Source organism: Mobula birostris, chromosome 12, assembly GCF_030028105.1.
Source record: "Mobula birostris isolate sMobBir1 chromosome 12, sMobBir1.hap1, whole genome shotgun sequence".
NCBI classification, from domain to species: domain Eukaryota; kingdom Metazoa; phylum Chordata; class Chondrichthyes; order Myliobatiformes; family Myliobatidae; genus Mobula; species Mobula birostris.
The window spans coordinates 61,427,549-61,571,727 of NC_092381.1; the positions used below are offsets into that span (position 1 = coordinate 61,427,549).

The 144,179-nt window shown below is 40.8% G+C and overlaps 1 protein-coding gene across 1 annotated transcript; it reads right to left on the reverse strand.

The window, feature by feature from the left end:
- Positions 1-1,548: 1,548 nt before the first annotated feature.
- On the reverse strand, positions 1,549-96,986 carry dnajc6 (DnaJ (Hsp40) homolog, subfamily C, member 6). The gene is made up of 19 exons (XM_072274549.1): positions 96,740-96,986; positions 81,627-81,765; positions 77,354-77,403; positions 76,056-76,204; positions 75,726-75,848; positions 58,351-58,484; positions 55,856-56,050; positions 54,483-54,600; positions 52,914-52,993; positions 48,602-48,792; positions 42,276-42,362; positions 41,229-41,630; positions 37,935-38,111; positions 35,526-35,657; positions 32,533-32,667; positions 27,862-28,161; positions 26,344-26,492; positions 15,299-15,475; positions 1,549-3,826 (listed from the first exon to the last, which is right to left on the reverse strand). Exons 1-19 carry the CDS (start codon positions 96,984-96,986, stop codon positions 3,725-3,727), a joined length of 3,087 nt encoding a protein of 1,028 aa, XP_072130650.1. The 3' UTR covers positions 1,549-3,724.
- Between the last annotated feature and the right edge of the window lie 47,193 nt (positions 96,987-144,179).

The following is a 144,179-nucleotide window of genomic DNA, read 5'->3' on the forward strand; positions in this document are numbered from 1 at the left end:
GACACATGCTGGTGATTCTGATCCATTTCACAAATATGTTGCTTTGGCCATCACTTTGTTCTTATAGTGGAGTTCTGTATTTGAGTTCAGCATCACATTGAAAGTATGGGCTTTTGCGTTAATTTTCACAAATGAAAGACAGAGGTTGTTCTGTTGCCAGCCTTTGGCACCTATCACTGTACATTTTCCTCTAGCCTAAAATCTGGTCACCACTCCTCTTTCCATCTCTCAGCCAGCTTTGTAGCCACATTACATCTCCTTTAATCCTGAACTTGAATTCTGCAAACAATGCACATCTATACTCACCTCATTTTACAGATGCACGGCAGACAGCATCTCAACAAGCTGCATCACTGCACTGCATCAGATCTGCAGAGTGGTGAACAGGAAGACTCTGCAATGGGTAGTCAAAACTGCCCAATGTATCACCTGCACCAAGGACAGAAAGGTGCTGAAAAAAGGCCAGGAACATCATGAAGTATCCCACTGTGCTCATGGACTGTTTGTCCAACACCCATCAGGAAGGAGGCTACATAGCATCTTTGTCAGAACCACCAAACTCAACAATGTTTACTTTCCCCAAGCAGTAAGACTCTATCAACCCACTAAACCACCCCACCACAACCCCAACCACCACTACTTTATCATTTCCTGTCAGAAACCTTACATACAGACACTCCTGTGCATAGTGTCACTTTAATGACATGCAATTAATATATAAGCTATGTATTTATATTTATTGTTTTTTTCTATTACTATTGTGTTCTTTATCTTTTTTTTGCTGCATCAGATCCAGAGCAACAATTATTTTGTTCTCCTTCACACTTCTGTACTGGAAATGACATTAGAGAAGGTTGAATCACAATATATGGCTTTTAAGCATCTTTTACAAGGTCATATATCTCATCATCAATTACATTACACTAAATATTAATCCCTTTCCTCCAAAATTGGGAACTGAATTGTTGTGTTTAACCACCATCAGAAATTTTGTTTCCAACCATCAATTCCCAGAGGATGAAACCTCTGCAGTTATATGTGAAGCCAAGATGAGCTTCCGTCACTTATTTTTACTTCTGGGTTAAACTTATCTCCAAGTCATTTGTCTAGATGCCTGGATGGCCATTCTGGTAACATTCCAGTCAAGGGTCCAATACTCAATGATATAATCTCCATAATCACTCTGACTAATGTAGAACTGGACAAAGGTATCATGCACCTGTGAAGGTCAGCCATATCTTGTTAATTAATTTCAGAATTTTTATAACAAGGAATTAGCAATCAGTAATTGGAATGCCAGTTCATCATACCTTTAGAACAATGACCCTTAGTCCATGACCTTGTAAAAATAAAACTGATTCTGATAGTGCACCCTTAACTTGTTGAATATATAGCTAGAAAATGAAGGATACATAATCCGTTTTGCACACTGCATAGCCCTTTTGGTGTAGTTTAAATTTAATCAAAGATGTTTACAAAAGCTTCTGAAAGGAGCCTATTTTATAAGAAAAAACTAATGAGCAAAATAGGAAACAAATTCCACAAGACTGAAATAATAAATTGTATTTAAAGAGCAATGAAACAGAACCATTAACAAAAGACAGAACATATCTGAAACCCACAAGACTTTGAGAAAAGGTTTGCAAATATTTACAGAAACCGGTTAACATAACAGAACTTGGCTTAAATCCAGGCAAAATGAATGATCCACACAAACAATTGTCCATTCATCATTGATACCAAGTTATCTTGGATGACCGGCCATTTTGGACTTTCATTAATTTCCACACTACCATCAAGAGCCATACAAAATGGAGCACAACAGCAAGCACAAAGATATCCAATTAGACAAGATCATTGGAGCCATTTGCTCTGATCACGTCACTGATGCTTGCTTGATTTAAAAATTGTACGTGATTACTTGACAATCTATACTTTTGTGAATGGTTTTAATGTTACTTTACTGTTACGTTAGTCAGGGTAACTTTGATTAACACATTCGAAGGAATCTGACTTTCTTCGAAGAAACTCCCTAATCCACTGGACTATTTGGATCTTCACATATAATCCTTTCTGTAAATTCAGAGTTTCTTCAAAAATATTCAGTGTTGGAGGAAAAGCCAATAATTAATTGTATTTGCAGTGCAAATCAAACAGTCAGCGTTCAGCAATACACACATTTATTTGTTGTCAATAACAGGCAGTATTATGTACAATTTATAATGAACATAATTTAGAACTTAAGACATTTTCTCAATAGTCACATTTCATACAATGACATCAGATGTAACAAAGATCATAATGAATTTAACATTCAATCTATGCTTTCTTTACATTCCCCCACTCACCATCTATCCCCGCCCCACCTCATCCTACGAACACACAAGTAATAAATCAATGTTAATCGGACATTCCGTGGACCGTATATTCAGGCATAAAGACTAAATTGTGAAGCTCCTGTACTCTAATAACCATGATCTGCATGATTCACAAAAGTGCATAGACAACAAATCTTTTAGTGTTCTGCTGTATCACAGACTGTAGAATAAAGCATCTTGGGGGGAAAGGAAAATTCAAACAGATTACATGATATATACAAACAAAATGGCATATTAAATAAAATATTTTGAATAATGCTGTAGAATTAGGATTTCTCCATTAAATTAGATAATAAGGACATACTTGAAAATGGAATTCTATATTTACAACTGGTGCTCATGATATCGTCTAGGGCCTATTTGCAGCCACTCTTACCTTGACATTCCATATGCCAATTAGCTTTTATTCACAGCTTTTCTCATTTTAAAATAGTGATTTTCGCTCCCTTCTTTTTTTTGCTTACTTTGCTTCAGCAAAAGAACCAAAGGAAGCTTTTGGTTATTTTGGCTTTGACAAAGCACAAAGTGAAGTACAATTTTAAGCATAACTATTTGCCTTATGTCGTTTCCTCTTACTGCTATGAGGAACCCTCATCTTGGCAATGGCTCACAGCAGCATTATTAATAACTGGAGCTTGATATGTGAGAGCCACAAGCACAGTTCCAAACCATTGTGTTTCACAATACAGCATAATGTAACAATCCCAAGCAGCTATTAGGCAGGACACTTAATGAGACTGCAAGTGAGTAATACTGATCAGTACTATCGGGAATTGAATGTGTGAGATGATGATTCCAGATGTATCATAAAGCTTGTTGCTTTACCTAGACAAGGTGTTTAATTTTTCTTTACATATACACAGACTTCGTAATGTTACATTGTCCAGCAATTAGTAACAACAATACTAATACACTAATTTCAAATGGTGTGAAATGAAAAGCAGAACTTCAACGTGATAAGTTTCAAATTACATGCAACATTTTTCAGAATAAAGAATGTAAATATTAAGATTCGGGCAGAATGTTACAAATTGCATTGCAAACAAAATTAAGAGGAAAGTAATCACAGAAGGGGTCAATTCTTATTTTTATAAGCCCCCCAAAATTCATGTAGTGAATTTTTTTCAGTTATAATTTACTTTTAACAAAACCGCATGTAAAAGGACTTGTCACTGAAACAAGAATAGCTTGATTGAATGATATATACTCAATTAATTAGTAAATGAGTGCCTGTATACAGATTTACCAAGGGAAGGCAGTATACATCCACATTAAAGCAAAATAGGAACTAAACATTGAACACAGTTAGAGTCAACAGTAAATACCGGCAAATTGTTTGCATGAAATTAGTACAGAGGCTTTTGGCCTTGACTTTCAAATTCTGACCAGGCATCATTCAATTCCATGAATATCATCTTGGCATATTGTTCATATGGCTGACCAGTGGCCTGTGAAAATAAAATGAAAATACATACATCATATAGAGAATGACACTGAAAACCATAACCAGCCATACATTAGTGCCGGTTTCTTTTACTCTCTTTTTTCCCCAATCCAGAATTCTAAACTCAGACAGATGATTACCTGCAAAAATTATGATTAGAAAATGGTTAGTAATCCCAAATATTCTTCACAAGAAGAAAAAAAGACAGGATGACAAAAATGACATTAGACTCTGAATATGCCAAGTTCTTTCATTTCAAATCTATCCCAATTATCTTACAATCAAATATAATCTATTTTATCTTGAAAGAAGAGTTATATTTATCTCCAGGCTTATTTCACAAGCTATCTAAATTCACAATGATAATTTCTTGAGTGTAACAGTATCATCATTTATTGTTGATAATCAACCTTTGGAAATTTAAGAGATGTGGTGCTATTAGAAATACATCATCCTTTTCAGCCAAAGCAGTTAAATCTCACACACATCACTTGTATCGTTCCAAATCCAACACATTTTTAATATGCTAAGACAAATCACTTTAAATTGCTGTAGAGGTACTTTCACCAAGTAGACTGGAGTAGCTCAAGAAATTATCACCACCTAAGGACAACTGAGGATGAATACCTATATTCACAGAACTAATTTCTTCTGTTAATTATTGGCATCAGCACTCCCAAGCTGGAAAAATAGTGTTTTCAACAATTCTGACACAGGACAGACACACAAGACAAGTAGAGAAAGCAAACATTTGTGTGAAAGATATTAATTGTAATTTTAAGGATTGTTTCATGTATGCTTAGCCACGTTACATGAAATGCCTACTGGAAGAGAGTTTGAAACCAAAACAAATACAAGTTTAATGACAGGGTATCCTTACACTGACAAATTTGGATTCCTGCCAGGATGCATCTTTTTATCAAGTTAGAGCACCTGTTCTTGCATCCTGTTTATGTTAATCCAAATCCTTATTCATAGATGAATATGCTTTGAGAACTACTGTAGATGCCCCAGCATTCTGAGGGCATCAATCCACTGGTGAAGCAGAATAACCTGTCACTCAAACTTGGACAATAAGCTTATCTCAATACGCAAGGCTGAGGCACCATAGCTGAGCAGGTGCCACCAGCACTCTAAGTGAGAATGAGTGAACTTACTAGGGGTGATTGATAAGTTTGTGGCCTAAGGTAGAAGGAGTCAGTTTTAGAAAACCTAGCACATTTATTTTTCAACATAGTCCCCTCCTACATTTACACAAATAGTCCAGCGGTCATGGAGCATACGGATCCCTTCTTTGTAGAAGTCGGCGTCCTGGACCTCCAAAAGTGGTCCACAGCAGGGGTGATTGATAAGTTTGTGGCCTAAGGTAGAAGGAGATGAGTTATTAACTTCAAACTTTCTGCATAAACACTCAAAAGAGTTGAACTGCACGTGCACGTAAGCAGAGCTGTATAATTCATCTCCTTCTACCTTAGACAATAGACAATAGGTGCGGAAGTAGACCATTCAGCCCTTCGAGCCTGCACCACCATTCTGAGATCATGGCTGATCATCTACTATCAATACCCGGTTCCTGCCTTGTCCCCATAACCCTTGATTCCCCTATCCATAAGATACCTATCTAGCTCCTTCTTGAAAGCATCCAGAGAATTGGCCTCCACTGCCTTCTGAGGCAGCGCGTTCCACACCTCCACAACTCTCTGGGAGAAGAAGTTCCTCATCAACTGTCCTAAATGACCTACCCCTTATTCTTAAACCATGCCCTCTGGTACTGGACTCTCCCAGCATCCGGAACATATTTCCTGCCTCTATCTTGTCCAATCCCTTAATAATCTTATATGTCTCAATCAGATCCCCCCTCAATCTCCTTAATTCCAGCATGAACAAGCCCAGACTCTCTAACCTCTCAGTGTAAGACAGTCCAGACATCCCAGGAATTAACCTAGTGAACCTACGCTGCACCTCCTCCACAGCCAGGATGTCCTTCCTTAACCCTGGAGACCAAAACTGCACACAATACTCCAGGTGCGGTCTCACCAGGGCCCTGTACAAATGCAAAAGGATTTCCTTGCTCTTGTACTCCACTCCCTTTGTAATAAAGGCCAACATTCCATTAGCCTCCTTCACTGCCTGCTGCACTTGCTCATTCACCTTCAGAGACTGATGAACAAGTACTCCTAGATCTCTTTGTATTTCTCCCTTACCTAACTCCACACCGTTCAGATAATAATCTGCCTTCCTGTTCTTGCTCCCAAAGTGAATAACCTCACACTTATTCACATTAAACGCCATCTGCCAAGTTTCTGCCCACTCACCCAGCCTATCCAAGTCACTTGAATTCTCCTAACATCCTCATCACATGTCACACTGCCACCCAGCTTAGTATCATCAGCAAACTTGCTGATGTTATTCACAATGCCTTCCTCTAAATCATTGACGTAAATCGTAAACAGCTGTGGTCCCAATACCGAGCCCTGTGGCACCCCACTAGTCACCACCTGCCATTCTGAGAAACACCCATTCACTGCTACCCTTTGCTTTCTATCTGCCAACCAGTTTTCTATCCATGTCAATATCCTCCCCCCAATGCCATGAGCTCTGATTTTACCCACCAATCTCCTATGTGGTACCTTATCGAATGCCTTCTGAAAGTCAAGGTACACCACATCCACTGGATCTCCCACGTCTATCTTCCTGGTTACATCCTCGAAAAACTCCAATAGATTAGTCAAGCATGATTTGCCCTTGGTAAATCCATGCTGGCTCGGCCCAATCCTATCACTGCTATCAAGATATGCCGTTATTTCATCTTTAATAATGGACTCTAGCATCTTCCCCACTACTGATGTTAGGCTAACAGGGTGATAGTTCTCTGTTTTCTCCCTCCCTTCTTAAAAAGTGGGATAACATTAGCCATTCGCCAATCCTCAGGAACTGATCCTGAATCTAAGGAACATTGGAAAATGGTCACCAATGCATCCGCAATTTCCAGAGCCACCTCCTTTAGTACCCTAGGATGCAGACTATCTGGACCTGGGGATTTGTTAGCCTTCAGTCCCATCAGTCTAATCATCACCATTTCCTTCCTAATGTCAATCTGTTTCAGTTCCTCTGTTACCCTATGTCCTTGGCCCATCCATACATCTGGGAGATTGCTTGTGTCTTCCCTAGTGAAGACAGATCCAAAGTACTTATTAAATTCGTCTGCCATTTCTCTGTTTCCCATAACAATTTCTCCCAATTCATTCTTCAAGGGCCCAACATTGTTCTTAACTATCTTCCTTCTCTTCACATACCTAAAAAAACTTTTGCTATCCTCCTTTATATTCCTAGCTAGCTTGCGTTCATACCTCATTTTTTCTCCCCGTATTGCCTTTTCAGTTATGTTCTGTTGCTCCTTAAAAATTTCCCAATCATCCGTCTTCCCACTCACCTTAGCTCTGTTATACCTCTTTTTTAATGCTGGACTAAGTGTATAAATGTAGGAGGAGACTATGTTGAAAAATAAATGTGCTAGGCTTTCTAAAATTGACTCCTTCTACCTTAGGCCACAAACTTATCAATTACCCTTCATAAATACCTAAGCTGGGCTTATAAAGTCCTCAATCACTTTATCTCAAAGAAAATATTTAACCTAAAACAAAATTCACAGAGAATCACTTTCACTCAAACACAGGATAATCAAAACTTAATCTAATATCACTTTCTCAGGATATTTACTTTACAGTCCTAATGAAAGGTCATCAACTTGAAAAGTTAACTGTTTCTTACAGCAGCTGTTAGATTTTGAGATTTCTAGCTTTTTCTGAAATTACCAGATGTTACTGACCAATTTATTCTTTCAGCAATGAATAATTGATCTTTTTCATCGTCTTTTATTTAAAAAAAAATTCTCATTTTAATCATCCAGTGCCAACATATACAAAATGTGGTAATATACGTTAACTTTTCCATAATGTAAATTAGCCTCATCCTCAACCGAAAACATCTCAGAGTATTGTTCGTGAACTACATCATTTCTATATACCCTGACAATCATTTCCTTGAAGTTTGGAAACACAAGTCGCCTTTATCTTTCCAGGATCAAATTCCTTCTAGGAGTAAAAAAAAATATTAGCTATTCATCCACACTTGCACTTGGCCATAATCATCCACTGTGCTTTTGCAGAGCAAATTCTTGTCAGTCAAATATCTGAACTGTGTAACACCCTCTTCAGGGAAAATTAACATCAAGGTGAACATCTTCATGTCTTTAACCATATTGAAAGACACACTGGACAGTGGAAAATTGAGACCTGGAAATGTAAATCAATCGTCATAAAAATGAGGATGTAAAATATTGAGAGAGGATTAAAACAATTGAGTGAGAATTTTAAAAAAAGTTAAATGCAATAACACATAGGAGCAGAACCAGGCTGTTCAACCCACAGTCTACTCTGCAATACCATCATGGCTGATTTATTGTCTCTCATCCCCATTCTCCTGCCTTCTCCCTGTAACCTTTGACACTTTTACTAATCAAGAACCTATCAACTTCTGTTTTAAATATACTCAAATATACTGCCAAGTCCAGTTCTAACCACATCACATGACATAACGATAATGACAAAACAGTGGTCGGTCTTGTCAACAACGATGAAACAGCATACAGGGAGGAGGTAATGCAGCTTGTGACAGGCATAAACACAACAGCACGAGTCTCAGCATGGACAAGATTAAAAAAAATGATTGTGGACTTCAGGAAGGTGCAGGCTGGCCATTCCCTATTGCACATCAACAGCTTTTCTGTGAAGAGAGTCAGGAGCACCAAGTTTCTTGGTGTGCACATTACAGACAATCTTACGTGGCCCCTCAACAGCTGCTCCTTAGCCAGGAGAACACAGGTACACCTCCACTTCCTGAGGAGACAGAGGAAGTGAGGCTCCCCACACCCCCCACCCTTGTTTTATTGTAATAGTGCCAGTAACATTATACCGTCTTACATAAACACGTATCTCACACTTTGTCAACTTGTCAATCTTCAGGCCATGTGCTAATATGACTGTGACTATGTGCTGTGTGTGTTCAGGCTCAAACAGGTTGCCAGTAATTTTCCAATGAGTTGAGTTTGTATCTTTGATGTCAGTACCCGAACTTCATGCCATCCAATACATCTGAGGGAGGAGGATTAAGAGGTGCTGTATTAAAAGAAAATGAAAGGAAGGATGCACCTCGATGTTGATGTAGGTGGTAATTACCCAGGAACAAACAATATAAATGGAATCAGCTCTTAATTATCATCCACCCTCCAACTAATACCAATCGATCATAACTCCTCTCAGTTGAATATCACTTAGAGATTGCAAAGGCAGAGAACATTCAGGGCAAATCAGTAGCAGCAGATTACAGAGAAAATTTGACATATTGAACCTGCACCTGTTGGTAGAGAAATCAACATAAAGAAACAAATTTACCTCATATTGTCCTCAGACACACATATCACTTGCTTACCTATCTGAGTTAGTCTTGATAGGAATGATCACCCTTGAATACTTGGGAAGAGAAAGTTTAAAACAGTACTTCCTTCCATCAAATTTGCTTGTACCAAAAATATGCACTATCATCTTGCAGAGAAGACTTAAGGATGGGTCAAAAACAAGGCAATCATGAAATGTTACAATCACCAGTATAATTGTGCATTGCCCTTAATTGTGATCTCATAGTGAATCACGTTCTCTTGATTTTGCCAAGAAACCAAATTTGGTCCAATAGTAAGTCACAGATACAAGAATCTAAGACATAGGAGCAAAATTAAGACAATCAACCCATTAAATCTGCTTTACCATTCCATCATGGGTTGATTTATTATCCCTCTCAACCCCATTCTCCAGCCTTCTCCCCATAACCTTACATCCCCTTACTAATCAAGACCCTATTAACATCCTCTTTAAATATACCCAATAATTTGGTCTTCACAGCTGTTTGTGGTAATGAATTCCACACATTCACCATCATCAGGCTAAGGAGATTCCTCCTGATCTCTGTTTTTTTTTAAAAAAGCACAAGGTCATCAACAAAGCAAAGTTATCTGACAATTAATGGAGAATCAGAATAAAACTCAAGCCCTAGCGCATCTGGTCAAAATCTGTACATGATCAGCTGGCAATGAATCTTAATAGGTGACTTGAAGCTATATATAACAAAAACACAAGGAGGCTGATGAGTGTCTTCAGACAACGTCATAGGCTAATTGTACTCAACCTATTTCCCAGAGATTCCACGGTTCGAAGTGCTACTAGTTGCTATAATCTGTTTTCTATAATACTTGACTGGACTCCATACATTCCAGTTATATCATCTCATGACAGCTGAGCTGTTTAATTGCACTAGAGCCAGCTTTTTCCTTTCCAGCTGTAATATTGGCATCTACTGGACAAAATCTGAAATTACACACATGCATCCTCCTCCTAATCAAATCAACAACAGGCCAAGCAGCCTGCATCAAGTAGCAACTGCTCACCAACACAGTTTGAACACCAGAATTTTTGCTCATCTCAGCATAGCCTGATCCAGACCCAGAAGTAAAGCTGAAAAATGGAGCCCTGGTAACAGTAAGCATGTTTGACTGCAAGCCCATGGCAACTGAATATGATATTATGGAGCCCTACATTCCTAGAGATCAAAGTTAAAATTCAACAATTATTGGACATGTTGCCAAGTGATGGCAGTGCCTGAAAAGCCTTACGCAACAGCTGAAGCTGCAGCATACCAGTTGGGAAGAAATGATCATCAATAACAGAAGGAAATCATCTGATCTATTTATCTTCAACTACATCATAATCATTCAATGTTCCCACATTTATGTGCATCTCAAGACATCAATGGCTTAATCCTTTCAGCACGTTGGATTTTAGAAATGGGAAGTCAAGTGACTCCTTTCCAAATCATTCCTATGTTTACAAAATTGTTAATGCTTTCAAACCTATCACTTACCTGGATGGGTGCATTCAAGGGTTGAACTCCATTCAAAATAGAAAAACTATTGATTCACTGCACTTTCACTACCCAGTTATCAATTCACTGTGGTTGCAACATGTGCCATCAACAAGTTGCATGACAGCACCTCAATTTCAACCATCAAGAACAATAATAATTTTTAGAGAACAACATTGCATTTTGTCATGACCTTATTGAATAGCGGGGCAGGCTTGATGGGCCGGACGGCCTACTCCTGCTCCTATTTTTTATGTTCTTATGCTCCCTTTCCTAATTACCATACCATCTTTACCATGATATTTTCTGTTAGTCCTGACGAAGGGTCTCCACCAGATGCTGCCTGGCCTGCTACGTTCCACCAGCATTTTGTGTGAGTCATTGGACCTTTTTTTGGCTCAAAATGGAACAAACTGCTACAAAAAGAAAATCTTTTTCTGTGAAAGATACGCTTCGCGCACTTGACGTGATCAAGACTAAAAGTCAGACTCAAATTGCATGAGACCTCGGGATACTGGAATCAGCACTTCATAGCTGGAAGTGTCACGAAGAGAAGTTACGCGCGCCGCTTTGCAAAGTTGAAGAACAAGCAGGACTAAAAGCCAAACGCCTGAAGACAGCCAAAGATGTCAGCCTCGATGACTCCCTGTACAAGTGGTTCATTTTCAAGTTCACTCAGATGGCCTTCCAATTTCTGGTCCTACTCTCAAAGCTCAAGCCGAGAAGTTTCACAAGCAGATCAGTGGAGAAACCTCACAGTTCAAAGCTAGCAATGGATGGCTAGACTGGTTTAAACGCCGTCACGGGATTTCTCAAATGTTAGTGTCAGGAGAAATTCGCTCAGCCGACAGTGCCGCTGCCAATGAGTACCCGGCTGAACTAAAAACTCTTAGAAGGTGGCTACGTGGAAGAACAAGTGTACAACTGTGACGAAACAGGCCTCTGCTACAAGGTGATCCCAAACCGTACACTGACTAGCAAAGATGACGCCCACCGACATGAGGGGTTCAAACAATGCAAAGATCACGTGATGTTGTTGTTTTGTGTAAACAAGATTGGATCACATCAGTTAAAACCGGTCATGATTGGCAAATCTCACTCGTCCTGCTGTTTCCACCATGTCAACATGAAGTTGTTACCGTTCGAGTACACACACAGCAGCAATGCTTGGATGACAAGTGTCATCTTTGAGGATTGGTTTCACAAAACTTCTGTCCCTGCCGTCTGCGCTCATTTGTGTAAGCAAAAGCTAGAACCCAAAGCTCTTCTTTTGCTTGACAACTGTCCCGCTCGTCCGCCAGCTGCCAACCTAGTAAGCCGTGATGGAAAGATCCCAATTTCTTACCTCCCCAAGAACACTACGTCCAAGGTCCAGCTCCTAGATCAGGGGATCATCTCCGTGTTCAAGCAGAATTACAGGCGGGAATTAATTTGTAGAATTGTAGACGATCCAACAACGCTTGATGCCTATCTGGAAAGCCTGAACGTGAAGGAAGTTTGCCACTTAGGTGGGAAGGCCTCGGCAGCAGTCAGCTTGTCATCTGTAGAGAAATGCTGGGAGAAGAGTCTGGGGCCAGCCTCTTCATCACGCCAATCCACCATGGAAGATGATGATGACGAGCCAGATTTGTTCAGCTTCACAGAGGAAGATGTGCGTGAGGCAGAGAAGCTGTCTGAATGGAACAAAGAGGAGCTACACCAGTGGTACTCTGCCGACGATGAATGCCCAACATATAATCACCTGACGGACGCCGAGATCGTCCGTAATGTAACTATAGCACCGGCCGAAGCACACGCGCGTGTGTGTGTGTCTATTGATTACAGTTCCATCTTCCATACCGTAATTCCAGGTAAACTTATGACCAAACTCTGGACCCTAGGAGTTAACACCTCCATCTGCAACTGGATCCTTGATTTTCTGACCAACAGACTGCAATAAGGGTAGGTAGTAACAACTCAATTATTCTAAACCCTGATGCTCCACAAGGTTGGATTTCCAGCTCCGTACACCACTCTCTGTACACTTATGACTGCAAGGCCAGGTTCTGCCATTTACGTTAGCAGATGATAACACCGCAGTGGGCCACATCTCTTAACAATGAGTCAGAGGTCAGGAAAAATTAGAGAGCATAGTAAAACAGGGTTATAACAACAATCTTTCCCTCAATAGCAGCAAATTAAAGAACTGGTCATTGACTTCAGAAAGGGGTATGGTGCACATAGTGTTTACATCAATGGTGTTCAGATTGAGAACTTCGGGGTCCAAGGAGCGAACATCACTACCGGCCAGTCCTGGTTCAATCACGTAGATACCATGACCATGAAAGTTCAACAATGCCTCTGCCTCCTCAGGAGGCTAAAGAATTTTGGCATGTCCTTGTCAACACCTACCAATTTTTTTTATTGATACACTTATAGGACCTGGATGCACGTCAGCTTAGTATGAAAACTGCTCACACATGACCACAAAGAAACTGCAGAGAATTGTGAACACAGCTCAGAATATCAGAGTCTCCGTTTCATGGCATCTATCTATACTTCTTGCTGCCTCAGTAAAGCAGCTAGCATAATCAAGACCGCTTCACCTCAAATATTCCTCCATCTCCATCTCCCACTGGACAGCAGATACAAAAGCTTGAAAGCACATACCACCAAGGACAGCTTCTATCCACTGTTATAAGACTACTAAGTAGTTCTCTAAAATAAAAAGGACTCCTGAACTCAGCTACCTCGCTATGATTTTGCGCCTTATTGTTTACTTGCACTACCCTTTCTTTATTGCTAACACAAAATACTCTGCAGATGCTGGGGTCAAAGCAACACTCACAACACACTGCAGGAACTCAACAGGTCAGGCAGCATCCGTGGAAACGATCAGTCAACATTACGGGCCGGAACCCTTCGTCAGGACTGAAGAGGGAAGGGGCAGAGGCCCTATAAAGAAGGTAGGGGCGAGGGTTTATAGGGCCTCTGCTCCTTCCCTCTTCAGTCCTGACGAAGGGTTCCGGCCCGAAACGTTGACTGATCATTTCCACGAATGCTGCCCAACCTGCTGAGTTCCTCCAGCCTGTTGTGAGTGTTGCTTTCTTTATTGCTGTTATACTTAATTCTACATTATATTGATGTAGAACAAGATAAAAATAAAGATTTGAGTTGCATGAACAGTATGCAAGACAAATTTTCTACTGTATCTCAAGATATGTTATAATAGTAAATCCATTTCGAATAGATGTCAAAGGAGCATCTAAAGATTACAAATGCAAATGCTCCTGTAGATATAAGAGACAACAGTTGCTAAATCGGCAATGGGAAAAAAAACTCCTGAACAAACTCAAGTAGCATGTATAGAAGCAAAGGAATACCAAAAGCTAAGTAGAGGTAAATAACCTTATTTTTTCACCTGGGATAGTCATCAATGGTACAAACAATTTTCCAAGTCACCCAAACTCCCATTGCTCCATTTTCCTCTCCTTATGCCCCACCAACCCCAAATTCATTCCTCTCACCCACACACTACATCTACTGGCTCTTATCTCCTTCTCCAGTTGGTCCCTCATTCCTCCTTTACCTCGTTCCACCAATCACCTTCCTTATCAGACTCGAGTATCTACAACCTCTTCCTTCCGCTCATCTTCCAGCTTTGTGTCTATCTCTATCCTTTGCTCTCTCCCACCAACCTGACTCCATCTGGCACCTAACATCACCCAGCAGCCAATGATTCCAGACTCCACCCAATCCTCCTCCTCCACCAGACCCAATCTCCGTCTCCTTCCTCACCTAGTTTCATCCATCACATGGAAGCCCCTTCCATAGCCTTCTTCTCAACTCTGAATGCTGGCAATCTCCTGTCTACACTCTTAATCCTGAAGCAGGGTCTTCACCTAAATTAATGACTATCCCTTTGTCTCCATAGATGTTGCCAGACCCACCGAGTTCCTCTAACAGTTTAAAAGCGCAAACACGAGGAAATCTGCAGATGCTGGAATTTCAAGCAACACACATATCACCAGCAACTTTTATGTGTGTCCCTCCAACAGTTTTTTTTAAGCAATTCATGGCTCTTTCCACTATTAACTTCAGGAGTACTGAGAGCAATATGTGTTTTCCATTTCCTGGTTTATGATTTTCATCTTTACTGTGGCAAAAAAAACTTTGTCTGTCAGGTGGGCCATTGGTGGATTGCCTTATGCGAACTGTTATATTTCAAAATTCATAATCCACTGCATGGTGAACAAATTCAGAACAGAAATGCAATTAAAATCAAATGACATAGTATGTCAAATGACAAAACATGTTAAAGCTACTTCACACTGCATGCAGCAGAAACCAAATCAACACTCCCACCTTCAATTTCTGTCAAAGGCTGCCAGAGCCATTCTGAAGATGGAAATTCAGGACTATGTTGTCTATGGTCTATTACCTGCAATGCATCAGCAACTGCTTGCAGGAGGCAAAAGTTAATCAAGATTACCAAGTATTGATACCAGATAATTGTAGAACTTACCTTATCGGGGTGAACAACAAGTACTGCCTTCCGATAGACTTTTTTCACTTGTTCGGGAGTTACGAGATCTGCCATGCCAACAGGCTTCCATTTTGTTTCCCCTTCCCATAAAACAGTGTGCATAGTTGACAGTAATGCTCGTATATTTCTTTCTTTCCCTTCAATCCAATCCAGTAGCTGAAATTGAAATGATAAAATTAATCTTGAGTGATAAGCAGGACTGATGATGAAATTTACCTCTAGGGACCAGACTTTGAAGTGAAGAATCTTTATCTAGAAAGATATTTTAGGTACAAAATATTCTAAAATACATTTTGAATCTAGCTTTATCCAAAGTACCAAAATAAATTACTTGCACGTGGGGTTAGAACAATTTTGACTTTTACGACACAGTATCAACTTGCATTCAGGATATGTAACTGATGAAGAATAAAGAAAACTTATTTTGCTTCAAGTGAATACCTTATAAACACTGTTTCACGAAAGTATCTAATGAACAGAATATACCACTTCCCAAACCAGAAAGTCACACAGCTATTTGGGTTAAATAACACATTTTATAGGACATTTATTAAATTGCTAGAAATTGACATGTGGTTTCCTAAATTCGTATTGCACATGACCTTTGTAGACAGGAAGAGAGACAATTTCATCTCATTATTCTTCATTACATTGAGTTACTTGCCCACTGGTGACAAGACAACAGATTATGTAACCCAATCTCTTGCACATACATAGATACAACATAGACCAGGCTCTTCCAACTCAACGGACCACACCACCCAGCAAACCACCTATTTAACCCTAGCCTAATCAGAGGGGAATTTACAATGACCAATTGACCTACTAACCAGTACGTCATTAGGCTGTGGGAGGATACTGCAGCACCTGGAGGTTCATTGGAGATTGTAGAAACTCCTTACAAATGGCGCTAGAGTTGAACTCCAAACTCCAGAATACCCCAAGTTGTAATCGTGGCATGCTACCTACTACACCATCATGGTGCCCATGCTCTTGAGATATCTGGATTCTTAATTGAAGCATAATCCTGGTGTACCTCTTTATTTGAGACCTGACATTTACAGGCATTACTTTTGATCTTACAAGTTGTTTAGCTGTGATTAAGGCTTTTATTTTTAAATTCCAGTATTTCTTCCTTCATTCTTACTATCATAGTGCAGTCACATTGAGGGTGCATTTGTTCAAGAAATAATATCTTATTTGTTTAATTTCTCATAAGTCAGAAGGAAATCTACTTTTTCCTTTGGACATAAATGAAGTTAAGACCTGGTGTTCATCTGGAAAAAAAAGTGTAGTAATTTACAAAAATGTGTAGACCTTAAACTAAATATGCACTAGCTTTTAGTAAAACTGTATTTTTGAAAACAATGGAGAATTATGTTTGTTAATTTTTTTCTTCATTTTGATTTTGAAGGCAAACAATGGTCATTTAAATGTATCTGAGTAGACAACAAGGTTTTCCATTTGCTTTCCTATAACTGATTTACTGTTCAGGAGCACATTAACTCAAATAACCAATCATTCTCTTCTAAAAGATGGTCAACCTAGTAGAAAAAAAACTCGAGTTTATGTACTCCTATAGTCAAAACAAGCTATCATTCAGTTTTCCGGGGCCAGTTTCAGACAACTGGCAAGAGGCTTAGTGGCAGGTTGGTCATCTGTCCTGGAAGACCGCACTACACCTAAATAATTAAAAACATAAAAATAGGAACAGGCCACCTGCTCCCTTAAGCCTGCAATACCATTTAATATAATCAGGGCTGATCCACCCCCATCTTGATTCTTCCTCTGTGCCAGATCTCCATAGCCTTCAATTTCCCAACCTTTCAAAATTTATCAACCTCCACTTTAAATATTTCAAATAATCTATTTCCCAACACTCTTGGGAAAGCAAAGAATTGCAAAAGCCAAATGGTGGCGTAGTGGCATCAGCGCCGGACTTCGGAGCGAAGGCTCCCGAGTTTGAATCCAGCCGGCTCCCTTGCACGCTTTCCATCCATGCTGGGTTGAGCGTCGAGCATCGAGCTAGCAACTCAGCCTCGTAAAAGTAAGAATGCCTGCTAAAAAAAAAAATGCTGTCATGACGGCGTCCCGATGACTCCACTTGGAGTTAAGGGCTTTCTTCTTCTTCAAAGAATTGCAAAGTCCAATACACCTACCAAGAATAATACCTCTGGGGGGGGGGGGGTGGTATGGTAGTGCAGTGGTTAGCACAATGCTCTACAGTACCGGTGAACGGGGTTCAATTCCTGCCGCTGCATGAAAGGGGTACGTATGTACATTTTTCCCATGACTGCATGGGTTTCCTCCCACAGTCCAAGATCCAGCAGTTGGTAGGTTAATTGGTCATTGTAAATCGTCCCGTCATTTGGCTCAGGTTAAATCAGTGGATTGCTGGGCAACATGACTAGAAGGGCCAGAAGGGCCTATTTCGTATGGTACCTCAATAATTAAATAAATAAATTTTAAATGACCAGCCCTCGTCTTGAACCAATACCAGTCTGTTGTGTATTTAATATTTGAGTAATCGCGTATGTACATTGTTTGATTAAGCATTCTTGCTAGTTTAAGTAATTCATTGAGGGTTATATGTATAAATACGTGTACTCTATGTGTCACGGTACCGTGTGATATGTGTATACCTCACTTAAAGTAAAACCGAAGTTAGACCAACATTCCCCGACTCCTGTGTCTTCCTTTAAATTAGTTCAATGATTTGAAGATACAAAACATAACATTGGTAGTGAGGTATTTTTAAAATGAGCCCAAGGCAGCTACAGGTTTCCCCCACCATCCGAAGGTGCAGCGTTCCTATGAAACGGTTCGTAAGCCGGAATGTTGTAAAGCAAAGAAGCAATTACCATTTACATGGGAAAATTTTGTGAGCGTTCGCAGACCCAAAAATAACCTACCAAATCATGCCAAATAACACATAAAACCTAAGATAACAGTAACATATAGTAAAAGCAGGAATGATATGATAAATACATAGCCTATATAACGCAGAAATACTATTCCACAATCATTGCCGGCACTGTTCTCCGTGGTGAAAATCTTACGCAAGCGTTCTCAGGAGAAAATCTTACACAAGCGCTGTTGGCAAAATCACTCTCTCCAGTAACCTTTAAGCTATGAAGCTGCCAAATCATACCAAATAACACGTAAAAATACACAGCCTAAGTAGAAATAATGTATGTTCAGTGTAGTATCACTTACAGGAATTGGGAAGACAGCTTGCCGAGCACACTGATGATGGTGTGTTAGACTGAGTCGTCGCAGGGTGGGGTGGTGCAGTGGTCCCCCAACCTCCAGGCTGCCGACCGATACCGATCCGTGAACCATGCAGGGGTCCAGCGGTAGCTGGGAGGCACACAGCACATCTTTAAGAAAAAAGCCAAAATAAACAAGCTAATTAATTAGGTACCGCCCGGCACGTAACTGTTGGCCCAGATCAGAGGCAATGTAATCGGCAATCGTCTCTGATCTGGGCCGACAATTACGTGCCGGGCGGCACCTAATTAATTAGCATGTTTATTTCGGCTTTTTTCTTAAAGATGTGCTGGGTGCCTCCCAGCTACCGCTGCATTCTCCACGAATTGGTTTCTGTCCAGGGTCTAGGGGTTGGGGTGGTGGGACACTGGGGTGTCATCTCATCATCGTCTGTTTCCATTAGGGCAGGCAGCTCATCTTCTCCGATGACTGCGCGCCTCGATGTCGAAGGTCGAGGTTCGTCGTCTGCTGTGGAAGGCTTGCTTGACTGCTGAGCCTCGCACATTTTTAGAGCATATAGTTCCTTGTAAGCACTCAAACCATCTTGCAAAATATGTGTACCCTAAACTGACGTACCCTTTCAAAATTAAAGTCGTACTTTACCATTGCAGCGAAAATCTCACGCAGTTGCTTCACATTCAGTTCCTGGACGACTTCACTTTCACTACTGAATTCGGTTTTGATTATTATCCTTTCCTCTTCCAATTGCATCAGCTCTTCACCTATCAGTTTTTGGTCATGGAATGCCAAAACCTCTTCAACATCATCTTCGTCAACTTCCACAAGCCAAACTCACTTTGTCCTTACTTCGTTCACCACGATCGAAACGCTTAATTATGTCTAGTTTTACGTGAAGTGTAACACCCTTATGAGCTCTTTTAGGCTTTTCTGATACAATAGACAATAGGTGCAGGAGTAGGCCATTCGGCCCTTCGAGCCAGCACCCCCATTCACTGTGATCATGGCTGATCATCCATAATCAGTATCCAGTTCCTGCCTTATCCCCATAACCTTTGATTCCGCTATCTTTAAGAGCTCTATCCATCTCTTTCTTGAAAGCATCCAGAGACTTGGCCTCCACAGCCTTCTGGGGCACAGCATTCCATATATCCACCACTCTCTGGGTGAAAAAGCTTTTCCTCAACTCCGTTCTAAATGGCCTACCCCTTATTCTTAAACTGTGGCCTTTGGTTCTGGACTCACCCATCAGCGGGAACATGCTTCCTGCCTCCAGCGTGTCCAATCCCTTAATAATCTTATATGTTTCAATAAGATCCCCTCTCAGCCTTCTAAATTCCAGAGTATACAAGCCCAGTCGCTCCAATCTTTCAACATATGACTGTCTCGCCATCCTGGGAATTAACCTTGTGAACCTACGCTGCACTCCCTCAATAGCAAGAATGTCCTTCCTCAAATTTGGAGACCAAAACTGCACACCGTACTCCAGGTGTGGTCTCACCAGGGCCCTGTACAGCTGCAGAAAGACCTGTTTGCTCTTATACTCAACTCCCCTTGTTATGAAGGCCAGCATGCCATTAGCTTTCTTCACTGCCTGCTGTACTTGCATGCTTGCTTTCAGTGACTGATGTACAAAAACACTTAGATCTCGTTGTGCTTCCCCTTTTCCTAACTTGACTCCATTTAGATAATAATCTGCCTTCCCGTTCTTACCACCAAAGTGGATAACCTCACATTTATCCACATTAAACTGCATCTGCCATGCATCTGCCCACTCACCCAGCCTGTCCAAGTCACCCTGCATTCTCATAACATCCTCCTCACATTTCACACTGCCACCCAGCTTTGTGTCATCGGCAAATTTGCTAATGTTACTTTTAATTCCCTCATCTAAATCATTAATATATATTGTAAACAGCTGCGGTCCCAGCACTGAACCCTGCGGTACCCCACTGGTCACCGCCTGCCATTCCGAAAGGGACCCGTTAATTGCTACTCTTTGTTTTCTGTCAGGCAGCCAATTTTCAATCCATGTCAGTACTCTGCCCCCAATACCATGTGCCCTAATTTTGCCCACTAATCTCCTATGTGGGACTTTATCAAAGGCATTCTGAAAGTCCAGGTACACTACATCCACTGGCTCTCCCTTGTCCATTTTCATAGTTACATCCTCAAAAAATTCCAGCAGATTAGTCAAGCACGATTTCCCCTTCATAAATCCATGCTGACTCGGACCAATCCTGTTACTGCTATCCAGATGTGTCGTAATTTCATCTTTTATAATTGACTCCAGCATCTTTCCCACCACCGACGTGAGGCTAACCAGTCTATAATTCCCTGTTTTCTCTCTTCCTCCCTTCTTGAAGAGAGGGACAACATTAGCCAGCCTCCAATCCACAGGAACTGATCCTGAATCTATAGAACATTGGAAAATGATTACCAATGCGTCCACGATTTCTAAAGCCACCTCCTTAAGTACCCTGGGATGCAGACTATCAGGTCCCGGGGACTTATCAGCCTTCAGACCTAACAGCCTATCCAACACCATTTCCTGCCTAATATAAATTTCCTTCAATTCATCCATTACCCTAGATTCTTTGGCCACTATTACATCTGGGAGATTGTTTGTGTCTTCCCAAGTGAAGACAGATCCAAAGTACCTGTTCAACTTTTCTGCCATTTCCTTGTTCCCCATAATAAATTCACCCGCTTCTGTCTTCAAGGGCCCAATTTTGGTCTTAGCTATTTTTTTTTCCTTTTCACATACCTAAAGAAGCTTTTACTATCCTCCTTTATATTCTTGGCTAGTTTACCTTCGTACCTCATTTTTTCTCTGCATATTGCCTTTTTAGTTACCTTCTGTTGCTCTTTAAAGGTTTCCCAATCCTCCGGCTTCCTACTCATCTTTGCTATGTTATACTTCTTCTCTTTTATTTTTATACTGTCCATTACTTCCCTTGTCAGCCACAGCCTCCCCTTACTCCCCTTAGGATCTTTCTTCCTCTTTGGAATGAACTGATCCTGCACCTTCCGCATTATTCCCAGAAACACTTGCCATTGCTGTTCCACTGTCATCCCTGCTGGGGTATTGTTCCATTGAACTTTGGCCAGCTCCTCCCTCATAGCACCATAGTTCCCTTTGTTCAACTGTAATATTGACACTTCTGAGTTTCCCTCCTCCCTCTCAAATTGTAGATTAAAACTTATCATATTATAGTCACTAACTCCTAATGGCTCCTTTACCTCGAGGTCCCTGATCAAATCTGGTTCACTGCACAACACTAAATCTAGAATTGCATTCTCTCTGGTAGGGTCCAGTACAAGCTGTTCTAAGAATCCATCTCGGAGGGACTCCACAAACTCCCTTTCTTGGGGTCCAGTACCAACCTGATTTCTCCAGTCTACCTGCATGTTGAAGTCCCCCATAACAACCGTAGCATTACCTTTGTGATACCTTCGAACTCATCTTGCAAACGGCAGCTCACAGGCACGTGTTTAAGCGATGCCGGCGAGAATGCCGTTCCGAATCCAGGGGAGAGCAGCTGCTCGGGGCGCGCGCTGCCTTTTATCGCACGCTGCCTTTCTTTGTAACAGTGAAAACACTTTCTGTTAGCGAAAACAGGTAACTAATGTAGGTCTTTCGTAACAGTGAGGTTTTGTAAAGTGAACGTTTGAAAAGCGGCGGACACCTGCACCAACCTATTGAAGCTCAGCACGACATTCAACCTTTTAAAAAAAAAAGTGTAGCGAAGAACTTAAGAGTTTTAAAAACGTACAGCACTTGTTCTTCTGAAGGGAGGACATGATCAAGTTTTCTTAAAACAAGGCAGTAAATAGAGGAATTCACAGGTTCATAAAGAGTGAGTACCGTGTGGTAATAATCATTAAAAAATAGCAGAAATGGCTGGCTACACTGGAAAAATTGATATGGTTGATTACACAAAAGATAACTCAAATATATATACTGACTTAATTCAGCAATATTTTAAAACAAATGAAACAGCCAACAAGGAACGAGTATCAATTTTGCTGAATGCATTGGATTAAAGGTATACAGTTTGATTTGTCTGTTCCAACCAAGCCATCTAAAATGAGCTTCACTGATATTGTGAAAGTAATGCAGGAACATTTAGAACTGAATACATTGTTGATTGCAGAAGATTTTAGGTTTCATAAGTGGAATCAAAAAGAGGGGAATCCATTTCAGCATACATGACAGAATTGAAGTGATTGAGTGTTACCAGCTCAGTAATGGGTTTAATGATACACTGAGAGATTGTTTAAGGTTGTGGAATCTTTAAAGAAAGCATTCAAAAACGGCTCTTAAATAAGCACAACTTACATTCAAAAGAGCAATAGAAATTGCTATTTCAATGGAAACCACAGACAGAGACGCCATTCAGTTGTAGTCAGGAATTAAAGTGAGCGTGAAGAAAAGTACAGAACAGAAAGCAGTTTGGCCAAACAAATTATGTTACTATTGTGGCAGGGGCTCACATACACCAAACCAATGCAGGGCTAGAGGCGAAATTTGAAGAAAATGCAACAAAATAAGACACATACAAAGAGCACAGTGGGCAGACAAAAATAAATGGACTGCACAAGGAAGAGTAAAAGCTAAGAAGTCAAGTTGCAGTTTAAAAAATAACACTAATCTGCACATCTTTGATGAGAAATCGGATAATGATGAGAGTGACACAGGTTTGTGTAGTCTCGAGATTTACAGTTTGAAAATTATTAATAGACAAGCAATAAGACATGCCAGAAGTGAATGGCAAATTATTGTAATTAAAATGGAATTGGATACTGGTTCAGCTGTTTGTCATTCCACAAAATAAGTTTTAATGGCATTTCTAAGATACCAAACTGAAGCCTGCAGATATCCAACAAAGAACTCATACTGGAGAAAAGATAACTCCTGCAGGAATGACATTTGTAATTGTGAAATATAACAACCAACAAGCCACATTGAGCTCGTATGTGGTAAAATCCAAAGGACGAGCATTGTGGGAGCGCGATCGGCTGAGGCAACCGCAACTTGATTGGAGATCTATTCACCAAATGAATGCCACATCCCCTGTAATAGAGTCAACTGAAAGTGAATTAAGAAAGGCACTGGATGATGCCACAATTGTCTCCATGCTGACCACCATAAACCGCTGCCCAACAGAGGACAAACGTGTGTTGGTGCCAACCTCTGTGCTTCTAGTTAGAAAGCATATTGGACCAAGGAAGGACCACGCTGCTCAGAAGAATTGTGAAAGTGACGAAAGCAGTGATCTGACTCTGACTACAAAAGTTTTTGTAGGCTACACACCCGAGAAAGCTTCTGATATGTTAATAAGACGTTACTCGCTAAATATGGCATGTTTGAAGCTGGAAGAGAGCTCAAGGAGCGTCCGGAAAGTTGCAAGCATTCAGCTTTTGTGAGGATAGAGAAACAGAATCTACTCTGTGTGCACTCGGGTTATTGCATGAACTTCAAGTGGGAGACAAATAATTGCTTGTAAAAATAGATGCAAAGACCAAAGTTCAGCTGGATGAATGGAAGGCCAAACTGAAAGCAGTCAATGTAGATATGAAAAGAGTGGATTCAAGAGATGATGTTGTGGATGAGGAAACCAGGAGGACAGATCAGATCATAAAGGGAGCAATAGAAGGATTAATAAGAGATTACTGCAGTAACTAAATGCACCTTCCCAAAATCAAGATGCACAAAACTAGAAGAAAAAGGAAGGATAAGAGAGGTGCCCAGAGCTGTCAAAACCATTCCCTGCAGTCTCAGAGTCAACTCCTACAACCACCATGCAGGAAGCTTCAGAATCTGAGATCATTTCGCAGCCACAAGTCTCACCTGCCAAGCAGTGATCCCCCTTGTCAGGAAAGACATTATCCCACAAGAATAAGAAATCCACCACAGCAATTAAATATTTTGGACTGAATAGGAAAATTTAAAATTTACAATGCTGAGATGTCGGTATGCAGTAGTTGTATTGTATAATAAACTGCGTGTAATTGAGATGCATTCTAGGAATAATGGTGCACAGTTCCCTGAAGGTGGAATCTCATGTGGATAGGGTGGTGAAGAAAGCTTTTGGTATGCTGGCCTTTATTAATCAGAGTATTGAGTATAGGAGTTGGGATGTAATGTTGAAATTGTACAAGGCATTGGTGAGGCCAAATTTGAAGTATTGCGTACAGTTCTAGTCACCGAATTATGGGAAAGATGTCAACAAAATTGAGAGGGTACAGAGAAGATTTACTAGAATGTTAGCTGGGTTTCATCTCCTAAGTTACAGAGAAAGGTTGAACAAGTTGGGTCTTTATTCTTTGGAGCAGGGAAAATTGAGGGGGGACGATAGAGGTATTTAAAATTATGAGGGGGATAGATAAGAGTTGATGTGGATAGGCTTTTTCCATTGCGAGTAGGGGAGATTCAAACAAGAGGACATGAGTTGAGAGTTAAAGGGCAAAAGTTTAGGGGTAATATGAGGGGGAACTTCTTTACTCAGAGACTGGTAGCTGTATGGAATGAGCTTCCAACAGAAGTGGTTGAGGCAGGTTCGACGTTGTCATTTAAAGTTAAATTGGATAGCTATATGGACAGGAAAGGAATGGAGGGTTATGGGCTGAGTGCAGGTCGGTGGGACTAGATGAGAGTAAGATTTCAGCACAGACTAGAAGGGTTGAGATAGCCTGTTTCCGTGCTGTAATTATTAAATGGTTATATTCTCTATTGGGTTGGAGTTTATAGCTAAGCAGGGAGGAGATTAAGCATTCTTGTTTGTTTAAATAATTCATTAAGGGTTATATGTAAAAGTGCATGAATTGTATACCTCATCACGCTATTGTGTGATACGTGCACAACTTGCTTAAAGTGAACCCAAGGTTGGACCCGCATTCCCAAACTCCCTTTTTTTCCTTTGAATTAGTTTAATGTTTTGAAGACTTTCGCACAAGTGAAAATATCTTACATCTACTTTGTCAAACCCCCTGAGAATCTTTATGTTTTAATACACCTTTCATTCTTCTAAACTTCACAGACCAACCTGCTTAGTCTCTCTTGACAGGACATCACTCTCATCTCATCCTTTGGAAGCTATCTGAAGCTACCAGGTAAACAGATTAATACTCGACATCTGTCCTCACCAACATCCTATGCAACTGAAACCAACTGAACTTTTTCTACATTCTAATTCCTCTGCAATAAAGATCAAAATGCTTTTAATCCTCCTGTCTAGTTGTTACACATGGCTGATCCTTTTTTGTTAATGTCAGGAACAACACATAGATTCTTCTGTACTTCAGTCATGTGTAGTCACATTCCATTCAGAATTTGATCTTTACCAAATACACAAGTGTATGACCTTACACTTTCTCACATTATACTCAATTGGCCAAGGCTTCACCCATTTACAATTTCTCACCATCCTGTTGCACAATAACAAATATTCTCCTTACAGCTCTTCCACTTATTTTTATGCCATCAGCAAACTTGGGTATCAGACAATCTGCCTCTCCTCTAGCTCAGTAACATATATAGTAAATAACTGAGGACCGAGGAACTTCTAACCTCAAAGATCTACTTATTCCAATTCAGTCTTCCATACATAACTAATTTTCAATCCATGGTAGTACATTTCCTCCAATATGACAAGCTCTAAAAAATGCAAGACAGCATATTAATTTTTAAGTAAAATACTGCTACATAAAGTTACCTGCAAAATGAAACATGTAAAACTAAATATAACAGGTCTTCTCTATTATTGTCAATCTAATTAAAATATGCAACTTGCCTTCAATTTCTCAGGATCCATATCTTTAGCCATTTCTTCCTTTCTCATTTCAGATATCGTCTTTGGACCTCTCTTATCCTTCTGGGATGCAAACCCTTGGCTTGACAACAAGTCCTCAAAGTTACTGTCTGCAACCTTTGGCCGAGTTCCTAAAATAAATTGGAAAATCTTTACCATAAGTCAAGAAGTTTTAGAGTCGGGCAAATTAGAATAGCGAGATGATCAATAAATTAATTAGAAGACCATTTCAAACAACCACTATTTGCATAGTCAGCGTTTTTATTTCAACTAAATGCTAATATTATATTATTTAAAGAGAACCACAGTCACAACAACAATCTTGCGAAAATAAAGCAAGACTACTTCAGTAGGTTGCATTAGTTTATGAATGGGACACATCCAAAGTGGGCTTATTGTCTAACAATGCAACTACAGACAGAATTTTTTGAAAGAAATAAAAAAAATCATTTCAACTGATCTGATTCATAAGCCATATAAAAATGAGAATAATGGTTCTTGCCAAATGCATTCATTGGCATTCTTTTTCTAGTGCAGTTAAAGATGTTAAGTGGAAGCTAAGAGACAAGCTCGATAGCAAGTCCAACTTCAGGAGAATTTGGAGATAAGGATGGAGTAATACATTTGCAATTCAACACAAGTTATGCTTAAGAGCAACTGTGCAATAAATCACAGTGAATTTTCTGTTTCAAGCTTCTGGATACAGTTAGTGTATACATGCAAATACATTCTCGTTGATGTCCTTGGACAGACACCAGAAACATAATTTGTGCTGGTTTTCACCCCCAATCCAGACAGATTGAACAGTCCTCCTACCTTCCTCAATGAAATTTACTAACTAGTAACTAGTTAATATGCTCCTTTCCTATCACAAACAAGAGAAAATCTGCAGATTCTGTAAATCCAAGCAACACAAAAATCCAAGCCTGCCGAAGGGTCTCAGCCCAAAATCTCAACTGTACTCTTTCCCATAGATGCTGCCTGGCCTGCTGAGTTCCTCCAGCATTTTGTGTGTGTTGATCCTTTCCTATCTTCTTTTCCATAGGATCAAAAACAGGTGTTTATAATGCTCATTACAACTGTTTATTTTGAACTACCTACAGGAACACACAATAGCAATCAGATCAAGTCACTTCGCAGGAAATCAGCCCCTTTTGTTATGTCTCAAAAATTAAGCAAATGAAATCAGAAACTAATGTAAAGGGAAAAAAACTGTTTGCTATTAATCTGTAATAAAGGAAAACACCAGAAGCGACAAAAATCTTAACTACATATAATTGAGATATTAAAGACCAGTCAGCATAGCAGCAAGTTGCAGTGATAATTTAATTACAAATTTATGCACCTGTTTAACTTCAGACCTAAATTAATCTGATACATTCCTAAAGACAAGGGGAAAAAAAGAGCCATCATTTGGTTATTCTAATACTTACTATTCTATTCACTTGTTTTGCTTGGAAGACATTAAAGAGCAAAGTAGAGAAAAGCTTTCATACTTACCGAAATTTGGTCCTCTTGATCCACGTTCTTCTCTAGAACCAATGACACTAGCAAAGCTCACATTATAATTAGGTCTATTTTGTGGAGATGACTGGGGTACTGGCTGCTGGGGCTTTGACTGTTTAGTTTGTGGCTGTTGCCATGCAGATGAACCTTGCTGCCGACCAAATGCCGCATTCTGTTGCCAAGAACCTCCTCCTACGGGTTGAGGGGATTGTTTCTGTGGAGACCCCACTGGTTGAAATGGTCCTCCTGATGTCCCAGTAGGGGTGGTGGGTTTGCTCGAAAATGATGAACCACCTGGTTTTGGATCACATAACATTTAAATATTAAAAATAGTTTCTAACATGAATGATGTTCAAATCTGCAGAATATTCTATTTTATACCGTAGCAAAGTGCAATGTTTAAAAATGAAGGAAATGCAGCAGCCCAAAAAAGATTTAATAGTTAAATAATCAAACATCGAGTGATGACCCAAATTCAGACAGGGTAACATTCTCCTCAGGCTAAGATAACCTTGCAAGTTCCTCCTCTGAACACCTAGGAGCTGGTGACTAAATCTGGGAGAGCTACCACAGTGTTAGTCAATCAACTATTAAATGCAGTCCTAACCATGGATTCACACCCTACTGAAAATGTCAGGCCCCTCAATCGCCATGCCTGTCTTTGCCTTCTTGTATCAACAGGTCATCTCCACCAGGTGGCAGTAGAGTGGTATTTAACAGCAGGGCAAGTTTTGGTAATTCTCAATGTCATCCCCAGAACACATGAAATACCATGGCACTGAGTCAAGGATTGGCAAGAAAGTTTCCTCCATATTACTATTTAATGAATTTTGTCGATGTTCCATATTGAACATTACTTGGAATACTGACAGCAACAAGGCTAAAATGTCCTGTGTTTGGAGGTCTTCAGTGACAATTGTCAATACTGGCCTGGTGGCACCACCACTCACTAAGCTATCTGAATAATTAAGACCAAGTCGCCAGGCTGGAACTTCAGTTCTCATTCTCACATTCAATATATCAGATAAAGGAAACTACCGCAGATGCTGAAAATCTGAAATTAAAAAAACAGAAAACACCGGAAATAGTTAGGTCAGCAGCATCTGTGGAGAGAAACAGAGTTAAACTTTCAGGTCAATGACTTTTCCAAAGTTCCAACAGCATTGAAGAAATGTAGCACCATTCAAAATAAAGCAGCCTAATTTCCTGGTAATACACTAAGTACCTTGAACCTTTTAGAGTCAGGATGGCAACAGACCCTTCCTGCTCAACAACCCCAAACTGCCCATCTACAGTCATATATTCAAGTTACTAACCGACAGGTCTTTGAAATGTGGGTGGAAACCAGGGTTCCCAGAGGAAACCCACATGGTCGCAGGAGAACATACAAACTCCTTACAGCCAGCAACAAAATTAAACCTGGGTTACTGGTTCTGTAATAGTGTTACACTAACTGCTATGCCACTGTGTTGCCTAGGTATTCCCACTTACAAGTTCCCCTCCAAATCACACCCCAGTTTGACCGGGGTAAACACTGCCATTCCTCCATCGTTGCTGGATCCAAATCCTGGAACACCCTACCCAACAGTCCTGTGACAGCAATTTCAACAGCAAGCCTGCAAGTGGTTCAAGGCAGCTGCTCAAATATTTATTGCTTATTTATCTATTATTTCTTGTATTTTCTTTCTTTTTTTATTTGCACAGTTTGTAGTCTTTTGCACACTGGCTGCCTGCCCTGTTGGTGCAGTCATTCATTGATTCTATTCTGGTTATTGGGTTTATTGAGTATGTCTGCAAGCAAATGAACCTCAGTATTGTATATGGTGACATATACAACCCTGACAATAAATCTACTTTGAACTTTTGTTTTATTATCCAGCGGTAATGGACAAGGACAACACTACTGACTTACTCTCTAAAGAATTGATAGTTACTTTCATTGTCTATACAAGGCACTTGCAATTGTCTTCCCAAACACAATACAACCCTTGATTGCCTATACAATCTACTGCAAGAAGCTAGCTTTTATTTATCAGGCTTTCAATAATTGTTTTGTCATTCATGTATCACTTTGTATGGGATTTAAATATATGCAATGTTCTTAAGATATTAGTTCACATGTTTTACATTTTTAAAAACAGAAAAAAAACCACTTGAGCAGATGAGGTGGATGTACAAATCAAAACTAACCTTTGATACAACTAATAGAAGGTGATCTCAGTGCCAGAGACCCAAGTTCAATTCTGACCTCAAGTTGTGGATTTTGCCTCAGTTCACTTTTGGACAATTAATAAGATTTTTATTAATGGAAAATATAACCAGTTTTCTAAAAGTTTTCTATTGTGGCTAACTCCTTTAATTCTTAGAGATTCTTAGAGATAGGATCTATAGGCATTTAGAGAATCATGGTCTGATCAGGGACAGCCAGCATGGCTTTGTGAAGGGCAGATCGTGTCTAACAAGCCTGATAGAGTTCTTTGAGGAGGTGACCAGGCATATAGATGAGGGTAGTGCAGTGGATGTGATCTATATGGATTTTAGTAAGGCACTTGACGAGGTTCCACACGGTAGGCTTATTCAGAAAGTTAGAAGGCATGGGATCCAGGGAAGTTTGGCCAGGTGGATTCAGAATTGGCTTGCCTGCAGAAGGCAGAGGGTGGTGGTGGAGGGAGTAAATTCAGATTGGAGGATTGTGACTAGTGGTGTCCCACAAGGATCTGTTCTGGGACCTCTACTTTTCGTGACTTTTATTAACGACCTGGATGTGGGGGTAGAAGGGTGGGTTGGCAAGTTTGCAGACAACACAAAGGTTGGTGGTGTTGTAGATAGTGTAGAGGATTGTCGAAGATTGCAGAGAGACATTGATAGGATGCAGAAGTGGGCTGAGAAGTGGCAGATGGAGTTCAACCCAGAGAAGTGTGAGGTGGTACACTTTGGAAGGACGAACTCCAAGGCAGAGTACAAAGTAAATGGCAGGATACTTGGTAGTGTGGAGGAGCAGAGGGATCTCGGGGTACATGTCCACAGATCCCTGAAAGTTGCCTCACAGGTGGATAGGGTAGTTAAAGCTTATGGGGTGTTAGCTTTCATAAGTCGAGGGATAGAGTTTAAGAGTCACGATGTAATGATGCAGCTCTATAAAACTCTGGTTAGGCCTCACTTGGAGTATTGTGTCCAGTTCTGGTCACCTCACTATAGGAAGGATGTGGAAGCATTGGAAAGGATACAGAGGAGATTTACCAGGATGCTGCCTGGTTTAGAAAGTATGCATTATGATCAGAGATTAAGGGAGCTAGGGCTTTACTCTTTGGAGAGAAGGAGGATGAGAGGAGACATGATAGAGGTGTACAAGATAATAAGAGGAATAGATAGAGTGGATAGCCAGCACCTCTTCCCCAGGGCACCACTGCTCAATACAAGAGGACATGGCTTTAAGGTAAGGGGTGGGAAGTTCAAGGGGGATATTAGAGGAAGGTTTTTTACTCAGGGAGTGGTTGGTGCGTGGAATGCACTGCCTGAGTCAGTGGTGGAGGCAGATACGCTAGTGAAGTGTAAGAGACTACTAGACAGGTATATGGAGGAATCTAAGGTGGGGGCTTATATGGGAGGCAGGGTTTGAGGGTCGGCACAACATTGTGGGCCAAAGGGCCTGTACTGTGCTGTACTATTCTATGTTCTATGTTCTAATATCCACTTCCTCTGCTGACCTCCAGACGCTCATTGTGCACTGCCTGATTCAACTTCAACAATTCTGAAGTATCTATTGTGCAGCTATATTATACCAATGTGTTATTCTCTAAGCACAACAAATTTATAATACAAAGATGCTCAAGCACACCCTCCAGGTTGTATTGAAATTGGCCTCCAATATAAATCACCCAAATAAAAAGGATACCAGGAAGCCAACCCAGTAAATACAGACATGGGATAAAATAGGTTATTAAGTGAACACTTGCTTTGCTGTTCTCACCCACGGACAAGCAACACATGAATCCCAGGATAATGTGCATTCTCTAGTTATATTCCAATTAAAGTCTGGAGATTGTTTTTGTATTCTACATACTTACAAATATTCAATCCAGGTTTCTTCAGTACAGTACTGAACATAATACCAAGGAATAGTTCCTTTCTTTAGACAGGCAGCAAATTAAACACATTCTCACTTTCACCCTGTCTAGATCATTGCAGTCTGCACTCATTTTCTATCTAAACTAAAATTTCAATCACTTGAAAAAGAACTGGTATTTTCCACCACTTACATATAAACATCTAAGTCCGCCTCGAATCTACATTCTGTGAAACCTCACAGACCATAATAAGTGCATTTTGTCCATCCGGTGGCCTCTATTAGCAGCTGCTTACAATCACCACTGACAGCTCATTGTCAGAAATTCTCCACCAAATCCCACCTCTTCCTCCTAAATTTAGAACCTCACTAAAACCTCTAACTGAATAAATATTTGGTTATCCAGATCATCCACATACACAACGAAAATTGAATTATTTAGCCTAGTATCTATTTTCCTCAGGTTTCCTGAAATTAGCACGGAACAATTTTCCACGTTAAGAGCTTTCTTTAACGGCATTTGCTGCACCACAAGGCAGTTTCCTCTTCACCAACATCTCCACAAAGAGGAACAAGTTAATATATCTGACAGAACTAACCTGCTAAGTTGGCACCAAGCGCACCCAGGTCTGCAAAGGGATCCAGTGTCTGTGGCTTGGACTGGCGTGTCGGGGTACTCTGTATAGAGCTTGTAGGACTTGTGTTGGCTGACCTGCTCACACCCATGACCCCTCCTGTTTGCAAAAAAATGAAAGCAAAATGTAAAAACTAACTCATTTTTGGTCTATACATTAAAATTATGCAGTAAGTCACTTATAACCTCACCCACCACCAATAGTATGCATTACTATATTGTCCTGAAGGCATGGCAATAACCTGCTCCACAGTCAAAGCCAAAGTCACTTGAGTAAACTATGACCTAAACATTATGAGGATAAAGACCATTACCTCATTTTGGCAATATGTACTGTCACAAAACATCACAAAACTAGGAATATATCATGAAGGTCACAAATATCAAAACCTGTGCTAATGTTTATGAATTTTGATTATCATAGTGATTTCTGAAAAAACATATTTTTCATGACATCTTACCCAGTTGAGCTGCCTTGCTTTGAAGGAGCCATTTCTATAATCCTGCTTCTATTGATTTAAGTCTACCTTACTTTCTTGCAGAATCAGTAAATTCAATCAGGTATACAAAATTGTAATATTCTCTTTATACAAACTTCCATGTTTACTTGCGTGTCTACGGATAGACATTCTGATATGTCTATCCACGGCCTCCTCTGCTGTAAAGATGAAGCCACACTCAGGTTGGAGGAACAACACCTTATATTCCATCTGGGTAGCCTCCAACCTGATGGCATGAACATCGACTTCTCTAACTTCCGCTAAGGCCCCACCTCCCCCTCATACCCCATCTGTTATTTATTTATATAGACACATTCTTTTTCTCTCTCTCCTTTTTCTCCCTCTGCCCCTTTCACTATACCCCTTGCCCATCCTCTGGTTTTCTCCCCCCCCCCCTTTTCTTTCTCCCTAGGCCTCCTGTCCCATGATCTTCTCATATCCCCTTTGCCAATCACCTGTCCAGCTCTTGGCTCCATCCCTCCCCCTCCTGTCTTCTCCTATCATTTCAGATCTCTCCTTCCCCCTCCCACTTTCGAATCTCTATCTCTCCTTTCAATTAGTCCTGACAAAGGGTTTCGACCTGAAACGTCGACTGTACCTCTTCCTAGAGATGCTGCCTGGCCTGCTGCATTCACCAGCAACTTTTATGTGTGTTTACTGATTTCTGTGACTTTATTCCACTTTGATCACTTTTCCCCGAGATTTTCAGCAAGCATTCAGTGACAGCTAGGTAAACGATATCTGACATTTTTGTAATTAATCCTAGCCTCGTCATTGTTCCACAAATACCTGTGCAGGGTACAGTCAATGTGGAACACAATCCTATCCACCATTTTCACCTGAAAGCTCGATTTAATTGAATGTTTTGGGCGATCTTCATGTGTAAGAAAGCTGACTGCCATATTTCTGTTTAAGGAACCAATATTAATATTTAAATCTCTCCTAGCATTAATTCTTTGATGTTTGGTTGCAGGTAAAAGCACATTACTCCATTCTCTTTGTAACAGCACTCTCTGATGCATTTCTCATTTCCTCAGATCAGTGTCACTACCAATAACTTGCAAATTTTAAATATTACTGTGCTATGGACACCTGCCCAGAGGCAACCATATTTACTTAACACAGTTATTTGACGTTCAACTCTTGTATCAAGGATGCCGAGACTTTCTGAAATTTATTCAATGTCTTCAATTTCTACCATCAAAATGCATTTTGTAACTTGGCAAAAAAATCTACTGTTACAAAATTGCCCATGAGGCTGCAAGATGTACCAAAACCAAACAGATGCACTGATGTTGCTAGGAATGAAATCTGCTGTCCTTCCCTATTCTAGCCTTAGTGCAATTCCAACAGCACAACAACTCAATTGGAATTGAATGGCATTTTAACTCTTTCACCCCACCAAACCTCCCTGACATTCAATGGCAATAACATCATTGAGCAACCCCAACATCAACATCCTGGGTAGGTCACAATTGATCAAAGATCAACTGAACCAGCCACACATAATTGCAACCACAAGAAGAGATTAGAGGTGGGACTTACTGCAGCAAGTGGCTTGTCTCTGGACTCCACAAAATCTTTACACCATCCACAAGGCCCAAATCAGGAGTATAGTGGAATATTCTCCTCTTTGTTGAATAAGTGTAGCTCCAACAGTGGAAAGAAAAATGTTCAACACAAAGCCAATCTGCTTGCATGGAATCCCAACACAACAACTTAAATATGTGGTCCCCTTTTAACATTGTAGTTTACATCACCTACACTTCCATTAGCTTCAAAAGAAATTAACTGCAGGCTCATGGAAACACCACTACTTGTAGTACCTCCTCCATTCCAACTGATCCTTCAACATTGTAGGATCAAAATCTGTACTGTAATCCATTTAAATACATTGGCATAAATTCACTTCATTAACATTAGCAATTTATGGCAACAGCTACTCAGTGCAGCAAGAAACAGTCAATAAATCATTGCCTACAACCATTCTCAGCATTAATTAATTTTCCCTAGAAACACACATGGTCTTTACACTCTTGACGGCTTCCTGTACTCTAGTACTCTCTTTTCAGTTTTCCTCAAGTTGTTTTGTTTACACGTTGTCCCTGCAAGATTAAGTTACAAAAGCCAAAGAATAACTCAAACACCAGGAAACCATAACTCTGCTGGAAGACCATCTGTTGATTCAGAATAAGGGGGAAAGAAGAGGTACAGGAAGAACTATGGCAGTACCACACAGCAACAGAAAATGAAATCACATAATCCAAGGTCAAGAGAGATTCTGCTGATGCTGGAAATCTTGAGTAATACACATAAAATGCTTGAGGAACTGACTTTCTGGGTTCCTCCAGCATTTTGCATGGGTTGCTTAGATGAATTTAATTCTTGACAATCCCAGGTAGCTAGCTATTGTCAACAGATGCTTAAAATATATTTGTTGCAGAATACTATGTTTAACCTGAGGAGGCTGTTCTGTTTGCCCAGGCTGCTGAACCAGCAGATGAACTGGAAGATCCCAAGCTCCATCCTCCCATAAGATCTGGCTGAACGGAGACAGCTGGAGTACATGGCAGGACAGGGGAGATTCTACCTAAGTAAACAATATTTAACAACGTATCATACAATTTTTTTCTTTAAAACAAAATCTGCAGCATTATTGCAACATACACCCAAGGGAGTCAGCTAAATATTGAAACAAATACCTAGACATCACTGGGACCACGCATAAAAGAGCGTCTTACGTTAACCTCCATTTACAGAAGACATCAGGGCAGGAGTATAAAATGCTACACTGGCACAAATGCAAAATAATTCAGATGATCAGAAGTCTAAAATAAAAGCACAAAATGCTGCAAGTAGGGAAGCACGGAGAGGGCAGATGAAAGAGAATTGAAATTACACATCTTTCATCGCTCCACAGATGCTGCCTGGTTTGCTACATATTGCCAATGTTTTCCAGTTTCACTTACCTTCCATTTCAAGTTATCTCCACTTTTTACACTCTCAATTGTGAGCCAAGGAAATTATACCATCAAATGTGTTTGAGTAGTTGACTTATTGTTCATAGAGGAGGATAAACCAAAAAACTGAGTGGAATGTGAAATTGCAACAGCAGCATAAAGTTATAGAATCATACAGCACAGAAACAGGCCATTCAGCCCATCATGTCCGGTAATGTTTTGCCCATCTACACCAATCCCATTTACCTGCGTTAGGACTATTATCTTTTTTGTCTTACTTTTTGTTTTTAAAAAGGGTCTGGTTGGCTCTTAACTATAATGATTGTATCTGAATCCACCAGTCTTCTGGCAGTGTATTTCAGATATCAACCACTGCCAGAAAAAAAAACTTAACCCTTATACCCCCTTTAAAACTCTTACTTATCACTTTCAAATTATGCTCTTGTTATTGTTATCACTAGGAATGGAAAAGGGTTTTGACTATTCATTCTAAAATTGTCTCTCGTAATCTTATGTATACCTCCAGGTCACATCTCTGCCACTTTACCCCAAAGAGAACAAATCCAACCAATCCAATCGCTTGCCGTAACTAAAATTTTCCAATCCAGTGCTGGCCTCATGGAGCCCATGTCAGTTCAGTGCCAACTTCTGCAGATTTCTCAGTCCGAAAGTAAGTAGAGCTTTTCACTCAGAGGGTCTCTCTATCTCCTTTGATCACCAGGTGTTCTGCCCGCCCCAATATGTCTTTTTCCCCTTCATGTTTTATTATTTGCAACACAAATTTAGTGCAAAATTGCTCCAAGATACCTCAAACTGTAGCTCAGGAACATCTTGACTGTACCATTGCCACACACCCAGTTGTTCACCTAACAATTGTGAATTAAATTCTCAATACAGCTGCACACTTGCAACCATTAAAATGCAACTCAGTCTGACATAGACCATTCATTTCAAATGACAGCGACGTTTCAAAAAAACACTTTAAGAATTTATTTGTCAAACCTATTGCTGCAGTCAGGTCACCATAATTTAACCATTAATCAGAAAATTATCTAGCTAACAATATTAATAATATGATTTTTCATTGTAAAAGTAAAGCTGATACTTCTAAAATCCATGTTGATAGAGCAATTTAGCTATCTGAGCTAGCCCTATGTGCCCATATTTGGTGCACAAGCCTCTAAACTTTTCCTATCCATATAACTGTCCAAACATCTTTTAAAAGTAGAATTATACCCACCTTTAAAAGTCCTCTTTAATCTTTTCCCTCTCACTTTAGAACTATGCCCTCTAATTTTGAACTCCCCACCTTAGGGAAAAGACTTTAGCTACTCACCTTAACTATTCCACAAATGATTTTATAAACTTCTATAAATTTTACCACTCAGCCTCCTTCTGCACTCCAGGGGGAAGAGAAGTCCTTGCTAGAGCAAGCAGTAAAGTGTTTGAAAAACATTGCGGGGAAATGGGACTAGATCAGGAAGCTGTTTGGACACGTTTGGCTGAAGAACCTGGTTCCATACTGTGCAATAACTATGACTCATTTTAAAGAACCAGAAGTGCACATTCCTGACATTCCCAGCATTCCCAGGTGGTGAGTGGCTTCAGGCACAAGGTAACTCGAGGATAACAAATAACAGCATAACTCTCCTTCATACAAGTACAATGTCATGCTGAAAAGCATTTGCAACTAAAATTTTTGTATTACAATAATTCATCTTATTTTAAATTAAAAACTTGTTCTTAAAACATTATAAAACATTTTCATTGTATGCTGGCACTGACCAAACATAACTACATTCTTTGTAGGACAGAAGCAAAGTAAAAACAATTGCTCACCAACACTTACATCAGTGTAATAATTAAGCATTCAGTTTTAGTTAAAAGTTCATCCATTGAATCCTTACCCATGTTAAAAGGATCGCCAGCAGGACTATGTGGTGTAGGAGATGGTGCCCTGGCTGTGTGCAGGAATGGCTCTGCTTGCCCAACCGGAGAAGTTGCACCACTCCGACTGAGAAAAACACCAAGTAAATCTTGATTGTTTTGGGTGGCATGAGAATCAAAGGGATCAAATGTTGTTCCTAAGATAACAATATAGTTAATTAAATATGTTAACAATTGGAACTGACAGAAATTTTGCAGATACTGGAAATCTTGAGACACACACGCACACACACACACACAAAACGCTGGAGGAACTCAGCAGGTCAGGCTGCATCTATGGATAGTCAACATTTCAGACTATTCATCGGGACTGGAAAGGAAGGGGCAGAAGCCAGAATAAGGTGGTGATCGTGTGGGGGTGGTGTTGGGGGGGAATAGGAGAGGAGTACAAACTGGCAGCTGATAGATGAGAACAGTTGAAGGGGAAGGTGGGTTGGTGGGGGAGGGGGCTTCATGTGAGAAACTGAGAGCAGATAGGTGGAAAAGGTAAAGAAAGGGATGAAGAAGAAATCTGATAGGAGAGGATATGGCCTCTACTGCCATGATGGGGGCAAAGCCAGGTTGGAGGAGCAACACCTCTTATTCTCTGTGTATTCTCCAACCAGACAGCATGAACATTGATTTCTCTAACTTCTGACAACCACTGTCCTCTGTTTCCTCCAGCTCCCCCTCCCAACCCCTAACTCCACCACCAACACCACCATTTCTATTTTCTCCCATTCTGGCAGCTCTCTCACCCCTTCTCTTCTCCTTTCCCACACTCATGACCTGCCCTTCACCTCCCTCCAGTTCCATACCTCCTTGCCTTTATTCCATTGTCCTCACCAATTACATTCTTTTTTCTTCCAACTTTTTACTGCTTCCACCTATCACCTGCCAATTTCTCATATTGTACCCTTTCTTTTCCTGTCCTGATCAAGGGTCTTGGCCAAAAATGTTAGCTATTTACTGTATTTCCATCCTTAAATGCTGCCTGACCTGTCAAGTTCCCCTGATACTCAACATTTAGAGTTACCAACTTTTCAGGAACCCAATAACCAAAACTACATTTCTAAACAACCCCACACATCCATGCAATCCATTAATACACATGTTATAACTAAATGTTTAACTTAATTAGAGCAAGAAATACATTCAAGTTTCTTATGGATATAATCATTGAAACCATTAATCACTAACTTGGATGTTGGAAATAATCCTAATTTCCAGTCAACCAGTTTAAATAATGTTTAGCTCATGCCTGATCATTTTCTGACATAGCAGGAGCATAAATCTTTAAACAAACAGAACATTAGTTCCTTTATTCTTCCAACAAACAAGAGAAAATTTGCAGATGCTGGAAATCCAGGCAACACACACAAAATGCTGGAGGAGCTCAGCAGGCCAGGCAGCATCTGTGGAAAAAAGTACAGTCAATGTTTCAGGCCGAAACCCTTTGGCACTGACTTTTTTCCATTTGTGTGTGTTGCCCTTCTATTCTTCGTGTTGTCCATAATTTTTTAATTTCTAACATGCTCACTTGGAAGCTTTCTGATCTATACTATCTGGTCACATTACCTAGTTTGAAAGGGAGAAGCAACTTGGAAAATAAACCAGCACGAAAATCAACTCTAAAGGTCACTTAGCCAAACAATCACTTAACAAAAGATGGAGCTTGTGGGTTCAACCAGATGAGGTTCAGAAACTTGTGATGTTTGGAGGGAAGTCAGCTGCTGGCCAATTAATTTATTTTTGACTACTTCCAGAAGTAGTACGATTGAACAGACAGGCAGCAATCCAACATTTTCAGCTTGCATTGTACACATGAACAGGAAGAGCACAGTTGATGCTTTGTGTATCTCTGATACGTTAATCCGTATAATTGAAATTAACGCACTTCAAACTTTTCAACGCAGACTCTAGGTCTTGCTATTTCTTTTTAGGAATTGGAACTGCACGCAGTCTGGTTGTATTAGTACAAGCATATGGCATTTGAAGGTTAACTGGACACTGGCTTTATATCTGTTCAGTAAGAATGCAATACCCTGGCTGAACTGGTCCACAGATTTGAAAAGTCAAAATTATGCTTACCAAAATGCTGAAAGGTTGTGAAATTACATGCCCCACATTTTCCCCAAACGGTGAGGAAAAATTTTCAAGAATTCACAATACAAAGTTTGCAACACTTCTCCATGTTTATGTCAAACAGTCCTCCTCAGGATTGCAGAGTGGTGGGGGAGGGAGGGGCAGGATAATAGTGATGAAGAAACACTACCTTCTACCTCTGATGAAATCTAATTGGCTTTTAGGCTGCCACTTATTAACAATTACAACTTTACAGATTCTTGTATTTCTGAGGGTGTGACATACTCAAATGCCATATTACCTGCCAACTTTTCATATTGTACCCTTTCTTTCCTGTCCTGATGAAGGGTCTTGACCAAAAACGTTAGCTATTTACTGCATTTCCATCTTTAAATACTGCCTGACCTGCCAAGTTCCTCCAGCATTGTGTATGTGTTACTCAACATTTAGAGTTACCAACTTTTCAGGAGCCCAATAAACAAAACTTCATTTTAAGCTGAAATGAAAGGTGGGGAATACTAAAAGAGAAAAATGAAAAGAATATTTTTCTTCTAAATAAAAACCATCATGTTGCAAAGAGTACATTTGGCAAGCAGCATAATAACATTACATAATGAATGTGATCAGATATCGAGTAACATAGCACTGCATACCAAATAGATAAATGAAACAAAACGTTATCTCACTAAATTAAAATAGCAATCCTTCCCACATCCAGAAAATCAGGGAAAAAATGCAGAGAATAAAATTGACAGATGTCAAAACATTTAATTCGGATCCATCATAATTAAGTTCAATTGACAAGAAAAATTTTGCAGATTGACTTTCCACCCTGCCCAATGCCACTTCTGAAGAGTCAATCTCAGCCAAGACCCCTGCTGCCGCACCAGATGAGATCAGTTAACTCAGCAAGAGCCTGAACCCACATCAAACACCAGCTCTTAGTGTAATGAACAAAATGAAGATTTCATTTTCTCATATGGTGTACACCACAATGGCCAAGGAATTTCTCAGTCTGTGTATTAAATATGTAATGAAACTGATGCAGGCAGATTAAAATACTATAAGATATATCTTAACATAACAAAACCACATTTTAATTTAGATATTGAAAGGCCACTAAAATAATTCAGTTTGCATAGAGCTTAGTTTAATATTCTGCAGCGTGGTTACACAGCTACAATCAATACCTTCATTGATTCTCGATGGTGATAGAGAGGGAGAGCCTGCAGACCTTCGAGGGGTAGAATGGGCTGAACCTGGAGCTGATGGAATAGAGGAGCTGCTGCCGAACAAATCATTGAGCAAGTCAGAGTTAGTCGGCATAGACCTGGCTTGAGCAACAGGAGGAAAGGTCTGGCCTGCAACATCTCCATTTAAGCCAAGAAGATCCACACTTTCAGGGGCTGAGGACTGAGAAGGTGCCTGTGCTTTGCAACTTTGCTGTGTCCTATGCTGTTTCTCTGTGCTAGCAGTACTGTGTTGGCTGGAGAGTGACAGAAGTTCATCGTCAGATGGCTCGCTATCTTCATTTACAAGAGCTGCTCGGTCTTCTGAAGGTGGATTAGCACCGTTCTTGTCACTTCTTGTTTCTAGGAAGCAATTGCAAAGATGATTTACACTGTAATTCTGTTAAACAAGATTATCAAATTAGAAAAGGTCATATTTAATTTTGAAGAAAATGGTATTTTTGTTTGTTCTGTCCAAAATTTTTAATTATCTCTGACATGAATCTGAAATCAAGATGATTTCTGTTTCACAGCTCAGAGTCAGAGCACAAGAGCACAGAAACAGGCCCTTTAGCTTATCTTGTCCATGCCAAACTATTATTTTGCTTAATCCTATCAATCTGTATCTGGACTATAAGCTCTCCATACCCCTCCCATCAATAACAAATATGAACATTAAAAAAAATGTATTGCCTCGATCCTAATGATAGAATTCCCTCGAAGAAGTGGTGAGAGAGGGAAAAAAAATCGCTTTCCTTCGATAAATTAACAATAAGATCTCAGTCTCAACCCCTAATGTACACTGGCTTTCTTCTCAAACAAAACTTAAGTGGCTATAGGAAATAGAGTATGATTAACCTTTAACAATGGAGTGCAAGTGTTGATATTAGGCCAGCCACCCATGTTATGCAATACTCATTTCGTCTTTACAGTTACAATGTACCTTGAAAATAAATTTATGAGAATGAGTCGGAGTACTTATTAGAGGATTATCCAAAACAGAAATACCTTGGTGGCCCAGGGATGGAAAAAATGTACTTTGTCCCATGCTCTTAATATTATCTGATGCAGTTTCCAAATCTGCCACAGATTTGCCTGCAACAAAAAAAGTCAGTTACATCACTGGCAAATCAATTATTCAAGACTTTCAGTTCTCATCAGGGAGCCTTAACATCAGCAAAAAAGAAAGGATCCCCATAACCAACAGTGAATAATATATTTTGTCAAGGGTGCCTGTAACAAATCAGCATCTATTCCAACTCTATTCTGTTAACTACTGAAGAAAACAGTTTTACAATAAGACACCAAAATTTGCACTGTTGATATTTCTTAGCATTGTTCTGCTTTGTAAAACATTTATCAAAATGGTGCACAAATTGCTGCATTGAAAACTAGTTATAGACTCTCTCCAGTTTAAAGACATTTCCACATATTTATCCTCCTCTAAGCACAGTACTGAGGATACCAGAAGTTTCTTCAGATACATAAAGTGTAAAAGAGAAGTGAGAGTGGCTATCAGACTGCTGGAAAATGACATTGGTAATAGGCAACAAGGAAATGGCAGATGAACTGAATAAATATTTTGCATCAGTCTTCTCTCTGGAAGACACTAGTACTATCGTGGAAGTTCCAGATGTCAGGGGTCATAAATTGTGTGAAGTTACCATCACGAGAGAGGAGGTTTTTGGGAAACTGAAAGGTCTGAAGATAGGTAGGTCACCTAGACCAAATGGTGTACACCCCAGGGTTCTGAAAGAGAAAGCTGAAGAGATTGTGGAGGCATTAGTAATGATCTTTCAATAATCACTAGATTCTGAAATGGTTCCAGAACACTGGGAAATTGCTAATGTCACTCCACTCTTCAAGAAAGGAAAGAGGAAGTTAGTCTGACCTCAGTGGTTGGGAAAATATTGGAGTCAATAGTTAAGATATGGTTTCAGGGTACTTGGAGACACATGATAAAATAGGCGGTAGTCCTATTTTATGGTTTCCTCAGGGGCAAATCTTGCCTGACAAATTATTTGTTGGAACTCTTTGAAGAAATAACAAGCAGGATAGAATCAGTTGATGTTATGTATTTGGATTTTCAGAAGGCCTTTGACAAAGTGCCATACATGAGGCTGCTTAACAAGCTACAAGCCCATGATACTACAGGGAAGACTCTAGCATGGATAAAGCGATAAAGCAGTGGCTGATTCCAGAAGGCAAAAAGTGGGAATAAATGGAGACTTTTCTGGTTTGCTGCCAGTGACTAGTGGTGTTCCACGGGGGTCTGTGTTGGGAACAATTCTTTTTACATTATATGTTAATGATTTGGATGATGGAATTGATGGCTTTGTTGCAAAGTTTGCAGACGATATGAAGGTAGGTGGAGAGGCAGGGAGTTTTGCGAAAGTCGAGAGGCTACAGAAGAACCTAGACAAATTAGGAGAACGGGCAAAGAAATACAGTCAGGAAGTGCATGGTCATGGACTTTGGTAGAAGAAATGAAAGAGTTGACTATTTTCTAAATGGAGAGAAAATATTAAAAAAACTGAGGTGCAAAGGGGCTTGGGAGTCCTTGCGCAGGATTCCTAAAGGTTAATTTGCAGGTTGAGTCTGTGGTGAGGAAGGCAAATGCAATGTTAACATTCATTGCAAGAGGACTAGAATATAAAAGCAAGGATGTAATGTTGAGGCTTTATAAAGCACTGGTGAGGCTTCACTTGGAGTATTGTGAGCAGTTTTGGACCTCTTATCATAGAAAGAATGGGCTGGAACTGGACAGGGTTCAAATGAGGTTCACAGAAATGATCCCAGGTTTGAACACCTTGTCATATGAAGAGCACTTGAGGACACTGGGCCTGTAATCACTGGAATTCAGAAGAATGAAGGGTGACCTCATTGAAACCTATTGAATTATGAAAGGCCTAATGGAGTGGATGTGGGAAGAATGTTTCCTGTGGTGGAATAGTCTAAAACCAGAGGATATAGCTTCAAAATGGAGCGGCATCCTTTTAGAATGGAGACAAGGAGGAATTTCTTTAGCCAGAACAGCAAATCTGTGAAATTCATTGCCATAGGCAGTTATGAAGGCCAAGTCTGTATATATATTTAAGGCAGAGGTTGACAAATTCTTGATTGGTCAGGGCATGAAGGGATACATGGAGAAGGCAAGCAACTGGGGCTGAGAGGAAAAATGGTGTCGCCATGATGAAATGGCAAAGCAGACTCGATGTGCCAAATGGTCTAATTCTACTCATATGTCCTACGATCTTATTTGAGCCCAAATCAAAAAGTTGGGGTTCCAAATGTCACTCAAGGGATATAAACTTAAATTTAAACAGACACTCCTATTCTCATCCGTGCTGGGTCTTTACCATCCCCTCTGACGTTCAACTGTCTGAGACAGAACACTCTGTCCTCAGTAAGGGCCTCACCTTTGTCCCCCTTTGCCCACACCTCAGCGAGTTCCGCGTTCGCCATGACGCGGAACTCTTCTTCCGCCGGCTCTGTCTCCGAGCCCACTTCTTTGGCAAGGACTCTCCCACCCCCACTGATGACCCCTTCTCCCGTCTTCAACCTCCTCTTCAAGGACATCCCACTCTGGTTTTCTGCCTGCTCTGGATCTCTTTATTGCTAACTGCCGACGGGACATCAACCGTCTTGACTTCACCGCAGCTTGTTCCCATTCCAACCTCACTCCTTCCGAACACTCTGCTCTCCACTCCCTCAGCACTAATCCTAACCTTACTATAAAACCTGCCGATAAGGTGGGTGCTTTGTAGTCTGGTGTACTGACCTATACCTTGCCGAGGCACAGCGACAACTTGTGGATACCTCCTCTTATTTACCCCTCGATCGTGACCCCACTAAGGAGCACCAGGCCATTGTCTCCCACACCATCACCGACTTTATCCGCTCAGGGGATCTCCCATCCACTGCTACCAACCTTATAGTTCCCAAACCCCGCACTTCCCGTTTCTACCTACTACCCAAGATCCACAAACCTGCCTGTCCTGGTAGACCTATTGTCTCAGCTTGCTCCTGCCCCACCGAACTCATTTCTGCATACCTCGACATGGTTTTATCCCCCCTTGTTCAATCCCTTCCTACCTATGTTCGTGACACTTCTCACGCTCTTAAACTTTTCAATGATTTTAAGTTCCCTGGCCCCCACCGCTTTATTTTCACCATGGATGTCCAGTCCCTATATACTTCCATCCCCCATCAGGAAGGTCTCAAAGCTCTACACTTCTTTTTGGATTTCAGACCTAACCAGTTCCCCTCTACCACCACTCTGCTCCGTCTAGCGGAATTAGTCCTTACTCGTAACAATTTCTCCTTTGGCTCCTCCCACTTCCTCCAAACTAAAGGTGTAGCCATGGGCATCCGTATGGGTCCTAGCTATGCCTGCCTTTTTGTCCGCTTTGTGGAACAATCTATGTTCCAAACTTATTCTGGTATCTGTCCCCCATTTTTCCCTTCGTTACATCGACGACTGCATTGGCGCTGCTTCCTGCACGCATGCTGAGCTCGTTGACTTCATTAACTTTGCCTCCAACTTTCACCCTGCCCTCAAGTTTACCTGGTCCATTTCCGACACCTCCCTCCCCTTTCTAGATCTTCCTGTCTCTGTCTCTGGAGACAGCTTATCTACTGATGTCTACTATAAGCCTACTGACTCTCACAGCTTTCTGGACTATTCCTCTTCTCACCCTGTCTCTTGCAAAAATGCCATCCTCTTCTTGCAATTCCTCTGTCTCTGCCGCATCTGCTCTCAGGATGAGGCTTTTTATTCCAGGACAAGGGAGGTGTCCTCCTTTTTTAAAGAAAGGGGCTTCCCTTCATCCACCATCAACTCTGCTCTCAAACGCATCTCCCCCATTTCACGCACATCTGCTCTCACTCCATCCTCCTGCCACCCCACTAGGAATAGGATTCCCCTTGTCCTCACCTACCACCCCACCAGCCTCCGGGTCCAATGTATAATTCTCCGTAACTTCCGCCACCTCCAACAGGATCCCACCACGAAGCACATCTTTCCCTCCCCCACCCCCGCTTTCCGCAGGATCGCTCCCTACGCGACTCCCTTGCCCATTCGCCCCCCCCAATCCCTCTCTACTGATCTCCCTCCTGGCACTTATCCTTGTAAGCAGAACAAGAGCTACACATGCCCTTACACTTCCTCCCACACCACCATTCAGGGCCCCAGACAGTCCTTCCAGGTGAGGTGATACTTCAAAGTTGCTGGTGAACACAGCAGGCCAGGCAGCATCTCTAGGAAGAGGTACAGTCGACGTTTCAGGCCGAGACCCTTCGTCAGGACTGGCGAAGGGTCCTGACAAAGGGTCTCGGCCTGAAACATCGACGGTACCTCTTCCTAGAGATGCTGCCTGGCCTGCTGCGTTCACCAGTAACTTTGATGTGTGTTGCTTGAATTTCCAGCATCTGCAGAATTCCTGTTGTTTGAGATGATACTTCACCTGTGAGTTGGCTGGGGTGATATACTGCATCCGGTGCTCCCGATGTGGCCTTCTATATATTGGCGAGACCCGACGCAGACTGGGAGGTCGTTTCGCTGAACACCTATGTTCTGCCCACCAGAAAAAGCAGGATCTCCCAGTGACCACACATTTTAATTCCACGTCCCCTTCCCATTCTGACATGTCTATCCACAGCCTACTCTACTGTAAAGATGAAGCCACACTCAGGTTGAAGGAACAACACCTTATATTCCGTCTGGGTAGCCTCCAACCTGATGGCATGAACATTGACTTCTCGAACTTCTGCTAATGCCCCACCTCCCCCTCGTACCCCATCTGTTATTTATTTATATACACACACACATTCTTTTTCTCCCTCTGTTCCTCTGACTATACCCCTTGTCCATCCTCTGGGCTTTTCCCCCCTTCCCCTTTTCTTTCTCCCTAGGCCTCCTGTCCCATGATCCTCTCATATCTCTTTTGCCAATCAACTTTCCAGCGCTTGGCTCCATCCCTCCCCCTCCTGTCTTCTCCTATCATTTCAGATCTCCTCCTTCCCCCTCTCAAATCTCTTACTAGCTCTTCTTTCAGTTAGTCCTGACGAAGAGTCACAGCCCGAAATGTTGACTGTACCTCTTCCTAGAGATGCTGCCTGGCCTGCTGCGTTCACCAGCAATTTTGATGTGTGTTGCTCCTATTCAACACTGAGTATCGCACAGTCGGAAATGCTATACGTCATTGAGAAATTATACTGAGCCATTTATCTTCTAAAGTAAGCACATTGTTCCCTGTGCCTATCCAACATACTGTACACTCTTCAGCTAATATCACAATGAATAGATAACCTGATCACTATACTATCTGTTGGATCTTGGTGTGTATAAACTGGTTGCATAACTTCATAAGTACATTACAAGATGGACCAATCTTAACAAGAATTTTATTTGCTGTTAGGTGTTTTGAGTGCCCTAAAAGTCATGAAATTTGATACACAGGTTGTCTTTGCTTGCTTCTTTTCTTAGACTGATACCATTGAATACAAGTTTGATCAAATCGATAAATGTAAGCTTCACCCCACAAATGTTTAAAAGCTGTCCCTTGCTCATATCAAACTCTCTTCCTGCTTTTTGCATTATGTGGTAAGCTTCAGCATGTCCAAGCTTCACTGAATGGAAATGAACTGTAGAAATCTGGAAAGCAAACCTGGAGATGGAGGGGCCTTGTGTATCAGAATAGTCACAAAGACACCCCAAAATGCAAAGCTTTGCATTGGAAGCCAAGATCAATTGTTCTGCTATTCAGAAATGAGGAAACAATAATCCTTCTTAACATCAAGAAATCTAGGCTTTTCTGTTTTAAAAAGGTTTATCTGTCCCCATATGTAAATTTGCAGGTCATTATCTGTTGGTGATAGCTACAGTAAATGGCAGCACACATCTCAACTATTGCTAAATTTTAAAAAATTGGTAACTGTGCAAGAGCTAACTGTGGAATATCTGGATTATTCATTGCTTTTATCCTTCTCAGTTAATAACCTGAAAAATTACACACAAATTTTCTCCAACATCAAACTACATATAACATACTACCTTCCTACCAGTCAAACCATGCCCAGTCCCAGTACCAAGAAAACACTATCCAGTACTTACCTCAATATACAATAACGCCATTATCAATTAGTTATCTGTCAAGCAAAGGAGATGCAGAAATTGTGCCCAAACCGAACATTACACTCATGACTATTGAAATATGAACAATATTTCAAAAATATGAAGCATGCATTACTAAATGACAATAAAAGAGGACTACGTGTCTTCATGATCATATAATATCAATTGTATACCCTCTCAGACAGAATTACATCAATACCTGCGGCTAAAGTTTCCTGATGCTCTTGGTGGCTTGAAAAAAGGATTTTGGGTGCAAGATCTTTGGTGTCCCACTGCTCCCAGGGTGGAGTCAGGTCAAATCTTTTATCAGAGTTTTCAACCTCCACTTCCAGTATCACATGAAACATTGGGGGATACTTCTCTGGAGAATCACAAGCATCCAACTCAGGTCTAAATTTCAAAAAATAACCAGCAGATAGTTATTATCAATGGATATTTTTTGAATTTTTTTATCCTTATAAAATCTCAATTTTTAAATGTGAGATGTTAACAATTTGTAATCTTTTAGGAGCAGACAATACATTCATTTTCCTAACACAGTATTTCAGCTGTCACTTAACTAGAAATAGATCCAGCTCTTAAAGGAGTGGAAGAATATACTGCAGCCTTTGAATATCAGTTTCTACTGCTGTTATAGCGGAACAGAAACAAGTGAATTTGCGTTATTGAAAACATAATTTGAAAAAAAAGTTTGAGTTAATGGTTTAAGAAGCTTTAGACATATTGTTCAAGGATACGTTGGATTGCATCAAAACGGTGAATTGTAGCTGCTATTGTTATGAACGTGAAGTGTTAACTTAGAAACATAATGTTATTTGGAAGTTCTCCATTTCCCAGATATTAGAAAGTTGTACTTATTTATAGTGTAGACTTCCAATCAGTCTAACCTTTAAACTGTCCAGGAAACCAAAGATTTCAAAACTAGACATTCAAAATGCATCTCCTGTGCATCGCTTTCTGCAGACTTACTTCCTTAATCATTGATGTGTTATGAAAATCAATACACAATTTATGAACCTGCTCCATTAGAATTCTGAAGTTAAATCGGCATGTAAAGAAATGCTCAGAGCTTTGTTGTCGCTTGGTCAGAGTCTTGCACCAATGCAGAACTACACAGCTAATGAAGGTCCTAATTTTAATGATCCAACAATATTTCCAATTAACTGAACAAAAACTGATTAAAAATCAATTAACTAAAAGTGTAATCTCTCTCTTTATTCATGCAGAAGCACTATACTGCTTTGAATATTTTGTTTCGGAGAATGATGATGCTCACAGGAGAACGAGTTGAAATTCTGGAATTCACCAAGCATAATACAAAGTGCGATGCAGTTTATCACCTTTGACAATTGATGATCAGTACGGCTGAATTTTACTATATCCGAGCTTGCTGAAAGAAACAAGGAAGAAAACTGCAGAGCACAGACTACCATTTTATAATCCATGGCTACAGGGTTGGTGTCAGTAGATTATAGATCTGTTAGTATTACACTATGGTTCAAAAAGAATGGATGACCAAGTAAACTGCAGATCAATTCGCTCAGTTTTAAGTGGTAGGCAAATTACTGAAGCTCATTCTAAATTATCACAAATTTCCTCGAGAAATATCACAGATTAATGACTCTGTGGTTAAGAAGGCATATGGTGCATTGGCCTTCATCAATCATGGGAGTGAGTTTAGGAGCCGAGAGGTAATGTTGCAGTTATAAAGGACCCTGGTCAGACCGCACTTGGAGTACTGGGCTCAGTTCTGGTTGCCTCACTATAGGAACGATGTGGAAACCATAGAAAGGGTGCAGAGGAGATTTACAAGGACGTTGCCTGGATTGGGGAGCATGCCTTATGAGAATAGGTTGAATGAACTCGGTCTTTTCTCCTTGGAGTGACGGAGGATGAGAGGTGACCTGATAGAGGTGTATAAGATGATGAGAAGCATTGATCGTGTGGATAGTCAGAGGCTTTTTCCCAGAGCTGAAACGGTTGGTGCGAAAGGGCACAGTTTTAAGATGCTTGGAAGTAGGTACAGAGGAGATGTCAGGGGTCAGTTTTTTTTAAAAAAACGCAGAGAGTGGTGAGTGCGTGGAATGGGCTGCCGGCAATGGTGGTAGAGGCAAAAACAATAGGGTCTTTTAAGAGACTCTTAGATAGGTAGATGGAGCTTAGCTGGGCCATGGGTAACCTTAGGTAATTTCTAAGGTAAGGACATGTTCGGCACAGCTTTGTGGGCCGAAGGGCCTGTATTGTGCTGTAGGTTTTCTATGTTTAATCATGAGCAGTCAAGATGGACAGGTTAAGGGAAGGTTTTGCCTCAGTAATGCGACTGAATTTTTTGAGAAGGCAACAGGGAAGCCAGTAGGAATAGAGCAATGAATGCACTTACATGGATTTTTGCAAAGCTTTCAATAAGGTTACATACACATGGTAGTCTGCTCAACAGAATAATAACCCGGGGATACAAATGAGAGGGGCCAATTGGATCAGAAGCAAAAATATTTGACTATGATTATTTATGTGGGGGAAAAAAAGCTTGAAGGCTATTACTCACAAGATTCTACAGGGCTCAGCACTCAATCCCAAGCTCTTTGCAATATATTATGATTTAGACCTAAATGCAGAATGTGTGATAAAGAAATCTGCAGATAATGCAAAACTAACCTTGTGATTCACAGTGAGAAGAAAGCTTTAGAGCAGAGAAAAATATTCCATAATTCCTTGGTACAGAGGAAGCCATTCAGCATATTGAATCAGCAATGTCTCAGAGCAATACCATCAACCCCTGTAATCCATTTACCTCATTATATCAACTCTATCCACCCAATTCCCACACTCCAAATAAACCTACCAGGAAAATTTATTACAATTGTACAAAACACTAAAAAAAGTGAAATTTTACAAAATACTAAGATATTATAAGGACATACCAACTTGTTGTCTGGAAAAACCTGTTAATCAGGCACACAAATCCTGAATGTACCAGATTATGCCTACTGAGCACAATATTCATCATGAACTTCTGTCCACACTACTGTCACAACAAACTGCTCTGCAATCTAGACAATTTCAGCAACAAGGGAACCAATGTTTTCTTAATGCACAATAATTGTACACCAAACATGTAATGAGATGCAATTAACCTAATTCAATAACTGATCATCAGAGAACAATTCAGGAATTCTAAAATGGTGAGGCAAAAAAAAAATCAGTTGGTTAACTTCGATAAATGAACATTGATTCCAACGATATTTGGATAACTGTCCAACTTTCCATTGACATTTCTCCTAAGCAAATCGTTCAATCTCCCTTTTTGAGGTTTGCCTTTGTCCCTTCTGCTATTTCCTCCTCTCCTTTCTGGGTATTGTTTGCTTATTCCCCAATCTGATTATGTTTCTTGGGCATCTTCATATTTCATAAAAATAAAACAAGGGTCACATATTGCAAAAATACTGATTAGGGTTCCTAAAGATCCAAAATATCAAAACCCTGCACCAACTTTTCAGCAACGCATTAATTTGCCAAATTCTCTTACTCTCATTAACACATAGGCTAAATCATTAAATACATTTAAGACTCAGTTGGATTTTTGCATAGTTCAGAAATTAAGGGTTATAGGAAAAAGGCAGGTAGGTGGAGCCATGCCCACAGCCAGGTCAGCCATGATCTTACTGAATGGCAGAGCAGGTTCAATGAGCCAGATGACCTACTTCTGCTCCCATTTCCTATGCTCAAGTACAATTCAGGACTTCATCCTTTTCCCTATCCATATCACTTATGCCAACATGCACAATAATTTCTGGTTGCTCACCCTCCCCTGGCCGGCTGGTGGCGTAGTGGCATCAGCGCCGGACTTCGGAGCAAAGGCTCCCGTGTTCGAATCCAGCCGGCTCCCTTGCACGCTTTCCACCTGTGCTGGGTTGAGCGACAAGCTAGCAACTCGGCCTCTTAAAAATAAGAAAGCCTGCTAAAAGAAAACACCGTCAAATGACGGTGTCCCGATAACTCCACTCAGAGTTATCTTCTTCGTTCACCCTCCTCATTGAGAATGTTCAGCAACCACTGAGACATCACCGACCATGGATGGCAGCTTCGCCCTGGAGACCTGTTTGTAGTCACAGACTCTGCTCCACCCTCTCCCCCCCCCCACTCCCACCGCATCCCCAATTATTGAGTTATCTGCTACATGCACAAATACAATTCTGCAAATGCAATTTCATTTTTGACTACCAAATAAACCGACTGTAATGAGTAATGAACAACAAGAGCTGTCAGACAGAAAATTCTGAAAGAGAGCTGGGTTATAACATGACTTGAGTCAATAACAATGTAATAAATGACTCTGTTTGGACTGTGTTGAGCAGCAGAGGGTGGCGGTAGCAAAGAAGAAGAAATAATTTTGCAATTGACATTAACATTTGACAAATATTGTTCTAAGGACACAAAACGATACTTATCAAAAGAAAAATGCCCAGAAATTTATTTTGGTTAGATTAAAAGTACAATAAGCTCCTACTCACTTTGTAAACTTTAAAACAGTTGTTCCAGGAGCAATGAATCCAGTGTGGACTTGAATCTGAAATATCTGTGTGTTTGTTAGCTAAATTGGGAAAGCAAGCACAGCAAAAACATAAAATTCTAGTAATAAAGTCATGGATCAGCAACAGCATAGAGAAAATACAACTAAAGTTAGAAATATATAATGAATATAATTTATTGCATTGGACTATACTGTCAGTTTCAGATTCTAAAGCCACAAAGCTTTACTAAAGTGCACTGTTTAAATCTACCCAGTAGCATGATGATTGATAAGGAAGGTTTACCAATTTACTAGCTCACCATGGATTCTATGTCACTTAATTTGCTGGACTAACCTACCACAAGGAACCTTGCCAACTCCTTTACTGAAGGCCATTACACAACGGACACCTCTTCCAAGAAACTCAGCAGGTCGAGCAGATTTCACGTTGCTGCATTTTCTTGTGTTTACACATACGCAACATCCATTGCCTTCCCCTCATCAATCATCTGCATCAAAAACTCACAAAACTCTATCAAATTTGAAAGATGTGATCTCCCCTCTGAAGCCAGACTAACTAACCCTAATCAGTCCATGCTTTTGAGAATGCAAGTAAATCCTGTTCCTATGAATCAACTACAATCATTTCCATACTAATGTTGCAAAGCTCACTAGTCTATAATTTCGTAGTTTTTCTCTGTTGCTCTTTAACAAAGGAAGAACATAAACTTCTGGAACCTTGCCCATGGCTAATGAGGCTACAAAGACGGTATCAAGACCTCCTCAACCTCCTCACTTGCCAGCATACCTCTCTCTAATTTCACCATCATCCATTCCCTTCTCCAACAACAAGTGAGGACTTTGCACATTTCCTCTGACACCACACAGAAATCTCTTTTGTCCTTCAGTGGACCCACAGTTTCCCAAGCTATCCTACAGCTCCAAATATATAATGGCTTGGGATTCTCCTTAAACTTACTTGCCAACGACACTTCATGGCCATTTTTAGTACTCTATATTTCTTGTTTTGCTGATTTTCTACTTTTTTTATATTCCTCAAGGGTCTTGTCTAATTTCTGAGTTCAACTTCCTAAACTTATCATGAACTTCCTTTTTTCTTTGACCAGACTTCAGTATCTCTTGCAATAAGCAACCTGCTAATGGAACTCAGCAGATTAAGCAGAGGGAAAATGAGGGGGGTGGGGGGAGGAAGGAACTGTTGACATCTTAAGTTGAAACCCTGCATCATGACCGTTGCTGAACTGGTGCATAATAGGTTTGACAATCCAGGACCAAATGTGGCTGGTCTGCATCATGTCAAATTTGGTATGATTCTGGAAATATGAAACAAAAACCCTCAGCTTCATCTCAGCACATGCCACAATCTCCTAATGAAAGATTAGTGAAACAGTAAGAGTTTTTCATTGCTTTAATGATGCAAAAATCATTTAACTGATCCAGAGCAACAGCGTTTTATATTAGTAACCATAAACAGGAAAGGTTTGCTAACATAAGAGTAGAACAATTCACACACCCCTATTCAAAAAATGAAGCTACAACACTGTCTAACCTTTGCTTGAAGTCTTCCACCAATTGTTGACCGCATATGAAAGGCAGCAACAACAACATCTCCATGGGCACTAACACCCAAAGAAGCGAAGACTTTTCCCTCCTGGATTCGATGCTCTCTTTAGGATTTAAGAAATTTAAAATCAGTAATATTTTAAAATTAAAGATCTTACTTTATAAAAAGAAAAATCCTATTTTGCTTTAAAAGCCCTTGACAGGTGGAGAAAAAGGCAAAATACTCCAAAGGTATCACTGGATTTTACACTCAAGGCATGATGCAGATAATCTGTAACCTCAGAAACATCAGCATATTAATTTCCATCAGAATTTACTGACCACTTTCTCCCAGAGAGAATACAATTTACGTAGGTTGAAACAACAGGAATTCTGCAGATGCTGGAAATTCAAGCAACACACATCAAAGTTGCTGGTGAACGCAGCAGGCCAGGCAGCTTCTCTAGGAAGAGGTACAGTCGACGTTTCAGGCCGAGACCCTTCGTCAGGAGTCCTGACGAAGGGTCTCGGCCTGAAACGTCGACTGTACCTCTTCCTAGAGAAGCTGCCTGGCCTGCTGCGTTCACCAGCAACTTTGATGTGTGTTACGTAGGTTCAGTTCTCTTTAGAACAGACCAGGGCAACAAGGCACAATCAGATCATTGTAGTTCCAATAATTTGTCACGAAAGGATGTTTCTCAAAGGAATGCTTAACAGGGAATTACTTATTCACTGTATGAAGCTTGTTTCAGGGGGAAGTTTGTCTAGTCTACGGGTTTCCAACCTTTGGTTTGCCATGGACCAATACCATTAGCAAGGGGTCCATGGACTCCAGTTTGGGAATCCCTGGTCTGGACATTCTTCCAGGGTCATTCACATCAGCATGTTGTGCACGGCCCCTAAAATTCATTCCATTCTACGCAATAGCACAATAGTTGTTACTGACCAAGTGAAAGTGAAAGCTTTTCAGCAGAGAAATCCCAACATTTTCTGGTTTTACTTCAGATTTCCAGCATCTAGCTTGCTTTGCTATCGTCTTCAGGATTTTTGTACTTAATAATTATTTTTATAAACTAGATACAGGTTTGGATAGAAAATAAATTTTGTTCACTGATTAAAAAACATCCTTATGTTACACTCAAATTGTCAACTATTTGTCAACATTATGTATCATAGTTAATTATTCTATTAAATCTATGTATGCAGTGACCGTACAAACAAAAATATTGATACTAAAATTGCAAACAATAGCTTCCAACGTCTAATGTTTTAAGCAGATACCAGGATTCAGAATGCCCACTGATCAAATACATAGAATTACAGATGGTAATGTCTTTATGGGAAAATACTCTAAAATACTTGCTAAAGACAGAATCATACCTCATTTTATCATATTCTTGTGCAGTAGTAAAAATCTTTGTTTCACCAATAAAAACCTCAAAAAAAGGTCGGCAGCCAGTTCTCTGCTTGTTAAAGCAAGGGACTGGGCTCACTGTGATGGTTTTAATGACGATGGGCTTGCAATGTGGGAGCTTGGGTTTATCAGAAACCATTTCACAGATATATCCAATATACCTAAAATGAAAAAGGCAGCAATTTTATATACCATCATTGCCTAAATGAAAAAAACATTATCTTCAATATGAACTTTAAAACTAGAAGGTTGGTGAATTAACAGCAAGTTATGAGGGTAATTCCTCAAATTACAGCTAAAAATCTTTCTGGAAGGAGCTCATCACAGCTAAGACATGGAACAGATCAGAAATAATGAGATGCAGAATGAAACAGATTATTATTTCTCTAATTATAACAGACTGAATAACAAAAGAGTAAGAGCTAATAGAACTTAACAAAATCATTTTGAAAAATGTCCTGTCAGCTGAATGAAGGAACGTAGCATGACTGTACAATAACTGACCAGGCTGAATTGTCTATGTTTGTCGATCTATTATAATTGGGCAGCTTTTAGCATCTTCTGGTGGATACCACTACTATAATTATGAAAGAGTAACTTTGCTAAAGATGGTGCTAATTCTATAACACAGCTATTCAGCAGTGCTGATGGAAGATAACTGTAAATGCTTCAGTCTTTTATCTGGCACTCACATGCTAGATGCCAGCATTACTGAGGACAGGGATATTCTTGGGAACATGTAGTCTCTTCATCTTTTTGAATGCTCCATGTAGATTGGTTGTAGAGGGACTGCAAAGTTCCCTTCATCATTATAGTGCAGAGTATATTATGAAATGAAAATTAGTAGAGATACAGGTTTCCCCCACCATCCAAAGGTAGAGCGTTCCTATGAAACGGTTCGTAAGCCGGAATGTCGTAAAGCGAAGAAGCAATTACCATTTATTTATATGGGAAAATTTTGTGAGCGTTCGCAGACCCAAAAATAACCTACCAAATCATGCCAAGTAACAGATAAAACCTAAAATAACAGTAACATATAGTAAAAGCAGGAATGATATGATAAATACACAGCTTACATAAAGTAGAAATACTTTTCCACAATTATTGCCTGAACTGTTGTCCGTAGCGAAAATCTCACGCAAGTGCCATCGGCAAAAGCACGGCGCAAGCGCTCTCCAGTAACCTTTAAGCTATGAAGCTGCCAAATCATACCAAATAACACGTAAAAATACACAGCTGATATAAAGTAGAACTAATGTATGTACAGTGTAGTATCACTTACCGGAATTGGGAAAGCGCAGAGCACACTGATGGTGGTGTGTTAGACTGAGTCATCGGTGTTTGGGTGGTGCAGTGGCCCCCACCTTCCAGGCAGCGAACCGATATCGATCCATGAAGCATGCAGCAGTAGCCGGGAGGCACACAGCACATCTTTAAGAAGAAAGTCGAAATAAACATGCTAATTAATTAGGTGCCGCCCAGACCTAATTGTCGGCCCAGATCAGTGCCGATTGCGTCATCACCTCTGATCTGGGCCGACAATTACGTGTCGGGCGGCATCTAATTAAATATACATGTTCATTTTGGCTTTTTTCTTAAAGATGTGCTGTGTGTCTCCTGGCTACCACTGCATTCTCCGCGAATCGGTATCTGTCCGCAGCCTGGGTGTTGGGGTGGTGGGACACTGGGGTGTCATCTCGTCATCTGTTTCCATTAGAGCAGGCAGCTCATCTTCTCCTATGACTGGCCACCTCGATGTCAAAGGTTGAGGTTCGTCGTCTGCTATGGCTGATGTGGAAGGCTTGCTTGACTGCTGAGCCTCGTGCATTTTTCTATCATACAGTTCTTTGTAAGCACTCAAAGCATCCTGCAAATATCCCCTAAACCAACGTACCATTTCAAAATTAAAGTCGTACTTTATCATTACTCACTCGGTTTCGATTGTAATCCTTTCCTCTTCCAATGGCATCAGCTCTTCATCTATCAGAATCTTGGTCATGGGATGCCAAAACCTCTTCAACATCATCTTCGTCAGCTTCCACAAGCCAAACTCACTTTGTCCTTACTTCGTTCACCACGATCGAAACGCTTAATTATGGCTAGTTTTACGCTAAGTGTAACACCCTTATGAGCTCTTTCAGGCTTTTTCGACACCATAAAACTCATCTTGCAAACGGCTGCTCACAGACACGTGTTTAAGCAATGCCGGCTGGAATGCAGTTCCAAATCCGGGGAGAGCGGCTGCTCGGGGCGCGCACTGCCTTTTATCGCGCACTGATTTTTTTCGCGCACTGCTTTTCTCATTACAGTGAAAACACCTTCTGTTAGCGAAAACAGGGTACTAATGTACCCTTTCGTAACAGTGAGGTTTCATAAAGCGAACGTTCAAAAAGCGGGGGACACCTGTATTCCAATACCCAGGAAAGGCTACCTTTAGCAGTTGATTTCTAAAATCTCTTACCTCCTATGTGAAGGCCAAAGTGCAGGCCCTGGTCGTTTTGTATTCAGCAACTGGATGGCTGGAATTGGGCAAGAGAACAGATGGCAGAAACAGAACATTCCACACACTAAAATGGCAGAGGCAGGGCATCCATCCTGGAAAGATTAAAACGAAGAAACAAAGCCAATATTCAAATTACGCAATACAGAAACTCGAACTAACAATCTCCAATAAATAAACACGGAGGCAAAATTAACTTTCAGAGTGGTTTGTGAAGGGAGATAGGGGGGACAAGGGGGTAAGAAAGAATCTTCTCCCTTTCTCCCATTTCTATTAATTTTACTCCAGAATCTCAGCCTGACAGCCTTCCTTTCTGCATGATTCAGCATCACAACCATTCCATACAGTGTGTATTACACAGAGTCAGCCATACAGAGCACTACCTCAACATACAAATGGCACCACCTGGGTCAAATCCAAATGATGTGTCGAACATCTCTCTCATCTGGTAATGTTCAAACAAATTAAGTACCTAAAACATTCACGAAAACAAGCTGCCGAGTCAGGTAACATCTAACATTTTTAAAAAATGTTACAAGTCTGGTTTGTTTGAACTATTTCTTTAACAATAGAAATATGTAATTGCAGTCACTGTATTGCAGATTTTCTCTTAAGGGTACATAGATAAGCTTTAAACAACAAGGAGATTCAACTGAAATTAGCTTAGCCATCATAAGTAGAAAAAAATGTTTAACTTTTAACAATGAACTGTAACTTGATGGTGATGAGTTCCTGTTTGTGATCAAAATTTGAACTGATTCCCCCTCTTCCTCCTTCCGTAGCAGCTCTTTCTGGCTTGCCCCTGATCAGCTGCAATTGCTGGTTCCACCATTGCAAATATTTTTCTTCATGTGTGAGCCATGCAAGAATTAACTACAATTCTCTCATGTTGCTGTCATCATGCTCTCCCACATCAATATCCACAATAACGAGGCTTCAGTTACGCTCAGTCAATTCAAATGCATGGGCTATATAGTTTGCATGCCTGACAAATTCCCAGAACACACAAGCCACTTTGCCTCCCATCGAAGCAAAGATTTTCAAGGCACAAATAAAACAAAAAGGATATGCTCAGTTCACTTAACCGATGAAAATTTCTGTCTCGTGACCACTCAGAAAGGTGGTCACAGCCAAGGTGCAGGCAGCAGATAGTCAGCTGATCCCCAGGAAAGGTGGAGTGAACAGGGAGACGGTGCAGGTTGCTACTGCGGCCATTTCTCGCGGAAACATATACTCCTTAGGATACAGCCGGTGGGTGGTGCAGAAAATGACCTGCCAAGTTACAGCTGCAGCCACCAGGTCAGTGGCACTGGGGCTGGTAATGTCAGGCAGCGCAATCGCAATAGCAGGTTCAATATTTAAGGGAACAGACAGGAGATTCTCTGGCCACAAAGGAGACACCAGGAAGGTATGCTGCCTCCCGGCTGTCAGTGTTGATGACATCTTGGAATGGCTTCAGAACATTCAAAGGGGAACTGGGAATAGCCAGAGGCTGTGGTGCACATTGGCATTGCTAGAAAAGGGAAGGAGGTCATTTGCAGAAAGTAGAGGGAGTTAGAAAAGAGGCTGAAAAACAGGACCTCAAAGGCAGTAACTTCGGGATTACTCCTGGTGCCAAGAGCTGTTCAGATCAGGAATAGAAAGATAGAACAGGTGAATGTGTTGCTGAGGAATAGGTTCAAGGGGCAGGAACAACCTCAACAAGAGTACAGGCTGCACCTGAACTGGAGGGGAAGTATCCTGGCTGGGACCTTTGCTAGATCCACAGGGGAGGGGGTAAACTAGTTTGTAATGGGGATGGGAACAGAACACCAGGTCCAAGTGGAGGGATTGAGAGGAATGTAGATATCATGTCCAGTAAGTCTGTAAGAAAGGACAGGCAGGATTGAGGTAATACATGCAATGGGGAGATGAGACAAAATATTTGTATTTTAATGCTTGGAATATTATGGGCAAGGGTGAACAATTTAGAGCATGGATCATTACATGGAACTATGATGCTGTGGTCAATACAGAGACTTGAATACGAGAAGGACAGAATTGGATGTTTAATGTTCCAGGGTTTTGATGTTTCAGAAAAGATATAAAAGGAGGTAGAAGAGAATTGCATGGCAGATGCTGGACAGGAGGGGAGCTGCACTGTTAACCAGGAACAATATCACAGCTGTACTATTAATCAGGAAGAGTATCACAGCTGCACTATTAATCAGGAAGACTATCACAGCTGCACTATTAATCAGAAAGAGTATCACAGCTGCACTATTAATCAGGAACAGTATCACAGCCGCACTACTAATCAGAAAGAGTATCACAGCTGCATTATTAATCAAGAAGAGTATCACAGCTGCACTATTAATCAGGAAGAGTATCACAGCTGCATTATTAATCAGGAACAGTATCACAGCTGCACTATTAATCAGAAAGAGTATCACAGCTGCACTATTAATCAGGAAGAGTATCACAGCTGCACTATTAATCAGGAACAGTATCACAGCCGCACTACTAATCAGAAAGAGTATCACAGCTGCATTATTAATCAAGAAGAGTATCACAGCTGCACTATTAATCAGGAAGAGTATCACAGCTGCATTATTAATCAGGAAGAGTATCACAGCTGCACTATTAATCAGGAACAGTATCACAGCCGCACTACTAATCAGAAAGAGTATCACAGCTGCATTATTAATCAGGAACAGTATCACAGCTGCACTATTAATCAGAAAGAGTATCACAGCTGCACTATTAATCAGGAACAGTATCACAGCCGCACTACTAATCAGAAAGAGTATCACAGCTGCACTATTAATCAAGAAGAGTATCACAGCTGCACTATTAATCAGGAAGAGTATCACAGCTGCACTATTAATCAGGAACAGTATCACAGCCGCACTACTAATCAGAAAGAGTATCACAGCTGCATTATTAATCAAGAAGAGTATCACAGCTGCACTATTAATCAGGAAGAGTATCACAGCTGCACTTATTCAGGACGTAATGGCAGGCTGCATAGGTAGAACAGAAAAAGAAAGGTGCAATCACTCTGATGGGATTATATTACAGACTCCCTAATAGATACCACCATATTGAGGAACAGATATACAGACAGATAAGGGAAACGTGTAAAAACAGGGCTCTTGTCATGGGCAACTTCAAATTCTTTAACAGAGACTGCGATATCTTTAGTGCAAGAGGTTAGATGAGGGAAAATTTATTAGGTACATCCAGGTGGGCTTTTTATACCAATACTATAGATTGCCCAATGAGAGGAGAGGCCATACTGGACCTGGTGTTGGGCAATTAGCCTAGCCAGGTGACTGGCCTTTCAATAAGAGAACAGTTAGGGAAGGGTGATCACAACCCCTTAAATTATAAGATAGCAATACATAAGTATGAAACAGGAAAGTATTAAATGGGAAGAAGGCAAATTATGAGTGTATTAGGCAGAAGTTAGGGAGAGTTAATTGTGAACAATTGTTTATTAGCAAGTTTATATCTGACATGTTTACAGAACAACTGCACAGCGTATGGGACAGGTATGTTCCAGTAAGAAGGGTGGGAAATGATGGCAAGGTAAGGGAATCTTGGATGTTGAGAAGTGGTGAATTTAATCAAGAAGAAAAAGGAAATTTATTAATGCTCAGGAACCTGAAAATCAAACAGATCCCTTGAGGACTATCTGAAACCCAAAAAAGGTGAATTAGGAAAGTGGCAGCGCCATGAAAAGTCCTTAGTAAGCAGGCTTAAAGAGAAGCATAAGGCATTCTATATATATATATATACACACACACACACACACACACACACACATCGAGAGCAAGCTTTTAACAAGAGAGATGGTAAGGCCACTTATGGATGAATAAAAAAACATGTGCTTGGAGACAGAAGTTGTGGGTGAGATCCCAAATGAGTACTCTTTATAGCACACACAAAATGCTGAGGTACTCAGCAGGCCAGACAGCATTTATGGAAAAGAGTAAACAGCCGATGTTTCGGGCTGAGACCCTTCAACGGGACTGGTGAAAAAATAATGAGAAAACGGATTTAGAAGGGAGGGAAGGAAGAAACACAAGGTGATAGGTGAAACTGGGAGGGGTGAAGTAAAGAGCTGGGAAGTTGATTGGTGAAAGATATACAGAGTTGGAGAAGAGGGAATCTAATAGGAGAGGACAAAAGGCCATGGAAGAAAGAAAAGGGGGGAGAAGCACCAGAGGGAAGTGATGGGCAGGCAAGAAGATAAGGTGAGAGGGGGAAAGAGGGAGATAGGGAATAGAGAAGGGGGTGAGGTATTACCGGAAGTTCAAGAAAGGAACACAAGGCTTTGTTCCTCTAACCTGAGTGTGGCCTCATCATGGCAGCAGAGGAGGCCATGGATGGATGTGTCGGAGTGAGAATGGGAAGTGGAATTAAAATCGGTGGCCACAGGGAGATCTTGCTTTTTCTGGCTGTCGGAGCTTAGTACTGGGGGCACCAGATACCATAGATGACCCCAACAGATTCACAGGTGAAGCAATGCTTAATCAGGAAGGACCATTTGGGGCACTGAATGGCAGTGAGGGAGGAGGCGTAGGGGCAGGTGTGCTCCGGTGTAGCCTCTTGTATATTGGTGAGATCCAACGTAGCTTGGGAGACTGCTTCACCAAACACTTACACTCTGTCCACCAGGAAAAGCGGGGTCTCCCAGTGGCCACCTATTTTAAGTCCACTCCTCATTCCCATGTCCAACCTGAGCCTCCAACCTGATGAAATGAACATTGATTTCTCAAATTTCCAGTAATTCCTCCCACCCCTTCTCTATTCCCCATCCCCTTTTCCCTCTCAGCTCATCTCCTTGCCTGCCCATCGCCTACCTGTCGTGCTCCTCTCCCTTCCCTTTCTTTCATGGCCTTCTGTCCTCTCCTATCAGATTCCCCCTTCTCCAGCCCTGTATCTCTTTCTCCAATCAACTTCCCAGCAATTTACTTCACACCTCCCCCCTCCCAGTTTCACCTATCAGCTGGTATTTCTTCCTCCCCCCCCTTCTAACTCCTCATCTTTTTTTCCTCCAGTCCTGATGAAGGGTCTTGGTCCAAAATATCAACTGTACTCTTTTCCATTGATGCTGCCCGGCCTGCCTAGTTCTCCAGCATTTTGTGTGTGTTGCTTGGATTTCCAGCATCTGTAGATTTTCTCGTTTGTGATTGGAGTACTCTGCGTTGATACTTACCAAGGAGGAGGACATGGAGGGTAGTGAAATCAGTGTGGAGAGCGTGGGGCACTTTCAGATAAAAGAGGAGGTAGAGTTGGGTCTCTTGAGAGGTGGATAAGTCCACAGGTCCTGATGTGATATGCTATAGATTATTGAGAAAGGCCAAAGGTTAGATTAATGGGGCTTTGACTACAGTTTTATGCGCCCTCTGGTCACCGAAAAGGTCCTAATGTTGTTCCATTATTCAAGAAGTGAAACCAAGAAGGTGTGTCTTACATTAGTAATACAGAAGCTACTGGAAACAATTCTTAGGATCAGTATTTATGAGCATTTGTAAAACTATGGCCTAATTAGGAACAGTCTTTGTGCAAGGCAAGTCATGTCGTAATAACATGATAAGAGTTTTTTTGAGCAGATGAGGAAAGTGATCAAAGGAGGTAGATCTCTAGACTAACATCATAAATGACTGTGATGCTTCACTCCCTGATGAGTTGGACACCTTTTATGCACACTTTGAAAGGGAGAATACTTGTGCAAATTCCTGCAGCATTTGGCGTCCCTCTGATATGTTTCAGAGGCTGATGTCTGAACATCTTTCAAGAGGGTGAACCCTTGCACAGCATCAGGCCCAAGTGGTATACGTAGTAGGGCACTGAAAACCTGTGCCTACCAACTGGCTGGAATGTTCAAAGACATCTTCAATCTCATACTGATGAAGTCAAAGTCCCCACCAGCTTCAAAAAGGCAGCAATCATATTGGTGCACAAAAAGAGCAGGATGAGCTGCCTCAATGACTATCACCCAGTAGAATTCACATCCACTGTGGTGAAATTCCTTGAGGGGTTGGTCATGGCTGGAATTAACTCCTGGCTGAGGAAGAACCTAGACCCATTGCAATATTCCTACCATCACAACAGTTCTACAGTGAATACAATCTCACTGGTTCTCCACTCAGCCTTAAACCACCTGGAAAACAGCAAGTCCTATGTCAGGCTACTGTTTATAGGTTACACTCAGCAAACAATACCATCATCCCCTCAGTACTGATCAATAAGTTTCCAAACCTGGGGCTCTGTATCTCCCTCTGCAACCAGATCTCTGACTTCCTCTCTGGTCAGTGTGGATTGGAAATAACATCTCCTCCTCACTGACAATCAGTACAGGCACACCTCAAGCATGTGTGCTTCACTCATTCTCTACACTCATGACTGTGTGGCCCATGACACAACTGTTGTTGGCAGATTCTCATATGGTGAGGTGGAGTGAGACAGATCAGCTGGTTAAGTGGCTTTGCAACAACGTTGCAATCAATGTCAGTGAGACCACGCAATTGATTGTGGACTTCAGGAAGGGGAAATCATAAGAACACACAGCAGTTCACATTGAGGGGTCAACAGTGAAAACTGGTGAGCAGCTTCAAGTTCCTAGGTTGTCAACATCTCTGAAGATCCATATTGGGACCAACAGAATGATGTAATTATGAAGAAAGCACAGCAGCAGCTATATTTCATTGGAAGTTTGAGGAGATTTGTTAAGTACTGTTGAGAGCATTCTGACTGGTTGCATCTCAACAATCCGGTATGGAGGCACCTACGCACAGGCAGAAAAAGCTGCAGAGATTCGTAAACTAAGCCAGCTCCATCATGGACACCAGTCTCTCCAACACTGAAGAATCTTCAAAAGGCAATTCCTCAAGGCAGCATCCATCAAAAAGGACCCTCGCCATCCAGAACATGCCCTCTTCTCAATACTACTATCAATGAGGTATAGGACTGAAGAAAGACACTTAACATCTTAGGAACAGCTCCTTCTCTTCCGCCAGCAGATTTCTGAATGGTCCATGAACACCACCTCACTATCTTGCTTTTTTTATGTACTATTTATTTTTTATATATTCCTATTGTAAATTAGAATAATTTTTACATATTGCACTGCCACAAAACAAATTTCACGACATTTGTCAGCAATAATAAACACAATTCTGCTTCTAGGATACTCTCTGGATTTTAGTAAGGGGATTGACAAGATTCCTTGTGGCAGTTTCATTCAGAAGATTAAGTTGCATGGTACCCATGGTGACTTAGCTGTTCAGATTCGGAACTGCCTTCCCCATAGAAGACAAGAGGGGAGTGATCAATGAGACTTATTCTGGCTGGAGGTCTGTAACTAGTGGCGTTCTGCAGGGATCCTTACTGGGAACTCCAATGTTTGTAATGTACGTATACGAACTGAATGAAAACATAGATGATGGGTTACTGAATTTGCAGATGATACAAAGATTGGTGGTATGAGTGTAGAAGATTGCCAAAAGATACAGCAGGATGTAGATTAGTTGCAGTTGGGCAGAGAAGTGGCAGATGGAATTTAATCCTGCCAAAATGCAGCTTTATAAAACTTGAGTTAAGCTGTATCTGGAGTAATGTACTCAGTTCTGGTTGCCACGTTATAGGAATCATGTCAAGACTGGAGAGAGTGCAGAATAGATTTAACAGAACGCTTTCCTAGATTACAGGGTACGTGCTGCAAGGAGAGGTTGGGCGAACCTGGGTTGCTCTCTCTGGAGCAGAAGCAGAGGATTAGTTTATAAGATTATCAGAGGAATAGAGGGTAGACAGATAGCATCTTTTTCTCAGGATCAAAATACTAGAGGAGATGCATTTAAGGTGAGAAGGGTTAAGTTCAAAGGAGATGTGCAGGGCAGGTTTACACACACACACACACACACACACACACACACACTCTGCACTGCCAGCCAGGGGTAGTGGTGAAGGCAAGTATGATAGGTGTTTAAGATGCTCTCAGATAAGCAATATATGTGCAAAGAATAGAAGGATAGGCATTAATTTAGTGAGGCATTTGAGTACTAGTTTTGCACAACATCATGAGCTGAAGAGCCTGTTCCTGGCTGTAGTGCTTAATGGAGACATAGCAACCAGGAAGGCAATGAGCGTCTCCGTCCCTTTGATAGGAGCAATAGAGGTCAAGCAAAAATAATAGCAAAGGCAGAGGACCTTGAAAACAACCCCCACAGTGGTTCCAGTGACATCATTGTCCAGAATGGCAGCTTAAATCAATAGCTCCTCTGGAAAAACGCATATTTTACCCCATTAATCCATCAAATATAAGATCTTTCAAAAATATCTGAATTGATAGGGGGGCAAGAATGAGGAAAAAGAATAAAAGAATGGAGATAATAAAAGCATCACTGCGGAGCCTGTGGACGAGAGGGGTGCAGCAGGTGGCTGTCCTACCCGAACGCGTGCTAGCGAGGCTGATGATGGGTCTCGTTCAGTCGAAGCAGCAAACACGATAAAAACTCTGGAAGAGATACGAGGATTCCAAAAAGATATAAAACAGCAACTAAATGATATCAAGTCAGAGCTCGCCAATGTCAATCAAAAAATAGCGGTGGCAGAGACACGAATTGAGAAGGTGGAAGATCACGTGCAAAACGTGGAACGGATACTAAGTAAGACAATAAAAGTATTAAATCAACAAGAAAGTAAACTGCTTGACCAGGAGGGAAGATCACGACAAAAAAATATCAGGATATACAATGTTCCCGAAGGAGCAAAGGGTTTGTCTATGATGGAGTTTGTAGGAAAGTTGCTGCGGGTGGTGCTGGACATTCCCTCAACTATGGAACTTGAAATTGAGAGGGCGCATCGTGCGCTCCTCCCGAGGCCTACTGAAGATGGAGAAGATAAGCCATTCTCTATAGTAATTAGACTCCTTCCATACAATACCAAGGCAGAGATTCTACGAAGGGCCTGGGAAAAGAAGAGGGTGTTTCTGAACGGGAAATTAATATATTTCGATCAAGATTACCTCCCAGTGGTCCTACAGAAATGTGAGGAATACTCTGAAGTAAAGCGAATATTAAAGCAAGGAAAGATTAGATTCCAAACTCCATACCCTGCTAAACTGCGGGTGTTTTACGAAGATGAGATGCAACTGTATCAGACAGTGGAAGAGGCGACTACAGACATGAAGAACAGAGGGTTGCCCGTTAGCGTGGTCAAATCAAGGGAAAGCCTGGCTGAGCAGTTATCCCAATTTGCTTGGGAAATAGTAAGAGAACCGAGAAAGCAGGGGAGGTGGGCGAGAGAAGAATTATCAGGAAGGAACTGTGAGTTTTCCAAAGACAGCCCTCACCCCCTCCAGAAGAGCCATAAGGTTTGGCTAACTTTAAAAATGTTATCAATCAGAATTTCCACGAGATTCTAAACATATGTGTGACTTTTTAGATAACCTAGATTTCCCTAAGATTACACATGATATATCCTCTATGTTAGAATCTTCCTTTACTACTGACGAGATCAAGAATGTTATTTTCTCTATGAATTCGGGGAGAGCTCCTGGCCCTGATGGGTTTACCGTGGAATTTTACAAAATTTTTTTGCACCCTCACTAGTCCCCTGGTTATCCAGGATTCTGGAGGCCTCATTAAAACTTGGTAAACTACCAGAATTCTTTTATAGAGCCTCTATCTCTTTAATACTAAAGAAGGATAAAGACCCTGCTCAATGTGCATCTTATAGACCAACATCCTTGTTAAATGTTGACTCTAAGATTTTTTCTAAATTATTAGCAAATAGACTAGAAAAAGCACTTCCTTATATTATTTCGGAAGACCAAACAGGTTTTATTAAGAATCGTTACTCTTTTTATAATATTCATACACTTTTAAATATTGTCTATAATATTCATACACTTTTAAATATTGTCTATACCCCGTCACAAAACGATCCTGAATGTGTCGTTTCCCTAGACGCTGAAAAAGCCTTTGACAGGGTCGAATGGCCCTACTTATTTAAGGTGCTTGAAATGTTTAACTTCAGCCCGAAATTTATATCCTGGATCAAATTGTTATACCACTCTCCTACGGCCTCAGTTCGTACTAACGCTCTTAATTCACCTTTTTGTCCTCTCTTTCGAGGTACCAGATAAGGTTGTCCTCTTAGCCCTTTATTATTTGATATTGCATTAGAACCTCTTGCAACTGCTATTCGAGAATCTCCTAACATTATTGGTATAACTCGTGGGTTAAAGTGGCATAAAGTATCACTTTATGCTGATGACTTACTTTTATATATTTCTAATCCTCAAAAATCTACTCCAGCAGCCAGATTTATTAGCACAATTTAGTCTCTTTTCAGGATACAAATTAAATCTTAATAAGAGTGAACTCTTCCCTATAAATAAGCATGTTCCCTCATATCAGAACCTGCCATTTAGATTGGTTAATAATCATTCTTCATATCTTGGAATTAAAATTACCTGTAAACATAAGGATTTATTTAAGACTAATTTCTTACTCTTAATTGACCATATTACACAACTTTCCTTTAAATGGTCTCCACTTTATTTAACTTTGGTCGTATTAATGCTGTTAAAATGTTTATTCTGCCAAAATTTTTGTATATATTTCAGGCATTACCGATTTTTGTTCCAAAATCCTTTTTTGGTAAAGTAGACTCGAAAATCTCTTCATTTATTTGGCAAAATAAAAATCCGAGATTGGGTAGAATACATCTACAGAAAGCTAAGAGAGATGGAGGCTTGGCATTACCTAACTTTAGATTTTATTATTGGGCAATTAATATTTGACACATGAAATTTTGGTTACTTGACCAAGATACACTATCCATTCCTAACTGGGTAGCTTTGGAATTACATTCTGTTCAAGGCTATGCACTTGGCTCTATATTAGGTTCTTCTCTTCCTTCCGATTTGAAACGCTATAAACAGGTTTGCAACCCGATAGTTAAGCATACCTTACGCATTTGGTTTCAATTCCGAAAATTTTTCGATCTTAATCAATTTGTGCTAGCGATTCCTATTGTTGCCAATATATTTTTTCTTCCCTCCTCTACGGACCGTGCCTTTCAAATTTGGAAGACTAATGGTATATCATAGTTTTTTGATTTATTTTCAGATGGTTCCCTTATGTCTTTTGAACAGTTATCTAACAAATATAATTTACCAAGAATACATTTTTTGTAGATATTTGCAAGTTAGAGATTTCCTAAATACCATACTTTCTTCCCCTCCGGCGTTACCCCCTACAAATATTTTAGACACTATCACTAACCTCAACCCGTGTCAGAAAGGTGTAACGGCTATTATTTATAATATTATCATGAAATTTAGGATGGCTCCATTCGATAAGATTAGGACCGACTGGGAAAAGGAATTCGGCCTCACTATCTCGGCGGATGACTGGGCTCATATTTTACAACTAGTTAATACTTCCTCTATCTGTTCCAAACACTCCTTAATTCAGTTTAAAGTTGTCCACAGAGCACACATGTCTAAAGATAAATTAGCTCGTTTTTATTCTCATATTAACCCTCTTTGTAATAGATGTCATGGCGAGATAGCCTCCCTGACCCATATGTTTTGGTCTTGTCCTACTCTGGAAACTTTTTGGAAAGACATTTTTAATATTATTTCAAAGGTTTTAAATAGTGATATTTCTCCCCATCCTATGACTGCTATCTTTGGATTACCTAAAACTTCCAGTAATTTATCCCCCTCAGCACGTAAAATGATTGCATTTCTTACTTTAATGGCGAAAAGGTGTATTTTACAACATTGGAAGGAGATTAATGCCCCAACTATGTTTTTCTGGTTCTCTCAAACAATTCTGTGTCTAAATTTGGAAAAAATCAGAAGTAATCTTTATGATACTTCAGTTAAATTTGAACAGACCTGGAGATCTTTTATTCAATATTTTCATTTAATGTAACTATTTTTTTCCTCTCTTATCATATATATACTCCCTTCGTGGATTTTATCTGCTATTAATGGAGGTCAGGTTTGAGGACGTGATTGTTTAATCTGGTTAAGTCTACTATTTACCTAGCTAGCCCACTGCTTTGCTTCGTAGCTTAGTAGCACCGTAGTTTTTTTGGGGGGGTGGTTTCTTCGGGGTTTTTTTTTCCTCTTTACCATTATATAGAAAACGAATATACAATTATATTACCTTGTTACTTTTTAACTAACCTATGTTGTTTTCATTGGTTTTATTTGTATTAATATTTCTTGTATATCTATATCGTAACAATGTATTGGTTGCTATATGTTTTACTCTGTGTGTACTAATGTAATAAAAGGATTTAAAAAGAAAGAAAGAAAAAATGTTGATAAGCTAAATGGAAGCAAAAATAGACGGTGCTATACCCATCTCAAGAAATACTTCTTATTTTAAAGTGGATTTTATATTACTCAATTTTTTTTTATTCATTCATTCATTCACTCCTTTTTCCCCACCTAAATGGGAATATATATATGGGAGGAATACACAGGGAAATCTTTTCTGTGTGATGGACATAGATTTGTTCACTTTTTCTGGGTACTGCAATGGGGGCCCTCAACTCACAGGTAGGAGGGGCTATCCCCCAGAGCTAGACTTTTTCTCTAGCTCAACCCAGGGTCATCTACTGGAGACCTCAGCCTTGGAATCACACCTTTGTTGCCTTTCTTTTATTATTCACCTTTCTTGGCTCTTATTTGTTCAGGGCATAGATCGATTAAGTTTTATTCTGCCAATTTCAATGATATACTGTATTGACAGATAAATACACATGGCTAAGGACAAAGTAAAATTCCATCCAAAATGAAAAAGGAACAAGCCCACATAGTATGTTTACAGGAAACTCACTTAAGTGATAATGAACATGGAAAACTAAAGAGAATGGGCTTCACTGATTTGTTTTTCTCCTCATATGAATCAGGACATAGGAGAGGAGTTGCTATTCTTATCTCAAGCAAGCTAAATTTGGAAAAAGCATTCGAAATGGGAGCTAAGGAGTGCAGGTATATTCTGGTAATGGGGAATATAGATGGAAATCCAGTTGCTCTATTGAATATATACGCACCCCCCCAGGAAGTGATATTAGTTTCTTTCAAAAAATTACTAACATTATTGTAATGGAAACAGAAGGTCTGGGGAGACTTGAATTTACAGTTACAACCAAAGTTAGACTCTTCCAATAGAAAAACCTATGAAACAAAATACTTACATAAGAAAGTTAATACACTTTTTGAGGATGTTGGTCCAATTGATATATGGAGGGACCTTTTCTCCGACATTATCCTGCCCCCCATTCTGTATATACAAGAATAGACTATTTCCTAACACTTGGAAAAAACAAAGACAAAATAAACACCTGTGGAATTGGGACAATAAATGTAAGTGACCATGCACCTATATATTTATCTGTTGATTTTGACCTACAATCAAAGAATACTATTTGGAAACTAAATTCAAGTATACTCAATGATCCCTACTTTAAGGAACAAATTAAAAAAGAAATTGGTCTTTACTTAGAATTCAATGATAATGGAGAGGTTTCACCTCCCATTCTATGGGATACTCTGAAGGCTGTCTTAAGAGGGAAAGTTATAGTGATACCTTCATATAAGAAAAAATAAGGAATAAAACATCAGAGGAATTACAAAATAGGCTGAAGGAACTAGAAAAAAAACACAAATTGAATTTGGCACAGGATATATTAGAGGAAATTTTAAAAATAAGGAATGAAATTAATAGTTTGGCTACACAGGAAATCAGAAAAAAATTAATGTTTCTGAAACAGAGACGTTATGAAATTGGATCTAAGTCTATGAAAATACTGGCATGGAAACTGAAAAAAAAGATAACAGAAAAAACAATTCATAGAATCAGGGATCCAAGAACAAAAATGATAAAAAAAAAATTAGCTAAGGGAAATTCAAGAACCTTTTGAAGTGTTTTACAAAACGCTATATTCCAAAGTTCCAGGGGGAAGCATAACCCAAAGTGACCTTCCTGAATTCTCTAGAGTTACCCACCATAAGCGAAGAACAAAATAGAACAATGACTGCTAATGTAAGTGAAGTTGAACTAAAAGCTGCAATTAGTAGGCTTAAATTAAGCAAGTCACCAGGATCAGATGGGTATATGGCAAAGTGGTACAAAGAATTTAAAAATGAGTTAATTCCTATCTTACTCCCCACACTGAACTGGGCTCTAAAAGAGGCACAAATGCCACCCAGCTGGAAGGAAGCGATAATCTCAGCTATACCGAAAGAAGGCAAGGATAAAATGGAATGTGGGTCATTTAGACCAATATCCGTTCTTAATGTAGATTATAAATTATTTACTTCCATCATGGCCAAACGATTAGAAGAATTTCTACCCACACTGATACATAATGATCTGACAAGGGTTATACAACAACGCCAAACACAAGACAATATATGAAGGACACTGCACATTATGGATCATATATAAAAAAAACCCGAAGCAATAGTGATAAGCGTGGACACTGAAAAGGCGTTGAGTTAATTGGAATTTTTTTTTTTTTATTACAGAGTTTTACATAGATTTGGTTTCCATGACACAATTATTAAAAATATACAGGCACTATATGACAACCCTACTGCTAGCATTAAAATCAATGGATATTTATCACATAGTTTTACCCTAGAAAGGGGCACGAGACAGGGTTGTGCATGGTCACCGTTACTCTTCACATTATATCTGGAACCATTAGCTCATTACATCAGACAAAATGAAGATATCAGGGGAATCACTATTAAAGGGACAGAGCGTAAATTGGTCTGTTACGCGGATGACATTTTGATCTACCTAGAGCAACCAACATACTCTTTACCTAAATTGATACAATCCTTTGAACAATATGGTCAATTATCAGGACACAAGATCAACATAGATAAAACCCAATTTCATATAACTATAGCCCATCAAGAGAAATTGAAAGTAGATATCCCTGGGCATGGCAAACAGAGTCTTTCAAACATTTGGGCGTCATTATGCCAAAAGATTTGGCAAAATTATCAGAATGCAATTACCAGCCTATATATAAAAAAAGTAAGGAAAATATAACAAGATGGAACCTAATTCCTTTTTTTAGTCTCAGTTCAAGGATTGAATCTATTAAAATGAATATACTGCCCAGACTATTATATCTCTTTCAGACCCTACCAATAGAGATTAATCAAAATCAATTCAATGAATGGAACAAAATGTTATCAAGATATATACGGCAAGGTAAAAGGTCTAGAGTTTGTCTCAAAACTTTGCAATTAGCCAAGGAAAGGTGGGGCGAGGGGAAAAGAGGCCTACCTTCTCTTAGAAATTATTATTTTGCAGCACAGCTGAGAGCTATGATATGTTGGTGCAACCCATCATATGACGCTCAATGGAAAAACATTTGAGGAGGGGATACTTCCCATCCCCACAGGCAATTTTGGCTGATAACAACCTACAAAGGTACATAAATACTATTGGTAACCCATGGGTGAAATGGACTCTTAAAATATGGAAAATTATTATATAAGAATATAAACTAGAGGGAGATATTGCAACTCTTAAATGGTGTGCATATGACTTGGATTTTTACGCCGAGTAAACTGGATGCTAGATTTAAGGACTGGACAGCTAAAGGAATAACAGTCCTTTGCAATATAATGAAAGAAGGAATACTGTTCAGTTTTGAAATGCTTAAAGAGAAACACTTATTAGAAAAACAAGACTTTTATCGGTAATTACAGATGCGACAGTATGTTAATAGGATGGTTAAAAATGTAAACAAGGCAAGTACATGTTTGATAGAGCTACTTAGAAAAGCATATAATTCAGATAACGGTAGTAGAATCATTTCAAGCATGTATAAGGGTTTATCAAATCTTAAAGCATATTCGACTTCATACATTAAAACAAAATGGGAGAAGAAAGGAGGGATAATTATATCTGAGGAAGAATGGGCAATAATATGGAGGTATCAATGAAAGTGTACCAGTTCACAGAAATGGAGGGAGTTCAGATGGAAAAACTTGATAAGGTATTTTATTACACCCTCTCAGAAATTCCATTATGATAGTAACCCCCCTGTTTGCTGGAGAAATTGTGGAAATCAAAATGCAAACCATTATCATACTTTCTGGGAATGCTCCATTATCAAAGACTATTGGAGCGGGATACATAATGCCCCACAAGACATGTGAAATACCCTTAGAAAGTAAGACCATATATTTTGGGTATATACCTCAAGAATGGTTGAAAAGATATACAGTAAATATTTAATGAATATACTGCTGGTGGCTGGTAAAAAGACTTTTATCAGGAAATGGTTATCACAGGAGACCCCAACTTTAAATGCATGAATGGAAATTACAATGGACATTTACAAAATGGAGAAGATAACAGCATCTATTAATCATAAGTTGGAACAACTTGATTCATACTGGGGAAAAATGCTTTAACTACCTAACACCTCATAGGCCTGATTTTATTCTCACAAATCAATGAATATGTTGTTCAAAAAAAAAATCACTCCCTACTTGTACATAGTTTCAAAGTTGCTGGTGAACGCAGCAGGCCAGGCAGCATCTCTAGGAAGAGGTACAGTCGACGTTTCGGGCCAAGACCCTTCATCAGAACTAACTGAAGGAAGAGCTAGTAAGAGATTTGAAAGTGGGAGGGGGAGGGGGAGATCCAAAATGATAGGAGAAGACAGGAGGGGGAGGGATGGAGCCAAGAGCTGGACAGGTGATTGGCAAAAGGGATATGAGAGCGTTCACCAGCAACTTTGATGTGTGTTGCTTGAATTTCCAACATCTGCAGAATTCCTCGTGTTGTACATAGTTTTCTCCTTTTGCTTCTTCTTTCTTTCCTCCCTTTTCTATAAGCGTATACATCAGATAAATATTATGTGGAGATTTGTGGCAAATATGACTATATAATATACATGTACAATATCTGAAATACATCTTATGGAAATGTTTGTTTGATGATGAACTTCAATAAAAAATAAATTACAAAAAAAAAAGAAAACAACCCCCACACACACCCATCAAGGTGTCTTGCAAAGCCTCAGAAATGGAGTGGAAACATCATCTTTGACCTCAATTGCTTCCTAAGAGAAGCCTGAAGACTGGACTGTGGTGGATCAACAAGTCCCAGAATAGTTTTCACATTCCCCTTTTACTTGCCAAAATAATTCACATTTAAATTGTTCATACTTTTTAATCAACCCACCCTCCCAGACAGCACTGAAAAACTTCCTTTTCTACATTTCTTAACAGTAAATGGCAATGTTCCATCAAACTTTTCATATTACTTAGTTTTGCTGTAGCTTACCACACAGTGAACAGCACAGACATTCTTGGGGTTTTGCTGTAGCCAGTGATGCATATTCTTACATACTGCGTACAGGTTGTGTAAACTGGGAGCTTGTCGAGCTGGCCAGCTGCACTCAGATATCTATTCAAAGAGGAACGGACAAGTAGTAAAACAGGGTCAAAAGAGAATTCTGTATGCAGCATTAAATTATATTTAACCAGCAAGGCCAAAGATGGATAAACATTCATTTTAAATAACCTACCTATAAACACTCCTGAAAAATAGTAATTATCTCAGCACGTGGCTGTAACCAATGGCACATGAAGTAGATCATTAACATATACTTACTCTGTTATGAAACTTGGCACTTCTGTAAGATTTCTGAGATAAATTAAAGATTGTATAATGATCCAAGTGCCGGGAATCCAAAAACGATCGGACATCATCAATCTGATTCTTGAAACTCAACTCCACTCCTTCAGCAGGATAGGTTATCACTAAGAGAAAGTGGAAACTATTGTCAGATTGATAACAATCTTCTTAATAGATTGAATTAAACCAGTATTTCTCCTTCACATATTTCAATTTAGATTAGATTAGATTATGAGGACACTGAGTCTTCATTTATTATCATTTAGAAAAGCATACATTTAAAAAATGATACAATGTTCCTCCAGAAAGGTATCATAGAAACACAGGACAAATCAAGACTAAAACTGACAAAACCACATAATTATAACATATAGTTACAACAGTGCAAAGCGATACCGTAATTTGATAAAGAGCAGACCATGGGCATGGTAAAAATTCTCAAGTCCCGATAGCCCCATCTTCTCGCGCAGACGGTAGAAGGGAGAAACTCTCCCTGCCATGAACCTCCAGCGCTGCAAACTTGCTGATGCAGCACCAGGAAGCACCCGACCACAGCTGACTCTGAGTCCGTCCGAAAACTTCGAGCCGCCGACAACAAGCTCTGAGCACCATCTCTGCCAAGCACTTTGACCCCGCCCCAGCCACCAAGCAACAAGCAAAGCTGATTTAATTTAACGTCCCATTTTAAAACTGAAGACTTCAGCAAAGATCTTTAGCTCCAAGTATCCCACTTTCCTTCCAATCCTCACACCTTTATCCATCACAGACTCCATTTAACTATATTGAGTGACGACAATTTATAGCATGCAGCTTGAAGAGGTGGTTGCATTACATACATTATCTCTATTCTCTTAAATCAGTTTCTAAAACCCAGTATGATACATGATCTATAAACTCATTGTTACAGCTCTGTGCATCGCAGTGAAGATGAACTTTCAGCCACAAAGACCAGGTAACTCATCCTCCTCTGAGTTATGGCACAGCATCATAACTGAATAAGGCATCACAAAGTCTTGGCACTTTATACAGCCATGAAATATGCATTTATCAATTCTGTGGACATTTTTATCGGAATGGCCAAAAAAACCAGCACAGGTCAAATGATCACTTTTGCAACCCCATGCGACTCCATTACCAAATGAGTTGGCTGGATCAAGAAGAATGTGTTATAAATGGGAAACATTTTACTTTATCCATTTTCAAACAGGATCCGCATTGAAAAATTTAATTGGATTCAACATTTAAATAACAGATGAAAGGAACATTTACTGTACCTATTAACCTTGATGTGATGTATGAAATATTAAGTTCTCCCTTGGCATAACTATAATAAAACAAATTAAATGTTTAGCTAAAGCATGTATATATATATTTTTTTCACTAATAGAAAATTATTTGAAATATTGTAATAAGAACATGGGATGCAGCAAAGAGGGAAAAAAAGACAAGTTTCAAGCATTCAATACCAACATTAGTGAAATTAGTCCATCACCCTGCAAGAGGCAGCTTAAACAAACAGTAAAATAATTGGTATGCATAAGCCGACATTAAAGTGCTCCTGACTGGTCTTATTATCTCAGCATTGTTGCTATAATGGAAGAGTGGTGCAAAGTTCATAAACACAAATATAACAAGTATTAACTCCATATTAAAACGATATTGAGATCAAGTAACAAATGGTCAGTTAAGTCAAAGGTCATGCTAATTTCAAAAAACGTCCTGAAACTGAAATATGTTTGGGATTTGCAGGATGTGAAAGTCAGGACACTAATTTAAACTGCGATGCCTAAGGCAGAGAAAACCTGGGACAGAATATGTATATTAAATCTGCCAGTAGGGTTGTGGTAAACCATGTATATATGTTGTAACTCGGTTACCTGTCTGGACACACCCCTCTGCTGACTGCCCCGGTGGCTCCTCCCACAGAGTCCTGTATAAAGGTGTTCGCCTTGCCCCTCCCCCTCAGTCCGGGGGCAGACACTCACTGTGGAGGTCGTATTGTACAGCGAATAAAAGCCTTTCAGTATTTTACCAAACCTCAGTCTTTTGGAGTAAGTGAAGGTGCTTCAAGGGTTAGCTTACAAATGATCAAATAAAGTAAGGTTCGTGAAAAAGCTAGAGCCAGAACACTGAATAAGAGACAGAGTAAACAAGGCTGGCATTGAACATTCAAAGGACAACATCACTGAAGCAAATGGCATGTGACAGAATTCTAGACAATTATCAGGAGTTCTACTAAAGGAGTTGCTCTGTCTGTGTAAGAGTAAAAAAGTATGATACAAAATGCCTCAATGTTCAGATATGATGAAGCTCATAATAACCAAAACTACGATTTGGAAATAATTAGTAGAAAACATGTATGTAGGTTGAAAGAAGAAGGGCATACAAAGTCTGCAGTGTGAGAGAGGCAGAGACAGCAGCTGCAGGCAACAAGACTCAGCAGATGGAAAAGGGACCCTGACTGCAGTGAAGGCAAGTCTGAGGTTCTGAAGAAATGATTGCGACACCCGTTGTCTTTGTTAGATACCACGTCTTTGTGCTGTATGCAATCAAATTCTAAGTCTACCCCTAGTGGTTTGCTGTGTCATGAATAAGTGTCAAATGAGGCGAAATTAAGAATTCTTACTGCCTCTCCTTCCAATGGCGTCAATGTACAACATAAAAACAAGTAACTTGTATGAACAGCAACCTGGTACTTCCCTGCAACACACGAAGTTGCTGGTGAACGCAGCAAGTCAGGTAGTTCCCTGCCTTCTTTTTAAACAGATCGTCAAGATCTCCCACCCCTGCACTTGATCTCCTGAAACTGCTTTTGTACACATGCACAGTTCTTGAAAGAAAGCTTGGTGAGAGGAAAGTACAAACTCATTTTACTTTATCCAACTAATTCAAAAACAGGCATCAAGCTGTTATGAAGCATGTAATCAATCTAAGTAGGACAAAAAAAACGTGATAGTTGATGAACAGATGGTACCTTAAAACTTTGGTAGCCTTTACCTTGGAACTTTTGGTCATAACTTTCAGAACAAAATTTTGGAGTTATATTGTTTTCTGGCAGGGTGTAAGATTGATTAGTGAACTTAAGATCAAAACTATGAAGACAGCTTCTCCTCCTAAAATCATATGAAATGTCATCTACATTATCCACTCCAGAGTTAAGTAGCACGGATCCTTGCCACAACAGCACAACTCAAAATCACTGCCTCTGATTGAAATTATTGCCAATTGCCGAAACTTTGCAGAAAGAAGAGGCACCTTTGCAGACTGGACTCATGCCCACCACACCAAGTGAAAACTGCCAAAATCATTTCAAATGCAGTGTAGTTTGTCTGCATTGTAAGCAGCTCATTCACTGAGCTGGATCATTCCTCGATTGCTTGACCTTTTCTAATGTCAGAAGTCAGATTAATCTGCTAGAATGCTCCAAAATATTTATGAAATTTAAATTTGATTGGCCCTACCCTTCCCCGTACAAAAGTCTCACAATAACCGGAGTTGTGACATTGGTTAGGGCGAGCTATTCTCTCTGACAGCCATTGCAGAATAATCAGGAAGAAATGCGTTGGCTGATATTTTCCTGTTTCCACTGCCAAGTTGCTTGGGCAGCAATCACTGTTCAAAACATCTAAACCTTAAGAGTTTAGTCTGACTGCAAATTCTGGTCTTCATTTTCATGCTACTGAGAGGGGACAAGATTCGCTTTGTATAACGAATTTAATTCCTTTACAAATGTCAGCTGATTTATTCCATTTTGGTTAATAGAGAGGTCTTTCCTACAAGAATATTATTTGCTTGAGATTTTTTTAAATCACTCTCAATATGTTGAGCTCTGATAACCAACTTAGCAAATGGTCTAAATGTCACAACATAACTACTAGCTGTAAATACTAATTAGATCATGACATCTCTGTGGAGGCAGACACAGATTTAACGTTACATGTTAACGTTCAATTAGTGTTCAAATGAACAGTCAGTTCATTTCCAGGCATGCCATGATCACTCTCTCAGGTCAGCATCACTTTGTATGCCATGCATCCAAGGGGAAGCTTTAAATACTCCTTTCAGTAGATTTAGGGGTATAGCAGCATAAAACCAATGTGTTAACAGAATCCACATGACCCAAACTGACATCCTTCGCATGCTTCCTCTTAGTTGGTCCACCCCAAGATTTGGCATAAAGAATTTTAGTATGAGGCAAGTAAATTGCTTTTATTTTAGACAAGTGAATACAGTATATATATCAATTATAATCAGACCGCAATTAATAAAATTGCAATAAATAAGGAAAATTATGAAAAACTACCCATTTTCTCTAGAGAGCCTTATTTAAGCCTTTCTAAAGTCCTGATTTTTGATGTTAAAGAGCTGGGGGAGTAGGGTAATCTTAACCTGTAAGAAAAACAAATTTTTGAGAAGTCTAAGCCAAGTCATATGATCATTCTCGTCGCGCCTGAAAGAGGTGAAGACTTATTATATTCTACCAGTGGCCCATTAACCTTCAAAGCATATTTCAAAGCCCTAAATCTGCTTTCTTTTTTTAAAAAAACTTTTTTTTATAAGCTTGACTCTTTAAAATTTGTACTTCAACATAATTCTGAAAATCTTTTAGGAAAGGGAAAAAAGGAATTTAAACACTTGCAGTAGGAGGATTAAGAAAAAAAAACTTTAACAGCCTAAGTAACAACTAAAGAGTTTTTCCTTATTCCACAAGGCAAGCTGCAGATAAACCTTCATGTCCCCAAAACCTGGATTTAGTTTGCAACAAATAGCACACAGGTGCAACAGTCCAAATTGGGCCCAAACCTCAGATGCTGTCTGGGTGGATTTTGCACATTCTTGTGACTGCCTGATTTCTTACAGATGTTCTGGTTTCTTGCCACATCACAAAACAAACTGTAATTACCCATAGGGTAGACAGATAGCAGGTGATACAGAAGGGTACTGATAGATATGTGATGGAGAAAAGGATACAAAGGAATAAAACTGACAGGAGCAGGATCATCTGGATGGCCTGCATATATATATTACTTCTATATGACAAGAAAATGTAATGTAAAGTGAGAGATCACTGTTTCAAAGAGTACACTGACTTTTCATAAAAGATAAAAACAACAGGATCCACATCTTCTCTCAGGAATATATTCCACATCCTACAATGGACTGAACAATCTCTATGTATCATACCAAAATTTCATATACATATTTATCCAGTTATTTAATTAAGCTTAGTAATTTTCTTTGTACATTATAGGCAAGGTGATCGTGTTTTCTTAAATTGGTTTGCACATAGACATAACTTTAGATTTGCTACTCACAAAGTTAACAAGAATGGAGATCAATTTAAGCAAAATACGCACAAGTTATATATCTTTATAAATATACAGGAGCAGATTTAATGGCATTTCTAAGGTTACATTTATACTACCCTTCAATATTTAAGGACTTAAATCATTTGTGGCTCAACAAATTAACGAACCCTCAACATCAGAGAATTGGTGTAGCTTTCACTTTGCATGCATTGTTCCTCCAGTACTTCCAAATATTTACCTGGCTACAGATTGTATGACCTTTGAGGAGGTATCTTTCAGGTTGTCCTTTAAGTTGCTGAAGAGTCTTCCAGCTCCTCCTTTTACCATATCGAGCAGTCCACTCCCAAAAGTGGGTTCCACATCTTGAGAAGAGGTACCTGAGAAAGCACCAGATGGACCATAATGTATCTTAATAATCTATTTCCAGCAATTCAGGGCGAGTTCAAGATACTGAAAGAAAATCAATAACTTCAGTATCTCTAAAAAGTTCAGAAATTGGAATTCCTTGGGGCAAACTGAAAAGGCCGAGAAAACACGAAGAAGATATTCTTTGCCTTTAAAAAACAAGAAATACAGGGTTGTTAATCAACAGAAATAATATCCTCAAAACTTAGTTATATGTTCTTTTTAAATACCTCAGTTATCAAACTAGTCAACAGTTGCATTGCTTTTTAATTATAACATAGCTATTCCTATCAAAATAGTGAAAAGTATTATTGAATCTATATAAACCCCTATGAATTACCACACAATCAAATTTAACAATTCTGAAATTTAGAGCTATAAATTCCTTTCTAAATTAAATCTATAACATTAAATTTTGCAGTAGGACAACAGGCTCGTTTTAAATGAAAATGAAAGATATTTACTACCTTTTGCATTATTGGGCATTTTAAGCAACTAGCTGCAAAATCCAAATTTTATCTCATAAGATTAGAGAAATTTACTCTAGACAGAGAAAATCAAGTCAGTTTGCTATACCTGTAAGAGAATGGATGAGGATGCAAAAAAAAGCTTTAAAAGAGTATTAGTCAGCTGAGAAATTAAATGTTCAAGAAGACTGAGGTGTGCTTGCACAGAAGTTACTGAAAGCAGAGAATGAGAGGAGATCTAATTGAAACTTAAAAGAACTTGACAGCCTAGATACAAGGACAATGACTTCTTCAAGCAGGGGAAACAAGGACCAGGGAAAACAGTTTGAGAATAAGGGGTGTGCATTTAGGACTAAGAAAAGGATAAATTCCTTCACTTGATAGGGTGATGAATTTTGGAATTCTCTACCCTGGAGAGCAGTGGAATCACCATTAAGACCTCCCAACTGTGCAACATCAATAGATCTGCACTTAAACCTGTATTATTAATTATTAAGCAGTGCTTTTCAGTCTGAAGGGGTTTCTATAACAGTTCCTGAAAGAAACTTCTCCCCTATTACCAAATAACTATCTATGTATTACTAAATTTAAGGTGATATTATTAACCTTGTGGAGGACATCAACTGGGAAAGGACATGGCTGATGTAGTTCAACATAGGCCGCTCTGAACTATAGGTTAAGTATCCCTTATCCAAGAATCCAAAATCCGAAAACCTCCAAAATCTGAAACATTTTTTGAGCTCTGACATGGTATCACAAATGGAAAGTTCCACGGGGCACTGGGAATGCTCCCAGGGGATGCACAGGTTTCTGTGCAACACACAGTTCTGACAAGTGATCTCACATATGTATGCAGAGAAGTTAGTGAAAAATTGAAAAACACTGCATAAAGCAAAAACTGAAGATCTTGATCGTGTATTGAAAGAGTGGATTCCTCTGCATCGGAGCGAACACATGTCACTCCATGGTATACTGATCATGAAGCAAGCAATGATCTGTCACGACAAACTGAAAATTTAAGGTAATTGTAAGTGTTCAGCAGCTGGCTGCAGAATTTAAGAAAAGGCACAGATTCAATTTTTTTTTAAATTAAAAGATAAAGCACCTACTGATCATGAAGCAGCAGAAAAATTCATTGAGTTTGTCCAGATCGTCGCTGATGAAAATCTAACACCCTAACAAGTCTACAATGCTGAGTGTACTGTAACCTTTTAATCAAAACACAGCATCTTAGGTGGAGACTGAAAGCCTGTCGTTGTTTCTTGTTCAAAAGCTAATTCAGCTACTCTCCTGATGCCGCTGTGCTGCTTTTGTTACCCTGTACACATTATATTTTCATTATATTAATGGTATGCAATAATTTTTACTGTTAAGTACATAGGTATGATGAACAAGTGTAAGACAAAGACTGCTTACCGGTAGCAGATAAATTCAGACCCAGAAATAATGGCAATCCTAAGCTATCACATTATATATTCCAAAACCCAAAATTCAAAACACCTCCAGCCCGAAGCATTTCAGATAAGGGGTACTCAACCTGCATCACATCTTGGTTAAAAAATTTAGGAGGAGGCAAAGTGAACCTACCAGGGCAAATCTGAAGGTGGTAGAGAGAAAGATGGGCATGCAGCTGTTTGTAAACAAATCTTTGGAAGACATAGGCCAAGTTATACAGAATTCTCTGCTTATTAATAACGCAAGAGGATTCAAAAGGATGGAAGCTATGCTAAATCCTTTTGACATTGGTCAAACTTCAGCAGGAGCACATTGGGAATACATCAAGGTTTTACAATTGGTTTACCACATGAGGCAAGCAACAAAAACTGGATTATAGGAATTTCAGTATGGAAGAAAATAATGGCAATGATATTTGATTTAGGCTCACAAAAATCTTCAAAAGGGCTAAAATACAGGTGATGCAACCATTGCTTCCAGTAATAGATGCAGTTACATGGATCTATGATTCGATGACTGGTAAAAGGACACTTTTAAAACAATGAGTTGTTGTGATCAACAACTAATTACATGGAGATGTTACAGAAGCATGTCTAATAGCAACAAAAAATTACATCTATGTGAAAAGAGAAAATTATAGAGCTAGTGAAAGGGATAGATTAATTGGTAACTCTATCAAAGAGCCAATAATGGTCAACATGGTTGAACAATCTTTTGAGTAATATTCTTCTGTGATTGTTTTCTACCCTTTGCTTAATGGCTTCAAGCATTTAAATATAGTTATTGTTCACATATCTCTCAGTAATTATCAAAGATATATGCACAATACTTGCAACTGAATTGATCACTATTGTGAAGTAATCAAACACCAGAACACACAAATTCAGGACAAAGATGTCTGACACCTTTTGATATTAACAATAGAGGAATGCAACAGAGGAAACACTGGTCAAAGCCATGGAAGAGAAGAGACTGGGAGATAATGGTAACAAGTGGGGCTGACTGATGACATTTCAATCAAATGCTTCATCTTTTCTGCAGCTGCAACGAGATCTCACCACTGGCCACATCATTTCCTCCACAATCCTATCCATCTTCCATAAAAACCACTCTGTGACTCCCTTGCCTGTTCATTCAACCAAACTCCCTGACTCATGGCACTTCTCCCTGCAACTGCAGAAGATAGAACACTTCTACCTACCCCTCCTCCTACTCCTCACTCACCACCATCCGGAGACACAAACACCCTTCCAGGTGAGGTATGGATCACGTGCATCTCCTCTATCCTTGTATACTGCACTCTGTGCTCCAAATGTGGCTTCCTCTACTTCTGCAAACAAAGCACAGACTGGACAATTAATTTGCAGACCACCTGTACTCTCTCCACCATGTCTATCCTGAGTCCCCAGGTGACTGCCATTTCAATTCCCCTTGCAACACTGACCTGTGTATCCTTGGCCTTCAGCACTGTCAAGGTAGAGCTCAACACAAACTACAGTAACAACACTCCATATTCTGCCTGGGTACTGTGCAACCCAATGGCACGAACGGCAAGTTTTCCAATTTGAGGTGACCTTTATTGCTGTTTTACCTATTCCTCCCCACTTCAAGTTCACCTCTGGTCTGGTTATAGCCTTCCTCGCCTTCCCCCTCCTGGTTGCTTCCACCAGTTTTAAACATGGATCCCCTGACTTCCCCTGTTTAGTTCCGCCTCTCCTTCAATTCTCGCTTAATTGTTACCATTATCTTCTTCACTTATCTGATTACAGCCTTTGTTTTCCACTTAGCATCCACCAGCTGCTAACTTCACCTTCACCATCTGGCTCCACCAGCCTTGTGTCTGCCCCTATCTATCACCCACCTGCCTGTCTCCCATCTCCACTCCTTGCCCTCTCCTGCCTGGCTCCATCTGCCTATTATCCTTTATCCAGCCTTTGTCCAATCACCTACAGTCCCTTGGCTGATCTCACCCCCACCCTGCCTCTATGTTGGTCATCTTCCCTCTCCACTCGGTGAACTGAGCAGCATGCTGCACCAGGACCGAGTTCCTCCAACTGACGGTTTGTTGCTCCAGATTTCAACGTCCCCTCTCTCGATGAAAATCAATGTTTGATATTTAATAGATACAGTAGCCTCAGCAGATCTTCTCATTCAGCAGACTGGCTGAGCCAAAATAACTTGCTTTCCCTCAGACTTGTGGGGTCTGAAGTAGCAGGTAAGGCTAATGATGGACCCATGGATTCTGCCACTAGTAGGCTGGAAGTAGTTGAGTGAGTAGGTAGTTTGGAAGGTGATATATCCCTCTACATTTCACCCACTGGTGGAGTCTGTATCATGAAATTTGACTGTGCTGTGGACACTACTTGAACAGGCGTTGTTGTTGTTGGCACATTTTCTATTACATGGAATCAGTTCAGGATGAGCTCTATGCTATTACCATGACCGAACAACTGGCAACTCAAACGTACTCTTCCCCCAAACTCAGTGCTTGCAATTCCTGCTAAAGGGGGCCAGAATCCCACCGGCACATTGTGCCACCTGGAGAAATGCAGGAAATTCAGAGCCCGTTCTAAATTTGGACTTCAAACTGAGAGGCCATAGGGAGCAGAGTGACACTTTTATCATTCTCTTCATACCAGATTCTTCTGTGTGGCACAAGTCACACCAAGAAAATTTCTTTCTACTCAACATTTGTTCTTTCACAGAAAATATTTGTATTCTCAAAACTGTGTTGCAGTCGATGAAAACATTGCTCATTGCAAGTCATTAAGAGAGATTCTGCAGATTCTGTAAATATTGACAACACACACAAAATACTGGAGGAACTCAGCAAGTCAGGCAGGTGGTTACATAAAACCTGCCAGCTTGTATTTCCCCTTATTCTGGTTTCTGCCCCCCTCCTTTCTAGTCCTGATGAATGATCTCAGCCCAAAACGCCCACTGTTCAGTCTGCTCCATAAATGCTGCCTGACTTGCTGAGATCCTTCAGCATTTTGTGTATTTTTCATTGCAATGATCCTTATTTTTATGATCCTTACTGTCGAAATTATTAAGATTCAAAGGAAAAAACACATAATCCTACAACATGAGAGCACAAAAGCCTGTGATATATTTCAATTCTGGCTTTATGGCATTTCAACATTGAAAATAGGGTCACTCGATAGCTGCATATTGCACAGTATACCAATCGCACACAAGAACTTGGTTGAAATCATGTTATTTTTAATGTGTTCCTGCTGGATACTTGAGAAGGCATTTGGGTTTATCTCACCATCAGTGCTTAGGTTAACTTTATTTCAGTGCAAAAATTTAGTGATATTAACTGAATAAGGTGAAAAATGGTACTTTCAAATTAACTAACAGGGATGTGCTGTAACTTCAGGGAATTGGCCCAATGACCGCAGATATTCCCTGTTTTTACATGAATGGCAACCACATTCAACTTCAAGAGGAAACAATTATTTTTACTCTTAGATGGATGAGATTTTAAAAGCTGGAGGGGATTCCAAGAAGACATGGAAGGTGTCATAGGAGGAGGAGATGGGGAGAATTCAGTGACAGGGATGATTGAGGGACGACACATCAATTGAGATACAGACTAAATGAGTGCATCCATAATGTCCTAATTTGCAATATTAAATTGCCCCAACTATCTGTACACTACTTGAATTGGGTAATTTGACACTTCTTTCACTTCACTTTTTTCCTGAATATTAATTATAACGTAACTAAGTTTTAATGTCGCAAAGAATTTACCCAAATGAACACTTAGCCGTATCAGTTTCTAACACGCAGAAAAATTTTCACTTCAAAATAATTTTTCACTCTTCATAAACATACCATAACTATGATATTTTCTTGCTCCCTATATCAATCAACTTGTAGAACTATAGTTTGGTGCATAATACCAAGTTTATGACAATTTTAATCAATAATAAACTTTGAAAAATATCCCATGAGATTATCAAAAAGCAGATTTTACAGATATTTTTCAATCTTGGTGCGGTGCAGTAGCATTTAAGATCCTGGACCAGCAATTGTTTTTGGACTATTGTTCCAGAAATACTTCCATGCAGATGAGGATCTTATATTCTTCTTAAACAAAAGTACAGTATTTTAAAAATCTTCCCTCAACAATGGTAATTTTACACTTGTTCGTAAAAAAAATCTGATTTTGTCCAATAATGACCTTCAGGAAGGAAATCTGCCATCCTCACTCATATTGCCTAGCCCAAATACGACCCCAGACAAACCTATATGGTTCACTTTTAACTCCATTGGCACTGACAGGATAATTAGGGTTGGACAATAAATGTCAGAGATATATATGTATGTACCCTCCTCAACCTATGTCCCACTATTACCAAGAATGAAAACTATGAAGAACAAAACAAGCTTAAATTTTAAGTCTTTAGAAAGCAGCACTATAAAGCATGAGATCACAAAAGTAATATATTCCAGACCACTGAAATTATGAAAATGGGCAAAATATTATGAAAATGAATTAGTTTTGACTTCAGAAAAATAACAGATTCTCAACTTTTCAGCTATACGACAGTAACAAAGAGAAAAAAAGCCCTAAAAATGTAAAAGGGATGGATCAGTTGACTCACCATTTAATATCAAGGCTGATCTTCCACCTCAATTCCTCCTTCTCTGCTCTCAGGTCTACCTAGTTTCCTCCAAAATATCCATAAACACATTTCAGTCTTGAACATGCATGATAATCAAGCATCCAGAACACAAAGACAGCAAAGATTTTCAACTGAAAACTCAAGAGCTTTCTCTTTATAGCCCTTCATTGACAACACTATATCTTAAGACTAAGAGCCCTAGCCAGGTAAAACAACAGAACTCATCTAAAGTTCTCATCAGTATTTGTCTTTCAAACAACATCACTGAAACAACTTGCTCTTTTTGAGTTATTGTCACCATGCCTCCCCATATCCAGAACATGGTAGGACCATCTAGGGCATCATTAATTTCACGAAAGGTGCTGCAGAAGAAAAAAAAATGCCTATCCTTTGGTATGCCAATCACAAATATAAATTTAGGAGCTCATGCAATCCAGAGTTTGTATCAATGTTTTTAGCTTCCATTTGTATCAATACAAATGATATAATAAAAAATCTCTGATTGCAGAGTCCAACCGATATGTAATAATTTGCACCTCAAGTTTAACAAAGCAGACAACAGCATTTCATGCCAAATGATGGTGCAAAAGTTGAAACTAAACTGCCTTGGGTCCATTTTTAGAAATACCTCTTAGAAATTCCTCCACTCTTCTGTAACATTCAAAGTTCTGATGCCAACAATGAAATCCCTGCTCATGCCACAAACAGTTGCATTTGAACAGGATGGTGAACAATGAGAAGATTGCTGTCCAACTTGATACTGACAGTGCTGTTTCCAGGCAAATACTGATCTCAACCAGTAACTATTAGTATAGCGGTATCACTGCATCCTGCTCAATAAACACTGTCAGAGCAAATCTATCAAACCTTTCAGGTTTGTGAAACTCTTTGTGGATAAAGAAAATACCATTGTAGCATGGTATTTCAAAGCAACAGCAGGACTTAAATCAGATGGAAAGTCGGGCAGAAATTGGTTAGGCTACACCAAGAATACTGTGTACAATTGTGGTCACCACATTACGAGGATCACATTATTAACAACAGAGGGAGTGTAGAAAAGATGTTTCCTGGAATGGAGGAAATTGGTTAGGGTGGGTTTAACCTCACTGGAAAGTAGAAGGCTGAAGGATGAATCATTTGAGACTTGTGAAATTACAGAAGGACATAGATGGGCAACACAAACAAAATGCTGGAAGATCTCAGCAGGTCAGGCAGCACCTAGGGAAATAAATCAGCCAGTGCTTTGGGCTGTGATCCTTCCTCAGGACTGAGAAGGAAGGGGGAAGATGCCAGAATAAAAAGGTTTGGGGGGGGAGGGGAAAAAGGCTAGCTGGAAGGTGATAAGTGAAGCCAGGTGGGTGAGAGGAAGGAATCTGATAGGAGAGAAGTGTAGACCACAGGAGAAGGGGGAGGATGGGGGGACCCAGGGGGAATCTATAGGCAGGTGAGAAGTAGTACAAGGTCAGAGTAGGGAATAAAAAGGGGGAGGGGGATTTGCTTTACTGGAAGGAGAAATCAATATTCATGCCAACAGGCTGGAGGGTACCAAGAAAGAATTTAAGGTTTTGCTCCTTCACCCTGCGGAGGGCCCCATCTTGGTACAAGAGAGGGCCATGGACCGACGTGTCGGAATGAGAATCGAAATTAAAACATTTGGCCACCAGGAAGTTTTGCTTGCGGAGGTGCTCGACGAAGCAGTCGCCCAATTTACGACGGGTCTCACCAATGTTGAAGAGGCCACATCGGGAGCACCGGACACGACAGATGACACCAGCAGATTCGCAGACGTGTTGCCTCACCTGTTTGGGGCCCTGAGTAGAGAGGAGGGAGGTGGTGTATGGGCAGGTATGGCACTGGGGCTGCTTGCAGGGTGAAGTGCCAGGAGGGAGATTAGTGGGGAAGGATGAATGGACAAGGGAGTCACAGAGGGAGTAATCCCTGTGGAAAGTGGAGGGGGTTGCATAGATGGGAGAGTCAGAACCATTTTCCCAGGTCAGGAGACTCTAGAATTAGAGGGAAAAGGTTTAAGGTGAGAGGGAAATATTTACAGATCTCAGGGGTGATTCTTTCCACACAACAGGTAGTGAATATTTGGACCATGCTACCTGAGGAGATAGTGGGGGCAGGTACTATAACAATACTTAAAAGGTATTGGACAGATACTTGATAGGAAAAGGTAAAGGGATAATGACCCCAATACTGTCAAATAGGATTAGCCATTTGCCTGTATTAGGGTCATTACCCCGCTACTCTTAGATAGGCATCATGGTTGGCGTTGTCGGAATGGCCCATTGTGTACCGCATGTTTCTGTTATCTGGCTTCAGTGATGATTGTCACATGCAATCACTTTACACAATTATCCAGAAAGTCTAATTTGTATTACTCATTCTTTTTGTTCAAACACTGCTCTGATAACAATTCTATGCACAGACACTATGATTTGCTATTCTAGGTTCACAATCTGGTACCCAAAATATATGCATTAAGTCTGTCTTGGAGCTGGTACAGTACCACATGTCCTTCATTTACAGCTGTCTCCATTTCCAAAAAAAAAAGGTCCATCTATGTTTTGTGAAGTGTGCTGAGTATAATTATTCACAGAAGTCTGTACTCAAACCAAACAGAAGTATTTATTCATCTGCTGCACAGAGGACAAGCATCAGTAGTATAGAAAAATCTTTTCTGAGCATTCATTGAGACAAAATATAGTTTAACTAATCCTCAACTGTCTAGTTATCATTAAACCTACCAGTTACAGGTGTATATCAGTTACTTCAGACATCATGAACAACTCATGTAAATTCCTCTTCTTCTGATGGATGTGGTGGCCTCTCAGCCGGGCCTCATTACAGTACTTGGTTCCATCTGTGCTCTGACCCAGGACCCTGACTGACCCTGGAGCTACTATTGTTGTTATGAAGACAGCCCTGAATCTAGATCCATTATCTCCAAAAACATTCCACAAACGGACTTTATAATTCCGTGAGTTCTGCTGAAAGACAAGTTATCTCCTGTTTGCTTTTATATTTTTTAAATCACATACAGTTGGCCCTGCTTCCTCAGCTGCACAAAATGAATAAACTTTGGTGTAACAAACTTTTACACATGATTATGATTACAAGTTAATCCTAAGTGCCATTTTCTCTTGAATTGATGTCCTATTAAAATGAATAGGCCAAATATCGCTGTCTGCCCACATCTTCGACATAATTCATCCTTCATTTCGCCACCACTGCAAGATTGTGCCCTGTTCTGTAGCTGTGGTAGCTGGATGTGACTTGAGAGACAAGAGATTCTGCGGATGCTGGAAATCTTGAGCAAACACACACAAAATGATGGAGAAACTCAAAAGGTCAGATAGCATCTATGGAGGGAAATAAACTGTCAATGTTTTGAACCAAGGCTTTTCATCAAGAACAGAAGAGGGCAGAAGACATTAAAAAATGGTAGGGTGCGGGGGAGGTGCAAGCTGGCAGGTAATAGGAGAGCCCAGGTGATGGGGAAGGTGGAAATGAAAGAAAATATGCAAAGGGGGAAGGAGACATGATTTGAGGTCACTGAGCTTTTTTTTAAATCATTTAATGGCCACAAGGCATCCAAGCTTGAAGAGATGTTTGGGCCTGGGACTTTCAACAAGGACAGACATAATTCTTAGTGTTCAAGTGTTTAGGTGTGGTTTACGTAACTATCCTTAACTTTAAATCCAAGAGAACTACCAACGAAGCCAGGCCAACATCACTGCAGCTTAAATTACAATTGCTTCAGTGGCTGTAATTGGTTTTACCTCAAACAACAGAAAAGCTGCAGATGCTGGAAATCCAAGCAACACAAACAAAATGCTGGAGGAACTCAGCAGGCTAGGCAGTATCTATGGAAAACAGTAAACAATCAATGTTTCAGGCTAAGCCTCTTCATCAAGACTGGAGAAAAAAGATGAGAAGTCAGAGTAAGAAGGTAGGGGGAGGGGAGGAAGAAATACAAGGTAGCAGCAGGTGACAAGTGAAACCGAGAGGAAAGAGGGGTGAGTGAAGAGCTGGCAAGTCGATTGGTGAAACAGATAAAGGGCTGGAGAAGGAGAAGTGTAATAGTAGAGGACAGAAGGCTATGGAAGAAATTGAAGATGTAGGAGCACCAGAGGGAGATGATGGGCAGGTAAGGAGAGAGGGGGAAATGGGAACAGGGAATAGTGAAGAAGAGGTGGTAGGCAATTACCAGAAGTTCGAGAATTCTACGTTCATGCCATCAGAGTGGAGTCTACCCAGACGGAATACAAAGTGTTGTTCCTCCAACCTGAGTGTGGCCTCATCACGACAGTAGAGGAGGCTATGGGCTGACATGTCGGAATGGGAATGGGAAGTGGAATTAAAATGGGTGGCCATTGGGAAATCCCACTTTTTCAGGCAGAAGGAGCGGAAGTGCTTGGCGAAGTGGTCTCCCAATCCACATCAGGTCTCACCGATATACAGGAAGTTGCACCAGGAGCATCAGATAGAGTACACGACCCGAACAGACTCTCTGGTGAAGCGTCGCCTCACTTGGAAGGCATATTTGGGGTCCTGAATGGCAGTGAGGGGCAGGTGTAGCACTTGTTCAGCTTGCAAGGATAAGTGCCAGGAGGGAGATCAATGGGGAGGGATGAATAGACAAGGGAGTTGCATAGGGAGTAATCCCCGTAGAAAGCAAAACCTGGGGGAAAGGAAAGGTGGTGGAATCCCACTGAAGATGGTAGAAATTACGGAGAATTATGTGCTTGCCGCAGAGGCTTGTGAGGACAAGGGGAACTCTATCCCTGGTAGGGTGGCATAAGGATGCACGAAATGGAAGAGATGTGGTTGAGGGCAGTGTTGATTGTGGAGGACAAGAACCTTCTTCCTTTGAAGGAGGAGGACATCTCCTTAGTTCTGGAATGAAAGGCCTCATCCTGAGAGCCGATGCAGTGGAGACGGAGGAATTGAAAGAGGGAGATAACATTTTTACAAGTAACAGGGTGGAAAGGGGTATAGTCCAGGTAGCTGTGAAAATAACTGTGTTTATAAAAGACATTGGTAGATAAGCTGTCTCCAGAAGTAGAGGCAGTAAGATCGAGAAAGGGGAGGGAGGTGGCAGAAATGAAGCAGGTAAATTTGAGGGCGGGGTGAAAGATGGAGGCAAAGTTGAAGTCGACGAGCTCTGCATTGGTGTAGGAAGCTGCACCAATGCAGTCATCCGTGTAGCATAGGAAAAGTTGGAGAATGATACCAGTGTAGGCTTAGAACATACCGACTGTTCTACATAGCCAATAAAAAAAGCAGGCATAGCTGGAACATCCATATTGAAAATAAGATGATCGGGGCCAGGAAACTTGAAATCACTAAAAAATTCAAGAGTGTGTGAAGTGTCACGTATGCAGATAGGATGGGACTGAACCAGGGGGAATAAAACCAGGTCAAAGTCTGTATATACAAATTCAGTGGGCAGGAATAAGTAAAAGCAATGGGTCTACCACCACCAAGCACATCTTCTCCCCCCCTCCAAATTTCCACTTTCCACGGGGATCTTTCCCTACGCAACTCCCTTGTCCATTCGTCCCTCCCCACTGATCTCCCTTCCTGGCGATTACCCTTGCAAGTGGAACAAGCGCTACACCTGCCCCTACACCTCCTTCCTTACTACCATTCAGGGCCCCAAACAGTCCTTCCAGGTGAGGTGATACTTCACCTGCGAGTCTGTTGGAATCATATACTGTATGTGGTGCTCCCGGAGGGGCCGCCTGTATATCGGTGAGACCCAGTGTAGATTGGGGACCACTTCACTGAGCACCTATGCTCCATCTTCTAGAAAAAGCACGATCTCCCAGTGGCCCATTTTAATTCCAATTCCCATTCCCGTTCCGACATGTCAATCCGTGGCCTCCTCTACTGTCGTGATGAGGCCACACTCAGGTTGAAAGAGCAACGCCTTATATTCTGTCTGGGCAGCCTCCAACCTGATGGCATGAACATCGATTTCTTGAACCTTTGGTAATGCCCCCCTCCCTTCACCATTCCCCTTGCTCACTGCATCTCCTTACCTGCCCATCACCTCCCTCTGGTGCTCCTCCCCCTTCCCTTTCTTCTATGGCCTTGGTCCCCTATCAGATTCCCCATTCTCTAGCCCTATATCTCTTTCACCAGTTGACTTCACCCCTCCTCCTGCAGTTTCACCTTTCACTTTCTACCTTGTCATTGGGTAGTGAAGCCCAGAACTTAGACCCAGTGACAATAACAGCATGAGTTTGCACAACCGAAGAGGGCAGCCAACACTAATGTTCCCACACACCTGCCACCCAGTCTGTGTTGACAAAATTTGTGGGTTTACAAAGTGCTGCCAGAGTGCCGAGGCAGGAAACTGCAAAGTGTTCTGCAGATGGTGCACTCTGCAGCTACTGTGGCTCAGCTGTGAAAGGAATCAACACTTAGCTTGGTGGACACAGTTCCAATTAATTCTTCTGCTTTGCTCTGGATTGTGTTGGGCTTCTTGAGTATTTTTTGGAACCATTGTCATGTAAGCAAGTGGAAAGATAAAACAGAAATGTAAATGCTTTCTTTGAAGATAGGTTGACTCCCATGTGTTTAACAATATTTCTTTTTAAAGTATGTAATGTACAATTAACAGAGCCATAGAATTATACAGAATGAAAACTAGCTCTTCAAAGTACAGTCAGCGTAATACTATTCCAGTGTCTCCATTCACCCACTGTCTTAAGCAGTTTGTACATTCTCCCACTGTCTGTAAGTGACTTTTGCCCCACATTCCAAGGATGTACAGGTTAATTGGTCACACGGGTGTAACTGGGAGGCACAGGCCTGCTTCTGTGCTCCATCTCCAAATAAGTACACCCATCCTGCCCACGCCAACCAGGAAACACACATTTACACTAATCACACTCTATTCTCCCTGCATTCTTCTCAACTAACCCCACCCCCACGCTAATCACAGATACTACTACTTACCTACAGACTAGGGGCAACCTTCTTATCTTTCCATCATAGGGATGTGGGAGGACACAATAGCACTGAAGAAGTCTTTGGGAGGATGTAAAAATTCCGTACTAACAGCACAGGAGATCTCTCATTAATCTGGTGCACTGAAGCTAGGGCAGCAGCTCTGGTAGTTGCACCACTGCGCCAAACCAGTAGAACCCTACTAACTATCAAACTTACAAATAAGTTTTATTAATTGCACTTAGCAGTATTGTGAATTTTATTTCAACTTCAGGATTACAAGTAAAAGAACACAAATAAAATGAAACAGCAGGAACAGTGAAAGACGAGATAGGAATTGGAGACAAATTTTAAAGCATTACATGCAGTATTCACTTCAACGGCAAGGATGTGTAGATGAGGATGATCCTGTAGTATCACTTATTTCTAAAGAACAAACAATATAGGAAAGATCAAGCAGACAGCAATGTGTGACTTAATTCTGGAAAGCACAGTATAAGACAGGCTTTAGATTCTTAGAGCAGCATTTAGGAAACTAGACAATTAAGAACAGACAAAGAAAGAAACATGCCAACAACTTATCCTGCATAGAAATTAATCAAAATATCATTTTACTCTGCTTTACATGCAATAAAATGTATTACATTATTAGCAATTACATTATTTGCTTCAGTGTCTGGACAATAGCAAAAGGTCAAACGGCTGACAGTATTCCCAGCAGCCAATGTGCACACTTCAAAGAGACTGGACCATCCTTTATATGACACCACCACAAAAATTAGTTAACAACAGCGTTCAGTTCATTAACATAAAATTGATCATGAATCAAATGTTAAAACAGAGTCAAAGCCATAAGTACACGTAAACCAAACTTCAACAGAACAAGTCAAGCGGGTAAGATCGTGGGTAAGAAGTGGGAGTCTGGAGGTGAATACAGCGTGCACCAGAAGGACGCCATACTGCTGCTATCCAGGATGCATTCGCCAAGTGCCCCTCCCCCAACGCCTTCTGTAAGAATTTAGCGATTAAATTCTGTACTTGCAATTTGAAGCCTGAAAGAAAGCACGGAAGCTACTGTACATGATTTACGTACTGCTGCACCAACATCTCTCTTCCTACGTATTTGAAAAACTAAAGAATGCACTAATCTAGCGGAAGTAATATAAAACATATAGTACAAAATGGTTTAAAGCACATAGCGTTTCATTACCAACAGTGCGACAGAAAAATTTAGAGGTATTATTTATATTTCAACGACTAACAGTGCTCGGTAATGTTACAAGGGCCAAGAAAGTACGAATTGCTGCATACATTTAAGAAATACAAGTGAAAATGATTAATTCTCTTTGCAAGCACGGGATTTAAGATAAGGAGTTGAGCTCGTGTTACTGAATGGCACATGGCGTTGACGAGTGAGGAGCAGTTACCTGACCTGTCCATGGTGCTGTAGCGGGCTGTCTGCGGGATCAGGCCACTGGCTGCTATCGCTCCTGCTGGCTCGGGAGCGAGGGCTGAGGCTGGGGCTGGGGCTGGGGCAGGGGCCGGGTTCACCGTCTGCTCTGCATCGCCAGCTTGCTGCCAACTATCCAAATCGCCGGGACCCGTGTCCACCAAATGCAACGATTCGTACCCGTCATAATTTGTCTTCTTGCGATAGTTTCCAAGAAGGCTCATGGGGCACTCAAACAAAAGTCACCAAATAAGAATGCTCATTCACAGACAAAGGGGAGAGAGTAAGTCATGACCTTGTTCAATGAACTGACTCCTGAAAAAAAAAGGAAGCAAAGTAGCGAATGAATCGGTTTTGTTTCCTAGAAAGGGGCAGAAATCGAAAAGGCAAAACTCCGGCAACCCCAATAACAAACTTGCAAAGCTCCCCAGCTGCCTCCCTCCTTTAACAGGTCCTTCTCCGGGCTTCCGACTGGCTCCCTGCCAGTTGCCTGACGAAAACGGTCATCTTCAGCCAGGAGTTGCCTGAAGCTTGCCTGCAAACCTGTCTGCCTTTCAAAATAGTGCTGCTACGAGAAAATGTGTGGCTTCATGGAAAGGTTCTGCAGTTAGTGTATGGGTATGTTTGAAACATACTAATGTAGCTTTGTCAAATCCATTTTTTCTATAGATCATGGATTATTTTTATTCCAAACGTCTTGAAATACTGTCTGTGTGGAATGACTTAGGCACTCTCATGCCACATTCTTGATTACGGCTGGCTAATTAGGATAAGTTTTAGCTCAATCTTGTTTTCACTCGTTATATGTGCACATCTAATTTTTTGTAGAAGTCACTGAATCGCAGTGAGATGAATCCTGCGACACCGAGATGTTTCAGAACCAACCACAGACCATCAATATTTGGATGAGAATTTATTCTCTTAAAATACTTCTTTTTGGCAATATTTTGCATTGTTAAGAATGTTTATTATTTTGAGATTTTTCTTAAAAAAGGCTTTGCAGTAATCTCAAGGGGACACAAATATGTTTCCTTGTCTACCATACATCGAACCATAAAACAATCAGACAAGCAAATATTTCATTCCTTTGATCTATAGCAACAATTCCAAACACGGATTTGCTCCGAAAAAAACTATCACATGGTCCATTTTCTTTCAGTAGTGTACCGTAGCCTCATTTTAAAAACTTACAAAATGGGTAATATGAACGACTATATCATCTGGCAATCGAAAATAAAAATAAGGAATACCAGAAATTCATAGCAGATATTAAGTTGGTTAACATTCTCAGGATTCAGTCTTCTGGATAATTTAATCTGAAATATGAAAGTTTCCTTCAGGTGCTGCTTAACCAGTGGTGCTGGTTCCTATTATAGAGTCAACATTATACAGCATAGACACACATCCTTCAAACTTCATTTCACCCACTTTCCTCAAAGCCTTTCCTATCCATGTACTTTCCTAAGTGTCTTTGAAATGTTATACTTGTACACACCTCAGAAATTTAAGTATATCCCTTGCTGCAATACACAGTAGAACAGCAGTTTAGCCCACCACGATGTCAATCTAAACTAATCTCATCAATATAAAATATAGAAACTGGCTCTTCAGCCTACAATGTTGTGCTGAACCAATTAAATTAGTAATCAAATAGCCAACTAAACAAATCTCTTCTGCCTACACAATGTCCCTATCCTAACATTTTCCTCACATTCATGTGTTTATCTAAACATCTCTTAAAGGTCCCTAATGTTTCTGATTCTACCACCACCTCTGGCAACGCATTCCAGGAAACCACCACTCTCTGTGTCAAAATCTTGCCACTCACATCTCCTTTGAAATTACACCTCCACCCCCCACTTTAAATGCATGCCCTCTGGTATTAGACATTTCAACCCTAGAAGTTATTGCCTGTCTACTGTCTATGCCCCTCATAATTTTATAAAGCTCTATCAGATCTTCACCCATCCTCTGCTGCCCCAGTGAAACAACCCAGGTTTGTTCAACCTCTCATTATATCACATGCCCTCTTATCCAGTCAACATCCTGGTAAGACTGTGTAAGATCTGGAAGACTGTGTAAGGAATCTGGAGAAGCAGCTGGATGACTTTCGACTCGTAGGGGAGAATGGGGCAGTCATAGATGAGAGCTACAGGGAGGTAGTCACACCAAGGCTGCCAGAATCAGGTCACTGGGTGACAATCAGAGGGGGGAAAGTGAAGGTGAGTAGACAAGTAGTGCAGAGCTCCCCTGTAGCCATTTCCCTGAATAATAAGTTTACCGTCCTGGATACTGTTGGCGGGGACGACCGACCAGGTGTGAGCAATGGTGGCAGGGCCTCTGGCACTGAGTCTGACCCTGTGGTGCAGAAGGGTGGGACGGAGAAGAGGAGAGCTGTCGTCATTGGAGACTCTATAGTCAGGGGAGCAGACAGGAGATTTTGTGGACATGAGAAGGACACCCGCATGGTTTGTTGCTTCGGGTGCCAGGGTCCGGGATGTCTTTGACCGGGTGCACGACATCCTGGTGCAAGAGGGAAAGCAACCAGAAGTTGTGATACATGTTGGCACCAACAATATAGGCAGGATGAGGTCCTGAAGTGTGAGTTTTGGGAACTAGGCAGAAGGCTGAAGAACAGGACCTCAAGGGTGGTGTTCTCAGGATTGCTGCCAGTGCGACGTGATAGTGATGGTAAGAATTGGAGGAGATGGCAGTTGAATGCATGGCTGAAGAGTTGGTGCAGGGGGCAGGGTTTTAGATTTTTGGATCATTGGGATCTCTTCTGGGGAAGGTGGGACCTGTACAGATTGGATGAGTTGCACCTGAAATCGAGGGGGAGCAATGCCCTTGTGGGTAGGTTTGCTAGCATGGTTTGGGAGGGTTTAAACTAATTTGCAAGGTGAATGGGACCTGGAGCGATAGAGCAATGAAAGAAGTGCATGGAGTAATGCCAGATCTAATATATAGAGAGGCTTTGAGGAAAGAGAAGCAGAATAAAGGGTGTAAAGGTAGGAAGGTAGAAGGGCTAAAGTGTGTGTACTTCAATGCAAGAAGCATCAGGAACAAAGGTGATGAACTGAGAGCTTGGATACATACATGGAATTATGATATAGTAGCCATTACAGAGACTTGGCTGGCACCAAGGCAGGAATGGATTCTCAACATTCCTGGATTTCAGTGCTTTAAAAGGGATGGGGGGGGAGGGGAGGAGTGGTGGCATTACTGGCCAGGGATACTATTACAGCTACAGAATGGGTGGGTAATGTAGCAGGAACACGAGGAATTTTGCAGATGCTGGAAATTCAAGCAACACACATCAAAGTTGCTGGTGAACGCAGCAGGCCAGGCAGCATCTCTAGGAACAGGTACAGTTGACGTTTCGAGCCGAAACCCTTCGTCAGGACTAACTGAAGGAAGAGCTAGTAAGAGATTTGAAAATGGGAGGGGGAGGGGAGATCCAAAATGATAGGAGAAGACAGGAGGGGGAGGGATGGAGCCAAGAGCTGGAAAGGTGATTGGCAAAGGGGATATGAGAGGATCATGGGACAGGAGGCCCAGGGAGAAGGAAAAGGGGGAGGGGAGGAAAAACCCAGAGGATGGGCAAGGGGTATAGTCAGAGAGACAGAGGGAGAAAAAGGATAGAGAGAGAAAGAATGTGTGTATATAAATAAATAACGGATGAGGTACGAGAGAGAGGAGGGGCATTAGCGGAAGTTAGAGAAGTCAATGTTCATACCATCAGGTTGGAGGCTACCCAGACAGAATATAAGGTGTTGTTCCTCCAACCTGAGTGTGGCTTCATCTTTACAGTAGAGGAGGCCGTGGATAGACATACCAGAATGGGAATGGGATGTGGAATTAAAATGTGTAGCAGGATCCTCTTTTGAGTCAGTATGAGTGGAAGTCAGGAACAGTAAGGGAGCAGTTACTCTATCAGGAGTATTCTATAGGCCCCCTGGTAGCAGCAGAGATACCGAGGAGCAGATTGGGAGGCAGATTTTGGAAAGGTGCAAAAATAACAGGGTTGTTATCATGGGTGACTTTAACTTCCCTAATATTGACTGGCACCTGATTAGTTCCAAGGGTTTAGACGGGGCATAGTTTGTTAAGTGTGTCCAGGACGGATTCCTGTCGCAGTATATTGACAGGCCGACTAGGGGGAATGCTATACTAGATCTACTATTAGGTAACGAACCAGGTCAGGGCACAGATCTCTCAGTGGGTAAGCATCTGGGGGACAGTGGCCTGGCCTTTAACATTATCATGGAAAAGGATAGAATCAGAGAGGACAGGAAAATGTTTAATTGGGGAAGGGCAAATTATGAGGCTGTAAGGCTAGAACTTGCGGGTGTGAATTGGAATGATGTTTTTGCAGGGAAATGTACTATGGACATGTGGTCAATGTTTAGAGATCTCTTGCAGGATGTTAGGGATAAATTTGTCCCAGTGAGGAAGATAAAGAATGGTAGGGTGAAGGAACTATGGGTGACAAGTGAGGTGGAAAATCTAGTCAGGTGGAAGAAGGCAGCATACATGAGGTTTAGGAAGAAAGGATCAGATGGGTCTATTGAAGAACATAGGGAAGCAAGAAAGGAGCTTAAGAAGGGGCTGAGAAAAGCAAGGGGGCATGAGAAGGCCTTGGCGAGTAGGGTAAAGGAAAATCCCAAGGCATTCTTCAATTATGTAAAGAACAAAAGGATGACAGGAGTGAAGGTAGGACCGATTAGAGATAAAGGTGGGAAGATGTGCCTGGAGGCTGTGGAAGTGAGCGAGGTCCTCAATGAATACTTCTCTTTGATATTCACCAAAGAGAGGGAACTTGATGACGGTGAGGACAATATGAGTGAGGTTGATGTTCTGGAGTATGTTGATATTAAGGGAGATGAGGTGTTGGAGTTGTTAAAATACATTAGGACAGATAGGTCCCTGGGGCCTGACGGAATATTCCCCAGGCTGCTCCATGAGGCAAGGGAAGAGATTGTTGAGCCTCTGGCTAGGGTCTTTATGTCCTTGTTGTCCACGGGAATGGTACCGGAGGATTGGAGGGAGGCAAATGTTGCCCCTTGTTCAAAATAGGTAGCAGGGATAGTCTGGGTAATTATAGACCAGTGAGTCTTACGTCTGTGGTGGGAAAGCTGTTGGAAAAGATTCTTAGAGATAGGATCTCTGGGTATTTAGAGAATCATGGTCTGATCAGGGACAGTCAGCATGGCTTTGCGAAGGGCAGATCATGTCTAACAAGCCTGATAGAGTTCTTTGAGGAGGTGTCCAGGCATATAGATGAGGGTAGTGCAGTGGATGTGATCAATATGGATTTTAGTAAGGCATTTGATAAGGTTCCACACAGTAGGTTTATTCAGAAAATCAGAAGGCATGGGATCCAGGGAAGATTGGCCAGGTGGATTCAGAATTGTCTTGCCTGCAGAAGACAGAGGGTCGTGGTGGAGGGAGTACATTGGGATCGGAGAGTTGTGACTAGTGTCCCACAAGGATCGGTTCTGGGACCTCTACTTTTCGTAACTTTTATTGATGACTTGGATGTGGGGGTAGAAGGGTGGGACGGCAAGTTTGCAGATGACACAAAGGTTGCTGGTGTTGTAGATAGTGTAGAGGATTGTCGAAGATTACAGAGAGACATTGATAGGTTGCAGAAGTGGACTGAGAAGTGGCAGATGGAGTTCAACCTGGAGAAGTGTGAGGTGGTACACTTTGGAAGGAAAAACTCCAAAGCAGAGTAAAAAGTAAATGGCAGGATACTTGGTAGTGTGGAGCAGCAGAGGGATCTGGGGGTACATGTCCACACATCCCTGAAAGTTGCCTCACAGGTAGATAGGGTAATTAAGAAAGCTCATGGGGTGTTAGCTTTCATAAGTCGAGGGATAAAGTTTAAGAGTCGTAATGTAATGATGCAGCTCTGTAAAACTCTGGTTAGGCCACACTTGGAGTACTGTGTCCAGTTCTGGTCACCTCACTATAGGAAGGATGTGGAAGCATTGGAAAGGGTACAGAGGAGATTTACCAAGATGCTGCTTGGTTTAGAGAGTATGTATTATGATCAGAGATTAAGGGAGCTAGGGCTTTACTCTTTGGAGAGAAAGAGGATGGGAGGAGACATGATACAGGTATACAAGATATTAAGAGGAATAGATAGAGTGGACAGCCAGTGCCTTTTCCCCAGGGCACCACTGCTCAATACAAGAGGACATGGCTTTAAGGTAAGGGGTGGGAAGTTCAAGGGGGATATTAGAGGAAGGTTTTTTATGGTTGGTGTATGGAATGCACTGCCTGAGTCAGTGGTGGAGGCAGATACACTAGTGAAATTTAAGAGACTACTAGATGGGTATATGAAGGAACTTAAGGTGGGGGGTTATATGGGAGGCAGGGTTTAATGGTTGGCACAATGATGTGGGCTGAAGGGCCTGTACTGTGCTGTACTATTCTATGTTCTATGTTTGATTAAACCTCTTCTGCACCCTCTCCAAAGCCTCAACATCCTTCCTATAATGGGGTGACCAGAACTGTTTACAATATCCCAGACATGGCCTAACTAGAGTCTTATAAAGTTGCAGTATAACTTCCTGACTTTTGAACTCAATGCCTCAACTAATAAATGCAAGCATGCCATAAGTCTGAACCACCCATCAACATGCGTAAACATTTTCAGGGAGCTATGAACTTGGACCCCAAGATCCCTCTGCTCATCAACACTGTGAAGGATTCTACCTTTAACAGTGAACTGTCCCTTTGTATTTTACCTATCAAGATTCAACACTCCACATTTGGACAGGTTAAACTCCATCTGCCATATCTGTGCCCATATCTACAACTAATCTATATCCTGCTGTATTCTTTGTGAGTCTTCTACGCTATCCACAACACCAGCAATCTTCATATCATCTGCAAACTTACTAAGTCACCCACCTATATTTTCATCCATCTTGTTTATATGCATCACAAACAGTAGAGGTCCCAGTACAGACCCATGTGGAATACCATTAATCACAGTACTTCAGGTAGAATAAGACCCTTTGACTACACCCTCCACCTTCTATGGGCAAGCCAATTCTGAATCCAAAAGCCCAATTCACCATAGATCCCATGCATCTTAATCTTCTGGATGAGCCTCCCATGAGGGACCTTGTAAATGCCTTACAACATCCACAGCTCTGTCCTCATCATCGCCCTTCTCACTCCATCAAAAAATTCCATCAAGGTAGTAAGATTTGAATTTCCCTGCACAAAGCTAGGCTAGCTCTCCCTAATTAGGCTATGGTTTTCTAAATGCTCATAAATCCTATCGCTAAGAATTGTCTCCAGTAACTTCCCTTTCATTGATGTGAGATTCACTATTCTATAGTTTCCAGGATTATTCCTGGTTTTCTTTGTGAATAATAGAACAATATTAGCTACTTACCAGTCCTCCAGGACCTCACCTATGGCTAGAAAGGACATGAAGATATTGGCCAAGGCCCCAGAAATGGCTTATCTTGCCCCTCTCAATAGCCTGGGGTCTGTCCCAGCAGGCTCTGGGGACTTACCCACCCTAGTGCTCTTTAAGAGACCCAACACTACCTCCTTTACCTCAAAATACCCACAACCAATACCCTCTACACTTATCTCCCTACCTTCCACATTCATCTCCTTAATAAATAATGATCTACAGTACTCATTAAGGACTATACCCACATCCTCCACATCAAATGTTTCCCCTTTTATCCATGTGACTTTTCATGAGTCCTCCTGGCTTTCCTAATTCCCTTCTTGAGTTCTTTTCTGGCTTCTTTATAATCCTCAAGGGCTCTGTTTGATTCTAGCTCATGGGCTTTACATATCTTTTCTGATTCATTTTGACTAAATTCATCACCTCTGTTGACATCCAAGGTTCTCTTACCTTGCTATCCTTGTCATTCCTTCCTACTGAAAGATACCTGTCCTGTACACTGTGCAGTTGGTCTTTAAACACCCTCCACATGTTAGCTGTGGACTTGCCCAAAAACAGCTGTTCCCAATTAACACTCTCTAGTTGCTGCCTAATGCTCACATAATTTGTCCATATCCCTCTATTCCCTGCTTTTTCAGGTGTCTGCTAAATGATTCTTAAATGTTGCCAACTAATCTTGCCAACTCCCCTGCCAATGTGTTCCAGCCATCTCCCACACTTCATGTAAAAGAAAACTTGCTTTGCACTTTTCCTTTAAACTTTCTCCTTTCCCCTTAGACCTATGACACCTAGTACTTGGCAATTCCACTCCAGGAACAAAACGCTGAATACCTACATTCTTTGAGCCTCTAATAATTTTATATATAGTACTTCCCATAGGTCGACCTTCAGACCCTCACGCAGGTTACACAATCCAATATTGTCCACCCTCTCCTTGAAGTTTATAGTTTCTAATCCAGGCATCATCCTGGTGAACCTCTTCTGCATCCTCTTCAAAACTTCCACATCCTTCCTATAATCCGGTAACTGAACTGCACACAATACTCCAATTGTGACCTAACCAATGTTAATGAATTGTGAGGAAGGTGATATTTTTGTATGCTTAGTAACAAAAGCACACTTCTAACCAAAGTTTTATTTTCTTGCCAGCCTTTGCACTCAGTGATAAAGGCAGGCATGCTGTACACCTTCCTTACCACCTGTCCAAGCAAGTCACACAAAATGCTGGAGGAACTCAGCAGGCTGGGCAGCATCTATGGAAAAGAGTAAACAGTCGATGTTTCAGGGTGAGACTGGAAAAAAAGATGAGAAGTCAGAGCAAGAAGAGCAGGCGGGGGAGAGGGAAGAAGAAGCACAAGGTCAATTCAAGTCAAAGTCTGTCCCAAGCCTTGTGGTCCATCAGACCGGTGCTTATGCCGGTTTCTGTGGCGTGAAGTGACTGAGAGTACAAGACTCCCCCCCCCCCCCCCAGATAGGACGCCAGTCTATCGTGAGGTTAACCCCCAGCATTTGCCGGTACCCATTCTCAGCTGGGTGGACTGGAGCAGTGTGTGGTTAAGTGCCTTGCTCAAAGACACAACATGTTGCCTTGGCCGAGACTCGAACCCATGACCTTCAGATGATGAGCCCAGTGCCCTAACCACTTGGCCACGCGCCACACAGAGGCACAAGGTGGTAGTAGATATATTACCATCCATCCACTTATGTTGCCACTTCCAAGGAGCTATGGACTTGCATCCCAAGATCACTCCACTTCAGTGCTCTTAAGGGTCCTGCCATTTACTACATACTTTCCCATTCCATTTGACCTACCAAAATGCATCATCTTATGTTCATCACCTGATCAACTTCACCTGCTGTTTATCTCCCCAAATTTCCACTGATCTATATCCTGCTCTTCCCTTTGACAACATTCCATGGTATCCACAACTCCACCAGTTTTCATGTCATCTGCAAACATGTTAAACTACCGACACTTTTTTCCAAATCACTTACATATATTACAAACACAAGTAGTCCCAGCACCGATCCTTGGAAAATAACAGTAGTCACCAGCATCCAGTAAGAATAAGCACTATTACTAAAAAGAATCTTGTACTTTCCTGGCATATATGATGAATAAACTCTTCTTGGGCTTCCAGCCGGGTACACGTATTGATTATAACTGAAGATGATGGAGCTTGTCATCAAAACATCAGTTATATTTGATAACTGTACCTGGCTGGAAGCCCGACAAGAGTTTAAACCCTATCACTATTATCCACTAGACCAGCTCACCTTGAATCTCATGCAACTGTACAATGGAAGAGAATTCTGATTCTTATTTTAGTTGCAAGAAAATCATACATACAATTTTACAAATAGAGAATAATTTTTCCCACAACCTACAAGTTCAGCCAATCTGCCTGCTAAAGGCAAAGGTGATCAGTGCTGGGACTACTTTTGGTTGTTAATAATTTGGAAGAAAGAGTAGGTAGTTTAACAAGTTTGCAGATGACATGAAAATTGGTAGAGAGAAAAAACAGAATTAACATTTTAGGTGATGAAACTTCACCAAAAGGGAAGTCTTTGACCTGAAACATCAACACCATTTCACTCTCTGCAGATCTTACTCTTTGAGTACCTCCAGGGGCTTCTGTTTATATATTGAAATTTTAGGATCTGCAACATTTTTTGCTTTCCAAAAGTTAAAAATATGCTCAGTATGCATTTACTTCTACAGTCCCAGCACTGATCCTTGGAAAATAACAGTGGTCACAGGCATCTGATAAGAATAAACACTATCTCTAAAAAAGGACCTAGTACTTTCCTGGCATATATGATGAATTAACTCTTCTTTGATTAGCAAAAACACAGGGTCAAGACACATCACTTGTACACTGGGATTGTTGATATTTTTCCAAATCTACCTGATAATGTTAGAGGAGACTTGCCATTTTCTTTTGATACACATGAAGGATTGATACAGTACATGTTTAACTGTATAAACCTTTATCATGACGAGGAAGAAAAGCTTTTCTTCCTCATCATGATAAAAGTTTATACATTTAAATGTGAACCAAAGCATAAAGCAAACCAGGCACAAATGCCAGACCAGTGAGTAAAATCTGTTAATACATGGAGAAAAATGTGATAAAATGGTTTTGTAAGTCATGTGAGAGCTGCTTAAGGTGATAGTATCCATTTGCACAAGATCAGTAAACTTGTATCCCAACCAGAACGTGCCAGTTATAGTTGGCACAAGGTTGCATTAAGGATTTATATCTGTACTTTGTGTCCTTTTGGCCATTGGGATTATTTTTGTGGCACATGTCACTAGTCAGAAAAGCATATTTTAATTGTAAACTTTGTAGATCCTGAGTACACCTCATAATCACGTGAAACTTTAATAAATAACTGGAGGTGAAGGCGGGTGGGATCTTTGAGTAAGAGCAGATGACATTTAAATAAATGAGATAAATAAAACAGAATTAATTACCAAGCTTCATGTTGAAGTAAATGCATACTGAGCATATTTTTAACTTTTGGAAAGCAAAAAATGTTGCAGATGCTAAAAATTTGAAATATAAACAGAAGCCGCTGGCTTACTCAAGGGGTAAGATCTGCGGAGAGAGAAATGGTGTTAATGTTTTGGGTCAAAGACTTTTCTTTTTATGAAGTTTCATTACCTAAAATGTTAATTCTGTTTTCTCTCTCTGCAGATGCTCTCTACCCTGTTGAAAATCTCCAGCAGTTTCTGCTTTTTTTAACTTAGCATTTTTGTTAAGCGTAGATACTGCAGCAAATTCTAATTATATAACCATATAACAATTACAGCACAGAAACAGGCCATCTCGGCCCTTCTAGTCCATGCTGAACTCTCACTCTCACCTAGCCCCACTGACCTGCACTCAGCCCATAACCCTCCATTCCCCTCCTGTCCATATAGCTATCCAATTTAACTAATTATTGATAATATCACCTAGCCTTCAGTTTTTAAGTTACTATACTTTTCTAGATAATTCACACAAAATGAAATCTACTGTACACTCAAATTGACTGAGGTGTGACATGTGTAATGTATGTTATACACATTCCTCCTTTATGTGGGAAGAACTATTTGCTTTTAAATGCATTTTTCTCCCTTTCTGCTTTCACATCTTCTGTTTCATAACATCTGACAATGTGGGTAGGTGATTGTGGTGTGAAAGATTTTGCCTGAGAAGCTATTGGTGAGCCACATTGCAGTTACAAGAACGGTTTAGTAGCAACCATTTTATTGTTGAATTTTCCCAACAAACATGTTAGTTTTATTTATGAATTTGTATCAAAGCACAACTAAGAAATAAAAATTATCAATGATGTTCTTTACTGTCCAATAACCAGAAAGTGTACCCATATGTAGTACAAAGCTGTGGAGAGTGAGCTTAAGAAAAGAACACTCTCTGTCTTGAAAAAATAATTATAATTTCAGACACTTTTGACAAGAATGCCAAAGCTGATTAAAAATTCTTTCATGCTTTCTGCTCTTCCTTCACCTCAGACCAATGCAAGTATTTTCATTTCTGAGTTCAAGACCCCTGTGGTACTGTATGTGAGCACATGATCTAAGCATTTGTTTTTATTTTGCCTGGAAGTTGGGATGTGCCAATCCATGCTCTCATTCAGTCATTGACCAGTTAACCTTGCTTAAAGCCCCTTTCTCCTCCCTCATACATCTGAGCAAGCTTTGTTTGTCTCCTTCTCAGTTCTGACAAAGTCTTCAACCTTTAATGATAACTCTGTTTCTCTTCTACCGGATATGGCTGTACCTGCTAAGTACTTCCAGCATTTTCTGCTTTATTGTAGTATGACTTTGCTTTTTTTTTTAAATTTTCAGGTAATTATAACAATCATAATTAATGATATCTCAGAAGAAGGTCCTGTTTGACATTTCAGAAGGATATATCCAGTGGCACTATCTGATAAAGAACAGACGTTCTCTCAGATGAGCTTTTGGAGGGAATAGTTTGAGATTTTCATTATGTTTTGTGTCAAAACAATTTTTGTATTATCTCTAAGTGACAATCACTCTGTTTCAAAGACTCCTTATCTGTCATCCCTACCAGAGGAGATATTTTCTTTGCATCTACCTTATTGAATCCCCTATTTATTTTAAACACCTTTTCATAATAATCATCAATCGACATTATAAATTCAAGCAAATAACTCTATGGAATTGATCCTCATAATTTAACTTTCTGCAAATATTATTCCGACTGCTTTGTATAGGCTTCTTCCATGATGAGATATTACTTCATGATGGGAAGAATGTAGAAGAAAGAAAACTAGAAAGGAGCAGTGTGGACCTTGCCCATCAGAAACTGGATAGATGAGTAGGGAGAAGTACACAGGTCACTTGCCTGCTGGAAACGAGACATTATCAACCTATGGCAAATGGTTCAAGAAAACAATTGGTTTAGGAGAGGGTGGTGGGAGGAGTTGGTGAGGCAAAGTTGCTTTCTGGACATCTGAAGATCAAGCGCCCATCATCTTAATACGCCCCCAAATGGTTTGAAGGAGAATATTTCCACAGCTTTCTTATCAGGGTGAAGCAAGTCAGTAGAAAAAAAGGGGAAAGCTAAAAAAACTTAATTATGATATAATTCTCACTCCCACATGTAATATTCATGACTATGCAAACTCCTTAACACAGATTCAAGTGATGTTACTTAACAGCACACTTATCCACAGGGCAGGACAGTGACCCTGCAGACAGAGCGGCCACCTCACAGCTCCAGTGACCTAGGTTCAGCTCTGACTTTCTGTTGTCTGTGTGGAGTTTGCATGTACTCTCTGAGACAGTGTGGGTTTCTTCCAGGTCCTCTAATTTCTCCCATATTCCAAATGTGTACTTGTTGCTAAATTTATTAGCTTCTGCAAATTGCCCCTGGTATAGGTAAGTGGTGAGAGAATTCGGGGTGAAAATGTTAATAGGCATATACGAGACCTTAGTTCAAAGTTCAAAGTAAATTTATTATCATAGTACATATATGTCACGATGTACCACTTTGTGACTCATTTTCTTGCAGGCATTCACAGTAAATACAAAAAAAACACAATAGAATCAATGAAAAAACTACACAGAAACAAAAGTGGGCAGATAACCAATGGACAAAACAAAATGTGCAAATACCCAAAAGGAAGGAAGGAAGGAAATAAATAAATAAATAAATAAATAGATAGATAACTAATACTAAGACCATGAGTTGTAGACTCCTTGAAAGTGAGTCCATAGGTTGTGGAATCAATTCAGCATTGAGTAAGTGAAATTATCCACTCATTGAGAAGCCTGATGGTTAAAGGATAATAGTTTCCAAAGAAAACAAATGGAGAAATAGAATTGATGGGGTTGTTCTGTGAAGTAGCATAGGCATGTTGGGTCAAGTGACCTCGTTAATAAGGACAGATGAAATACATAAATATCCACGCAGCATATGGGTACAATCTCAAATATTACAAAATTATAAGTAACTCACCACCCTGCACCAGAATTAAATAAAGATCTATAATTCATTGTACCTATATTTATACCCAATTATAAACAAGTATTTTGTATTTAAAACCAGATTAATGATATGGAAATACAGGCTCTAAAGTTGATTTTTTCCATCATCTGTTCCTATAAGGGCCATCATCATTATGTTCCTTGTCATATGAGGTGAGTGATCATGGTCTCTACCAAGGTTGTTCTTGGCAAAGTACAGAAATGATTTGTCATTGCCTTCTTCTGGGCAGTGTCTTTACAAGCTGGGTGGCCCCAGCCATTATCAGTACTCTTCAGAGATTGTCTGCCCGACATCAGTGGTCACATAACCAGGAGTTGTGATATGCCCCAACTGCTCATACAACCATCAACTACTTGCTCACATGGCTTCATGTGACCTTCATTGGAGGGCTGAGCAGGTGCTACACCTTGCCCAAGGGTGACCTGCAGGCTAGCAGAGGGAAGGAGTGCCTTACATCTCCTTTGTTAGAGACACATCTTTAATGCATCACCCAACTATAAAGGGTAGACATTCTAAAAGACATAAACCTCTTTTGACTGATCTTGTAAGTATTTTCATTTTCTTCTCTAATTGCATATTTCCAAAATTTGCTGAATTTTATAAATTAAGATTGAACAGGTAGTTGAGTGAATGATTCCCACAAAAATTTGTGACCAAAACTGAGTAAAATTCTCAAGACAAAGTTTTCAGAAATACAAGGAAACGTGTTAGGGCAATAACATCTTCTCCTCACTGAATACGAGGCTTGGTGACCATAAGATATAGGAGCAGAAGAGGCCATTTGGCCCATCGAGTCTGCTCCTCAATTCAATCATGGCTGATCCTTTTTCCCCTCCTCAGCCCCACTCCACAGCCTTCTTCCCGTAACCTTGATGCTGTGAACAATCAAGATCTACCTTTCATGCACCCAATGACCTAGCCTCCAAAGCTGCCTGTGGTAATAAATCCCACAAATTCACCAGCCTCTGGCTAAAGAAATTTCTCCACATCTTTGTTTTAAATGGATGCTTCTCAATCCTGAGGCTGTGCCCTCTTGTCCTAGACTCCCCCACCATGGGAAACATCCTCTCTACATCTACTCTGTCTAGGCCTTTCAACATTTGAAAGGTTTTAATGAGATCCCCCCTCGTCCTTCTAAATTCCAGCGAGTACATACTCAGAGCCATCAAACGTTCCTCGTATGATAAACCTTTCATTCCTGGAATCATCATTGTGAACCTCCTCTGAACCCTCTCCAATGCCAGCACATCTTTCTTGGATGAGGAGCCTGAAACTATTCACAATACTCAAGGTGAGGCCTCACCAGTGCCTTATAAAGCCTCAGCATCACACCCCTGATCTTGTATTCTAGACCTCCTGAAATGAATGCTAGCATGGCATTTGCCTTCATCACCACCGACTCTACCTGCAAGTTAACCTCTAGGGTGTTTTACACAAGGACTACCAAGTCCCTTTGCACCTCAGATTTTTGGATTTTCTCCCTGTTTAGAAAAGAGCCTGCATATCTATTTCTACTACCAAAGTGCCTGACCATACATTTTCCAATATTGTATTTCATTTGCCACTAGCTTGCCCAATCTCCTAATCTATCTAAATCCTGTATCCTACCTGTTTCTTCAACACTACCTGCCCCTCCGCCAGTCTTCATAAAATCTGCAAACCTGGTAACAAAGCCATCTATTTCATCAGATAAATCAGTGACATACAGCATAAAAAGAAGCGGTCCCAACACCAACCCTGCAGAACACCATGACTCACTGTCAGCCAAGCAGAAAAGGATCCTTTTATTCACACTCGCTGCCTCCTACCAATCAGCCAATGCTCTTACCATGCCAGTAACTTTTCTGTAATGCCATGGGCTCTTAACTTGGTAAGCAGCCTCATGTATGGCACCTTGTCAAAGGCCTTTTGAAAGTTCAAATATACAACATCCATTGCATCCCCTTTATCTATCCTATTTATAATCTCCTTCTGGAATTCCAACAGATTTATCAGGCAAGATTTACCCTAAAGGAAACAATACTGACTTTGTCCTATCCTGTCCTGTGTAACCAAGTACTGTATAGCCTCATCCTTAACAATTGACTCCAACATCACTGAGGTCAGGCTAACTGGTCTATAATTTCCTTTCTGCTGTCTTTCTCCTTTCTTGAAGAGTGAAGTGATTTTTGTAATCTTCTAGTGCTCTGGCACCATACCTGATGCACTATCAATTACTCCAAAAGACTGGAAGTAGAGTAAATACTGAAAGGCTTTTATTAACAGTAAAATGGATCCATGTCCATGCTGTATGGCTGTCCTGGACTGAGGGGAGGAGCAGTGGCACAATTGCCTTTATTCAGGAGTCTGGGGGAGGAGCCACAGGAGCAGTCAGCAGAGGGGCGTGTCCAGGCATGTCCAGACAGGTAACCCAGTTACAACCTATATACATGGTTTACCACAATACCAGAGCCCAGAGCTTTTTGAAAGATCATTACCAATACCTCCACAATCTTTCTCTGCTACCACTTTTAGAACCCTAGGGTGCAGTTCATCTGGCCCAGATGGCTTATGTACTCTTAGCTTTTTCAGCTTTTTGGGCACCTTCTCCCTTGTAATAGTAACTGCAGTCACTTCTCTTCCCTCACACTGTTCGACATCTGGCACACTTCTAGTGTCTTCCACAGTGAAGACTGATGCAAAATCCTCATTTAGTTCATCTGCCATCTCCTTGTCCCCCGTAATTATTTCTCCTGCCTCATTTTCCAGCAGTCCTATATCCACTCTCATCTCTCTTTTTTTTTTGCATACTTGAAAAAGTTTTTACTATCCACTTTGATATTGTTTGCTAGCTTGCTTTTATGTTTCATCTTTTCCCTCCTAATAATTCCTTTAGTTGCTCTCTGTAGGGTTTTAAAAACTTCCAAAACCTCCATCTTTCCACTAATTTTTGCTTTGTGTGCGCTCTTTCTTTTGCTTTTACATTAGCTTTGACTTCCCTTGTCAGCCACAGTTGTACTATTTCACCATTTGAGTATTTCTTCACTTTTGGAATGCATCTATCCTGCACCTTCCTCATTTTTCCCAGAAATTCACGCCATTGCTGCTCTGCTGTCATACCTGCCAGCATCTCCTTCCAATTTACTTTGGCCAACTCCTTTCTCATACCACTGTAATTTCCCTACTGAAATACTGCTACATCAGACTGTACTTTCTCCCTAACAAATTTCAAGTTGAACTGAATCATATTGTGATCACTGCCTCCTTTTACCTTAAGTTCCCTAATCGCCTCTGGTTCATTACATAACACCCAATCCAGTATAACTGATCCCCTAGTAAGCTCAACAACAAACTGCTCTAAAAAGCCATCTCATAAGCTCTCAACACTCACTCTCTTGAGATCCATTACTAACCTGATTTTCAATTGACCTGCATGTTAAAATCTCCCATGACTATAATAACATTGCCCTTTTGACACGCCTTTTCTATTTCCTGTTGTAATCTGTGGTCCACATCCTAGCTACTGTTGGGAGGCCTGTATATAACTGCCATCAGGGTCCTTTTACACTTGCAGTTTCTTAACTCAACCCACAAGGATTCAACATCTTCCAATTCTATATCACATCTTTCTACTCATTTGATGCCATTCTTTACCAGCAGAGCCACACCACCCCCTCTGCCAACCTTCCTATCCTCTGATACAAGGTGTAACCTTGGACATTTAGCTCTCACCTACAACCACCTTTCAGTCACAATTCACTGATGGCCACAACATCATACCCAACATCTGTAACAGTGCAACAAGATCATCCATCTTGTTTATTACACTCCTTGCTGTATCTGCTACCCTTCTTGATTCTGCATCCCGAATGCATTGATACTCACCCTGCTGGCTGCAATCTTGTCCTGTCATCTGCCTGCCCTTCCTGACAGTCTGACCGCACACTACCTTTGCTGTTTGTGAGACCACATCTGAAGCACTGTACACAAAAATGATAATGCATTGAAAGCAATTCTGAGGGGGTATACTGGACTGATGCCTGAAATAGCTGTGTTGTCTAATGAGGGAAGATTAGGCAAATTAAACGGGAATTTAGAATTGAGATCCAATCAACTACTGAATGGTGGAGCTGGACTGAGGAACAAGGTGGCCTTCTGCTCCTAATTAATAAATTTACATGCTAACTAAAGCTTGAGGTGTCATAATTTATGCTTCACTTAGGTTTTATGGCATATCATACTTTTTTAAGTGAGCTTCATAATAAAAAGCCGCTTTGGACCGTTTAAAATTCAGCGCAGTGGGACAATAAACGAAGTTATTGTGACTTTCAGCTGTTACCAGTGAATCTGGAAGTAAACACAAAAATGCAGAGGGGGATTACACAATGCTGTAATCCAACAGGAAGGAGGCAGAAATGTATTTAAAGTTTTGGCATTTCAAAAGCTATTAATTAAGAATGCTGTGGGCAACAGCCAAGGGCCATATTAAAAAATAAAGCAGGAGCATAATGTGATTTCTGCAGTACGCATGCGGAATTTGAATATACTGTGACGCTCCGGGGGGGGGGGGGAGGGGTCCTGCATTTCTAATAACCAGCACTGTTTATTGTTCTTGTCTTAAAATGCTTCTGTGGGATTATGGTGGGAAATTGCAGTTCATTTATTGTTACATTTTAGCTTGAGTTATATAGTTATTCGCTTCTGTATTTGTGGGTCATCCCGACTGTAGCCGGGTTGTGTGACGGTCTCTTCCCCCGTCTGTATGAGACTGGTTGGGTTCACTCTCCGGGTCATGGTGCCCGGTCTATTTTGTGTTTATGTTGAGTTTAACAAGCTTCCTTGTTCTGTCATTATGGACCAAATGTTCACCACAATACTTTGGGGTTAGCCTGTTAATTATCTAAGGTGTGCTTCTTTTGTTGAAAACAATTCTTAAGAACTGAATGCTACCATTCACTGGGCTGTTTAAAAAAGAGTGATGCATGGGTATCTGTACTGCTCTTTAGAAACTTACTGTTCTGTTATTTTTAAGGTTGTTTCTGTTGATAAATTCCTGTTAAGCGCTTTAGCGGGAAAGTGGCTGATTAGGAATATGATGAGAAATTATTAATATGTGTAGACGAAGTTGATTCAATAGAACACAAAGAGTACATTGCTACTGTTTTCATCTGCAATGACTTCAAAGTAGGACCATCAACTTTCCAGCAATGTTGTACTAAAGTTAAACCACCCATATTCCCAACTAACTCACAGCCATTCCACACTAGCTCTAGGTATTTAAAGGCATTTACAGTATATATTCTGGTAACTGAGGCAACAGCTCCCTTTCGCTGTGGCAAACAGATATGTTGATGTAAATAAGCTTCGGGTAGCTACTTTTGGTTGAGATGGTCAAACTGGGAGCATGGACATGAGTTCAAAGTCATCATCATCAGCATTCACTTGTAGTCAAATATGATTCTTCTGCTGGTGGTTGATCTGGTCTTGAGGTGGACATGGCTTGATTTCAGCAGGAATCTTCTCATGGTCCCAGGTCTTGACAAGCAGGTCATGAATATGATTTAAAGTTCTGTGCCACCTTCCTTGAGGATTTCTGCTGGAATTCCATCAGGCCCAGCGGCTTTGTTGTTCCTCAATTTCTTAGAAGCTGTCTGCACCTCTTTGATAGTAAGAGGCTTACTCATGTCCTCCTTCATGGGTCGCTGTGGAGCTGGTTGATATCTTCAACGTCAACTGTGGTGGTACGATTAAGTAGCTCCTGAAAGTGTTCCTTCCATCAAGAATTGATAGCATCATTGTCCTTTAGCAGCCTTTGACCATCTTTGGAGCGAAGGGTGTTTAGGCAACGATGGTTTGGGCCATACACTGCCTTGACAGGAATTTAAAAAACCCTGATATCACCAGACCCAGCAAGCTGCTGTATCTCTAGGTACGTCTCAGTCCACCATTGATTCTTTATTTCCCTTGCCCTACACTGGACTATGGCCTTAGCTTTGGAGTGGGCTTCTTTTTTTGCCTTGCAATTGATGTCCTTCTGCCAGGCACAGAAAGCTTTTCTTTTGTTGTTGATTTGCTCTTCTATTTAATTGTCATTTTCATCAAAGCAGTCTTTGTTTTACCTGGTCTTGTATGCAATGATGTTTTTACAAGTATCGAGGATGGTGATCTTCAGTGTGGTCCAGTATTCTTCAATTCCCTCCGGATACTGCTTTGGGAGTCTTTCAGAAAGATCAGCCTGGAGATGTTGTACCTTCGCTGTGTCTTTCAGTTCAAATTAAATTTATTATCAAAATATCATATTTTCAGACCCTAACCTGAACTTGAAGCCTTAACCCATCAAATTACATTGGCACACTTAGTTAGTGCCTTATATTTTACAAACCAAAATGACATGAACAAAATGCCTCAAAATTGCAAAGGTCCACAGCATTGAAGACATCTTAAAAGTCGATGCCTCAGAAAGGTGACCACCATTAAGTTAACAAATTTCATGACACATGCCAGTGATAATAAACCTGATTCCGATTACTAAGGACCCCCATCACCCAGGACATACCCTTTTCTCATTGCTACCATCAAAGATGAGGTACAGGAGCATGAATACACACACTTATCATTTTAGGAACAGCTTCTTCCCCACCACCATCAGATTTCTGAATGGACAATGAACTCATGTACACTATTTCACTTCTTTCTTTTTTCTTTTTTGCACTGTTTTTTCACTAGTTATTTAATTTATTTTTTAAAAATATATTTCTTATTGTAATTTATAGTTATTTTTCTTATTGTATATTGCAATATACTGCTGCCACAAAACAAATTTCACGACATATGACAGTGATATTAAACTGGATTCTGATTCTGAAGGTCTCTTTGCAGCTGACTCAAATCTTTCACAGATCAGTCACCTCAAAGTCAAAATCAACCCTAATATTTCTGGTAAGCCATTGATACAAGATCTTTGGAAACCAATGGGCTGAGTTGAGCAATGAATTGCATGTGTAAGTGTTAGTCACCTTCGTGAGAGTTTTGTTGGATTTTAGCAGTCAGGGAAATATTAGATTTCATTCAAAGATATATCCTTTTACACCACTTTTTCAAACAGTTTACCTCTTGGAGCAAAATTCACCAGTTCATTATTTTCAGTGATTAGCACTTATCAGTTAGCAATATATTGTCATTTTACTTTTGGTTTCAGGCTTGGGTGACAGCAATGGGAGATACATGGAGATACACAGGAGAAATTCTGCACACAAAATGCTGGAAGAACTCAGCAGGCCAGGCAGTATCTATGAAAATAAATACAGTAGATGTTTTGGGGTGAGACCCTTCTTCAGGACTGCAAAGGAAGGTGGAAGGTGACAGAATAAAAAGGTGGGGGGAGGAGAAGAAGGATAGCTAGAATGTGATAGGTGAAGCCAGGTAGGTGGGAAAGATAAAGGGCTGGAGAGGAAGGAACCTGATAGGAGAGGAGAGTGGACCATAGGAGAAAAGGAAGGAGGATGGGACCAGGTGGAGTTCACAGGTGAGATAGAAGAGGTAAGATGCCAGAATGGGGTATAAAAGAAGAGGGGAGGGTGAGGGAATTTTTTTCTCCCAGAAGGAGAAATCGATATTCATGCCATCAGGTTGGAGGCTATTCAAACAGAATATAAGGTATTGCTCTTCCACCCTGAGGGTGGAACAAGAGGAGGTCGTGGACTGACATGTCAGAATGGAAATGGAAATAGGAATTGATCATTTGGCTACTGGAAATTTATGCTTTTGGCAGATGAAGCAGAAGTTCACAACAAAGTGGTACCCCAACTTATGACAGGTCTCACCAACATGGAAGAGGCTGCATCGGGAGCACCGGATACAATAGGCGACCCCAGCAAATTTGCAAGCAACATGTTGCCTCACCTGGAAGAACTGTTTGGGGCCCAGAATGGAGGTGAGAGAGGAAGTGAATGGGCAGGTGTAGCACTTTGGCCTCTTGCAGGGATAAGTGCCTGAAGAGAGATTAGAAGGAAAGGCGAATGGACAAGGGAAGCAATCCCAGTGGAATGCAGAGAGTTTGGTGAGGTAAAGATATGTTTGGTGGTAGGATTTCTTTGGAGAATGATGAGTTGGATGTGGAGGGTCATGGGGTCATGGGGCGGTAGGTACGGACAAAAGGAACTCTATCACTGTTAAGGTGGTAGGAGGATGGGGTGAGCATGGATGTTCAGGGAATTGAGAAGATGCGGGTAAGGGCAGCATCAAAGGTAGAGGAAGAAAAACCCTGTTCTTTGAAGAAGGAGGATATCTCTGATGTCCTGGAAAGGAAAGCCTCATCCTTGGAACAGATGCGCTGGAGGCAAAGGAACTGAGAAGTGAGCAATGAAAGAAGATGGATTAAAATGAGTAGGCAGTGCTTGCCTTTTGTGAGACTTTGTTGCTTTTTTTTCTCTGAAAAGTGGAAATGCATGGTTTACTGTTCAATTTCATTGATACAGCCTGTTATTTTTGCATCAGTTGTTCTGTGACTGTGTCAGTAAAGATGACAATAATTAACAGTTTAGATACTTTAAAATATTCAGTTGACTCTCGGATTGAATGTGTAAATTTTTTTTGCTGCAAATGCAAAAGCGAAGAAGGGTATTTGTCTTCTTAACTGGCACCAACCAACTGAGCTCGGAAGAAAACGTTTGAAAATTGATTAAATTAGTGATCAACATGCACTGGGCCCCAGTCCTATAAGGCAATGCACGAGTTTAGCAGTTGAAAACAGCTGCCAAATGAAACCGTTGCAGGATTTGCAATGGATTGCTGAATACTGTATAAGTTATACAATTTTAAATGTGCACATTCAAATGAAGCTGCTTGGCACGACAAAAGTGAATTTCAAGCAGCAATTGATATTGTCCAGGCAATTGAGATGTAACAGTCCAGTGGACAAAGAATGTGTAATGTTAGCCAGACAGGGTTCAGGATGTTACCAAAGCATGGCCCAGCTCCTCTGCATCTTCAGGGAAAAGCAAGATCTTTCTGATGGAAAGTAGTCATGGCAACTGCAATATAACAGCAAAGAAAATGACTCCCTGCCTTAATTGTGGTATCAAGTGGCAACCTAGCAGGATGGAGTCTATTGAGCAGTATAGTGCAGAGCCTCACAGACAAGAACGTGCATATGCAGGTATGCCAATACCCTTTACATCTGGCTGATGATTGTTCATGCAGGTGGTCGGATGACAGAGATTCACAATCTTTGGCATGTCACAGGTTGGACTAAGACTCAAGGTAGGATTCCACAGTTTATACTCACCTTGGGCTTCTATAATGTAACAAACTTCCTTTCAGGACAGCGTCAGCTCCAAGCAGTTTCCAGAGGACATTGGGCAGCTACATCCAAAGTCTGCCAGATGTCATAGGTAACAGATGACATCTTGAGGTCTACAAAGATAGAGAATAAACACAAGGAGAAGCTGGAAGGTGTAAATTGATTCTGAGAAGCAAGGGGATGATTAAAGAAAGACATACTTTTGCTGCTCCAGCAGTGCTCTAACTGAGCAAACAATGGATGCTAATGGACTCCACCAAGCTGAGGACAAGGTTACAGCAAATTTGGGTGAATCTAGTTCCATCAACCTGACTGATTTAAGAATTAGCAATTACAATGGACATCTTATGTCATATTCATGTTCCATGCCCGGTCCTCTATAGGAACTGCTGAATCACAAAACAGCATGCAAGTTCCAAGAGTTAAGACAGTTGCTGCTGAGCTCAGTGTTTATTCATTATTTTTCAGTAAAGTCATGCTGACTGCAGTGGTGCAGTTTTGTCATACAGTTTGGAGAATGGGAGATGAGCCATGAATTGGTTGTACACCAAGATCTCTCCCAAAAGCTGAGAAGAAACAAACATAGAGTAAAGAACATTTTGCTGCCTGGGACTGCCAGTGCTTTGCCTTTCTTCAGTTTCCATCCTCCCCTTCACTCTTGTAAGAAACAAAATTTGATTCATTTTTATCCACCGAGATGTGTTTTTAAGAAAAGTCAGTTCATTAAAAAAGCTGTCCAGCATGAATCTGTGACTGGAGATTTTCCTTTTGATGACTTCTTTTGGATATCCTGCAAGATTTCTTAAAATCCTGCAAGATTTCTTAAAAACAGCCATCTAACATGGACATGTGGTGAATTTCCACAAGCGGTTGCCTGTCTGAAGCATTTCAATTTTCATGTTAAATTCAAGAGGGTTCCTTGGCTGGCTGATGCCAGAGCAAAGACGTAGCCATTAGCACTGACTGTATCCTGGAGTTAGTTAATGGTATCCTCATGTGCAATACTATTGCAGGCTGAGCTTCAGTCATTGCTGCAATGCACAAATCGCAAATCAACAGCTTGCTACCATGACAAAGCATGTCTCTTATCCTGTTGCAGGTATACAACATGGATAGGAAGGAGAATGAGAAGGTGACACATCTGTGGACAACATTACAGGGCAAACCACCAACTAATCATCCCGAATGCTGTTGTTCTTTGGGAATCCAGAGCTGTTGTTCTGCTGCAAAGAAGAGAGGTTATTCTGAAGCAGTTCCGTGGGGTGTTTGATACATTAAGCAACTTGTCACATTTATTTGGTGGCCAGGAGTGGCTGAGTTACAGGGAGATACTGGGACTGAATTTGAGCCATGACACGAGCTTAGCAGCAATCTACCTATAGTTATTGTTCCTTTCCATGCCTTGTGGTGCATCGGGCAGCAACCCTGCTGTTTCTTTACCATTTCTTTGTTTTTTCTGAGGCCGAGTTGCTAGCTCAACGCTCAACCCAGCATGGATGGAAAGCATGCAAGGAGCCAGTCGGATTTGAACCTGGGACAACTCGCCTCGCAATCTGTTGTGGATGCCACTACATCACCGATTGGCTAGAAATCCACCTATAGCTCCTCTCAACACTTGTCTCTGGACGTAAGTGAATTGTGCAGATCTATTAATGGGAAAAGGATCCTTACTGTAATGGATCATATTCAAAGTGGACAGAAGCAGTTCCTATGGAACTTGTACATCTCAAACGAAGACTTCAGAGTGAGCTTCACTCCACGTGGTCTTCCAAAGTCAGACAGTGGAACTGATTTCACTGTTGCTGAACTTGCTGCATTGTGCAGAAGGAAAGGGATAGGATGAATGCATATGCACCTCGTCACCCAGCTTCAAACGGCTGGCATCAAGAGTGGAAGATGGACTGAAAAAGATGAAAGCAAATGAAATTGAGGCAATTGAACATATCTTCATCCAGCATCAGAATACACCACTTTCAACCACAGAACAGAGATTTGCTGAGTTCATCATTGACAAATACTTCAATATGCATTCGGATTTGATGCAGCCAGATCTTAGTTCTACTGCGGGTCCAAACACATAAAGATGAAGGAACAACATGATGCCGGAGCTGTGATCACCATTTCGAAGTAGAGAATACTATATTTGTACAAGAAGCTAATTATAGAAATGTGTTAATGATTGCCCAGGACCAATTGCACCGGTGGTTCATGTGAATGAATGTTATTTGAAGAAACATTGTCAATATCGCATGAGATGCTGTATGTTCCTGTCAGCAAGTGGACCACGTGAGCATTTGCTGGAATCAGAAATGTCTTACCTGAACTGAAATGGGCGATTGGTGGATCCCGTGGGCTGCAGAGCCTCTTTCTGTGCTGTGTGAATCTATGACTGATGTTGTAAGAGAGGGCTGACTCATCTTGAAAAGATATGTTACCATTCAGTGGTTATGTTCCAGCATCAACTGAGCTTATAATTCAGAATGAACAAGATCAAATCTGTAATTATGAAAATGATTGTTATATGTTTCTGTTGTACTTTGTTGATTGTAAGTATGTTTCCATCTACATTAAAGAGGAGAGACATTGTAATCCTTGTTTCTTTCAAATATGTTCTGATTCCATTGTTTTCAACTTCTGCTAAAGGTTAAATGAAAACACAAGATAAGTAATATTGCTACCAGAAAACTGTTGAACTGTGAATGTTTAAGAACATTAGAAGTGGGAGCAAGATCTGGCCAAATTTCCCTCATGCTTGCCCCATTATATAACAAGATCCTGGCTGAGTTTAGCCTCTGATTCGCTTCCCTGCCTGTTCTCTTAATACTTGACTCTCATATAGACAAAATCTGATTCTCTGCCTTGAATGTGTTCAAAGATTCAGTCCTCAGCACTCCCTGAGACAGATAACTCTGCAGACTATCAGCTTGAACAAAATTCATTACCCTTAGTTAGCCAATCCTTACCATGCTCATATATCACCAACAGTTCCAAGAGGCTTACATTATGCAGTGCTTCTTTGTGTGACATCTTATCAAGTGCCTTCTGCAAGTCTGAATACATTCAATCACCTGGTTCTGCTTTATCCAACCTGCTTGTTATAGCCTCAAAGAACTTTGCCTAACATGATTTCCTTTCATAATACCATGCTATCGCTTTATTCTAAATTTTGTTACTATGAATTGTAGACTCAGTCACTTTCCAAATAGCAGATGTCTAGCCCACTGGCCTAGTATCTTATTTTCTGACATAGTTTCCTCATGTTTCTGACATAGTTTTCTGTGTTAGAATGGCTGTAAATGTCTTTTAGGAAGATGGCAGATGTGCTTGTGGTCTCTGTCATTGCCTTATTTCCCATTGATTAATCTCCCACTTTCATCTACCTGGGGGCTTAAGATACTTTCTTCTATTTTATGTCCATGTAGAAGCTCTTAATAATATCATAGTTCTCTCTTGTTCTATTTTCGTGTTTTTTTTATTATTCTTTGCTGGTTTCTAACATTTTCCAATCTTTCTTACTGTGTCTCTGTTTCTAAATGGAGCGCACCAGGTGATGAATTATGAAGCACTTCCTTAAGTATCTTCCACTGCTTATCTACTTTTTATCTTCCAGTTCCATTTTAGCCAGCAGCACCTTCACTTCTTTGTAATTACTCTTACTTCCATTTAAGTCACCAGATTTGGACATATGTTTCTTATTTTCAGGCCGTGAAATTCTAACGCACTATAATACTTTTTTTTTGCAGAAGTTCCTCTATAAAAGACAATGAATTAATCCTCCCTGCACATAGCAAGGTCTAAAATAATGTGTTGCCTGACTGGTTCCATGATGTGTTGTTCTTAGCAACCATCACTGACACAGTGACTGAAGATATTCTCAAGACATTTATTTTTAATTTGGTATGTCCAATGTACATGAAGATTAAAATCACCCACACTTCCTCTTAATCCTCTTATAGGCCCCATTGTGCCTCTGTCCTACATATTAGCTACTGCTTGGGGCCGTCTATAGCCAGCAACAATTGCATAAACAGAAATTTCATGGCCATTTTAATAGCATGAGCTGTAAATCAAGTATTTGAATATTTAGTCAGGAAAATCACATGTAATGCTCACCAGCATATTTGTTAAAGAACGACAGATTCTTAGTTTTGCTAAACCTTTCACTATTCACATTCAGTTGCAAAGGCTATTGTATGAAGTACTAGAAAAGTATAATTGGCTGTGAAACAATACTGCCACACAAATCAGTACATTCGGGAGAGGAGGAACACAATTGGAGTTAGTATCCACATTTTATACAATTTATTGTATATGTTTGTGTCACTTCAATCCACATTGTCTCACATTGGGCTCCCCACATACTGTAAACAGATAGATACTTTATTGATCCAAAAGGAAATTGCAGTGTCACAGTAGCATTACACGTACACAGATATAGTATACAAATATCTGTGATACACAAATAGAAGGAAAGTAAGAAAAGTAAAGAAAAAAAGATAATTGTTACCTAAAAAAATAAGATGTACAAGATTTACAAGTTCACATTTATAAGATGGTAGTGCAAGAATTACCGTAATATTATATGGTCATGGGTCAACGTTCAAACTGTCCAGATAAGAAGTGATGGTAGAATTGCTCAGTATTACACAGGTTGTCTGCGATAGCGGAGTGTGGTAAATGGAACTAAACAGAGGTTAATAATAGTCTAACAAGAGGGGGTCATCACTTTCCTGGCTATAGTTTGACTCAGTATAGAGCTTAGTGGCCGAGGGTAAAAATGACCTCATATAGCGCTCTTTGGAGCAGCGCAGTTGTCTTGGTCTATTACTGAATGTGCTCCTCTGTTCAGCCAAGGTGGCATAGAAGGTAAAAAGCATTGTCCAGAATTGCCAGGACTTTCCAGAGGGCCCTGTGTTCTACCACAGCCTCTAGTGTGTCTCATTTGATTCCTATAACAGAGCCAGCCTTTCTAATCAGTTTATTGGTATCATCTGTGTTGATACCATTGCTCCAGCACACCACTACATAAAAGATTGTACTGATGACAGCAGACTGGTAGAACATGTGAAGGAGGGGCCTACATACTCCAAAGGACCAAGGCCTCCTCAGGAAGCGGAGTAACTCTGGCCCTTCTTGTACACAGCCTCTCTGTTGGTGCTCCACTCAAGTCTGTCATCCAGGTGCACTCCCAAGTACTTGTAGGTCCTCACCACATCCACGTCCTCACTATCAGTAACAGGGAGCAGTGCAGACTTAGTCTTTCTAAAGTCCAACAAAATCCCTTTTATCTTACTGATATTGAGCTGCAGATGACCATGTGACAAAGTCCTCCACCAGGGCTCTGTATTCATCCTTCCATCCTCCCTTTATACCTCCAAATATTGCTGAGTCATCAGAGAATTTCTGCAGATGGCATGACTCAGTGTTGTATCTGAAGTCCGGGGTATACTGGTAAACAGGAAGGGAGCCAATACAATCTCCTGTGTGGCCCCAGTGCTGCTTATAGCCGTGTATGACACACAAACTGTGGTCTGCCAGTCAGGTAGTCCATTATCCAGGATACAATGGAAGTGCCAACCGGCATTGAATGGAGTTTTCCCCCAGCAGTGAGGGCAGTATGGTCTTGAAGGCACTTGAGAAATCAAAAAAGATGATCCTCACAGTCCTGCCCTGCTTATCCAAATGTGAGTAGGCTCTGTTCAGAGGGTACGTGACAGCATCATCAACTCCAATGTGGTCCTGGTAGGCAAATTGCAGGGGATGGAGGGCTGATCTGACCAGGGGGCAGAGATGAGCCAGGACCAGCCTCCCTTGGGACTCCTGGATGAGTGAGCCCAGCGTCAGTGGACGGTAGTCATTCAAGACTTTTGCTCTGTCCTTCTTGGGCACAGGAATCACACATGATGTTTTCCACAGAGTCGGGACCCTTTCCAGGCTGAGACTCCAACTGAAAATGCGCTGGAGAACTCACCACAGTTGCACAGCACTCTCCTTCACACCGTCTGGTGCTGATGCTTTGCTGTGTCTGAGTTTCCCCAGAGTCCTTTTCACCTGCTCAGTAGTGAAGGCAAGTCCATGACGACTGGTGGATGGTAGGTGCAGGGGGAGGAGGGATTGTAGACCATGGTAGCCTTAGTTGTTCTTCCACGTGTTGAATTGGAGGGGGGGGAGGAGGGAAGGTGTTGGTGCTAAGGGAACACTGGGCTGGTGCGCTGAGGGGTGTGTAAACAGGAAAGCAATTGCCAAACCTATTGAAGGGTTGGTTTAACCCATCAGCCCTTTGTGTCTGCATTCCAAGGCTCTACAACTAGGCTGACTGAAGCCAGTGATGTTCTTCCTGCCTCTCCATGCCTCTCACATGTTTATTTTTCTTATCGAGATCTGAACTCCTAACATTTAAATGATTAGATTTCCTTTAATGCATTTCCCCAATTTCATTATTGGTTCTCTAAATAGTTTCGTTACTAATCTTAAATGAATTCTGCCTCACCAAAATACCTGTCTGTAATTGGATTGTCTTTGCAGTGCTCTGCGATGATTATCAGGCCTGAATATCAGACCCCGATAAATTAACTGCTCCTAGCCCTGGGGCAACCACAGCGTTACTAGACTTACAGCAAGAAAAATCAGTCAAATTTCACATGTTTGATCACACTTCAATACCAGCTGCTCAAATGGAGCCTGAGACTGTCATTGTCATTCCCCTCCCCAACTTGTACAGAGTGAATCTCATCTGTTTCATTGCTATAATTAATCCATATAAATAAAGATCAAATTTGGGAACACTCCCAGCATTATTATAAATTAGACAATTTCTTTAATAATTCAGCCAGTGAAAATACTGTGGTCATGAGTTTAAATTGTCCAACGTTTATTTTTTTTTAAAGATACAGGCTTTTCCGGCTCGATGAGTTGCATGCCCAGCAACCCACCTATTTAACACTAGCCAAATTGCAGAACAATTTACAATGACCAATTAACCTATTCTGAAGTAAGTATAGTTTCTAAATGCAAGTACAAATTATGTAAATGACACAGTTCATTTTACATCATCTTATACAGTGGCATGCAAAAGTTTGGGCACCGCTGGTCAAAATTTCTGTTACTGTGAATAGTTAAGTGAGTAGAAGATGACTGATCTCCAAAAGTCATAAAGTTAAAGATGAAACATTCTTTTCAACATTTTAAGCAAGATTAGTGTATTATTTCTGTTTTGTACAATTTTAGAGTGAAAAGAAGGAAAGGAGCACCATGCAAAAGTTTGGGCACCCCAAGAGATTTGAGCTCTCAGATAACTTTTACCAAGGTCTCAGACCTTAATTAGCTTGTTAGAGCTATGGCTTGTTCACAGTCATCGTTAGGAAAGGCCAGGTGATGTAAATTTCAAAGCTTTATAAATACCCTGACTCTTCAAACCTTTTCCCAACAATCAGAAGCCATGGACTCCTCTAAGCAGCTGCCTAGCATTCTGAAAATTAAAATAAATGATGCCCACAAAGCAGGAGAAGCCTATAAGAAGATAGCAAAGCATTTTCAGGTAGCCGATTCCTCAGTTTGTAATGTAATTAAGAAATGGCAGTTAGGAACGGTGGAGGTCAAGTTGAGGTCTGCAAGACCAAGAAAACTTTTTGAGAGAACTGCTCATAGGATTGCTAGAAAGGCAAATCAAAAACCCCATTTGACTGCAAAAGACCTTCAGGAAGACTTAGCAGACTCTGGAGTGGTGGTGCACTGTTCTACTGTGCAGCAACACCTGCACAGATATGACCTTCATGGAAGAGTCATCAGAAGAAAACCTTTCCTGCATCCTCACCACGAAATTCAGCGTCAGAGGTTTGCAAAGGAACATCTAAACAAGCCTGATGCATTTGGAAAACAAATCCTGTGGACTGATGAAGTTAAAATAGAACTTTTTGACCGCAATGAGCAAAGGTATGTTTGGAGAAAAAAGGGTGCAGAATTTCATGAAAAGAACACCTCTCCAACTGTTAAGCACGGGGGTGGATCGATCATGCTTTGGGCTTGTGTTGCAGCCAGTGGCACGGGGAGCATTTCACTGGTAGAGGGAAGAATGAGTTCAATTAAATACCAGCAAATTCTGGAAGCAAACATCACACCGTCTGTAAAAAAAAAGCTGAAGATGAAAAGAGGATGGCTTCTATAACAGGATAACAATCCGAAACACACCTCAAAATCCACAATGAACTACCTCAAGAGCCGCAAGATGAAGGTTTTGCCATGGCCCTCACATACTCCCAAACTAAACATCATTGAAAATCTGTGGATAGACCTCAAAAGGGCAGTGCATGCAAGACGGTCCAAGAATCTCAGAGAACTAGAAGCCTTTTGCAAAGACGAATGGGCAAAAATCCCCCAAACAAGAACTGAAAGACTCTTAGCTGGCTACAGAAAGCGTTTACAAGCTGTGGTACTTGCCAAAGGGGGTGATACTAAGTACTGACCATGCAAGGTGCCCAAACTTTTGCTTCAGGCCCTTTTCCTTTTTTGATATTTTGAAACTGTAAAAGATGGAAATAAAAAAGTAATCTCGCTTAAAATATTAAAGAAATGTGTCATCTTTAACTTTATGACTTTTGGAAATCAGGTAACCTTTTACTCGCTTAGTTATTCACAGTAACAGAATAGCCCCTCAGCTATGTGGAGTACTTCGCCATGTATTCAACCTGAGCTTGAGGCTCCGGAGGGTTCCTGTGCTGTGGAAGACATCCTGCCTCATTCCTGTGCCGAAGATGCCAGACCCCAGCGGCCTCAACGACTACAGACCGGTGGCATTGACCTCCCACATCATGAAGACCTTGGAGAGACTTGTTCTGGAGCTGCTCCGGCCTATGGTCAGGTCACACTTAGATCCCCTCCAGTTCGTCTACCAGCTCCGACTAGGAGTTAAGGATGCCATCGTGTACCTGCTGAACCATGTCTACGCCCACCTGGACAAGACAGCAAGCACTGTGAGGGTCATGTTTTTTGACTTCTCCAGTGTGTTCAACACCATCTGCCCTGCTCTGCTGGGGGAGAAGCTGACAGCGATGCAAGTGGATGCTTCCCTGGTATCATGGATTCTTGATTACCTGACTGGCAGACCACAGTACGTGTGCTTGCAACACTGTGTGTCTGACAGAGTGATCGGCAGCACTGGGGCTCCACAGGGGACTGTCTTGTCTCCCTTTCTCTTCACCATTTACACCTCAGACTTCAACTACTGCACAGAGTCTTGTCATCTTCAGAAGTTTTCGGATGACTCTGCCATAGTTGGATGCATCAGCAAGGGAGATGAGGTTGAGTACAGGGCTACAGTAGGAAATTTTGTCACATGGTGTGAGCAGAATTATCTGCAGCTTAATGTGAAAAAGACTAAGGAGCTGGTGGTAGACCTGAGGAGAGCTAAGGTACCAGTGACCCCTGTTTTCATCCAGGGGGTCAGTGTGGATATGGTGGAGGATTACAAATACCTGGGGATACGAATTGACAATAAACTAGACTGGTCCATAAGACAAAGGAGCAGAGGTAGGCCACTCGGCCCATCGAGTCTGCTCCACCATTTTATCATGAGCTGATCCATTCTCCTATTTAGTCCCACTCCCCCACCTTCTCACCATAACCATGGTCAAAGAACACTGAGGCTGTCTACAAGAAGGGTCAGAGCTGTCTCTATTTTCTGAGGAGACTGAGGTCCCTTAACATCTGCCAGACGATGCTGAGGATGTTGTACGAGTCTGTGGTGGCCAGTGCTATCATGTTTGCTGTTGTGTGCTGGGGCAGCAGGCTGAGGGTAGCAGACACCAACAGAATCAACAAACTCATTCGTAAGGCCAGTGATGTTGTGGGGATGGAACTGGACTCTCTCACAGTGGTGTCTGAAAAGAGGATGCTGTCTAAGTTGCATGCCATCTTGGTCAATGTCTCCCATCCACTACATAATGTACTGGGTGGGCACAGGAGTACATTCAGCCAGAGACTCATTCCTCCGAGATGCAGCATAGAGCGTCATAGGAAGTCATTCCTGCCTGTGGCCATCAAACTTTACAACTCCTCCCTTGGAGGGTCAGACACCCTGAGTCGATAGGCTGGTCCTGGACTTATTTCATAATTTACTGGTATAATTTACATATTACTATTTAACTATTTATGGTTCTATTACTATTTATTATTATGGTGCAACTGTAACGAAAACCAATCTCCCCCTGGGATCAATAAAGTATGACTATGACTACAAATTTTGACGAGGGGTGCCCAAGCTTTTGCATTCCACTGTATGCTCTTCCAGACCAAGACAAAATTCCTTTCACTCCACTCAGGAAAAGCTGTCCCTAAGGCACCAATGTATCATTTCATTGATCCTTCTAAAGATCCTAGTGAAAGTATAAACTAAATGCTGAATTTGTTGTGTCTTCATGCTGTAAACTGAGCTCCATTTTAACCTTTCTTAAGCATGAAGCAAAGCTTGAAGTTAGGATCCTTTCATTAGCTAACATTTTCGCAGTCTACAAGAAACCTGGACTCAATTTTCCCTGGTAATACTTTGAAGTATTCCAGGTGCATATTCACTAGTGGGAAGACTGCTACATTAATTCAACACTAAACAATACTCAGGGCAGAGAACCAGCTACATAGACCAGTTATTTCTTGCACATACTTTCCTAGAGTGTTTAACTAAGACACAGGTACAAGCATAACATTTGAGGCACATCACAAGCTTATGATTTGGAGATCACCGTTACTAAGACACATTCACTATGTAAAATACTAAACAATTGCAACAAATTCTTCAGTGCAGCTATGTCCTCTTAGTATATGGCAGATGTATGAATTCAGTACATTAAAACAAGGTCATCATGTCTCACAATCAATGAGAACATGGCGTATTTCCACAATACAGTTTAAAGATTTTAACATTTAGATGTTAATCGAGGATAAAGAAGAAATCCATGCGATATATTACAATGATTTTTATTGTCAAGGTGTCTGTGCTTAAACCATAGGACATAGAACAGCACAGGAACTGGCCCTTCAGCCCACAATGTTGTGCTGAACCAAATGGATAAGTAATCAAATAGCCAACTAAACTAATCCTTATGCCTACATAATGTCCATATCCTTCTATTTTCCTCACATTCATGTGTCTATCTAAATGTTTCTTAATAGTCCCTATTATACCTGCCCCTACCACTGCACCAGGCAGTGCATTCCAGGCACCCTCCACTCATTGTGTGGAAAAACTTGCCTCTAACATCTCCTTTAAAATTACCCCCTCTCATCTTAAATGCATGCCCTCTGGAATTAGACATTTCAACTCTGGGAAAAAGATACTGTCTGTCTACTCTATTTACACCTTTCATAATCTTATAAACCTCTATCAGATCTCCCTCAGCCTCCATCACTCCAGAGAAAACAACCCAAGTTTGTTCAACTTCTCATTATAGCACATGCCCTGTAATCACCTCTGCGCCCTTTCCAAAGCCTCAACTTCCTTCGTATAATGGGGTGACTAGAACTGTATGTAATGCTTCAAATGCAGCCTAACTAGTTTTATAAAGCAGAAACATAACTTCTTGACTTTTGAACTTATAACAAATAGTAAAGGCAAGCATGCCAAATGCCTTCTTAACCACCTTATCAACCTGTGTAGCCACTTTCAGGGAACTATGAACTTTGACCCCAAGATCCCTCTGTTCATCAACACTGTTAAGGGTTTTGCCCTCAACACTGTAAGAATGTGATGCTGAGGCTTTATAAGGCACTGGTGAGGCCTCACCTTGAGTATTGTGAACAGTTTTGGGCCCTTCATCTTAGAAAAGATGTGCTGGCATTGGAGAGGGTCCAGAGGAGGTTCACAAGGATGATTCCAGGAATGAAAGGGTTATCATATGAGGAACGTTTGATGGCTCTGGGTCTGTACTCTCTGGAATTCACAAGGATGAGGAGAGGATCTCATTGAAACCTTTCGAATGTTCAAAGGCCTAGGCAGAGTGGATGTGGAAAGGATGTTTCCCATGGTGGGAGAGTCTAGGGCAAGAGGGCACAGCCTCAGGATAGAGGGGCACCCTTTCAAAACAGAGATGCGGAAAAATTTTGTTAGCCAAAGGGTGGTGAATTTGTGGAATTTGTTGCCACATGCCTGTGGAGGCCAGGTCATTGGGTGTATTTAAAGCAGAGATGGATAGGTTTTTGATTGGACATGGCCTCAAAGGTTATGGGGAGAAGGCCGGGAACTGGGGTTAAGGAAGAGAAGAAAAAGGATCAGCCATGATTGAATGGCAGAGCAGACTCAATGGGCCAGATGGTCTAACTCTGCCCCTATGTCTTATGGTCTTATGTACTGTCTCTTTACATTGGACCTGCCAAAGTGCAACACTTCACATTTGGCTGAGTTGAACTCCATCTGCCATTTCTCAATCCATGTCTGCAACTGATCTATATCCCACTGTACTCTTTGCTACCCACATCTACATTATCCACAACACCAACAACCTTCTTATCATCTGCATAGATACTAAGCCCCCATCTACATTTTCACCCAGGTCATTTATGTACATCACAAACAGCAGAGGTCCCAGTACCAATCCCTGCAGGACACCACAAATTACTGACCTCCAGACAGAATAACTCCCTTTGACCACCACCCTCTGCCTTCTATGGGCAGGCCAGTTCTGAATCCAAATGGCCAATTTACCATGGATCCTATGCATCTTAATCTTCCGGATAAGCCTTCCTTGATAGACCTCATCAAATGCCTAAATCTATGTGGACAACATCCCCAGCTCTACCGTCATCAATCACCTTCAACACCTCATCAGAAACCTCAGTCAAGTTAGTAAGCCATGACAAGACCAGATTGTAAATCCTGATTTCTTTCGCAATAGAAACTGAACATTTCTGAATTTATAACAATAAAAAAATTTTTAAAAAATGAAAGCATGCTTTTTTTCTCTCCTGTCAGAAAAACCTCAAGATATTACATCAATTTTAAAACCAAATATGGAATTTGTTGAACAGAAGTAAAGAACAGTAAGATTATATCTGCTGTGAAATACTTTTTCTTAATCTTACATCATTTCAAGAATGCCACAATGTTTAAAGGAATATAGTGAAGTATCCAGTTACTCAGTAACACATAGTGTTCTGCATATTGTTTGTATAATATATAATTATATTAATTTATGTCATTTTGTGCATTTCTAGCCATTATGAACATTTTTTTCAGTTATAATAGATTTAAAATTCACTCACATTCTAATTTTGTATTCTCTTGGTTCCACATTTGTCTCCACTAGGCTTCAGGCTTGCTTCTGCTGGCTGTAATTAGCTTTAAATCTCCATCGGACTGTCAGGCAGATGTAGAAGAAAACAAAAGCAGCAAGTGGAAAGGGATTATGACCGTTGCCTTGAAAAGTACTGAATGTGTACACTTATCAATGCAGAAAGTGATCCCTGTTTTACAGATCCCATTTGTTCCTATCCCTTTGCATAGAGGAACTCTGTACGGTACGGCGTTGAATTCCAAAAGGTTGCCGATGCCTTGCAGCAAATCGGATATTTAATATACGTTAAATAGAACAAGTACACAATTTTTTTTCTGTACTGAACTAACTAGTATATCCACCTTAAGTTATCATTCCATTGTATTCAGAAATAGAATATTATTGAATTCAAAAGAGCCAATTGTTTGAATTAATTCATTTGTGTATTGACAAATTTAAGAAAATGACTTGAAGACAGAGTTAGATAAAAGCATTCAAAAATACAACGACTAGCAGTGCTGTTGTGATATAAAGGGTTTCAAAGCCTTTTATACTGCCTAATCATTTGGTACGTAAGTTTAAAAATAGCATTGTCCTTTTGATAATACCAGAGTGCAGGTTTTGCATTTTTAATGTTTTGGAACAGTATGCATTCTTTAGAGATATCTTTGAAATGTTCTGCATAATTTATTTGTTATCTCTGATGTCATAAACTAATTAGTCATCATTCTCCCTACCTTTAGTTGCAGTCAGTGTTAAATCCTTTCAGACCCAGGATCAGCTGTAGAATTGTGCAGGATTTCTAAAATGCTGACCTTTGATTTGTCATTCACATGCAGTCAAAGGTCACATATTCCATCCAATAATCCGAGGCTGCTGATGCACAGCACTCTTACGTGATTATGCCCTGGTAGGCAGAGCCATACAGAAGCACAGGAAGCAAACGTCTACACGCACAGCCCAGACAGATGGCATGGAAAACAATACTGGAACTGCCGTTGCTTTATAACAAAACAACCATGCTGTACTGATTCAATTAAAGTCATCCAACCTTTCACTTACAATTCAGTAATTGAATTCTGCCTCTGCTTTTATTAAAATGTATTAGCCTGGAAAAATATATATCTTCATTTTTAGTTCATTGCATTTTAATCTTTTTAAAAATCCTCCATTCTTTCTTTTTTTCATTTCTGCTAAAGGCATTGATTCACGCTGGGTATAGTTGTGGAAGCAAATGGTCATTCATTTGATATATGTTCAAGGCAGTGATTGTTGGCTGACTGCCTGCCAACCCTGCCTAGCACGACAGAGCACGATACTGACCTCAAACGATATCCGTGCATCAGCAATGGAAGTTATGCCTTAAAAAAAGAAAAAACTTTCGCAGAGCAGTGCAGTTGAACGAATAGTGGTGCCAAGTTCAGCTATTTATTTAAACTGTTTGTTTCAGACATATCGAATCCATGTCCTTAGACTTAAGAGTGTAGGGACACCTGGAAAATGATTAGTTATACCAGAGGCAAGTTTTTAAAATTTATTGATGTATTAATTTATGTATCATTTATCATATAATCATTTATTTATCACATTCATGTATTAACTAGACAGCTCCAAAAACATTGTCAACCAGCTTTTTGATTTTCAGATCCTGAAGGGTCTAGATTTCAGTGAATGCAGACATGGCCTGCTTCGTATCCTGAGCTGAAGTGTGCAGACAGCAAGCAACCTCACCTCTGACCTTATGACGCTGGGCTGGATATCTATGAGATTGAATCACTGAAGCTGGTGGACCCTGAACACTGTTCTCAGGAACTCCTGCAATAAGGTCTTGAGCAAGATCACTTCCTTCCTGAGACAATAGCCTTGCCAGCAGAGAACTTGCCCTTTATTTGCACTAACTATAAGTGCACCAGGGCTTCTTGATGCCCCTCTTGCCCAATGCTGCCTTGATATCATGGACAGTCCTTTTCAGCTCATCTCTGGAGGTCATCCTGTTTGTTTACGCCTGGATCAAGGCTGCAATAAGAATTACAAGTTGTAGAAAAGCTTAACACGAAGAAAGGGGATGAGCTACTGGTGAATAAATGGTGCTTGAAAGCACTACCAACAACAGCTTCTATCACTTTTCTCATGATTTAGAACAGAGTGATAAGATGTTAGTTTGCTGGATTGGATTTACCTCATGTTTTTGTTGACCCAGCATAGCCAGCAGCTTACCATTTGGTCAGGTAGTTTCTAACATTGTAAATATACTGGGACAGCTTTGACAGAGAATAGTTAATTCTGGAATTCTCGTCATTCTCAGCCATTTCCTGGTATCATGTGGAATTAATCAAATTGGTGGAATACTATTACTGGCCCTCGCATGCTGGGTTCTGTTTTTGTAGTGGTTGGGGTATTCGTTCTCCTGTTAGCTGTTAGTGTGATGCTATTACGGCTCAGGGCATCTGAGCTTGGAGTTCAATTTTTATGCTGTATGTAAGAAGCTTGTACGTCGTTCCTGCAAGAGCGTGGATTTCCTCCGGATGCTCCCACATTCCGAAGGTTAATTGGTCATTGTACATTGTCATGTGATTTGGGTAGGGTTAAAACGGTGCATTGCTGGGCAGTGTCGCTCTTTGGGCTGGAAGGGCCTGGTTTGTGTTGTATTTCTAAATAGATAAATGACTGGAGGTAACATGACTGTGTAGCTTTGATTTGATCCATTGGTTCTGGGGTCACTAAGGCCTGTATACTGCATGCAGATTTAGCTGGTGAAAAGGCAAGCAGATCCCTATTGCAGCTTTGACATGCCGGCAGCTCGTTCTTACACATGGATTGTGCAGCTCCCAGTGTTCCCTTCAAAAGTCATCACTGAATGAGGTTTTCTCCCTGGTGGAGAGGAGGTTGATCTTGATCCTAATGTAGCAGGTCAGGTTGGTATTCAATCCTGCTGCTGCTGGCAGCTCAGAGCTCCTTACAGATTTCCAGTTTTAAACTACCTGAATTTGTCCATTTTAGCTGAATCGTGATGTCATATGAAGGAAGGACGTTGTCTCTACATGAACTGTGCAGTGGTCACACCTATCGTCATGGACAAACATCTCTGCATCACGTAGACTGGTGACGATAAGGTCGGGTAGGTTTAAGTCTTATGATACTCAGCCACCTTTTGCCATGTACTGTGTCCAGAGCTACGCCCTTCAGGAGTCAGTTAGCTCAATCTGTGGTGTTACTACTGAGAAAAGCAACGTCATAGATATTGTAAATCAGACCCAGAGTACACCCTACTGCTTCTCCTGATGTTCTTCCATGGTGCTGTTCAACATGGTGAAATACTGATTCAGTAGCTTAAGGGGGACAATAGGTAGTAATCAGTAGGATAAATGGTGTCTGAAGTCCATGCTGCAGGCTGTCATGGCCATTCCTTCTCAAATGCATACTGTTATGCCACCAACTCTGATAAGTCTGTCCAGCCAGTAAGACAGTATCTAGCCAAGGACTGTGACGGAGGCATCTGTATAGCAGGATTCTATGAGTATGACTGCATCAGACTGGTGCATAACCAATCTCCCCAGGTGAAACACCAGTTTCAAGATGTTTGTGATGAGAAATTTGGAATGATTTGGACTAAAATTACTTTCCTTTTGCCAAATCCAAATCTTTGGCGGATGCTTGGTGTCCATCGGTCTTATTCTTATCATGTGTCAATCTAGTGGTTTTTGGAATGACGCAGTCCTTTCAGAATCCTGGTGTGGGTCAATCACATTGCTGTTTGTCTAAAATCAAATGAAAGCCACACTGAATAAAGGCAGCAGGTTTCTTTTCCGGAAGGATAATCATGAACTAAATGAAGTTTACTAGAATCAAGTATTTTCATGGTCAGTGTTACTGAGCCTAGCTATTTTAAAATTATTTTACTTAGTTTTCCAAGTTCTATGGTGGATTTGAAATCATGTTTTTGGATCTGAGGCATAATAGAAAAGATAAGTGAGTAAATGCAGAAAATAGTGAAAATGCTTTCTATCAGGCAGCTACTGTGGAGCAACAGTTACTATTCAGACCATTGACTATCAGTTTGAATGAGAGCATTTTCTGTTTTTGTTTTATATTTCCAGTATTTATACTATTTTGATTTCAGTATGGGAGTAATTGCAGCTGCAAAACCAGTGTTGCAAAAGGAGTATCAAAGAATGGGGATTGGAAGCTTGAAGCTGCATTTGTAAATGACTCGGGAACTATTTTCGAGAGTAGAAGGAAGTGGAGAAGATAAGATGTGGAGAACATGAATGGTGTAGAATAAAGAGAAGTGCTTCCAGAGTCAAAGATTACTTCCTAGTGGGCACACTGGGCAGAGCTGCCAGAGAGACGGCAGAGAATGGTATTGCTGGGTAGCTCATAATAAACCATGGACATTTGGAGAAAGCAAAGCACAATACAGAGGAGGCATGAATGCATATCAGAGGAAACTGAATTGAGATTGGGACTGGAAACTCCAAGAGAAACAAAATTATTGACTGACCAGGCAGAAACAGGAAGATCAAAAAATAGTGCTTAGAAGATTCTGTTGTTGTTTTATGAAATGCAATCATTAGTGGTGAGGCCTTCTTTTCCAAGGAGAAGCTCTTGGGCAGCTCTTTTCTTGAACTGCAGATTGAAGTGTTCCCAAACTGTTGATGATGTGGGAGTTCTAGATGAACATCCAATGGCAATGAATAAATAGTGATACATTCTCAAATCTTTGTCACCCAGAAAGAAACTTGTAGGTGGTGCTGTTCTTATGCATCTTCTAATATTGTCCTTCTAGGTGGCTGAGTTCACAGGTTTGCTTCACATAAACGAAAAGGTTTTAGTGGATTTATGCAATTGCTGTTTTCAAGTATGCCCATAGCAGCCATGGGGGTGCAGATGGTGCAGGGAATGAATGCTTGGAATGATGAAAGGATTTGTCACTAAGAGTGCTGTTCTGTCCTAGACAGCGCTGAGCTTCAGTACTGCTGGAACTGCTCTGATGGAATAGGTGCAAATGGAATTGATCCTATCGTACGCTTACACCATGGATGTTAGAAATGCTCTGGAGAGGTAGGACATGAGTCATGTACTGCAGAATTCCTAGACCCTGACCTAGTTTTGTATCTGCAGTTTTTATTAGATATCCCCATACACAACAGGCTAGTAGTGAATTTCCAAGATGTTGATGACAATGTTTAGCCATCAAAGGCTGTCTAGATCCTGTTGCATTTGGGATAATAAAATTAAAGCATCCCATTCTGAGCATTATGAGCTTCAGAGCAGTTGCTAAGATACAGAAGCTCAGGTGGTTAACAAAAAAAAGGGAGGAGACAAATTTGAAAGAATCCAAACATAGGATATGTGACATGATGGAATAAGCTTGATGCATTATTGTGCCTATCTTATCTTAATAGAAATGTTGTTACCGGAGTCAGAAGGTTTTGAACTGTAGGTTGCACCTTGTTTGTGTCCCAGATGCTCACCTCTTCACTAATCACCTGTCTGAAAGTTGTACCAGCAGGAAGGACGAGTAATGCAGAATCAAGGGAACACCACAACCTGATTCACCACTCCTCATCACATATCATGTTAACTTGGAAAAATATTGTATCATCTGCATTGATATTGCATCAAATCCTTGAGCTCCCTGCCCGACAGTATTGTGGTACCTTCACCAGAAATATGCAGGAAGGATAGTTATGGGTGAGCAATAAATGCTCACTTTTTCCTAAATTCCCATATCTTAAAAAAAGAACTGAAAATTTGAAGTTGCAGTTAAGACCAGTGGTGTCCTACACAATGGGTGCCAGAATGCGAATGGCATTGGGCTAGAATGTACTAACCTTCAGCAAGTGTGTGGAAGTCGTTCATTTCTTCGGCAGTTGAACAGGGCACGACTGCGCAAGCGCATGTAAATTAGACCGTGAGGCAGCCAAAGTATTTAAAAGAGAGCAGATTAACAGAGCGGGCGACGGAGTAAAGGGAGACAGAGTAAGAAGGCTTTGGCTCGAGCGGCTTCGGCCAGCAGAGGCTGAGGACGAGCTTCACTCCAAGTGAGGTAAGGCCGGGTAAGTTCCTTTAATAAATCTAATTACCTTAGGAGTAGGTAATGGAGGCAGCAGTTAAGGCAGTTGAGTGCTCCATTTGCAAGATGTGGGAAGTCAGGGCGAGCACAGTCATCCCTGATAACTACACCTGCGAAAGGAGCATCCAGCTGCAGCTCCTGACAAACAGAGTTAGTGAACTGGAGCTGGAGCTGGATGAACTTCAGATCATTCAGGAGGCAGAGGCAGAAATGAACAGGAGTTACAGGGAGGAGACAGGTAAGCTGGGTGACTGTCAGGAGAGGGAAGGGGAATAGACAGAATGAGCAGAGCACCCCTGTGGCCATTCCCACCAATAAGAAGTACATCGTTTTGGATACTGTTGATGGGGACGACCTACCAGGGACAAGTTGCAGTGGTTGCGTCTCTGGCACCGAGATGGGACCCTCAACTCAGAAGGGAAGGAGGGAAAAGAGGAGAGCAGTAGTGATAGGGGATTCGATAGTTAAGGGGACAGATAAGAGGTTCTGTGGAAGAGATCGAGAATCCCAGATGGTCTGTTGCCTCCCTGGTGCCAAGGTCTGCGATATCTCAGTTCGAGTTCTCAGTATTCTCAAGAGGGAGGGTGAGCAGCCGGATGTCGTGGTCCATGTAGGGACCAATGATGTGGGTAGGAAGAGTGAGGAGGTCCTGAAAGGTGAATTTAGGGAGTTAGGCACCAAGTTAAAGGACAGGACCTCCAGGATAGCAATCTCAGGATCGCTACCAGTGCCATGTGCAGGCAGGGTTTAGAAATAGTAAGATAGCGCAGATCAACACGTGGCTGAAGACATGGTGCAGGAGGGAGGGCTTCAGATTTATAGATAATTGGGCAGTTTTCCAGGGAAGGTGGGACATGTTCCGGAGGGACGGTTTACATCTGAAGTGGAGGGGAACAAATATTCTTGCAGGTAGGTTTGCTAGAGAGACTCCAGTGGATTTAAACTAGATATGAGGGGGGAGGGGAATCAGAGTGTAGGAACAGATGTAGGGAAGAAGGAAGAAAAAGAAAATAGTAAAGTTGTTTGCACCGTTAGTGATAAACAGAGAGTATGAGGTGGAAAATTTCTTAAATGCATTTATTTTAATGCTAGGAGCATTATAAGAAAAGTGGATGAGCTTAACGCATGGATTGATACCTGGAAATATGATGTTGTAGCTATTAGTGAAACATGGTTGCAGGAGGGGTGTGATTGGCAACTAAATATTCCTGGATTTAATTGCTTCGGGTGTGATGGTATCGGAAGAACAAGAGGGGGAGGTGTTGCATTGCTTATCGGAGAAAATATTACAGTGGTGCTTTGGCAGGATAGATTAGAGGGCTCGTCTAGGGAGGCTATTTGGGTGGAATTGAGGAATGGAAAAGGTGCAGTAACACTTATAGGGGTGTATTATAGAACACCAAATGGGGAGCGAGAATTGGAGGAGCAAATTTGTAAGGAGATAGCAGATATTTGTAGTAAGCACAAGGTTGTGATTGTGGGAGATCTTAATTGTCCACACATAGACTGGGAAGCCCATACTGTAAAGGGGCTGGGTGCTTTGGAGTTTGTAAAATGTGCGCAGGATAGTTTTTTACAGCAATTCATAGAGGTACCAATGAGAGAAGAGGCAATGTTGGATCTCATGTTAGGGAATGAGATAGGTCAGGTGACGGAGGTTTGTGTTGGGGAGCACTTTGGGTCCAGTGATCACATTGCTATTATTTTCAATATAATTATGGAGAAGGATAGGTCTGGACCCAGGGTTGAGATTTTTTGATTAGAGAAAGGCTAACTTTGAGGGGATGCGAAAGGATTTAGAAGGAGTGGATTGGGACAATTTGTTTTATGGCAAGAATGTAATTGAGAAATGGAGGTCATTTAAAGGTGAAATTTTGAGAGTACAGAATCTTTATGTTCCTGTTAGATTGAAAGGAAAGGTTAAAAGTTTGAGAGAGCCATGGTTTTCAAGGCATATTGGAAACTTGGTTTGAAAAAAGAGAGCTATCTACAATAAATATAGGCAGCATGGAGTAAGTGAGGTGCTCGAGGAATATAAAGAATGTAAAAAGAATCTTAAGAAAGAAATTAGAAAAGCTAAAAGAAGATATAAGGTCGCTTTGGCAAGTAAGGTGAAAATAAATCCAAACAACAGGAATTCTGCAGATGCTGGAAATTCAAGCAACACACATCAAAGTTGCTGGTGAACGCAGCAGGCCAGGCAGCATCTGTAGGAAGAGGTGCAGTCGGCGTTTCAGGCCGAGACCCTTCGTCAGGACTAACTGAAGGAAGAGTGAGTAAGGGATTTGAAAGTTGGAGGGGGAGGGGGAGATCCAAAATGATAGGAGAAGACAGGAGGGGGAGGGATAGAGCCAAGAGCTGGACAGGTGATAGGCAAAAGGGGAACTCTTCCCGGACCTCCTGTCCCATGATCCTCTCGTATCCCCTTTTGCCTATCACCTGTCCAGCTCTTGGCTCTATCCCTCCCCCTCCTGTCTTCTCCTATCATTTTGGATCTCCTCCTCCCCCTCCCCCTCCAACTTTCAAATCCCTTACTCACTCTTCCTTCAGTTAGTCCTGACGAAGGGTCTCGGCCTGAAACGTCGACTGCACCTCTTCCTGAAAATAAATCCCAAGGGTTTCTACCATTATATTAATAGCAAAAGGATAGCGAGGGATAAAATTGGTCCCTTAGAGAATCAGATTGGACAGCTATATGTGGAGCCAAAAGAGATGGGGGAGATTCTGAACATTTCATTTTCTTCGGTATTCACTAAGGAGAAGGATATTGAATTGTGTAAGATGAGGGAAACAGGTAGGGAAGTTATGGAAATTATGTTGATTAAAGAAGAGGAAGTACTGGAGCTTTTAAGGAATATAAAAGTGGATAAGTCTCCAGGTCCTGACAGGATATTCCCTGGGACCTTGAGGGAAGTTAGTGTGGAAATAGCAGGTGCTCTGACAGAAATATTTCAAATGTCATTAGAAACGGGGATGGTGCCGGAAGATTGGCGTATTGCTCATGTTGTTCCATTGTTTAAAACGGGTTCTAAGAGTAAACCTAGCAATTAATCGGCCTGTGAGTTTGACGTCAGTGGTGGGTAAATTGATGGAAAGTATTCTTAGAGATGGTATATATAATTATCTGGATAGACAGGGTCTGATTAGGAACAGTCAACATGGATTTGTGCGTAGAAGGTCATGTTTGACAAATCTTATTGAATTTTTTGAAGAGGTTACTAGGAAAGTTGACGAGGGTAAAGCGGTGGATGTTGTCTATATGGACTTCAGTAAGGCCTTTGACAAGGTCCCACACGGAAGGTTGGTTAGGAAGGTTCAATCGTTAGGTATTAATATTGAAGTAGTAAAATGGATTCAGCAGTGGCTGGATGGGAGATGCCAGAGAGTGGTGGTGGATAACTGTTTGTCAGATTGGAGGCCGGTGACTAGTGGTGTGCCTCAGGGATCTGTACTGGGTCCAATGTTATTTGTCATATACTGTGTCCAATGTTATTTGTCATATACATTAATGATCTGGATGAAGGGGTGGTAAATTGGATGAGTAGGTATGCAGATGATACTAAGATAGGTGGAGTTGTAGATAATGAAGTAGGTTTTCAAAGGTTGCAGAGAGATTTATGCCAGTTAGAAGAGTGGGCTGAAAGATGGCAGATGGAGTTTAATGCTGATAAATGTGAGGTGCTACATATTGGTAGGACTAATCAAAATAGGACATACATGGTAAATGGTAGGGCTTTGAAGAATGCAGTAGAACAGAGGGATCTAGGAATAATGGTGCATAGTTCCCTGAAGGTGGAATCTCATGTGGATAGGGTGGTGAAGAAAGCTTTTGGTATGCTGGCCTTTATAAATCAGAGCATTGAGCATAGGAGTTGGGATGTAATGTTGAAATTGTACAAGGCATTGGTGAGGCCACATTTGGAGTATTGTGTACAGTTTTGGTCACTGAATTATAGGAAAGATGTCAACAAAACAGAGAGAGTACAGAGAAGATTTACTAGAACGTTACCTGGGTTTCATCACCTAAGTTACAGAGAAAGGTTGAACAAGTTGGGTCTTTATTCTTTGGAACATAGAAGGTTGACGGGGGCTTGATAGAGGTATGTAAAATTATGAGGGGGATAGATAGAGTTGTCATGGATAGGCTTTTTCTATTGAGAGTGGGGGAGATTCAAACAAGAGGACATGAGTTGAGAGTTAAAGGACAAAAGTTTAGAGGTAATATGAGGGGGATCTTCTTTACTCAGAGAGTGGTAGCTGTGTGGAACGAGCTTCCAGCAGAAATGGTTGAGGCAGGTTCGATGTTGTTGTTTAAAGTTAAATTGGACAGCTATATGGACAGGAAAGGAATGGAGGGTTATGGGCTGAGCGCAGGTCGGTGGAACTAGGTGAGAGTAAGAGTTCAGCACGGACTAGAAGGGCCGAGATGGCCTGTTTCCGTGCTGTAATTGTTATATGGTTATATGGTTAAGTGGTTCATAGGGGAATCTCGGCATATGACAGTGTGCATCCAAACTCAGTGCTGAATTCAGGGTGGAGATCCCTTCAGCTTCAGTGGAAATAGGATAGTTAGCTTACATAATGTAACCCAATTCAATCTAAAAGGGATCACGAACATTAATTGTGCACTTAATTTCAGTTAACTGTCTTTGGTTTCTTATTTTACTGAATTATTTAAGTAAATATTTAAGAAAATAATTCCTGTATTTTTATAATGTAATTCCTCGGTTCATATTTTTTGCTGTTATGCTGTATGTATTTCATTTAGCAGTTCTGTAAGAGCAGTCTGTTCTGTTTTCAGTTTGTTTGGGTTATTGTTGAAGATAAGAGATGA

Excerpts from the sequence above, each read along its gene's own strand:
- dnajc6 (XM_072274549.1), bottom strand. The coding sequence starts at position 96,986 with ATGAGCCTTCTTGGAAACTATCGCAAGAAGACAAATTATGACGGGTAC. Across the intron at positions 56,051-58,350 it reads CTTTGGCCTTCACATAGGAG|GTATATTGGATATATCTGTG; the intron begins GTAAGAGATTTT and ends TTTTCATTTTAG. Across the intron at positions 41,631-42,275 it reads TCCATCCCTGGGCCACCAAG|AAACAAGAAGTGACAAGAAC; the intron begins GTATTTCTGTTT and ends ATTGCTTCCTAG.